At 40.4% G+C, this 144,179-nt stretch overlaps 5 protein-coding genes across 6 annotated transcripts; 2 read left to right on the plus strand and 3 right to left on the minus strand.

Annotated features, from left to right (window-relative positions):
• Positions 1-7,920: 7,920 nt before the first annotated feature.
• Positions 7,921-11,951, minus strand: tmem236 (transmembrane protein 236). Its single transcript, XM_075482240.1, has 4 exons — positions 11,698-11,951; positions 10,963-11,035; positions 9,632-9,755; positions 7,921-8,561 (listed from the first exon to the last, which is right to left on the minus strand). The coding sequence occupies exons 1-4, from the start codon at positions 11,949-11,951 to the stop codon at positions 7,921-7,923; spliced, it is 1,092 nt and encodes a 363-aa protein (XP_075338355.1).
• A 1,208-nt stretch (positions 11,952-13,159) lies between these two features.
• Positions 13,160-56,421, minus strand: LOC142399022 (collectin-12-like). The gene is made up of 24 exons (XM_075483361.1): positions 56,011-56,421; positions 51,787-51,837; positions 33,228-33,350; positions 30,631-30,717; positions 29,438-30,481; positions 28,747-29,289; positions 28,466-28,617; positions 28,268-28,377; positions 28,004-28,150; positions 25,337-25,397; positions 24,952-25,051; positions 22,606-22,690; positions 22,314-22,389; positions 21,117-21,212; positions 20,873-21,019; positions 20,596-20,686; positions 20,255-20,450; positions 19,805-19,899; positions 18,740-18,828; positions 18,501-18,588; positions 18,309-18,363; positions 18,063-18,216; positions 17,614-17,735; positions 13,160-16,080 (listed from the first exon to the last, which is right to left on the minus strand). Exons 1-24 carry the CDS (start codon positions 56,015-56,017, stop codon positions 15,885-15,887), a joined length of 3,915 nt encoding a protein of 1,304 aa, XP_075339476.1. The 5' UTR covers positions 56,018-56,421; the 3' UTR covers positions 13,160-15,884.
• Positions 56,422-59,821: 3,400 nt separating this feature from the next.
• On the plus strand, positions 59,822-64,212 carry clul1 (clusterin-like 1 (retinal)). The gene is made up of 9 exons (XM_075482241.1): positions 59,822-59,848; positions 60,284-60,346; positions 61,142-61,286; positions 61,504-61,652; positions 61,750-61,920; positions 62,729-63,167; positions 63,452-63,574; positions 63,661-63,875; positions 64,030-64,212. Exons 3-9 carry the CDS (start codon positions 61,184-61,186, stop codon positions 64,210-64,212), a joined length of 1,383 nt encoding a protein of 460 aa, XP_075338356.1. The 5' UTR covers positions 59,822-59,848; positions 60,284-60,346; positions 61,142-61,183.
• Positions 64,213-64,669: 457 nt separating this feature from the next.
• Positions 64,670-91,233, minus strand: yes1 (YES proto-oncogene 1, Src family tyrosine kinase). Its single transcript, XM_075483079.1, has 12 exons — positions 90,825-91,233; positions 79,882-80,172; positions 78,250-78,349; positions 76,406-76,504; positions 75,285-75,388; positions 74,446-74,595; positions 73,846-74,001; positions 71,358-71,537; positions 69,435-69,511; positions 68,534-68,687; positions 67,988-68,119; positions 64,670-66,360 (listed from the first exon to the last, which is right to left on the minus strand). Exons 2-12 carry the CDS (start codon positions 80,165-80,167, stop codon positions 66,152-66,154), a joined length of 1,647 nt encoding a protein of 548 aa, XP_075339194.1. The 5' UTR covers positions 80,168-80,172; positions 90,825-91,233; the 3' UTR covers positions 64,670-66,151.
• Positions 91,234-95,983: 4,750 nt separating this feature from the next.
• Positions 95,984-102,093, plus strand: adcyap1b (adenylate cyclase activating polypeptide 1b). Of its 2 annotated transcripts, XM_075483081.1 has the most exons (5): positions 95,984-96,282; positions 96,704-96,808; positions 97,739-97,873; positions 98,303-98,407; positions 99,051-102,093. In XM_075483081.1, the coding sequence occupies exons 2-5, from the start codon at positions 96,705-96,707 to the stop codon at positions 99,232-99,234; spliced, it is 528 nt and encodes a 175-aa protein (XP_075339196.1). In that variant the 5' UTR covers positions 95,984-96,282; position 96,704; the 3' UTR covers positions 99,235-102,093. The 2 variants fall into 2 exon arrangements, with proteins under 2 accessions (XP_075339196.1, XP_075339197.1); XM_075483082.1 differs by lacking the exon at positions 98,303-98,407 and having other exon boundaries at positions 95,986-96,282.
• Positions 102,094-144,179: the final 42,086 nt, after the last annotated feature.

Raw genomic sequence — 144,179 nt, forward strand, 5'->3', positions numbered from 1 at the left:
TGTTTTATGCATACATATTAGTTTCCTGAAAGAGTTAAAAAGGTCTTTAAATCGAATCTCAACTAATGAGTCGCAAAGTTCGTTTTGTAATTGTATTGTGTACAAAAACGGGACTTGTTCATGAAGGCTAATCGGAGCTAATGCTAGCGGGCTTCTACACATGTGTGAGCCAACTGAGGAGCTAGCTGAAGGACATTGTTCTGGTCTTTATTTTATTTTATATGATGTTTTTCATGGGTTGTTGAAAAACCTGATATGCCATATCGTTATGTGAAGCTGTGTAAAGAGGCACAGTAGTAAGGAAGCATTGCACCTTTTTCAGTTTATATTGAGAGAATAGTTGTTTATGTAAGATGTAAAATATTGTTTTCTTTTATGGAAAAATGGAAAAATGGATATTGTTAAAAGCTAAGATGCTTAAATGTTAAAATATATGTTATATATTTTTATTTGATTGTTAAATACAAAAGGTCTCAGGAAATAGGACAAGGTATTGAGTTTAAAGCACTAACTACAAAATTAATATGGTTTAGAGAAGTAAAAGCTATTTTTGAATTAATTTTGTATTTTGACAGAATTCATAATGCTAAATAGAGCATGTTGAAAGAAGCATTGTTTGGTTTAAAGGTATATTACAGTCAATTCTGATGTAATGAAGTTAATGGTTCTCTACTGAAGTATGCGATACCTGAAGTATGTGATATCTGAAGTATGTTGCATATGAGGTGTGTTTATAACAAGAAGAATAAATCTTCTGGTTGAATGAGAAAGAAGCTCAACGTGTGTGTCTCGTCTTTCTCATACCACAGTATCACACGTTGAGAGAAGATCATCTAACACATTACCCTCAGCCATCCAAGGTTGCCGGGTAACAAATTTGGGGGCTCGTCCGGGATAGCGCCTCCTGCTGGCTTGGTGCTATCCAACAAAGAACCGTGGGATCCTGACTTCCGTTCTATGAGCTGATGACCTAAGGGCAAGACTTCAGGTATCCAGAGATGACGACGCTACATGAGCTTCAGTGGGAGATCCAGCAGCTGCTTCACCAACTGATTAATGACGCTAGAGGAGACCTGCTTCACCAGCTAGCAGTATCATGCCAAGATGAGGTGGGAGAAGACGTGCCAGGGGAAGAGTCGTCCGAGGTGGAACTCTTTGACTTCATTGTTGACTTTTTAAGAAGTAAACAATTGAGGAGTCTGGAGGACCAAGGGATGTCGCGCCTGCTGATGTTTCGTGACCTCATCGATGAACTGCAGTCAACCCAAGAAGCAAAGAACCTGCATCATTCAGTGGATGAAGAGGAAGTTGCACCGGGGTACGAGACTGAGCAGACTGTAGCAGCTACAGTGAGGAGTAAGACAGTGTCAACACCAGTTGTTGCTGATCAGGTAACTGGGTTAGTAAAGCTGACAGATGTTGCTGCACTACTCCCACGAAGAGAATTTCGGATTCATGCTGGTCAGATCTCAGATTTTGACTCAGACGTGAGCTTTAACTGTTTGTGTAAGCAAATTGATGATGGACTGAGTGAAGGTTTTATTGAGGCTGAGATCATTAGAACAGTTCTCAGAATAATTAAACCGGGTACATTCAAAGAAATGCTTATGACAAAAGATAGTCTGACTGTAACTGAACTGAAGCGTTTTCTCAGAGCACATCTTAAAGATAAGAGCAGTACTGAGTTATTTCAGGAACTGAGCAACGCAAGACAACATGATAAAGAAGGTCCACAACAATTTATGTATAGACTGATGGGGTTAAAACAGCGTGTACTTTTTGCTTCCAAAGTAAGTACAGGTTTCCAGTATGACAAGAAGCTAGTTCAGGGAGTGTTCCTACATTCACTCTACCAGGGGATACATGAAAAATATTCATATGTCCGACGAGATCTTAAACCCCACCTTTCAGACGAGAACATTACTGATGACTTTATTCTAGAAGTGATAACAAAAGCAGTAGGGGAAGACACAGAGAGACAGAATCGACTAGGTCAGGCTCTGAAATCAAAAGTAGTCGGTGTCAGTACAGTGCAGATGGATAAGAAAAGTCAGAATGCAGTTCAGATGCAGGCAGAAGTCCAAGCTAATCGCACTGCCATACAAGAGTTAACAGCACAGGTTTCATCACTGACCAAGAGTTTAGAGAAAGCTTTAACACCTATGCTTAGTTCTGGGACTGAAAACATTCACACACCTTCTCCCCACCAAAAACAGCCAGTAAAGTCAGAAGCTAGACGAAGATGTCAGCAATATGCCTCCAAAGGAAATGAGAGCTGCAGCCACTGTTTCAAGTGCGGGAAAGAGGGACACAGAGCGGTTGGCTGTCTGATGAAGAACAACCAGTCGGGAAACTGGGGGAGGTCGCTGGGGTGGGACCACCAGTGATCAGAGAGAATGTAGAGTCCCACACCACTGCAAAGCTGCATCCTCAAGTGGGCACACCATCCTCCACCAGGCCCATCAAACAAAACAACTTCACTGAGAAGAAACCTGTTGCACAGCTGATTGGTGGTAGATGCACGGTGACATGTCAACTAAATGGTGTCGAATTGCCGATGCTACTGGACAGTGGGGCACAAGTGAGCATAGTGGAGAAGTCATGGGTGCAGAAAGCTCTACCAAATGTAACGATCCAACCACTTGGGAGTCTACTACCAGAATACCCTCTCAAAGTCATAGCAGCTAATGGAACAGAGGTACCATTTGATGGGTGGATAGAAGTCCTGCTCGAGATCAAAAGCATCAAATATGGTTCAGTTGCCCTCTATGTTCCGTTGCTTGTAAGTCAAGAGAGTGTGAGCAGCCCTTTGCTAGGCTTTAATGTGATACAAGAAATCATAATGGGAAACACTGACCAGACGAACAACATCAACTTAGTGGACTTATTGTCAGAGGCTTTGAGAATCCAAAAGAGTAGTGTTGAAACTCTAGTCTCTGTGGTTTGCACTATGCCATCTCAAAAAGAATCAAAGAGTTCTACAGTGAGAGTTGGAAAGAAGGGTTTTAATGTTCAAAGTGGCCAAATCTGTGAGGTGAAATGTCGCATTAGAACTTTTCCAGGAGGAGGAGAAATGCTGTTTGAACCAGACCTACAGAGCGTCGTGCCAGAGGGGTTGGAGTTATTTCCTGCTCTGGTTGACGTACCTGTTGGAGTTTCAAAAATGGTGGGAATTCCAGTCCAGAATTCAACCAATCACGACATTTTCTTACCTCCAAGAACGGTTTTAGGATTCATCGAGGAAATTGATGGAACCAAACCTGTAAACATCTCTTCATCATCTCACAAACGAGTCAATGGACAGGATGACCCACTCTTGTGCACCACCAAGGTGAACTCACTAAATGATGGAGACTGCGCCAAAATGAGAAACCATACACCTGTTCATTCACAAGAGAAATGGCATCCAAATATCAATCTGGATCATCTCTCTGAGCATGAACAGGATGTGGTACGCCAAATGTTGTATGAAGAGTCAGATGTATTTGCATCTGAAGAAGGAGACATTGGATGCATTCCTGGTTTACAGCTCCAGATTACCACAACAGATAACACCCCTGTCCAAAAAAATTATAACTCCATTCCTCGGCCATTGTATAAAGAGGTCAAGGATTATATTTCCAACCTTTTGGGTAGAGGGTGGATCAGAAAATCAGTTTCAGCCTACTCCTCACCTGTCGTCTGTGCACGAAAGAAAGACCAAAGTCTGCGTCTTTGTGTTGACTTCCGTGGACTCAACCGTAAAACCACTCCAGACCGCCATCCACTACCACGCATTCAGGATCTATTGGACAGTCTTGGAGGAAATTCATGGTTCTCCATTTTGGATCAAGGAAGTGCATATCATCAAGGGTTTGTGAGTGAGGAGTCAAGGCATCTGACAGCATTTAGCACGCCTTGGGGTCTTTACGAATGGGTAAGAATTCCATTCGGATTGACCAATGCGCCAGCTGCATTCCAGAGATGTATGGAAGGTGTATTAGAAGGCATCAGGGATGAGTGCTGCGTACCTTATTTAGATGATGTCCTCTGTTACTCAAAAACATTTGAGGAACACGTGGACCATCTGAGGCAAGTTTTCTGCAGAATGAGACAACATGGCATTAAACTTCGACCAGCCAAATGCGAGCTTTTCAAGAGACAAATTCGTTATCTGGGACGAATGGTTTCAGGAGAAGGCGTCCAGATTGACCCAAAAGATCTGGAAGCTGTAATAGCTCTGAAGGAGAAGAAACCTCACACAGTTGGAGAAGTTCGGACATTGCTAGGTTTCCTTAGTTATTACCGATCCTTCATCCAAGATTTCTCAAGACTGGCAAGACCTCTGTTCGAACTCCTTCAAAGCTCAGCCGACACAAGTAAGACCAACAAGCTCCAGACTTCTAAGGGTCGCGGTTGTAAAATGAAAGAAAACACAGGTCAGCTTCCCTCTCGCACGCCTGTGACATGGAGAACTGAACATCAGACTGTGCTATCCAAACTTGTGGAGATGCTGATAAATCCGCCCATTTTAGCCTATCCCGACTTTGATCGTCCGTTTGTTTTGCATACAGATGCGTCAAATGAAGGGCTCGGAGCGGTTTTGTATCAGTCCCAAAACAACAAACTGCGTGTTATTGGCTACGGATCTAGGACCTTAACAGCCGCAGAACGAAATTATCACCTTCATTCTAGTAAACTTGAGTTCCTCGCACTCAAGTGGGCCATTTGTGATAAGTTTCGAGACTATCTGTATTACGCACCAACTTTCACGGTCTATACAGATAACAATCCCCTGACTTATGTTTTGATTTCTGCCAGGTTAAATGCTGTGGGTCATAGGTGGGTTGGGGAATTGGCCGACTTTCACTTTGATATCAAGTATAGACCAGGAAAGAGTAATGCTGATGCAGATATGTTGTCCAGATACCCAGTAGGCTTTGAACAGTACATGAAAGATCACACTGAGACAGTGTCACCTGAAGTAGTGTCTGCAGTGTGGCAAGGCAACAAAGCAACACAAAGCAATGATGTTCCCTGGATTGCTGCATTGCAACTTGCTGATGAAAATGATGAGGCTAACCTACCTGATGGTCTCATGACCATTATGCCTGAAGACATCAGAGCAGCACAACAAGAAGATACAGCTATTAAAGAGATTGTGTCATTGAAACAACAAAACTGGAGTCCAAATGAAAAATTATGTTGGGGTGTCTATTTTCTTAATTATTGCTTTAATTACTATTGACTTGTTTTTCACCCCTCTACACTCCACATCTGTATCAGCAGTACCCTCCCATACAGTGAGACTTACACAAGAAATTGGTAATGTCAGGAGACATTTTTTTTTAAGTGAGGGAGAGTGTAGAGGGGTGAAAAACAAGTCAATAGTAATTAAAGCAATAATTAAGAAAATAGACACCCCAACATAATTTTTCATTTTGTATCTTTAACTTCTCATTGCAATAAGTTCTTTAGTGTCATTTTAGTTAGGCCTATGCAATTCCACACATAACCGCTAGAGGCGCTGTCGCACTGGTTGCATAGAGAAGATTGAGCACACAAGAAGAATAAATCTTCTGGTTGAATGAGAAAGAAGCTCAACGTGTGTGTCTCGTCTTTCTCATACCACAGGTCAGTAAAACGGTGTTTTATGCATACATATTAGTTTCCTGAAAGAGTTAAAAAGGTCTTTAAATCGAATCTCAACTAATGAGTCGCAAAGTTCGTTTTGTAATTGTATTGTGTACAAAAACGGGACTTGTTCATGAAGGCTAATCGGAGCTAATGCTAGCGGGCTTCTACACATGTGTGAGCCAACTGAGGAGCTAGCTGAAGGACATTGTTCTGGTCTTTATTTTATTTTATATGATGTTTTTCATGGGTTGTTGAAAAACCTGATATGCCATATCGTTATGTGAAGCTGTGTAAAGAGGCACAGTAGTAAGGAAGCATTGCACCTTTTTCAGTTTATATTGAGAGAATAGTTGTTTATGTAAGATGTAAAATATTGTTTTCTTTTATGGAAAAATGGAAAAATGGATATTGTTAAAAGCTAAGATGCTTAAATGTTAAAATATATGTTATATATTTTTATTTGATAGTTAAATACAAAAGGTCTCAGGAAATAGGACAAGGTATTGAGTTTAAAGCACTAACTACAAAATTAATATGGTTTAGAGAAGTAAAAGCTATTTTTGAATTAATTTTGTATTTTGACAGAATTCATAATGCTAAATAGAGCATGTTGAAAGAAGCATTGTTTGGTTTAAAGGTATATTACAGTCAATTCTGATGTAATGAAGTTAATGGTTCTCTACTGAAGTATGCGATACCTGAAGTATGTGATATCTGAAGTATGTTGCATATGAGGTGTGTTTATAACAAGAAGAATAAATCTTCTGGTTGAATGAGAAAGAAGCTCAACGTGTGTGTCTCGTCTTTCTCATACCACAGTATCACACGTTGAGAGAAGATCATCTAACACATTACCCTCAGCCATCCAAGGTTGCCGGGTAACACCTGTCTGGTGCCCCATATCTCACATCATTAATAAGACCTTTAAACAATATTTCCTCTCAATGTGGCAAGTGATTTCTAACATAAATATCCTGTTTGTTTCACTGGATTTGTCACCAGCAGTACAGCAGAGTGTTTGCTTCCATTTTTCAAATTCCACTATTTTTTTCTCTGTTGCTGAAAAATTTGTTTGACAGTTACCTTAAATGATTTGCCCCACAGCCCCAGCTCATCCATCATGGGAACAAAGACCACTGCACAGTGGTTATGATTCTGTCAGACCTGTCCTAGAGGAGGCGCACAGATTACAGCATCTCTCTGTGGTGTCACTGTAACATTCTGCACCGATGCAAACACACATATGACACGGTTACAATCCAGTGAATTATATGTCCAGGGCCTCGCATGAACCACCACGGTGCTTGTGCCACCAGCAAATGAAGAAGACAAGATACTAATTTGCAACACAACAGAACACAGCAGCAATATAGAAGAGGCAACACATAAAAAAAAAAAAATAATAATAAAATATTGTCCCATAAATAAGTCCTGTTTGAGCTTATTAGGCGCAGATGCTTCTACAGTGGTGTTCTGTGGTCATGGTTTGGGTGCAATTATTCCCTAAAATGTGGGAATAAGGGAAATGATAGGTGAATATTCCTACTTGTACATATACAATAAGTAAAGCTTAAAACAAATAGCATCAAAATATTTACGCCAGTGTTAAAATAATGAACTTTATTCAGTACAGATAAGGCTGGAAATTGTTTAATGTTTTTTTTTTTTTTTTTTTTTAAAAACAGTTTCTCTTATGTTATTTTGGATATATCATAAATGTACAGATAAAAAAAGAAAAATGTAGCAGATAAGCATAAACTTAGGTATCAATAAATATATCCACCCATTTTCTTTACCCCCTTAATCCAATTCAGCCTATCCCAGCCTCCATTTGGCAAGAGGCGGGGAATCACGGGTCACCAGTCCTTCAGAGGGCTACGCAGAGACAAACAACCGTCCACACACACAGACACTCAGTCCTACAAACAATTCAGAATCCCCAATTAACCTGACATGCATGTTTTTGGACGGTGGGAATTCATGGAGAACCCAGAAAGGGATTCAAACCAGGAACCCTCTTGCTGTGAGGAGGCTTTGCTAAACACCGCACCACCGTGTGGCCCCATCAACAAATATATTTAGATTCAAATATGTCATAAGTCATGTTCACAAACCAACACAACATTTTCAGTTAAAAAGTTGACGAATTTTTATGCTTTGATTTGGAGCAACATCCTTTCGATACATCACAAACTAGGCTGTACACAGTTTCTTTGGTGTTGCTTTCTGCACACAAACACCAGCTGTTCAAATATCCTCAATCTGAGCAGCTCTATGATCAACAACAGACTGTGCCACTCCTCCTCAAAACATGCTCTGCCTTTTGAAAATGCTCAGCTTGGTCAGCAATGTAAAGTAGATGAAAGTCAGGCTCACCAGAGCATTTTTCAGTGGAAATAACACCGGTGTCACAAAACCAAACACAACAATCAGACCAACCCGAATGATGAAGAAAGGAAAATCCTGCAGAACGACTCCAGCAAACGACAACAAGGGGCTGTGAGGAGTTATGATCATACGGAGAGCAGAGAGGAAGGCCGAGATGTAAACTGGGAACACCCAGGCTGAGTAGAAGACTACCGGCTCTCCCGCCACTCTTACCATCTCCACAGTGTCTAACCAAAACAAGAAACTCTCCACAAACACCTCTGACCTTCCATCCCTCTTCCATAGGATGTGTAAGGGACCCGTGTAGTTTAAGGGGCGTGAGGATGAGGAGTACACATAGGCAGAGCTTGATGCTTGTGTGCTGAGAGGGGAACGCCTGGGGGTTTCAGCGGGGCTAAGCCATCTGTCCGAGGTGCCGCCATTTCTGGTTTCTGTCTGGTCCTGGGTTAAACCGTTTTGGTCTGCATCAGCATAAAGCCGGGCCGATACGGTGGTCACCTGTCCCAGGTGGGTGAGGACGGGACCCGACATGTCAACGTCTGGATCCAGGCTGTCGGCTGCAAAGGACAACACCAGATGTTACGTAAACTGTATTTGGTAGTGTTTTGGTTCTCATAAAGTCTTATGGGCTTCTTCTTCTGTCAGGAAAATTATGGACAAGCAAAATAATCATCAGAGGAGAAGGAGTGGCCTTCAGGACAAACAACAAATGAGGAATCTATCCTTCACGCCGCAAAGAACAAGAGATTACATACAGCTGTAGTGCCATTGGCATAACAGTTCAAATATAAACTATGGTCCCCCCCAAAAAACAAAACAAAGGCATTTCTGTCTTCTAAATGTTTGATCGTGTCTTTGTCATTAGTGCAACATTTCCTTTCAACTATTTATTCAATAAGAAAAGGCATAAAACATCTTGGAGAAACAGAAAAGTGCACGTACAGATGACTCAGGAAGCCATGTAAAATGCTTATACATCATTATGTTTCACTGATGTTATGCTAAACATTACTCAGCTTTTTGCTGGTATCAAACTTAAATCAGCACGTACAAAATGTAAAAATGTTGATATGTTGTTACAAGTTGAATTCAGGCTTTTAATGATGCCAGTCATTCTTTTTTCCGAAAACAGAGTCGTAACAAACGGTTCAGTGTGGCAAAAAAAAAGAGAAAAATGCTTTTATATGTGGGTCTGAAAATGCTTTCTAAGATCCATCAAAGTTTTCCGGGCAAAACCATGTAATTCAGCACTAATCTGAGGTCACACGGAGGCACTTTATACATCTAAGTGTTACGTTTGTCAACAGTTGATGATACAACTAAACATACTGTAGATTGAGTTTCTTATACGAATCTGAATTAATAAAAATAAATAACACTTTTTAGGGGAATGGAAAACTAGTGTTAAAACTAGTGTCTTTTTTCTATTCTGTAATTACCATCTACTTCCCTGGTAGTAGTTCTTTCTATTTACCTTTTAAGGTTTTATTGTAAAATCATTATGAAATGATAGACTAATAAAATAAAGTGTTACTAATGATATACTAAGATAGTCCCTTTTACAGAACATAAAATATCACAAAAACAACAACAATTCACATGACTCAATCACAGGTTGAAGCCTTACATTTGCCTATGAGCCTGCAGGGTCGTATCCTCTCTATGACGTCGACACAGATGAGGGAGAAAAACACCAAGGACACAGGCAACTCTGTGAAATGATCACGCCGCTGGCTGCAGTCCACCTGCACCTACAGTTAAACACCAGTAGCAGCAGGCAAAATGAGATGTTAAGAAATTGACCTGGCACATTAAAAATCACGAGGAATAAGGCAGGAGGAAACAACACAGAAAATTCCTCATTATGATTTTTGGCTGGACTGAGAAAGAGGAGCTCCTGCTCTCCAAGTTTTATGAGTCCATTAGATTTTACTGCCCCATCATTACAGAGACGCTGCTGACTGCACCTAAAATATTAGATATATGGATATGTTGAGAGTCTGTGCCCTTATAGATACTGTACTTTATGTTCCCGTTTAACTATAAAGTGACTAAGAACACAGTGGAACATGAGAGAGAATTCTTCTTGGATGCTATAAACGTTTGGGTTAATGGCCAACCTGTTTTGTTCACTGCTGGTTACTGAGTACCTCAGTCAGACATCCGTCTCGTGACTGCCTTTTCGCTGCCTTCTTTTAATTGTACGGTTGTCAAAGTTCATCTCAGTGGAGGGAACGGGTGGCAGATTGGTAGTGTAACTCAAGCACTGCACTCAGGAATACATTTAAGATTCTTCCACATCATGACCGTATTGTGCCTTCTGTGGCACTACATTTTTCTGACAGTTTAATGACTTGCAACCTTTCCACGTGACTTCCAATGTTGTTGTCTTGAATTCCCCTCTACATAATCAGTGCGTTGTTTCAGTTCTCTATTAGCTGGTAGCTCCTCAAACATTCGTCAATGTTTTTCCAAAATAAGTGGATTTCACTGACTCAGCTTTCTCTTGAGTTTCATGTGAGGGCCTGAGCCCTATTTTAAGGATTATTGTTGAATTTAACATGATTTCAAGTAGCTCCACCTTTTAGTTGCTGCAGTAAAATGCAGATTGAGGCTTCATTATAACAACCTAACAATGTCAAGCATTGGAATATGTCATGGGTCTGTATTTCACCGTTGTTGGGACTTTTACTTGCATTGGAGTACTTTAGCAAAGTGAACCTGGAGAGAGCCACTGACAGTATATCAGTGATAGTTTTTCTTTCTCTGTGGTGCAACGCGCCGTGTCGAGCGTCTTTCAGTGAATAATTACAGCACCTCAACACTCTCTCCCTCTCTCACAAGCCAAAAATGGGCTGTTTATAACAAATATGTGCCTGTCGAAGGACCCTTTTGGAGCATGACGGAACAAATCACCTACAGGGGCAACCCCAGAGAGAGGATCAGTGATGGCATTACCTTGGAGCTGGCTATTACAATGGCAAAACATGGCAAAGTACACAGGATGAGATACGCCAGCGCTATTGGCCTCCTGAAACGACAACAACATTTTTATTTATTTATTTTTTTTAAAAAGGGGGTTAATGTCGTAATGATCATGCAGTTATAGCGACTGTTCACTTTCCAAGAAGCACTGAACTCTTTCTCAGCCTGTAAACTGCTTTCCATATGGTCATAATTAAGCTTTCAGAAACTATTCTAAAAAGACTGAGATCATTAAACTAGTAAATAATCATCCCTGACGACACATTTATCATTTATCAAAACGTTCATCATTCATCTATGCATCACACTGTTTGTACAATGAAGCCAGCCCATGCTAACACAGATAACAGAGGGCTCTGTGACTTAATGCAAGAACCTAATGGTATTAACAGTAGCAGAGAATACAGACGCAATCATTTTAGTCACAGCTACTAACAGTGTGCACAATAAGTTATTGTTCATTCCTGAGGCAAGCTGCATCATTTGTATCATGTTATGTGCGTTATTCTTTCAGTTTTAATCATGTGATGAGCACACGATTTGTGTATAAACTTTAAAAAACCCTAAAATAAAAACCCTGATATTGCCCTAAATGCAGGACTAATATTTGCAAGCCGGGCATTTTTACGCGTTTCTGAAGCAGGTCGAGTCTGAAACACTTATCATCTCACATCTCTGTGGCACAGGCAGACACTCCTGTGTACTCACCACTGTGTGATCTCTGTGATGAACCTCCGCTGCTTCAGGATCACAAATTTGAGAGGAGCCCACACCAGCAGTGTCGCAGAGGTCACGTAGGCAACAGAGGTTGCCACCACGAGCCAGTAAGCAGTTACATCCCTTCCTCTTACATCACGTATCAGGCTGGCAAATCTCTCCATGACCACGAAGATGGGCACGGTAAGAGCTGCAAACTGCAGCCCTTCATACAGGATGAGTTTGACCGTCTTCCCTGAGGGCATGGTCTCTGTATGCCGGCAGCTGATCTGGACTTGGAGCTAAAGAATTTGACAATCATCTCTCAAAACGAGGCAGCGGGGCTGTTGGACTCTGACACACTGACATTGCTTACACTGCACTGGAGGCTGTATTCTTTTATTACCGAGGCTATGAAGTGGTCACACTGGTCTTTTTATGGGAACAGAAAGAAGAGTGGTCACATCCCATAACTTCAAGGAGAGAATTTAACAAAATCCTGACCTGTACACATATTCTGAAAACAGGCGATTACAAGGAGACCGTGTCTGTCTCAATCTGTTTTACAGATGAGTAAAAGAATGAATAGAAATACACTTAGTGTACACGAGTCAGTACTAAGCTGGTGTTAAAGATGACAATAAAAGTGAAAAATAGCAGCAGCCGTGTTCACACCAACATACAGATCACCACCTGGTGGCAAATGAGAGGAAGCTCCTGAAAACTTTGTGTCAAATCACAGCGATAACACGCAGTATAACACCCCCCCAAAAAAACAGCAAACATTTTAAGGTTGTTTTTCCTTCTTTTAAAATATTTAATAATTCTGTTGCCTACCCAAGTCTAAAGTTAAACGCTCATCTTTTGAAGGGAATCCTGTGAGAAGCTGGTGAAGTTGCCCATGGCATGGACAACATATGCACCCCGTTACCATGGAAGCCTTTCAGGTGTTAATAAAAATATGGGATGGTCCCTCTCCTCTACTGCCCAGTGGTTGCCACGTCGATGATTGGAACAGTTTCCTACTTCACCCTGCTCCATCTTAAATTCATTTCAGGGGCAGATTTTTCTTTTTTTGGGTCCACCGCCCACCTCGAGTATTTACTTTCAACTTGCTACATACCTCTATGGCTCACCCGGCTGAGTGTGTTCCCCAAATAAAGAGGCTGAGTTTATCACCACGGGAGGCCTGATATCGATTATGACCCCAGGCCATTTACTGCATGTCACTCCTCCTCCCTTTCATGTCCCTGTATCTAAATAACATTTTACTGTCAACATTCAATAGTTCTCCTACCATTTTGCAGGTTTTATAGTATTTGCAAACAATTGCATTTTTTCCCCTTTGGAGCCTGTGAAATGCATTGAAACAGCCTTATGCGTATTGAAACAGGTGATCATATGATTAAGAACACTACAGTCTTCGACTGCTCTACACAGCGTAAAAAAAGAAGAAGCAAAGGGAAGCCATTCCTAATATTCTGTACATTTGGCCTGGTTTTTATTGTGAATACCAATTAATAAGTATGGTTAAAATAACACATAGAAACAGCAGGGTACGAGTCTAGACAGAACCTTTACAATAATATTGGTTTTAAACTTAAAAACAGGCAGCATCTCAATCCTGTACAAAGAGAAAAGTTACACTGGGGCTGCAGTCCAACGCTCTGGTGCAACGAGATGCTCCATTTTAGATGATGTGTGATGATAAACTGGCTCCTTGTCCCATGGTCCCAGAATTACAACAATTCCAACAATTTTTACCCTCTAAACAAAAAGATGATCAATATGTCACTCTTGCTTTAAAGTGAATGCTGCAAAAATAATGACTTGCCATCTTAGAACCAACTAGGTTAATGCTTAAGTCAAGTTTTGGAGAAACGAGGCGCCTGGGTGCCAAGCTTACATTGAGGGGTGTTTCATACTCTTAAGGCGGCATAGCAGTTGGTAAGAAGTTTGAAATACAATATCTGTGCAGAAATATAAAGGACGCAAATTTGTCAGACGAGCACAGAAATCTGCCCAAACTGCAAAAAAAAAATCAACTTCATCATTTTTTAAAACTTCAAAAGTCCTTCATGTTCAATATAAATACATGACAAATTATTCTTTAGCTTCTTCAGCTTCTAGCGATCGACTTAGTTTTTGTAAACAACTCTTTCCCAAAGACTCTGAGCATGTAGAAGCCGTATAAATGACTCAGGACCAAGGATACAGCAGGTGCAGCATAAGATGAGAAGTGCCTAACCAACTTGATGCCGAACGCCTCACGTGTCACTCTAACTTAGGGACTTTGGTCAAGAGTTGTTTACAAATCCCGACTCTCAAGCTCCTACAATCATAGCAAACGTTTTTCAGACAGAATTCATCTCAGTATATACTCAGCTCTGAGAAAGGACAAGATTAAAACGCATGGGTTGGGGGTTCAGTCAGTTCTTCTTACATTACCAATTCACCCTACAGTACAATAAGCATGTATCAAACACAGAGAGAAATGTCCATGTTCTCATGTGAGAGATTTAAATATACAACTAAGTTAGCAGAATATCACACATCCTGCTCTATTCTCTGAATACGTACATCCTGCAATGCTTCGCCATTTAAAATATAACAATAATCTGAACATAAATTAAAATACACTACTATAAAAAACAAAATTACTTAACTCTTCTTCGACAATGACTAAAGAGATGCTTTAAAGACACTGGATTTCCGAGAGTTCTCCCCTTTGTAGCAAAGTCTCCGGAGCCACTATGTTAGCACAGTCCTCGTGGACACAGAACAAAGCCTGCAGCCACCAAAAAGAGTGTAAAACTGCTCAAGTTACAAAGGAGAACACTGCAGTATAAAGGAGGCAGCCAGTAATACTACAAAAAAAAAAAAAACAGGCTTTTTCAGGCATATGAGCATTTTTTTCTCTTTGGCTTTTACACCGGGAATACGCTGACTGCAGAGTTCTCCTTCAAGGCTGAGACAAACATCCGGAGCTGTGCTAACATACAGGCCGCCACACGAGGTCATCATGTGGCCTTACTACAGCTTTCAGTACAGTATGTACAAGAGTGATGTGCATGCTTCAGTTCCTCTTGTTTCTTTTCCCTCCAGAAAAACAAAGTGGCTTCAGTTTTCAGTACTTCTAAAAGTTGACGACATATGTAGAACGCGGAAGTAGCCTAATGTATTCGGCTTAGGTTAAAGTCATTTTTTTTTTTTTTCGATTTAAATAATGACAAAAAAATAAAAATAAAAAAATGATAAAGAAAAGCGAATTAAAGTCAATGCACCTTTGCTGTGTCATGAACAGCAATGCAGTCGGTGTTAATGGATGAGAAAGCGTTCTGTTAATCTAGTTCTGGATTAGTGTGTGAATGGTGGCGAATTATCACGCACGACTGAGGCCGTGTGAAGGAGGTGGTGCAGCTGTGTTCGTTCGTGCATCCACTACTATGCACCTGCGTAGTGTATATTGTATATGTGTGTGTGTGTGTGTGTGTGTGTGTGTGTGTGTGTGTGTGTCACTCCAGCGAGCCTATGGCAATTAAGTGGGGTGTGAAGGAATGCCTGTGTGTATTTCACACTTGATCAAATAGTAATTAGATATGCGTTATGTCATGGCTACAGTTGCAACCAGTTAAAGCTCTTTTAAACTGGCCTGACATTTCTAAATCATTTTAAGGTATATGATTCGACTTCCGCCAACTCTCTGGAGCCCACCTCTTAAGTGAAAGTGAAAAATGTCAGCCCCACAAAATAAAGTGTATCACGGGATATACTGCAGGCAGATCTTGGCGTGGAGATGGTCAGGCTTGAATGAGAATCAAAAAAATGGAATCAAGTCCATCTGCAAGCAACTCTACGTCTCATCATGTGAGTCAGCGAAGACATGAAAAAGAATGCAAATGTCAAATCATTATGCTTTCAGAACATGTGTCAGCTCTTTGAATCAAAATCTTATGAACACATCTTGACCTGAAGTGAAGTAACTGTACATTTAAATGTATATCTGCCAGACAAAACACAGGTGCACCAAAAGTCAGTGCTACTCTACTCTGTATTCTTTATACCATCTGATGCTACATCGTGTTTAAAAAAAGAAAAAAAGAAAAAAAGAAACATGACAACTATTTGATCAGGTCTGGTGCACGTGTCTGTGTTTGTATACGGTTTGCACAGGAACAATTGTGAGCTCTGGGGGGCCCCTATAGCAAAGCTTTCTCTGAGTAGGGGGCCTGAGGGGCGTCTGAGGGAGGTGCTATGCTTGTGCCGGAGGGGTTGCTGTAGTTTGCGGTCTGCGTCATGCCTGCAGGGTTTGGGTAGGACTGAACATCTGCTGGGGCCATACCGCCCGGAGCTGCAGTGTAGACTGGCGGCTGGCCCATGTACATATGGACGTCACTGTAGGGAGATCGAGGAAAAAGCACTTAAAAAAAAGCACATCGCTGGTTTTATAAGTCAGTGACAGCAGCAGCATTCTATCACTCACGCTGAAGTCCCTTTTATGTGAATGGTCCACATTATATACAAACCAATGACACTGACAGAGAGACTAAATTCACATGCAAGACTTGCAGAGCACATGTGACAGTGGGCAGTATATCAAGTTACATATAAAGCATGGCATTGGAAAGCTACAGAGCATGTAAAAAACACACCTGCCGTGAATGGCAGGAGTAGGTTTTATTTTCATGCTTCTCAAGATAATTTAGCTTGTTAAAGAGGTCGTATAATAACAGTCTTATAGGTGTCTTTCTCAAGAAAAATTTGTGAATGGCTATTACAGTAATGACCGTAGTTGTTAACATAGTTTTATAATATTTGTTTGCACCTCATGAAGGTCTGGAGAACCACAGAGTAGTAAAGTGTGGACATTGCTCATTCAATGTTAACGGTCTGTAAAAGAAATGACTCCACATTTTAAAAAGGAGCTAAAGCCACAAATTGCCACTGAGTTGGTTTTGAGTTACCGGATAATTTAGTCTCCATCAATATTTAAAAATCTTATTGCTCACTTCTGAGGCTTTAAATGACCTTGCTCCTAAATATGTCTCTGATTTATTGGACCATTATGTGCTCTTTCAACCACTGGGGTCTGTAGATGGAGCTCTGCTGGTTACTGCTACATCAGTTGTGACACAGGGTGATCAAGCTGTCGCCATTAAAGCCACAACACTGTGGAACTCTGCCAACTCAACTCACACTCAGTCTGTAATCTTCTATAAGTCTCACCTTAAAACTATTTATTTTGTGAGCCCTTTTTGGAAATGTCTCATGTTTGTTTATTAGCACATTTTCATTGCTTTTACCTCCTTTGGGCTCAAGTTTGTTGGTATTATCATTTCGTCAGCCTTCTGACTTCTTACTTACTTTAAGTAAAGCACTTTGAGACATTGTACAGAAAACATTGAGTCAACATACACTATTATTAATAAAAGTATAAATAAATTTTGGAAGAAAATTGGCACCAGGAATGGGATGAATCGAAAGTGAAAAACATAGAAAATCTAAGTTTGCACTGGGGACAGTAAACGGTTGATCAGAAAACAAGAAGAAGAAATCATGCTTCAAATTCTTCATATATACGTGCCGCAAATATCTACTGGAGATTATAAAGAAGGAAAAGCCCTTCTGTTATACAATATACAGCTGGAGTGAGATGAAGCTCGATTTCATCAGTAGCTGAGTAAAGTCAATACGAGCCACTACAAAACTGTTTACAGCGCAGACGAAACTGTCATGTGAAAAAGGTTAGATGCACTCCAAGAGTCTAAATTGCATGAAATGTTTCTTTCTTCTCTAAATAGTAGAAGAGGTTGACTGACATGGAATACTAAACCTCCAAAAAAAAAGAAGCAAAATGTGGTGCAGAAAAGGATGGCAAAGACTGATGTCAATAGCTTGCAATGTGCGTCAAGAAACTAAGAAACTCACCTGGGAGTTGGCTGAGCGGGAATGTGTGTCCCTGCAGGAAGCTGCTCCATAGGAACAGTATAGCCTTGTACTCCAGGACTGCTCATGGCATACGAACCTGATGCAGGCTGACCAGGGTAGACCTGCGCTCAGAAACACGACCAAGTGACAAATAGATACTTCATGAGCTGTCCAGTCATTTGATTGACAGCAATTTATGTAAGGTGAACTTAGTTTCCACACAGCGGGTGCAAGGCACAAACTTATGCCACCATTTCACACAAAAGCATAAAATCACTGTCATACACAGAGAGCACCAAAGTTTGAATTCTTCTTGTGTCTCGCTGCATTATTCTACTATTTTTTCCTTCATCCGAGCATTTTTTTTTTTAGAATTATTTGTTTGGTGTGAGAAGACAAAGAAACATCCCGTCCATATGTCAGGCAAAGCCTAGAAGAGTGGACTTTACCTGTTGTGCGACGCTGGCAGACTGCTGCATGTAGTACTGTTGGCTCTGCAGCTTGGCGTACATGGCATAAACTGGATCTTCATTCATCAGCTTTGCATACAAAGACAAAGCTTCCATCACCTTCACGTTCAAATCGGACAGTTCAGAATGCTTCCTGATGATACAAACAGAAACAATCAGAAATTAGACAACTGCATCTTTGTATTCCCCACCCGTTCACAGCTTACAACAACAAGCGCAGTGTACCTGTCTATATCGTCCAACTTCTGATCAATTAGGGGTCCCATTTGATTGCAAGCACCTGATTAAAAAAAATAAAAAAATAATTATTGGCTTCATTTTTAGCAAAATTATCCTTAAAAAACAACAACAAATAAATAAATCAGTAATAATAATAAAAAGGAAAAATGTGCTTAATTAGTTTTAGATTAACTTTACCTTCCAGCTGGAGCAACTCGACGCTGTCCGACTGGTTGTCGGTTGGATCTGCACTTTGAATCATCTGAAGTAGCTGGTCCATTTTGTCCTGAATCATTTCAGTAAAAGTAGAGTAGGTTTTATGAGTGAACTAAATACTAATGTTACATCACAACGGAGCTTTGTATTAACTGATATGTGAAATGTGATGTGCTGCCCGGTCTGAACGGCAAAAAAAGTGCACGCAGAAGGGAACTTACCTCGTCAATATATACAGGCTCCTGTTCGGGTTCTATGGTCTCCACCTGGATGTCCTCACTGAACTGTACTGTTTTCTTCTCTGTCTTCACTTGTGTTTCCAAGTAAGATCGGATGCGGCGGCGGAAAAAAAAAACAACACAATAGTTCCGGCGATCAGTAACGGAGACAAAGGGCAGAAGATAAATTGACTCCATAACCAGCGATGGACCGATACAGGCACAAAACACTGGTCTTCAAATCACACGCAAACACAATTATATAGATTTTTTTGCACAATTTGCGTGGCTTGGTGACAACAAATGGACATTACAGCGGTTAGAGCAGTTTAAGTATTTCACACTGACTGAAGAGAAAGCTGCACAGTAGAATGCACTTGTGCTGTATGAATGTTTTAAGGGGATAAGACATGCCGAAGCGTCATCCAAAGAAGAGTTGGAGGAAAACTCCCACAAGACACAACTGAGCAAATATGATCAGTGGAATCTACAATGCTAAGGCCTTTCTGTAGAGTTTAGACAATTTCTTTGGATACCAAAAGATGCAAGTCGTACTGCCTGATCAACATAAAAGTGCTCAAGCACGTCTGTGCAGACAAGTTCATGCAAGATGGCAAACTAGTTGAAGTAGAAAATAAAGTGCATTATTTTTCAAATACTGTGCCAAGAATATGGAAAGAAATTGTCATTTGAATGATGTAATAATGGTTCCGTAACCACAGAAGAAAAAAGATTAAAGGAGATTATATATCTACAGTGCAGACAGCGAGAGTTAGAAGGAGTTATGTGAAGGAGGAAAAGCATCCCAATGTTATCACAGTGTTGCTGTTCAAACCATGTAAGGACCATTGTGTCTTTTCCTGTTCACCAATCTCTTCACTGTGCGCTCTTTGTAGCCGCGCTGTGATCTGTGTGTTTTTTCCCAGCTGTTTATTAGCAATAAAGTGTCTTTCACTCAAGGATTTATGAAGCTACATGGCTCACAACTAAACAGGATATTAAATAATTAGCAATGGCATATGCGTGCTTTGTGTGTGTGTGTGTGTGTGTGTGTGTTTGCGTACGCACTCATCTCAGGCTCTGCAGTGAGGTCAGCAGTGACAAAGTTAGAGGGGAACAACCCGACTCCCTGGTATGTTTCCCCTTTCCACCAGTTGGGGTCACTAAGAGACAAACAGCAACACGAATATGAGCAGAAACTAAAAACAGACACCAGACGCAGACAGACCTCATATTAAAGATGAGAGTTGTAAAGACACGTATACCATCACAGTTCCTGAAAAGTCTTTTAGAGACAGAGATAGGCAGTTTTTAAGTATATTGCAACCGAACGTATGGCTCAGTAGACTGGTCGAGGTGCGACACTTGAAGCTCACATTCTTCTTGTCGCTCGTCTAAAGGGAAATTTTAACGGGTTTCACAAAGAAAATAAGAATGCATCACGTGTGCTCTTCCTCTCGATAGTTATTTGACGATTCCTTATTTGTATTTACGTAAAAGTTAAAGGTAAAAGTTCACCTGTCGTCCAGAATAGTGATGATTTCCCCCGATTTAAAGGTGAGCTCATTGTCCTCCGCAGCCTCAAAGTCGTAGATGGCGCGGACTTTTCTGCCGTCCGACTTGTGTGTGGAGAGCAGGCTGGAGGTGTTCGGGTAAAGGCTCGACAAGGAGGTCTGCGGTTGCTGACGTTGCTCCTTCAGCGACAACTCAATAGCTGAACACAACAGGGACAACAGGGATCTAACAACTCCTAAACATCTGTAGTTAAACTTATCCAGTGCAAATAAGGAGTTATGCAAAACCATAAACTGTCGCAGAGTCTGTCTCATTGTCTGATCGTTAGCTAGAAGCCTCTTTACCTTTGGCCAAGTCTTCTTCTTCTTTTTTGTTTGTTGAGGTGGAGGGATCCTTTGCCACTAAAGCCGGGCTCGCTTTTGCTTGTTCTGCAGCCTGTGAGAAGACAATTATACGTTAGTGTTTCAAACTTGTCAGTCGGTTTCAGAATTCGGTTCATCTTCTGGGGTCTTCTGATATCAGATTGTTACGGTGCATTGCAGGTGGAATCAAATGCACAATCAAAAATAAATTAAAGAAAAAAAAAAACGGTTTAATCCGCTACACTACATGTAAAGCTACCTGGGAACCCACTGCAGGGAAAGAGACGCCCTGCTCACGTAGATTCTTGATCATTGCCGAGATGAGACTGAGCTGTGGATCATTGCGGAAGTCCTCCGCCCACTCCACCATCAGGGCCTTCAACTTCTCACACACTTTTGGGTGACCCTGGAGGAAGACGTTAAATAGTATGACCCGAGAGCAACTTAGGAAATCAAAATGAAGGTGCCGTACGTGGATCAAAACAGTGTAAGTCACCACGTACCTTGTTTAAGACGTTACTGACTTCGCTTGCAAACTCTCTCGAGCACACTTCTAAGTGAAATATTTTCCCACAGTTTGAGACACAAGCGCCGAGAAGCTGCGAGGACACAGGGAAAAAATATTCATGCAACGCGTGATAGAAGTTAAAGAGCCCATATCAGGTCATAACTTAAAACAGATGTAAACTGGTGACTCTACTAGCTAAATATCTCATTGAGGGTTTTTTTCCTGTGTTTTTTTCTAGCAGTAGCAGATTTAATGAAAACATGACTGGTTATTCCCTACTTTAATTTGAGCCTATTTACGTCCAAAGTGGAGAAAGGGCGAAGGAAATGACATCTAGGTATCCCATTTTTCACTCAATCAAAGGTAACTTGACAAATGAGGACACCTAGAACAAACTGTTCTGTTCTAACACATGTCAAGAATCCTTTTCATGAAAAAGCTGCCTGAAGACAGGAACCCAGTAACAGGCGAAAAGAGCTTTGGCGCTTTGTTCATGGGTCTTCTGTCTTTTGTTTTGTCAAAAAGAGATCAAAAAGAAAAAGAAAAGAACTTCATAAATTCATCTTACCGAGTCTGTCCTCTTGTCATTTATTAATAAACAATTCTGAACTAATAAGTCTAGGCCAGCCTTTCTGTTCTTGAAGTGTGTGAATAGTATGTGTCTCAGTATGAACCCACCACATCTCCTCTTTTCATGTCAGATGTGGATAATGGTATTTGTAGTTCCTGAAAAGGGCTTTTCACTTGGTGCCATCAGCGTTCAGAGTTCTTTCTTTTTTTTCCCCTCCTTACTCAGGGAGCCCCAGAGTTTCTGCTTAAATAGCCGTTTCCCTCGCACAGATAACTCCGATCACGGCACGTTGTGGGCTCACAGCAGCAGTTTCCAAATGTCGATGACGACACATCTGGTAAAACATCGTACTTTTTGCCTTCATGACAAAATGAGAGCTCAAAAACGGCTTGTAAATCAACTGTTTTTGTAGGGGAAAAAAAATTGTTGGCATCAAAGTGCTTTGATTCTATCTGGATGCGTATACAATTAAACTGAAAGTCTGGGATTTTGGACAATATTCGCCCTATAACTGTCCCTTTAATTTGTTTTTGTTACCATATAAAAACACTGTGTCAGTGTCCAATTATTTCCAGAGCAAACTGTTTACAAAACATGGCTGCGTGTTTGCAGTCGACTTACGGTCAGTGCCTGCATGGCTACATGGGGATCCTTGTGGTTCACTCTTCTCATAATAGAGCGGAGACATTCTTTAGGCCTGTAACAGAACAGGACAAATCAAAGGCCTGAAAAAACATACACTGAAAGCTCAATGAAAATGTTTTTATTAGATATTTCCTTGTAAAGCCAGTATCATTCAGGGAATAAGTTTGAACCATCGCAGTTTTATACATATTATGGAGATGGAAAATAGTTTTCAACTCAAAAATATGCTTGTGTGTGACTTTAAACTTAAGAAGGTTAAATAAATTACCCAGTGCGTGACTGTCCTATCTTATCACATATGTCCAGAATGAGGCCCCAGTCCTCAGCTGTGTTCATCTCACTGGTTGCTTTCTCTGTAGGGGAGAAACACAACCAACATGAGAAGGAAAGCAGAGATCTCACAGGTAGCAGAAGCAATTTTTCTGACTTATTGTATTTGAAGAGGGAGGCAAAGCGAGTGGAAATGGTCTTTCACAGAAACAATAAAGCTTCTTTGGCAAGAAAGAGAAAAGAAAAAAAAACTGCATTTGCAAGCCATTTGCATGGGAATCCGCTATTTCTGAGCTCATTTGGATAAAAACAAATGCGTCTGCTTCTAACCTGCATGTGTAGACAACAGGTATATTATGTGCCTTTGCAAATGAGCATAAACAGAAGAGATACAGAGGGCTGACAATGGTATAGAGGCCTCTTTCAAACTAACAGCACTGCAGTAAATACTAATCTAGTACCACTCACAATGTTTGTTTAGTCTGAAGTATTTGAGAATCTAGGATGCAGATTTAAGAACATTAACACATTATAGACTTTCTTTCAGCTGTGTTTAGAATTCCTCTTTGGCATTTCGGTTCTCCTGCCTGTATCGAACATTACCATGATTTCGTGAGACTTCTCCTCCAGCCTAATGATATGATTCTACGGTGTTTATCCAGATCTGAAGTTATTGCTCTGTCCACTGAATCTTGCCTGAGTCTTTAATCAATCTAGCCTTGTAAGTTACACCAAAATGAAACTTGACAGAGAGTTAGAGATAGAAGATTGAACATTTTAGCTCTGATAGGGATCAACAGAGGATGCTTGCTCTGAGAGATTTTTATAGTTAAGTGCAGCAGCAACTGTCCAGGGCCAGGACGATGTGTCAAAACTAACCATAATATGAGCCTGATAGATATATTGGTCAACTATTATGAAATGTAATCAGCAACAACATTAAAATCATTCACATGTGAAGTGAATAACTTTAATAACCTTGTTACATTGCAAAGTTCTCTTGAAAAACATCGGGTCCTATATATTCATGTGGATGTTTCTTTAACATGTCCCAACAATCTGAACATTACTGGTGACAAAACACACTCCCAATGTCCAAATGTACATCTTGATGGAAGAGACCGTTCCAAAACTGGACAACGCTCGCAGCTATGCAACAAAAACTGCCCCGGAACAACTTGAGGAAAGAGTCCAATTCACTGAATTCGACTCTAGACTTTCCAAATCTTAATCCGACTGAGCATCTGGTAGATGTGCCTGGAACAAGCCCAATGCAGGGAGGTCCTATCATGCAACCGACAGGACCTAAGGGATTTGTTGTGACACTTCAGGACATCCTTAGAGGTCAAAGTTCCATGAAAGAATGGAGCAGAGCTGTTTTGGCAGCAAAAGTGGACCTACGTGGCTTTACAGCAACAGTTAATTGGTGAGAACGGTGAGAAGATGTTAATTCATATTATATAGTATTAGACATTATGTCGCTTTAATGTGGGCCGTGGACTCAAAAAATTGTATTGACAGATGTATTTGGGATAATCAATAAGATAATGATGATGAATGTGTGAAAATAACAAGCTGCCATGCAATTTACACGATTCAACCTATTTGCTTCCAATTCACCGGTGCATCATACCATAAAGATCAATGCTGCTGAATCATCAGTGTGTTAGAACAGTAAATGTCAGGTTCTTTAGACAAATGAGAAAGTCATGGACAAATATCAAATTGGGAATCATTATATAGGGTAAGTATATGGTCACAATAGAGATTAAAAATACACCTTACAGCATGTCCATTTAAAGCAGGATCGACAGCCTGATAACCCACCCATTACAAGCTTTGCCAGATTAGCATTGACAGCAGGGTTTGAGAGCTGTACATTAGCTCTCCCTGCACACTGTACATGCCAATGGGGTGGTTAACCACTCGACACAGAACAAAGAGAGTAGAGGAAACACTGCGTGGCTTTATGGTATCACACACCACCGCATCCTCTTTCACTTCCACTTAAATTGGGAGATGTCAGGCTCATTTAACGGGTTGGTCAACAGAGGGTGGAATACAGAAAGATAACACTAATGATGAGGCAGAAAGCTCACTAGCTATTACAGTTAGCTAATGACAGCATTTGTGTTCAACGTCTATTTAAAGCTAAGGTGCTTAGAAGATAACATATGCGCATTTTAGGACTTGACAATTACTATTTTTTGTTTTAGCTAAATATAGAATACTACCTATTATCGCACTGAGCTAACCGAAATGCTGCGAAAATATAAACAAGGCTGTTTGATCACAGCTATGTGTACTAGCGAGCTACAAATAGCCCATAGTTCTGATTACTCACCAACATCTTGGTCAAAGGGGTTGGTCGTGAAGAGAGGCATCGCTGGTGTGTTGACAACAACAGATTTCGCCTTCCCCAGATATGTTCTTTCCCACTTATTCTTATTTCATACAATATAAACGCATAGTAACGACAAGCTGGTGGGTGTTGATGTCGCTAGCAGACTCTTTTCTACACAGTCACTCCTTTTCGCCAGACGGCAACAAGCGAGGCATGCTGGGTAATTGAAGAAGACAGTCCTGTGTGGAAAGCACCTCTGTCATAGAAGACAGTCTTCAAGCCAAACTGTTTGGTGGTCAGAGACGTCTCTGCCTCGATCGTACAATGGAGAAAATTAACCATAAGCTACAAATTGCCTTTACCGTAAAAAAATATATCATGTCACCGTCAGGTGACGGTGGTCACGTGACGACTTATCGCGTTCACCACCAGAACCCGTTCCATTGCTGGAAATTAGTTACATAAAGAGCGAAGTTACTCAGTTAAGTGTCGTATTCTAGTGATAAACAAGACAAATGATACACAGAGTATGTCTTTTCTTTAATGATAAAAAAAATGTATTAGAAACACCTTTGGATTTGGTTTGTGTGTAGTTGAGGAGCAACGGTGGTTTGATGGTTTGATTTTGTTTATGAAGACAATGACATTAAACACTGCAAATGAATAAAAAGATACAAAAAATACAAAGTCAAATACATGTTTCTATTGATAATTTGTTTTTCTAAGTCCACACACAGTATCTTTCACATTTTATGATCATAAGTGTCCTGGCCTGACTCATAGGAGCTTGTTGGGTTCATGAAGGCACAATCAGCTTTAAAACAGATTACAGACTGCTATTTAGACCTTTTGCAATACATGACATGGTTAAAATCAATTATTACACACTACCGACTGATTAGATACACGACCGAACAGATATCATGTTTCACATACTGTATTCAGTACATGGGCTAAATCTTTTTTATACTGGATACATTACAGACATTTACATATTGTTTATCAGTAACAGACTCATACTAGCAGGCTTATGCAAAAGATGTACTGTCCCTCATAACACAGCAGTACCACTCACACAGAGCTTTATAAAAGATCCAATTTACACTAGCTTTATTTCTTTTAATTTTTTTCTGTTTTCATACGTAGATGCAGTCATTTGATGGTGACTGGATGCTTGGCGCTTTTTTTTTTTGGAGCTTATGTATAATTGCATCTCTGAAACTGTTAAGTATTTCACAGAATACAAACTAGTTCCACTTCATTAACAAAAAAAACACTGTTTTCTTTTCTTTTTTTTTCACAAGTGTAACTATTCAGGAAAAGTTTAGGGAATTCATCACCATGAAATCCAAAACAAAAATGTGACTTTTGTGAAATACTATTTACAGATACACATGTACAAAAACTGGCTGCATCAAATGATGACCTCGTACTGCCAAAGCGCACGACTACAATCTCATGTTACTTCTCATGTACCAAATCTTAAACGGCACAATAGTGGGATGGCTTTGTGCTTGTCCTGTCTTTGGCAACATACTGTGTTGTAAAGTGCCTCTAAAGACAAATTTCGTGTCGATGATGCCTGACTGGGCTGGCTTCAGAGTCCCTCAGTCATCTAGAGCCCTTGCTCATGACTTCCATTTTCATCGCATCCTCAGCCTCAGCTGAACCCTCAGCTTCACCCTTGTTTTCCAGAGGTCGCTCACACCGTCTCAGTCAGATGCTATAAAACTGGAACTTTCACTGTGAAGAAAGCAACAAAAGCATGACACACAAGATAAAGATTTATGAGCCAACCAGATGATATTTTTTACAGATACAGCAACAGTCACAAGCCTTTTTCATGGTCGACATGCCACAGCGGGAAAAGCCCAGGTGCCTTTACAGGGGCTGTGTTCCAGTAAGCTGAGTTTCTCTTACCATGCACCATTGTTCATTGTCATGGAAAAGAGTCATTATCAACCAACATATGTTGAGTTTCATTTCACGGAGAATCAACACTTCTTTTTGAGGTCAATGGAAATCTCTTTTTTTTTTGTTCCATTACACACTCCCACAAACATGTTATGAGGACCAGCCTTGGCAGGATCCCTGTTCTTTTCATGAATGATAAAGGTGCCCGCTCACACCTGATTGTCATCAAATTAACAGACGATGATAATATACATCATGCTGGGTTGCATGTTGGGGAGGAAGCACCATCTTGTGAGGAGCACGTTTTGGCTGTCTGCACCTGCCACCATTGTTGTGTGGTTAGCTTCGGTTCTGACTGGCTGAACAGTTTGTAAGAAAGATCAAATCTAGAGTGGTGGAGGTGGGAAAAGAGAGAGGAAAGAGACCTTACAGCGAGAGTTGTATCGTATTGTCAAGGAACTAGATAAACAGCACAGAACCATATGCTATGCTGGACTGAATAACTTACCCTGATGTGCTACCTCCACTAAGAATCCCACACATTGCAAACTACATTTTGGATGCCCTTTGCGTAAGTTTAAAAGTTACAAATTTAAGGATGCTCATGGACAGCTTTGCAGGGACAGTGCATAATATCTACTAACCAACAAGCAAAATAAAATCTGACCAACTTTTTAAGCTCATTTAATAAAGTAAACAAATTATAGCACTTTCAAATACATTCAGCTATAAGTATATCTTATGGAGTGATAGTCAGTGGGTCTTTGAAGTGACTATACTGTTAAAAAAAGATTAGCTATCCTTTTGAATCTGGTTGTTATGTTGAGTAGAAATAGACTGAGAAAAATAGACTGAAAAAAACCAAACATTTTAAGTATAAATATATAAATCTGATGATGTTTTGGGTCATATTCAATCCAAAATAATTAGAATGATCTAAAGGGTCCCAAATCAGTGTGGGCCATGCTAAAGTTTCAGTTATGGAGTTGGAGTGCCAGCATGTTGACCAACAGTCGATTGTTTCTGATCTTTTTTTTACTTGGGATTTGTTTATAATGACAACAAAAGTGAACACTGCCCAAGCTCACACACAACTAGGAGATTTTAAAATTCAAAAGTTTTGAGATGAAGAAAGTACTAACAGTCAGAGGAACGTTCACAGATGAAACCGATGCGGTCAGTGCAGTAGAAATCGTTCCAGTTGGCATTATGGATAAGGCCAGCGCAATCCTCGCCATCCTCATGACCATGAGTCCAATTATCTGGTTGGCCCGGCTTCCACTTTCTAAAAAACAACCACGAGGATGATTTGATACACTCATTCAAGCTCGTTGAGTTTAAATGAAGGAATTGTATCTATCGTCAGACATCAATAAAATACATTCATAGATTCATAACTCACTTGAAAACTGGTATAGTTCCATCCACCCACTTCCAGACATTTTCCTCTTCTCTGTCAGTAAGTCCCAGCCAGAAATAGCCTTTCCCTGCCACTGTATTTCTCACAAATTGCTACAGATTGAAGAGAAACCGACATTTTACAAGAAAATTTGTCGAAAAATGGTTGATTTAATCATTTGACTTCTGGAATAATATCTACCTGCTCCTCATTGTCATTGATGATGAGCATATGGGATGACATGTTGGTACAAAACAGGTGTGCTTCATTAAAGTTGAGTCTCTGAGAACCACTGGAGAAGTAATAGCAGCTGTTTCCAAACTTTCTGAAGTCAGGTGGACAACCTGGAAAATCTAAACATGAAAATTTTGCATTAAACGGAAAATTATCAGAGATGCAGCTAGCTTTGTTAAGGTATCAACATTTGGAAATATATACTTCTACTGTACTCATTTCAAACTTCCTGCAGTTATTGAACTCACCTGGCATTTGGGAGGTGGTGACAGGTGGGGGCTGGACCTGCCGGGAGACAGAACCTTCTGCTACCTTTGTGGGTACTGAAGCTAAAGTTGGCAGTGTGGGCTGAGGTGGCTTTACAATTATCGGAGGTGCAGGTAGCCCTGGAAGACCGGGAGGTCCAGGAGGGCCGATAGGTCCAACGGACCCACGTGGCCCCTCTATACCTGCAGGTCCAGCTGCTCCTCTGGGCCCCTGTAGTCCTTGTGGTCCAGGCAATCCGGACTGTCCATCCCTACCGGGAGGCCCAGGAGCCCCAGGTTCACCTTTCTCTCCAGAGTTTCCAGGTCGGCCTCCAGACCCTCTAGATCCTTTAGCTCCTGGAAACCCTCGAGCCCCCACTGGACCTTTTGGACCTGTCATGCCTGGTTGTCCAGCAGCACCTTTCTCTCCTTTAGGCCCCGCTAATCCGGGCATGCCTCGATCTCCTTTATCACCCTTTTGACCCGGCTGGCCCATTTGGCCCTGGGGACCTTTGTCACCCCTTGGGCCTTTTGGACCTGGTGGACCTGAACCATAAAAGGAGCCGATCAGTGAACTGCGTGACAGAATGTTTTGTTACTGTTGTGTGTCACATGCATGGAATTTGTGACAGATTCAAATCAAACCAAAAGTAGATCATTTTCGACAGGCTCACCAAGTATTTTCTGTTCTTACCCTGCAAGATGGTGAAGTTGGTGATGAGTTGGGAGTGCTTGCTGTCCACCAGCTTCATCTCCTCCATCACCATAGACAGGTTGCTGACCTCTTTGTCCAACTTGGCTGTCAGCTCCTCCTGCTCGGTGCGCAGCTCTTTGCCGTCTGCCTGGGCCTCTTCCACACTACTATTTAGTGCCGCTAACAGGTCTGAATGTTTCATCACTGTCTCTGCACAGGACCTCAGGCCATTCAGATCAGAATTGATGACACCCAGAATCTGCGCGGCAAAGCTGACGTTTCCAGTCACGCGGTCCATGTCGTTTTCATGTCTATCTAGTCGCGCTTCCATCTCATCAAACTTTGATGAAGTGGCATTATCGTGGTCCCTCTGGTGGTCCATCAGCTCGCGCAAGCTCTGGTCATGGACCTCAGAGAGGGCTGAGGTGTTTTGGATTTGGCTGGCTAGAGTGCTGAGCTGAGCTCCCAAGTCATCCAGAGCATCTCCGTTGGACCGTGCCACAGCAGAGTTGTTAGCTGCCAAGACCTGGAGATTCTGGACTTTTTCTTTCAGCCACTCTGTGTCAGAACGTGTCTGTCTGGCAGTCTGCTGTAGAACCTGATAGTCATTCTTTAACTTCTGGACTGCCTGGCCTGCATTTTCAACTGTCTTCTGCAGAGTGCTTAGCAGATTGCGCTGCTGGGCTTGGGTGATATTAAGCGAGCTGACGCTAACCTGGGTCTGGCTCTGCACGTTGACTTGGCCCTGTATCTCGGACTGGAGCCGTGCAGTGTCTTCCTGGAGGTCGTCAATCATTTCGCTGTAGGAGGCCAACGTCTGGTTGACCCCCCGCAGTGCTGCTGCACTGCCTTCCAGGATACTCTGCAGAGATACATGCCCACTTTGCATGTCATCTCCTGTGACCAGAAGTTCTTCCAACATGCCACTGTTACTGGTTGCCCTGACGGAAATGTCTTTCAGTTGACTTTGTAATTCTTCCAGATCTGACTTGAAAGTCTTAATTTCACTTGTGGCATTGACTGACTTTTTTCCTGCCTGATCATCTGAAAAGGTGGTTCGCAAAAAAATGAGTGTGTCAGCAAGACATGCAACTATAGTGAAATTTCAAACTGAAAAAACATCCACTTTTGAACAGCATTGTGTATTTAAACTATTCATATTTATGATACAATCTCATGTTAGAGACTATTACCTAGTTTCTTTAAGTCCGTCTCGACAGCAATGATCTTGCCTCCATAGTTCTGAATGCCCTCTGTGACATTGTCCATCCTCTGGACCACTATTAAAAGGGGAAAGAGAAGAAGGAAATCGATATGGAGAAATAAAGATTTTTTTTAATGCTGTTAAAGTATTTCCAATATGAGGAACCTTTACCCAGACACTGAGAGACAAAGAGTTTGATATTGTCTCAAGAGTGACTGGTTAGTTTTGTAGAGGATAGATGTCTCAACTGAGGAGGATTTGCTCAGACCAGCAGAGGGCGCAGCTGTATTCATTCTTCAGCAGTGATTAAGTGGAAAATCAAACAGGAATCCTGAGCACATGGTGCTGAACTGTATTTCTGAGATCTTTGTAACCAGGCAACAGTGCATCTGTTGATTGATACAGATCGAAATGTGCAGATCACATTTAAAAGTTCCACTTCATGAGTGAAAACAATCTGGAAAACATTTTAAATGCCAAAGCAGCACGCTCCAACTCTGGTTCCACTTTGTCCTTACATCTGCAACAAGAGCCCATCTCCTGTCTTCCACGGTTTGTTTTTCTGTTAGTAGGTGGGCGTCTAAAAACTCAAGTGGAAAACATCCTAAGCTTTCACTGTTATCATTCCAGAAGTGACACAAACATCCAACAATAACATGTACTTTGGACAAACAAAAGCACAAGGGCCTGGTTTCAAAGTGCTGTTGGCCAACTGGTGAGAGTTGGAGTAAGCAGCTTGAGCCGCCCCTCTTTCTTGTCTTCTAAATTATTGATTCATGCACATATATATATATATATATAAATGTATATGCATATGTATATGTACATGTTTTTTTTTAGGTGGGGGGAGTCTGTCTTTCCCCCTTGCTAGAATTCACTTTCATGCTCTCCTCCATAAATCCCTCCTCCCAACATTCCTTTACCGGAAAAGCATTATGAGTTATTTAAGATTAAAATTCAAGTGAGGCTTACTGGCTGCCTATTGGGACAGGTTATGAGCAAGCATTAAGGAGTCAGCCAATCTGAGTCCTGGGAGAATAATGCTGATCAGTGTTGGAGCTGGTGCAGACAGTTAGTGACACAGCAGGTAACACAAACAGAGCTCCAGCTGACCAGGTCATTTGAGGACCAGCGGTATGTGCAGTGTAATGGATGGAGGAGACAAAAAAAACCCCAAAACAAATAAAGACTCCAGCCAGCATTGGTTTCCTGCAAACTCAAACTTTTTTGGACACTTGCAGTCGTTTGTGAGTCAACCTGCGGTTCATGAGACAACAAATTGCAACCAAGCCATAAAACCTCCTTGAGGTTGTTAAGCTAGGGTCGTCGCTTTACAATCATCTGGTACACATTAGAGACAAACAGTCAAAATCACATGGGCTCCGCACTGAAACAGACTCAAAGCTGGAAGCCATAATAATCCTGACAGGTAGATTCTAATTTAGATCTAAACTTGATCAAGATTCTTTAATAAAGTACTTCCCTGCTGGCAGAGTGAGCTTTATGTTGCCTGTGGAGCAGGTGATCCTTCGCAAAACGTTGCTCAAGGATGTTTTGACAGATTTTGTGTGATTGATTTGGGCCACAAATGTGTAGGATTGGACAATACACAGCACATTTCCTTCCAACAGCCCTGAGATTACTGGAATTCCTCTGTGTTTCTATTTAGAATCACAGCTGAGGTTCAAACCACAAAAAGGGTTTGCAGTCAGGACAGTGTTGCACAATGTATTTCCTGCTTCCCTACAGCCATGGCTCATCTCTTAAGCCTATCAGTTCAGTGGAGAATAAACAATGGGTTCTGTTGACAGAGTTTCTTCCAGCAGTAAATCTTAAACTGAACTCTCTTACTTGGCCGTAGCCAGTGACACAACCATTTGACCTTAATCAAACATCAGACACGAAGACAAAGCCAGAGAGAGACAGACTGCCCATGCAGGAGGAAAGGGATGAAGTAACAAATGAAAAATGTGCTTAAAATAGAGAACACATGTTTTCACTGTGATATTCATAAAAAAACAACTTATTTTTATGCTGAAACAATACAATGTTGAGACCATCCAAAACAAATTTAACCATAACTTCACAAGCATTCATTTATTTTAAACAGTAGAGTTAATACATTTCTCAAATACTGAGGAATAAGTGTTAATTTACAGTTAAAAGAAGTCTTCTTTTTTTTCACCCTGATATCAGTCTAAACTCAGAGGTATTAGAGCTAAAAAATGTTTTAGTTTCACACAAAATACAGTTTTTTCATAATTACAGTCATTCACTTTTGTTTTATTTCGAAAAGAGACAAGACAGAAAATAGAGTGATATGGTGGCATGTCTCAAATCTGTTCTCAGGCAAGTGATGCTTTATGAGATTTATGCTGACGTCAAACAAGCTAAACATGCCTTAATGACGATGTTTCCATGTAAACATTTCACACCCTTTGGCTAACCGAGCCAAAATGTTTGCATACATTGTTTCTGTCAACTACAGTGTTTAAATCTGGTTTATGGAAATCAAGGTTTGCCACAGGGACACAGAAAAGTAAGGCATTGTACAGGCAGCAACTTTTGACATCTGTTTTGACTTACCTTTGTATCCAAGTACGGCCACAGCTATGGTGAGCAGTGCACAGAGCACATAGAGGAGAGCAATGGCTGCCCTTAACGCCCAGTCGTTTTTACACTTGGTACACTCTGTACCCTCTTGAATACCTGCAACATACAACAGAATCTGCATCACAAATCAGTCTACAGTACGTAGTGAGTTGACTTAGTTATATCAACAGAAGCAGTGGTGACCTATATCTGCACATTGCACAATAGGAGATGGGAGAGGAATAACACTAAATAAGCCACAAGTTTTCACTCTAAAGCAAAAGCACGTGGGACTTTCTGTTTTCATTTCACAACTAAGTTTAGTCAGGCATGTCTACTGTGGGACACGCTGTACCTTTTGTCAGCCAAGTCTCAACTGAAAACATTTGGCATCTTAAACAGGCAAGGCGACTCACTAGGAAACTCTGCAAACACTGTACATGTGTTACCCATACGGCACTACAGCACCATTCCTCGTGCCATCTGACCTACAGCAAGGGAGCAATGAAATCTTTGGTCATTTGTTTCACAGATGTTCAGAGATAGCAAAAAGTGTAACAATGCCAAACATTGGGCAGGGTGTCTATCTGTCTTTATTAGTTTTTACCAAGTAGCTTCTGGTAAGAGGGCAGCTGGTGTATATTCACAACAAGCAGTGAAGGTCTTTGTGGAACAAATTCAAAATCAGAGTAGACAGAATAGGTAAAAACTGTTAATGATTTCGAAAACAAGATATTTCCAAAATAATGGAATATGGTTTAGCCAGAGCAGAGAAACTGTTTCAAATACACTTTTATAGATGTAACGTGAAACTTTCTTTCAGTCTTGGACAACCCACAATGTCAAAATTATGTTTCCAACTTAGGTTTATCTTAGCTCTCATCATTGGCTGCCATCACTGAAGAGACTTGTGATTGGCCAAGAAGTCAGAATACAATAAAGCTTTGTAATCAAGCTGATTAGACGGAAGATTGCAACTTATCTAGTGGTCACAGTAGATAATGAAAACAAAACTTTATATTTCTCTTTCAGACATGACATTACATAATAATAAATAAGTAGAGGAGATAATGCCTTTGGGACAACCCATACATTAGTGAAAACATTCCCCCTGGCATTATGGGTAGTTCAGCTTCCACTGGGGGAAACAGTCCACAGCTGGAATGACATCTTTCCATGACTTCCTCCCTAATGCAGCCCCAGAGGCCCAGGTCCGTCCCTTCAAGTCATATCACCCGTAATGGCACTGAACGTAGCCTAAGGAGGTTTCATACTGGGCCAGGACCACCAGAGGGGTACCAGGGGGTTGGCCTCTTGGCTTTGGACCCAAACATCTGTGCAAACATCACATCTGACCACCTCAAAGAGACCAGTCCATGGACCTAGACATAGATACGCAGGCCACTGTTGTCCTTATGTGTACCAAGAGTCTCATGTCGGGAGTGAGTGTGGAAAAATTCTAACAGAGAATCTCCCACATTCTGCTGAAAGAACAACACAGCACCGTGCAAACAAGCAGCCGGATGGCTGCAGGTTTTTGGTCAGGAAGGAGGCTGGGGAGGTTTTTGTGTCCATTATACATTAAACTGCTCTCTGGCAGTATCACATGATTTCTCTTCATGCTAGTTGGTTTGGTAAATTAAAAATATTCTACTAATTGCAGCCCTTTTTCCCTTTTTTTTTCTCATCTAAAATCCTCTCCAGAGCGTACAAATTTGTCAAGGTACAATGCACCCGCATACCTTTGTTAATTAGATTATGATGGTATTACTGCACATCCTAAACACCTTACTTTATTATTCATTATCATATCATAGTTACTTGAGTTTTTAGATGCCCACATACTGACAGAAAAATAAACCGTGGAAGAGAAGAGATAGACTCTTGTTGCAGATGTAAGGACAAAGTGGAACCAGAGTTGGAGCGTCCTGGTTTGGCATTTAAAATGTTTTTCAGATTGTTTTCACTCATGAGTGGAACTTATGAATGTGGTCTGAACATTTCGATCTGTATCAATCAACAGATGCACAGTTGCCTGGTTACAAAAATCTCAGAAAATGGTTCAGCACCATGTGCTCAGGATTCCTGTTTGACTTTCCACTCATTCAGTGCTGATTTATTAAACTTTCCAAAATATATATATATTTTTTTAAAAACACTGAATAAGCCAAAACAAAGCACTCAATCAGAGATCTCACTTGATCATGGAAGCCGGAAACATGGAAACTCAACTGCAAAATTTTTCTAGGATCTGCTCCAAAGTGAGGGGGCAGCAATGGAAAATGCTCAGTCATTTTAGGGATCCTGGCCTAGAATGTGGGTGTTAGGTGTTGTTAGTCCATCATGGGAAAAAAATGTCTTTAAAATAAAACCAAAGATGCAGAAAAAACATGTCGGGATTACAGTATATTCAAGCATGGTGTGTATCTTTACATTTTGACATTTCTTCCCTAAACACTATTGCTGTTTCACACATACTGTATTATATAACTTTGCCGGGAAAGGTTAAAAACTGAGGGCTTTTTTTCCCCCCAAAGTAATACTTCCACTTAACTAACACTGAAATTCATTCTGGCCAGTGCTGCTCGTGATTCCTTCCAGAGTTGTAACTTTTTCCCGCTGCACATCACCAACATGTTTTCTATTTCCTTCCAAAAAGTTTTGCTCAAACAACAATTCTTTCCTATTTGGGACACACAGTAATGATGAAGAGTTATCACTTCCAGGGAAGCTGCAGGGTTCAATGATATAGAATCCAGAATGAAAATAAAACTACTGAGTTTCTATGTGCATGTTAAATGAGGGCCAAAGATTTCCAGCAACCTTTGGTGGTTTGTTCTCTATACACGATGTTAAGAAAGAATATAGTTAAAACACATGAAGCTGAACTCATACTGTCTTTCATACTGATGATGATAATCAAAGAACACGGAGGCAAAGTCTTTCACAATGTAAAATTTCACGTACAGTCTCTTCAAAATGAGAATGGAAAATCCAGGGTTCAATGGGAGTTTTTTAATTCTCCTGTGTATGCACTGCATCCTGAATTTTCATGACAGCCCCCTGAAAGATGTACCTCATTAGTCAGCAAGTGCCTCGTGTTTCATAGAACTGCTGTTAGTTCTTCCTTTCTACACATGAACTATTACACTACTTAACATGCTGACACATGCATGTCATGGACTGACTGAGAGCACAAGGCCTGATGCAGAACACTGGAGGGTTGAGCCTGTTGAGAGCAACAGACATTTTTTTTCCACATATGGACAGATATACAGTCCTTCAAAAAGCAAACAACGCAAGGCTCTGGTGATGATGCTACACGCTAAGTGAATACTGATTGGTAGAAAATTAGCTTGAGCTGGCTAAAGCTGCGAAGGGCCGACAACAACAGCACAAAGCACCAAAAACTGCAAACAACATAGAAACACAGGTGAAAAGCTCAGATAACAACTGCACTGGACAATCTTCATGATCTTAACACTTAATTTCACTTCATAACAAAGCAAATCTTTGTCAGCTTTGACTTTTCCACAGCAGAGCAATGCAACAACAGAGCTAACACAACCAAGAGAAGCCCACAGCACAGACTGTTCCACATATCTACGAGACTGGCTCTAAGTGGCAGCAAAACACTATTATATGTAGATGTGCACTGCTGTGACACACCAGCGGAGAGCAAACTGAAATCTATGTTGGGCTCCTATTTCCAAAGGGGTTATCAATGCCAAAAAAGCCTGAAAAGAGGTGTGACAGACCGACTAACTTTTTGTAGTTCTGCTGTGAGGAGAAATTAAACATAAATAAACACACTGGCTTTAAAAAGTCCTAAAGCCATTATTTAAGAGAAAAATCCGCAACAGTATGTATCCATTGAATACCAGACTCAATTTCAATGTTGTGTCTAATCGTAAGCCTCATTTATTCATAAATATCGCCGGCTACTTCTAGCCCAAGAAGCTCAGAACAACACTGTAAACATGGAAGATACAGAACTGAAGTCTGTAAATCCTGCCAAAGTTGAATGATCTGATTTCTAGTTGTGAAATCCAGGCAAAATGTGAACATTTGTTCAATGCCTCGGAAAAAAAGGGGTAATATGTCGGTAATATGTCTGTCTGTTTCATCACAGACATCCTGATAGGCCCAGTAGTACTTAGAGAAAGGTTTGCCGAGTTATGGATAAGTTTTATCATTGTAATGAACCCCTTGAGATACAACTGGCTAGCTGGGAGGCAATCAGCTGTTTTCTACACTTCACAGTATTCACAAGTGTATACGATGTTGGAAAGCTAAGATACTTATGATTCAACTGATGCAAAACACTCAACAATTATATGAACACAAGGTACAATCAAAATAACAATCAAAACAAAAAGTATAATATTATAATAATAATATATAATAGTCCTCCTCTATACTGGTAAGGGTTCAGACATCAGTTCAACAAAAAAGGTTCTTTAAAATATTCCTACTTATTGTTTTTGCATCACTACCATTGAGTCAGTCAGTCCAGTTGGCAAGTAAACAAACCTGATAGGTTGGTTTCAAAGAAGAATAGCCAGTGTCTTTACAGTTTGATCGACATCTCATCTGAGACTAAAGGAGCTTGCGTGTAGTGTCCCCAGGCAATAATAGTCAGCAGTACACTGTGAAAGCCATAAATTAGATTTTTAGGACTGACACATCCAATAGCTAATGAAACTCTGAAAGTGAGAATATGCTATATGTTTAACTTTAAATGTCCAAGGAGGAAAGCACTGCATAAAGCAGCATGGCTGCAGCGGGACGTTTGTGTATTCTGTGTGTCTGCTCATGAAGAAGTAAACTGCATTCTGGATAGCCCTTACACTTTCTGGGATTAAAATGTGGCACGACCAACACCAAAACTAAATCTACCATTCAAGATGGAGAGGAAACATGAGGAGTCTGTGGGCAGAAATATATCAGAGACTGACATTTCTGTGGACCCATTTTTGGAGAGCACCTGAACATACCTTTAGAAAAACTGTGGAAAATATTTATTTTTGTGTTGTTGTTACACCACAGCAATTTCAGACGGTTTTAGATCCAAAAGGACTATTTCTCTTTAGTCTCTTCAACCATCTGTTACAGTCCCAGTAACAGAGTGACTTTATGGGGGAAAATTTTTGAAGTCTTACCTTTCAAGAGAAACCAAAATCAAGCATTTACTCCATATGATTCTAAAGCAGCTCTCAATTTACTGTGGATATGCGGGAAAGGGATTCTAGGGTAATTTTTCCCGAAATGAGAGAGGGTTAGATTCACTGTTGTTGTGAAAGAGAGAGGCAGAGGATCAGAAAGAAAAGAAAAAAGCAGAGAGAAAGCTGGGGGCGGTCCAGTGCGGTGTCTATAAAACAGCTGTATTTCATTTGGAATCTGACTAAGCTAAAGAAAAAAAAAATAATCAACACTTATTCCTCCATATTCCATGTACCTGCCATCAGACTTGCCTGCATGTGCCGTCTCACTCCTGGCTAGTAGTGGAAATTTCCATGGCAACACAAAGAAAGCCTGTACGGCCTCGAGTCTTTTTGTGTGAAGAGCCTTTGTGCAGAGTGTGAATGCCATGTCATATTCAGTACCTGGCTGGCTACCACAGGAATTCTTTGACTTCACAGCTTTCCATTTTGTGTTATATAAAAAGCTGAATATAGTTACAAGCCATAAACCAGGAGTCACACAAACAGGCCATGCTTGCCTCTCAATTCCGGCTTGGTGGAGTAAGATAGGTTACGATGTTGCCAATGCTTTCTCACATTTCCTGAGAGCACACAAATACTTGTCTTTTAAGTGGTTAAACAACTGTGTGGAATCCATCTAAGCATGTTAAAACTATGATTATATCTAATTGTGGTTTTGTAATTTCCATGATCAGTGTTATGCTAACACAATTTGGTTTACAAAATGATCGGGCAAACCACATATGAGTAGATACACAAAAATGTACAGTTACAAACAACAACAAACATGGAGATGGATACAGACATGAACGCACGCACCAGATTTACGTGAAACTTGACACAGCTGCTTCTCTGGTTTTCAAATGTATCTTTCTTTTTTTCTTTTGCTAGATTCATCTCTGGTGACTTTTGTATCTGTGGCACTTCAGTATACACTGGTTGGGAGACTTCTGCATGCTTTTTTCAACATGTTTTTTTCAAAATTCATTTAACAAATATATCAATTATATTATATATACATCAATTATATCAATTATATTTTTATACGTCAATAAAAGCCTCAAGAAATTTCTGCAACAATTTAAATGATGATTCACAGAGATGCGTGTGAGGAATGAAGGGAAACAAAAATGGTTCCAAGCAACAAAGACTGATGGAGAAGACGGGGGGTAAAAGATGTAAATCCTCTCAGTTGTTACCAAACATTTGAGATCCATTGACAAGAGACGAGCTGATGGCCCTGGTGAGTAATTCAAGAGGACCTCCACTGGTGTGAGCGAACCATCTTGGTCATATTAGTGTGAGGAAACATTTCAGCAACCTAGACATCGAACTGCAGGCAATGAGGGAGAAGTTCACACAACAAACAGAAACTTGTAAACATACTTCCCTCCTCTAATCAGACTAACCAGACAACAACATGTGATCACACAACTCTGCATCACATGCTGTTGATTCTTGTATTCTTGTGAGATTTAGTAATTCTTAAACATTATTCAACTCTACTTTGTATTTAGAAGATATAGATAAGAAAACATGCATGAAAACTGTAAAAATTGAAAGAACTAATGCACAAGAAAGTTCATATGCTCACTTGAGATGTTTTTAATTTTGCCTGTTTCAAAGAAGACTTGATGTGTAATAGAGAGAATGGAAAGTACTCATCAAATATTGTCTAACCTGCCAAAGACAAAAATGATCTATAAACACGAGACTGACTGGCGCCTTCTCATATATTCCCAGATATGAGAGTAGCTCCTGAAGAACAGCTCTCTCCATTTCCCTTTTGGCATTTCAAAGTTGTTCTCAGTCTAAGAAGAATTATGGAAGAAGCACAGAGTACACCTGAGGCTAATGTAAACGGGTAAACGTCATAAAAACACACTGAATCACACTTTAGGTGGCATAAAATGAAAAATCTGCTTATCGCATGATGTAATTACCACTGAGCGTGTCATGAATGTGTGTAGAATCTCCATCCAGTTCTTACTAATAAATTTCACTAGAATCTCAACCTCATGGTGGGCGGATAAAGCAAGTCAGGACCAACAAAAGGTGACCATGAACGCCTGTACAAAACTTAATGAAAATCAATATTGAGTTAATGGGTCATGAACTGACTAAACCCACCAAAAACAAATCATCAACAGCAGTGAACATATATTTTGCTCCTTCATATCATCTGTCCATTTTTTGTCTTTATTGCTTTACTGAAATTTGGACTGATGTATCTTTACTTATTTGTCTTGCCTTCTGTACCTGAGGCGTGGTTCCTCTGACTCCATACTTGAGACCGTGTTGAACCTTTAACTGGGCTGACGAGATATAAGGAGTTATGGTGTCCCCCCTCTGGCTCTTACAGTTAACAATTACCTGCAGGAATGTTAACAAGTAAGCACTGTCTGACAGGGGAAGTTACCACTGCAACAAATTGCCAAGAAATTAGGCTCCCTGAATTGCTGAGCCAGCCTAGGATGTCTTGGCTTTTTTTTTTTTTTTTTTTTAGTCCTCACTAACAGGTTTATAGCTCTTATAAATGGGCCCCAGTTCTCAGGCACATCTGGGCCTTGTTACAGTGGAGCCAAATCAAAGGACGCATGCAAACATTTGATACATCATTCCTTCATGCCAAGCATCATAAGAATGAGGGGCTGAGTTAACTTTGTCGTCAGTGGGGCTATTTTGGGTGTTTTTATAAGAGCCCCCTCTCAGTGGTGCTCACTTCCTTTTTACATTGAGAATGCAGATCAGAGGTTTACAGTAAAAGATGTGTATGTTGAGAAGTTTGGAAAAGAACAAATAGTGAATGGCTGCAAGTATGAACAGGATGACATGCATAAACACACATATTGCCTAAAACTGACAGAGCAGGATATTTTTTTCTTTTTTTAATTAAATATACAGTTTCTTTTAAGGCCTTGGCCAAATACCATAACCTAAACAGTATAAACTGGCATACATATTGCAATGTGGTGGGATGTGTTTGGAGGACTCTTACTATACCAAGAATGTACTTTAAAAAAAAAATGTATTGATGTTTCTTTAAAAAAACTGAATGTATAGAATATATATATATATATTAAAAAATATGAGATAGCCCTGTTTCGAAATGAACACAATCTAATTGAAGTTCTTTCAAATACACCGACATGCTTACAGATATTTGCATGAAAAACCACACAGCTTATACCAAAATGGTGGAGCAGAACTTGATTTTTAAGTAAAGATTTGCAGTGCATTTCTTGTTCTTTTAGTATGCTGTGCTGTGGTAAAAAAAACAAAAACAACACAGATCTGTTAAAACAGAGGTTCAGATCCAGTGAAGCAGGGAACATGGAGTTGATTATATCTCGTTTTGTCATCCCATCTGTGCTTGGTTAGAAGAAGACAGGCTATGACAAATGGGTCATATATCGTAATCCCGAGACAGACTTTTAAGCACGCAAGTGTGCCTCATTAACAAAGCTGGGCCACTGTGTTAGTGAAACTTTATGCTGCAGGATTGGATATCAAAAAAAAGCCTCTTTTTTCCTGCAGGTCAGCAGTTTCCATTAAAATACAAGTTTAACTCTCTTGGTCTCACAATGCATGATGAGATTTAGTGAGCCCCACTATGTAATGAAATACCACTTGTTAAGTCCTGGAGGTTCACAGAGAGCTGCTCAGCAGAGTTAGCGTTGGCAGAAAGGATCTTTTAGTCTAACTGAGAATTCATATTACCTGTGAAAGCTGTAAAGAACAACTCAAACAGAACCTGCATCTAAACCATTGTGCAGAAGTTTTATTTTTTTTCAAAAAGCTAGCACACACAAAGGTGTATACGTTTAGGCCAACACACATGTAGAAACGTATGCAAAACTGGCTTTCAACTTCACATTTTTACCTCTCTTCCCTTTATCAGCTAAAAAGTTAAAAATGGATCACATTCTATATGACAAGCTACTGCTCTAAAAATGTGCCTAAAGCCTACAAGATGGATTTACTATTTGCATGTGATGAGAAGGGACCTCTTAACATAAATTTGCCATGAGCTCACTTGCATGGTCTAGGTAGTCCAGCCCAGCCAGATAATTTATTACAACACAAATCAGCGCAAACATGCCTTTTACCTTAGGAGGAAAGAGATGTTTAAGCGAGTAAAGAACTAGTGAAAGATAGACATTACATTTCAGGCACCCTTTATCTGAATGAACTAAGTAGATAGTTTATGTACTTCTGGAACAATATATTTCTAAAAAAAAAACACAAAATCTGAATTGAACAAAGAAAAACATTCCTTTAAAAAAGACATTTTACGTGCGTGCATTTAGAAAAACATGGAAGCTATAAACTAACTTTATTGGCTTTCGTGGCGGACAGGAGCTCTCCTGGCTCCTCCTGCTCATGTTCCAGTAGTGGCATGTTGGAATGAGGTCATTTCAAGTAAAACAGGACCATGTGAACCCCAGCAAGAGGGAGAAGAGGTTGGTCACTGATCCTGACTTTCACGATGTCACTTTGACCAAAGGGGTATCAATTCCTTTGGGTTTGACTTATGACTAAACGTTCTCCTGATATTCTATACACTTAGGGGGAAAAACTGCACTTCTGTCTAAATTTGTAGCCTTGATGTGAAAGTGCTGTTGCGTAATAATTAAAATCAATAGGAATTTCTAGCCAGTGATTTAAAATCAGCAAACTTGGTGTTTTCCTTTTCTTTTAGAACATATCATAAAAATCTGAAAACTTCCAGCAAGGAAACGTAGCTCAAAGCTAGCGAGTTGGCGGGTCACCATCTCCTTGCTTGTGTAAGCATATCCCTGTCTTAAGCAGTCCCCTGTGGGCTCTTTGACAGCGTATCAGTCGTATGTAAGACACAATGAATTGTGACTTTCACTTTCTCAGCGTCAAAAACAAACTGCTGTTTGAGCGGAGGTCAAGAGCAAAGCTTAGAAGAGAAAAGACAAAAACATTGAATAAAAGGCTAAATTTCCCTCACAGTTTCTCTTTTAGATGTTACCTCAAATGTTTTTGAATAAATACTAGGCTCAGCAGTCTTAGACCTTTTAGAGAATATATTTAACCAAATTCTTTGAGGCCTTTGTGCATATGTTTACAATAGTCTTTCACTGCAGTAATTACAATTTTTTCCGATTCCAGCTGTAACCTGTATCCATACAGCTGCTACATGAGCTATATTGTCCCACACAATGTTTAAAAAAAACCATGCAACTTTAGTGATGAATCATCAAGTCCCTATTGGGGAAACAGCGCTGTAATTAATCTAGTAAATATGCAATGACAAAGTAGTTAGTACAATACTAATTAGCAGTTAGCGCAGTGCTGATATGTAATATTCAAATTCAGAGCAGGCTGATTCTGGCTTGCAGCTGTGTGTGTGTGTTTGGTTTTGGTTTTATATGATTATGGGGGCCAAAGCCTGACAGGACAACACACTTATGGGGAAGTCTTGTAAATGTGGGGACCAAACTGCAGTCCCCACAAGTCCAAAGTAAATTTCTGGGTTTGGACTTAGATTTAGGATATTTATAGGATATATAACCCATTTAAGACTTATGGGTTAGGGAAAATGTTAGGTCAATTCAATGTCCCCACAAAGATATTGAGACAAAGATGTATATGTCAGTATATGAGTGTGTGAGTGTGTCTCTCTCTATAATGAAAATAATAAACATTTGCATGAATATACCATTCAAGTCTTAAGTAGAATGAATGCTCAGGCATACACAAACTGAGATTCATTAGATGAATCCAGAGTGATTAGATGTGCAAATGACAGATAAGCTGATATTCTAATATCATGGCTATCTAGCTTGGTTTGAAGAAAACTGAGAGTATAAAAAAAAGCCAGCTCAAAAAACAGAAACAAACATGATAATGCATTGAGAAACACATGACAATACAGTGGATTTAATCGTATCAAGATGGACAAATGTTTCTTAAATCCAAAAATTCCAACATCACTGATTACATGTACACTAAACAAGCATGTAAAATGTGTGTTAAAATGCCCCACAGGTTAACAGATGGCCTGACCGACTTTACTCTGACTGGGCCATTGTTCCGAATAAAACTGTAATATTAGGTTATGTGCAAATTAAGCTAATATAATACTGCATCTGCACATAGACTTCGTGAAAAAGACTGATGCAGTTTTGAATGTGAAGCCAATGTAGAAATAGCTTTAAGTACTATATTCTTAATTAATTGAAATTGCTCTTAAATATTGCACTGTGGTATCATAAGTTAGATTTGTTCCCTTCAGCAGCGTGCTGGTGGTTCTTTTCAAATGCATTTTAAAATTAAGAAGACATTATGCCACAAAGATAGGAACGCTTGTCCAAACAGCTTTTAAGGATCACTCTCCAGTTCCACCCTTTCGTCTAAATATCGACACTTATGACCCCCCAAAAAACGAGGATGGCAAGAACCTCACGTTAAACTCGAGGCTTTAAACTGCTCATCCTCAAACTGGTGAGAAAAGCATGGTTGCCACATGAATGTTTTGAACATGGTCTAAGGATTTGTGCCTGAAAGAGTTGCTATAGCAACACAACATCCAACTGAATGTAAATGTATGAGAATGTGTGAGAAATGCTTCTCAGCTAATTTTGTGTTCAAGAAGTTCAGGTCCTTGTCATTTTCTGCCAGCAAATGAAACTATAAAAGATCACAAAAAACAAGCACGCTACAGTGAATAAACCTAAATACAACTCTTTCTGCCTCTAGCTGAATTTATTTACAGGGTTAAGCAGAATGCACCAGTGGGTCCACAAGAGCAAGAACTTGAATGAGGTTGTATTTTTGGACTGAAATAAACGTGTAACCATGAGTGGTACTCTTACACATCCCTGATGTCATCGTTTCTCCTGAACACCACCGTTATCTTAATACCAGGAAAAATGCGCAGCACTCTCTTTAGAAAAATTTGGATTACATCAGTGCGATCCATATCAAACAATTTTTTGGTAACCATGTTATTCTGTGAAAAAGCAACTTCATTATTCTTAACAGATCCCAGAGTCAAAGCTCGCAGAAGGTCTGTTTCTGGGAAGACAGATCCACACTAATATAAACCTCACCACAATAACATGACAACAAATAAACTGAGACATATTTTGTCACGTAGGTTGTGAATATTTCATTACATTCTCATGTCAAGTCCAAAACCACAGTACCGGTGGACCGCTGAACACTGCAATTAACTTCATAGACCATCTGTGCAGTTGGGTTTTTGTGTGGTCACGCCTGCTTGCTGGGTGGCCCGCTGTAGAAGCATTTACAATACTGAATCAGCAGCAATCCTCGCCCAGTCTGGTGCGCATCAGAGTTTGTGCTGCACTCCATCCCATCCCCACACAGCACTTTCAAGCTTCATCACCCTGTAGAGCCAATAAAACCACACAGTGTAGACCGCCAGCTATCCAGCCAAGTCAGACTTTACTTTTGGGATAACACGCTGACCACAGAGAAGATGGTATCCGACTGCCTGTTTTTCATATTGCAACTTGTAGAGAAGCTATGTAATGTATCATTAAGTTAACTCTTTAATCAACATGTGCTTTACAGTATGAAAATTGTACAAAGTGCATAAAGGACACTATGAAAAAAATGCTGCCAGAGATCCTATGTTAATCAGTTCATGTAGATTGGACACATTATTGGCTGACCACACAGTGTCCTTGTAGCAGAGCCGAAAACTGCAAGAGGGAAGCAACCCCAAAATGGATGTGACTGATATTACATCCAGGGTGTTTAATATCAGATTGAATAACCATGTAAAAGAAAAAAAAATAAGAGTCTTAAAGAACTTATATTAAAGTTTTGTAACATTTATGACGATCTATTAGCAGAAAAGAAATGTAATATGACCAGTCAGGGCAGATTCAATCCTTGCCTTTTGGTGGGCAGCCTTAAATAGAGACAGGAGCTAAATGAAGACATAAGGTACTATGGTAATGTGTGTCAAACTTTACTGTCAAAGGTTTGCAGCTGTACAGTAGAGCTTAAGGAGGAGGTCGAACACTAGGACCATAATGATTTTGAACTTGAGTAATAAAGTCTAATTAACCACTTATTTGAAAACTTGGCTAAAAAATAAAAAAGCAATCTGCTCGACATAGGTCTTACATATCTGATTTTGAAGAATGTTGGAAAGGTGAAAGTGTTAATAATGTACTTAATCGAATCCTGTAGAGTTGATCCCGCTGACACAAAAGTAGGTGAAGGTTTAATCTAGCTGACAATTTCAGATATTTGCCTTTGCAGCTGTTTTACAGATGTTAATACACAAAGATGTTGGACACGATCTTTTGAAACACTTAAGCACTGAGTAAATGGAGAAACTCTAAAGCAGATATTTTTTCACGATTTTGAAAATAGAAGCTTTAATGCACAAACAAGAATAACACTGCACAGTGTGCTGGTTGTGGGCCAATGTAAGCACAGCCAGAGCAACAAAAAGCACCACAGCCAGGTCTGAGAGTCGTAAAGAGAGCAGCGCAGTGACTCAAAACAAAACAAAGAAAAGTACCCGTTTTTAATTTGAACTTTCTGTAGTTTTTCAAAGAGATGAAACAGCGAGGCTGATGTTGGCCCTCCTTGAAGCCAAAAGGCTTCCATCAAGTTTAATACTGATGCTGAGACACATGCAGAACTTCTCCGTCCCGCCTGTCTGAGATTGTTAACCAAAAATGAAGTGAGACACTTCCAATACTACGAGTGTTGTTCTTGTAATTTAGCCAAAACCTGGTGTGAATGTAGAGCTTGACAAACATCTATTTATGAGGGAAGACACCCTATCAGATGACAGCTGGTTAAAGGCGTGTCACTAAAATTGGCCAGTGTATCCCACGGGGTGGTGTGAAAAGGTTTATTGAGGTGGTTAAACTGATTCCAGTCTAAACAACTGGAGCTATATTTAAACACACACACAGACAGAAGCTACCCTGCAACTCCCAAAATGTCATATTTCATGTCTGAGATCCCTTTTTATGTGTTTAAGAGGGAACTCTTCCTCTGAGGTCTACAACGTCTATATCAAAAAAGCCTGGCTTACAAATGCTGAGCAGGGCATCATGGCTGCATCTACCGAATGTAGCTCCACTTACATACAGCTTAATTTTTATCTGGATGTATGTGAACGTTCCAGTTTATAGATATGCAATTATGTTCATTCAAATGTCTCAGCCACTGCAGAAGAGTTTGTTTGGGGACAGAAACTAACACACGACTAAAACAGGGCTATAGTGTAGTTAGGGTGGTGGTTGAGGTTCAGGCAACAAAAGAAAATCTTATTTATCACGCTGGTTATCACAGCTGGGCCGATGAGGTGGCAACAACTAGTAGCATGTGTTTGTATGCCCAAGGGAAGTTTGTAATTACCAACTCAACTACATAAAACAGCTAGATTTTCTGTGATATCTCAAAAGAGTCATCTTAAGATCTTAATTAAGAACAATAGTGTGTAAAAAGCTACTTGGTCGGGTGCCAGTAGAGACCTGCCGATGTTGGTCTACTGGCCAACAATGCCGACAGAGCCTAAATTTGCCTGAAAGTATTCTGTAATGTGAATAATATTTGTAGGGATTCTGGGATTATTCTGGGTTACAACTAGCACAACTAAGGATATAATGATGCATGAAAAACAAAACTGAGTGTCACTGCACCAGATTATTTTCACAGTCATAATTGTTTCTCTTTAGATGTTTTAGTTAGTCTCACATTTACCTGCAAACACAATTATTTACCAGCTGAAGACAGCATGTTTGTGTAAAAAACATGCCTCTCCTGACTGGTAAGGTGCGCTGCAGCAGACTTTGCCTCATTCTTATGTCTGCATGTCAGCCGTCATCATCTGAATTAAGTCAGGATCTAATCCGGACACTCTTGAGTGCAGGGGTCTATGCAGCTGACCTACAGCCGACCTATACTAGTCCTCTGAGAAGAAATCCCTGCGGCATGATTACAATCAGCCCCCAACGGGACAAAACGATTTCTGCCCAGTCTGGGCTTCATTCCTGCCTGTCTCTTATTGGTCAGTCCAGGATTGACCCACCACCCTGTGACTAGTAACAGACTGATCCTGTAGACTTTGCAGGTCTGATTTAAGACAAAAAACAAGGTAGCATGCAGTGTTATTTTATCTGTCATTGTCGTCTCGCCTTTCCCCCCCACCCCCCACCCCCCACCCCCCCGTCAACTTCTCTCCACTTCGTTGCAATCCTTTAATGCCTTCTCCGTCTCTTTTCCTCTAACTCCCTATGCTCTTTATTGAAAACATGAGCCAGTAATCTTTCATTAGGATAACAGAGCACAAACTGCATGCATGCCCCGGGGGGGGGGGTTGTAAGCAACAGGCAGGCATTCTGAAAACATTCTTTTCTGGTAATAAAGTCCCCGTAAATTAAAACCACTTGCTGTTTTGCTCCCAATAATAAGTCAGGCAAGGAATGCGAGTCAAAATTGTTGACAAACGTCTCTCCAGAATCAGACAAAAATGAAAGAGCATTACTAAAAGCGTAAACAAGCACAGGTCACCAAGATATGATACGATAAAGAAAGCTGTAGTAGAATTGAGAAAACAAATGTTTGCACATTTTTTTTTCTAACCCCTCCTTCCCTCACTTGCCTTGGTATTTTGCTGACACAGCACAGTGCAGACACAAAGGCCCCTTACTGTATTCTCCACCGCTGCCTCCTTCTGATTATATAGGTTTGCACTGAATAAACTTCCAGTATAGACACAGGAAGTAGATCAGCAATTTTTCAGGTTTGGATTCTCAGTGGGATAATAGACACCTTGTGGAGAGCAGATGTCAAAATGAGTCATGGACTTCATTCCTGTCTTCACTGAGGACATTGGTTTATGTGTAAAACATTTATATGGTTTAGTGAAGTAAACTATAAGCTGGAGCCAGGAGGTTGTCAGTTGCCACCTATACATAACGTTGAAGCTATACATCCTTACAACTCTGCTGTCAAAGAGGTGGTAAGCACCGTCGCCTCACAGCGAAAGGTTCTAGGTTCAACTCCCGGCTGGGGCCTTTCTGTGTGCAGTTTGCATGTTCTCCCTGTGTATGCGTGGGTTCTCTCCGGGTACTCCGGCTTCCTCCCACTGTCCAGAAACATGCATGTTCGTTTAATTGGTGTTTCTAAAAAAATTGTCCTTAGGAGTGAGTTTGAGCATGTATGGTTGTTTGTCTCGTTTGTCTCTGTGTGGCCCTGTGATGGACTGGCGACCTGTCCAGGGTGCAGCCTGCTCTCGCCCGATGACCACTGGGATAGGCTCCACACCCCCCGCGACCCGACCGACGGATTCAGCGGGTATTGAAAATGGACGGATATTATATCTGGGGCTGCACGGTGGTGCATTGGTAAGTGACAGGCTCCTTAGAGCAGGAATATTCCCAGTCTGAATCTTGGCTGGGAGCTTTCTGTGTGGGTTTTCTCCGGGTTCTCTGGCTTCCACCCACAGTCCAAAAACATGAATGTTGGGTTAATTTGTCATCATGAATTGACCAAAGAGTGTGATTGTTTGTCTTTATGTTGGCCCTGTGTTCGAATGGCAACCTTCCCAGGGTGTACCCTACCTATTGCCCAATAGCAACTGGGACAAGCTCCAACATAGCAAAGTTATAGTTGGTGCCAGCAGTTTTTCAAAAACTGCTGATCTACCAGAACGTGCACCCATAACCAACTCTATGTCTGAAGTACAGAAAGGTTCAAAGAAAGGAAATATCCTAAGAGCAACTAGATGATAATGAGTTGTTTATGGCTAAACTTGTTCAAACTTTTAGACAAGTAACAGAACTTAAATGACCACCCACTCCAACCAACACAAGAGCTTCTCTGAACGCTCTAAATGTTGAACACCTTCAGTGGCTGCAGCTCACTGCCACTGAACAACACAGCAGGGGTATGTGGAAATGCTTTTTTGGCGCACTTTTGATGTTTTTCAATTACAATGTACATTACAGTACAATATGGTTTGACGCAGTACAGTTCCATGCTTTATATCCCAGTCATATCACAGTATCCCAATATTACATTATATTGACTTAACAGATGGCCCTGTGATGAACCGGCAACCTGTATACTGTGTACCCTGCCTCTCGCCAAATGGCACCTGGGATACACTCCATCCCTCCACCCTGAATTGGATCAAGTGGGTATAGAAAATCTTTGGATGGATCGACATACCAGACACTTTTATCCGAAGTAACTTACAGGTGTGGAGTATAGAGAAGTTATTGCAATAAGTTTCTGACAAGCTTTTAGTTCAGAAGGTTTTCAACATCTTTTGGGAGTGATCATAGAAACTGAGCTCTACAGAGCTTGGCTTCAGTCAGCACAGAAACAAAGACTGATCTGGAAATCCACACTCATGGTTAAAAAGCATGCACAAATATTCATTAGACATGCACACAAGATTAGAGCTGTGCACACAAATGAGATATCTGTGATTTGTGTTGTAAATGATCTGCCTGACTTTGAAACGACTTCATGAAACAAAGAAGTGTACTAGTCTGTGTGTGCTGATGAACGTATTTTATACCAGAAATAAGGTCCAGGTTTAAAAAAAACTAACTTCCCCCTTAACCTTACTTTGTAAATTGTAGTAAAGGTAAAGCATCCAAAACAGTGTTTTTGTTCCTCTCATAGAGTCAACCAAAGTCTTCTCATAAAATGCTCTTAAAAACATATGATATCATCTTACTGAAGCTAATACCTGATAGTCTTTTAGAACCAAATATGATATTTGATCATTTTCCAAAACTGGTTTTGCATATTTTGATTAAATCTTGATTGGTGTAAAGAGAATGAAGTAAAGGAATGTGTTAACAATCTTGAATGTACTTTACACAGCTGAAGAGTTATCAACATCTGGTCAGTGGGTATAATTTCTATAGCCTGATGAGTGTGTCAGATTATGAATCTGTCTGGAAAATGTGGCTGTGAAAACCCATTAAACTCAGGGAAAAGGGAAACGTGCAGACCCACTTGAACTTTTGGTTTTAGACCAAGTTTTTCGCTGGGTTAAACAAAAACACGCCAATATGCTGATAACGTCGCAAAGTCATCAAATGGTCAGGAACACCCAGCATGCTGCGCTTTGCGTTTCTACATTGTTGTGTTAAGAAAGAGGGCTGGAGCCAAAAATAAGGTTGTTTCTGGAAAAATGAGGTGGCCTCTCCTTAACCTCAATGATTATTGTATGGTTTACAGCCAAGAAAAATACTACATTCCTGATTTGCAATAATTTGGACTGGAATCACTCATGTGTTATAAGGAATAAGAACCAGTGTAGGTGGTCACAGCTGGAAGTCAAGAAGTTACTTTATACTTACCAAACCTCTTATACCCGAACGACTGCACCTCCTCCTCATCAACAAAGTCGTCTGAAGGAAGAACAGAAAAATGAATGAAATCGGTTGGGAAGCTGAAATTTGCTAGTCTTATAGCAGGTATATGGCACAGGAAAAACAATGATATGTTACCTCATTATTACAAAGTGTCTTGGCACACTGATCACGAAAATGCTGAAGTTGAAATGAACTTTTTTTTCAGACAAAATTTATCTTGACAAAAAATTTAAATTTCTTCTGAAAGCTCACAATAAGTACATCGGTAAATTAAATATAAAAAACCTTATTTAGGAAAGGCGTCGTTGAAACGATGGCTTATTTTCAGAGCCTGTGGTCTAAAAGAAATTCAAGAGTTATCTGAAATCTGAACTCACAGCCCACTCATTCCATTTAATTTATTGTGCTGCCCTGAACATCTAACAGCAGACTCAACCTGTCTGAGCTGGATCAGCGCAGCCCTTTACTGTAAATTCTCTATTTTTCTTACACACTGTGGGATTACATCCATCTCTTACAAGTCTGACTGGCCCTCGGTGGCGTCTCCTTTCAGTGCTGCCTAACATCTGTGGGAAAGCATTTTGGTAATGATTCTTTTTCTTTGTCATTATCCTTTGCCACTGAAAATAAAGGAATCCCACAGGTCACAAAAAAAAACCTTTCATCTGCAAAAACAACAAAGGGATTGTGAGGAGATGAGAGCAAAGAGGTATGAAATGAATCTTTGGCTGCAAACAGAAGAACTAAGAAATGTGCTTTTGGTGACGGTTCTGAGAATAAGCACCGTGACCTCTGAGCAGACCACATAATGGAGAGCAGAGTGAGTTAAGAGGTGACAACAACAATTCAAACTGTCATAAAAAACAAAACTGAAACCTCATCCTACTAGACAATTTAGCTTTCCCAGCACCCCAAGCAAATAGTTTCCTGTGTATCTTTTCAAGCAACATAACTGTGCCCCCATTGGTTACCGTGATGGCCAAACCCATGGCCACACTCTAAAGTCAGTAACTCTCTTATGTATTCTTTCACACATCACTTTAGTTCCAATAAAATGTTTATTGGGTGGGTTAAATACATTTGTTCTATTTGTTCTATTAGTTTACTTATGTATCTTTTCTCAACCTGTGGTTTCTGTTTGTTTAATTCTGTTTCTTTTACCGGTATTTACCTGCTGTTCCCTGGGAGTTGCCTGACAAGACGCTGGCCAGAGCTGAGCATACAAACACTAATTGATTCAACTGATTGGACTGTACCACCAGTTCCTGCTGGAGGAGGAGGAGACTTTGAGTTCTTTAGTTTAAATAAGTTTTCCCATTTAAGTGATTTTGTATTTAAAGTCTTAGACTTAAGCTTTTATTTTTTGGGTGGTTAGTTTATTTACAAATTTGGCTGTAATGTGGTATTTGTTGTAGTTGGTGATTGTATTCTGTTTAGTTACCCCTAGTGTGTGTGTTACTGGTCTGATCAGCCAGCATGTATACCCTTGTGTGTCATTTCTTTGTTAGGTCAGTTATGTTTGTTTGTGCAGGTAGTTTGTTCACATTTTTGCCTGAGTTCAGTTTTGTTTTTTTGACCTCTTTTATGAGCTCAGTATTTTTGGAATTTGATTTTTGGGCTAAATAAAACCCTTATTTTCTAATAATTTTCTGTGTCTCCTCCTAGGTCAACGTGGTCCCCCACAGTTACAGTAACATAAGTATGCTGGGCTCTTCCATATTTCACCCAAACCACAGATTTAAAATGTTTGGGTCAAAGTGAGATTCATCATATGGTCAGGAACACCCATGACGCTGTGCTTTGTGTTTCCTGTACCTATTGTTGTTCTAAGAAAGAGGCTCACCTTCACCACCACATCCAACATTGATCTCAGTGAGCCCAGGTTTGGTAAATTCAATTTTGGTTTTGGTCAAGATCTTTGTTTGGTTTAGGTTTAATAATATCTGTTTTCACAAGTATCTTAATAACTACACTTTCACATAATGCACTGTTAAGTCCTGCATCATGCTACAAAAAAGATTATATTTTATCACGATTAATATTAATAATAATAACATATGCAGCCCAGTCTCATGAATATCAAATGGATTACATTGGTTCACAATACAAAATTAGACCATTTTACAATAAATTCTTTAAAACTGTTTGTAAGATTATGTTTTTTTAGAGATTTGTTGGGACAGAACTCATCATACTTAGAAGAGTTTAAAATAGAGGTGTTGACATGTATTAACTATTGGGAAAACATCTATGTGTAAACCCAAATTGTGATAATTTCCTCAACCTGACCCCGTAGTTTTTCTGCATAAACCGAACCAAACGGCATCTGAAAATGGATGGTGACAAGTACCAATGAAATTTAAAAGTAGCTGAAAACACACCCAGCCAGCTGAGTAAAATGCTGCCGGTTTTCATTTTCTTGAAACCAAGTACACATGTGTTTTTCAGCAGAGGCTGCACCACCATGCATGACTGTGTGCTGCATGTATACAACCAGCAGTCAAGTCCCCAGTTGGAGGCTAGAGGGGTGGTGATGGAGTAAGTCAGGACACCGACATATCAGAGACCCAAGAAGGTCCAGTGTGAGATGACAGTTGCTTTTTGGACACACATCTGTACCACCAAAACACAGCATTTCAAAATCCTCCGTGTTCCCCATTGGGCATAATGTGACAATGTGGTTCTGATACAGAGTGGTTTTGGCAGACAGACTAGGATTCTTTGTGGTTTTTAAAGATGGAAGATGACCATGTTTTTCTCTGGTGACTGGGCTGGAAAACAGCTGTAAGTTTCAATACATATAAGCCTGAAATTATCACGAAAGGATAATAGGGGCCATAAAGTCAATATCTTAAAATAAAAGCTCAAGTTATAATCTCTCTAATAATATTCACTGCACATTTCTATTGTTCAGAGACTGAGAGAAAAAAAAAGGTTTTAGTTGCCAGAAGTTTTCCAAAAAGGTCATGAGTTGTTTTTTTTTTGTTTTTTTTTCTTGTTTGTTTTTTTACTTTTTGGGAAATCCAGACACATTGTCTTGCCAAGAGTTGAAATATTGACAACTCTTTCATGTCTACAGGCAAATGGAGCTGAAAGGCAGATTATCTGCATAATTTATTTCACATCATGGTCATTCAAAATGACATATTCTTTAGTATAAGAGAGAATTGTTCCCCAAAGTGCTCCCAAATAGAGGCGTATTGAAACATGAACAGTGAAGCTGTATTTCCTTGGACTGAAATCACGTGTGCTTTCCACTTGAAATCCCATCGCCTCTCACAGCAATAAAATAAGCTCCAGGAGGTGACCGGCATGCCAGTAACATCCAGGATTTGGTCTGTTATGTGAGCAGGGAGTTGCTCATAATTATGCTCACATGAGTTTCTCAAGCCAACCACACGGTGGCAGCACCCGTGCGCTTATTTATCATTTGCAATGAGAAACCAGCTCGCTGACCCATCAAGTGTGGCCTCTTTTTCCTTTTTTTTTTTTTCAGATGGGCATGCACGATCTTAATTTAGCCAAGTCCAAAACATCAGGGAACCACATGATCCCCAGATGCGGGAAAGCCTGAGCTAAACCTTTGTTTAAAATGACGAGCTGTCAGCCACTCACCACCATGATTCATACACGTCCCTCTGTTGTTTTCGCACAGTGTGTTGAAAAGAAGCAGGTAATTAGATTTAGCGTGAGGGTGAGTGCGGGGAGGTACGAGCACGCGCGCCGAATTGTACCACAACAAAGCTTTTTACATAAGAAAGTTAAGCCTGACTCGGTGGTTCCTCCCGTGCATTCTGAGCCAAGGCACACTTTTCACCTAACACGAGTCCCCAAAAATGTGGATAAAAGGAACTGGAAGAGAACAAATTGACAAAAAAAAAAAATAATCCCTGCGCAATCCTGGCTGGTTAAATCACGCGCTTTCCACATGTGTTCGGAGTATTTATTGTTTTTTTTCTATGCAGGTTACTGTCTGATGTGCATCAGCAGACAGATGCAAAACAACCCCAAACAGAGCGCCGTGATTGAAACCAGATGTGAGCGCTGCAGCCCACACATTCCTCGTGTCCCCACAACGATGGACGGAGCGCAGAAAAGTGACAAAGAGAGAGCGAAAGGGATGTTGCATGAGCAGAAAATAGATTGTCATCAGTGACACGTGGCGTCTCAGACTGTAACTCTGATCATAACGCATGAAACAGAGCCTACCTTTCATTGTGGTTTGCAGGACTCTAGCAATTGTGGAGTTGTTCTTTGAAGTCACATCCACAGCATCGCTTTGGCATTTGCCCGAAAGCCCCCGATGAACTCCGCGGCACCTTGAAACTGCGGGTATCCCTGTAACCTCAGTTTGTCGGCGGGGGATAAGGTGGTAAAAGAAATCAGAGGTGCATTCGTAAACGCGACGCAGGGTACCACCTCCTTCAGCGCAGGTAACTTTTGTGCTGCGGGGGGGAAAAAAAGAAAACAAAAAGAAAAGAAAAGTTAACTATCCTAAAAGATGGATGAGCAGCCTTCTTTGCGACTTCTCTTCTTGTTTAACTGAGAGATGCTGAGGTGAGGATGTGTCGTTGTCCAGCTCAGCACCGCAGTGGTACCCGCAGCAGCGACAGGAGAAGCTGAAAAAGTGAAGGAATCCAAACGTGAAAGGAAGTGGTGCACCCGTAGGGCTGCTGGAAGAAACCACGTGTCCCACACATCTGTGCGCACCATATTCACCCTGGTTGTTGTGTGCGCGTGTGCGACTCTTTTCTCTTTTTACTGTTGTGCACACTTTGTTGAACTGATATCACTTCAACTTTTGAACGAGCAGAAATGAACACAGACCTATAAAAAGCTAATTAGAGCTACATCGTCACTACATAATCACTACAAAAACACAAAGCTGCAATGTTTTAGTCATCTAAATGCGTTTTCAACACTTGAGAAACACCACTTGCACAACAAGGCGACATTGAGGTTTTTTGTGTTGTTGTTTGTTTTATTTTGGCCACTTGGGGGCAGTGAAAGGGTTTGTATGACTGTATGACTTCTCCTGCTGATAAGATGATTTATTTAATTGCTCTTCTATGAAGTCTCTCTTGGTTTCCACCAACTTCTGGCAGAAACAAATAATGGACCAAAAATGAAACGTGTAGAAATGCACAATAAGGAGCCAAACTGCTCTGTCTTCTCTAATACACATTTTCACTGTCTTCACCTTCTTCTGTTGTTTAAAACAGCTACCAGAATGATACAATTAACATTTTAATACTTTTTGGCAAATTCATTTGTGAGTCTTCTTTTTTTAATCACTGGAGCAAGCAACAATAGGTCCAGTTGGAGTTTAACTTTAAACCATATGCCAGATTTTCAAAACTGAAATTATGTTAGATTCCTTGGATCAACGATCAAAGCTTCTTGACACATATTTAAACGTTCGGTGAGATTTTCTGCCCTACTGGATATTTTGAAAAAGTTTTCCAAAGGGCATGAAATACCTCACTAAGACTGGTTACTAATGGTCTTCAGACAAACTCTCAGAAAAGTTATCAGATGGACTTTTGATCTTTTTAATCAGTGCTGCCAAACAGCAGTTGAGGTCACATCTGACCTCACCTTATCTGCTGAAACTAACCATCTACCTTCCTCAGAAAATCCTTCCCCCTGGTGATGTAGCTGAGGACAGACATGAGGACTCATGACAGACATGAGTTTGTCATTTAAAATTAGCGTCAATTAAAGATGACGTAAACATGACTTGAGGTTGTATTTACCCCATTTAAGAGCTGGTACTTAAAACCAATGATTGAAAGAAGGAGTACTTTCTTTCTTTTATGACTTTCCATGTTCCAATTTTTATAATTTATATAGAGAGCAAATTTAGTGTATGGACTCCTTCCAAAGTCGTCAAAAGTGTAATTTCACTTCTGTGGGCAAAAATACATGATCAGATCAAGTTGCCATGGAAACTATGTCCTGCCGAAATGAGGTTCCCTGTCAACTGAGCTACAATAAGACAAAGGTTACACTGACTGTTTCCTAAAAAAAAAACACTTAACGCAGCTCTCAGATGTGTGTTGAACAGCTGTATCCATCATGCCTCCATTCTTTGTAAACCCTGTTGCACTCCTGCACCTGTTTGTCTCCCTCTGGCCTGGACTCCAAACTTTGATCACCCCCACAGAACGTGACACAAGACCACATCATGAGCTGCTTATACGAATCTGCTGCACAACTCTGAGGGAGTTTATAGAGCTCCTGTCAATTTGGAAGCACTCGCAGAGAAATGTCCGAAGAACAAAATCCAAACAAAACAAAAATCTGGTATCATTTTCTAAATTTCATCACCGCGTAAGAGCTGATTTATAGTCATCCCTGTGAATATTCGCGTACCTGCATTCTTACACAACCAAGGACCCTTTTTAATGTAGACTGTTTTATGTTTAGGTCGGCCATGGGAGAACATGGGAGAAACGTTTCTCTCAGCAGGAATATGGGAACCAGGTGCTGAAGGTGTCAGAGAGGCTGAAGCACTGCCTGGTTTTCATTACTGTGCAGTAAAGACTCTTATTTTCTGGGTCACAGAATGCAAAGGGGGCACATTTTTTGAGGGAGATGGGGCAGTAGTGGGGAGATGAGGATAGTGTAACCCTCTCCCCCCTGAGCTCCTCACATTTCAGCAGGAAAGCGGATACAAAGCAGTTTCTTAATACTGACACAAAAAAAGCTTGATTTATATCTGGTCAAAGAATACCTGGTGGTTATTTAAAAGGAAAAAGGACTGTTGTTAATGCTGATTTTCTCAAGTAATGTTTAGTGTGTATGCTTATAGGTGTAAATCCAAAGTCCAGAGTCCAGACTAAACATGGAGAAGCAGCTTTTAGCTGTTATGCTGCAAATAAGTGGAACAAACTGCCAGTGGAGATTAAACTTTCACCAAATGTAGACATTTTTAAATCCAGGTTAAAAAGCATTTCTTTTCTCATGTGTCTATGCATGAAATCTGCACGATGTCTTTTAACTTATCTAGACTGTTGCTTGTTTTTAAATTCATTTAAATAATTTTATTTGTTTCTCTTTATATTATTTTATGTATTTTAATGCTTCTTCCACTCCGTGCTGCAATGCTTTTATTTTATGTAAAGCACTTTGAATTGTTTGTGCATGAAATGTGCTATACAAATAAATTTGATTTGATTTGATTTGACTTAAATGCAGGTTAGCTGCATATCTTCAGTGGCTAAAAACGGTAATAAGGCTGTAGCTTTACGGTAGTCGGGTGAGATTAAGATCAGGCTGACTCAGGTCCAGCAAAAACAACCAGTGTTGACAATGTGATCCTCATATCTCCACTTATTAAAAAAAGCATTCTTATGGAGACGATTTGACGAGATCACTTTGAGAGATCATACAAGAATCACCAGAAACAATAAAGAAGAGTTTGTTGTGTTGAAACGGCCTCTGTAAGCTGTGATAGAGCAGAGCCCTGTGGGTGCTGCATTAAAGATTCCACACTGACACTTAAGAACTGATGTCAGAGCAGTCCAACCCATCAATGCCATCTTTTAATATTTCTTGTGTTGGACAATCATTTCCAGACACATGAAGCACAAAATGGACCCCAGTGTTCTCAAATGTAATCACTTGATGATATACAAAAAAAAAAACAATATGACATAGCCCAAGTTCTCAGATCTACGGTCGAACATATTTTTTTTTATATGTCTGACTTTAATCTACTTAAATTTATTTTCCTTTCAGGTTAGTCATGTCTGACAAACAGCACAAATCCTGTAAAAACCTATCAAAATGTATCAAATCTGCTATGACCAAACAGTACGTTTGATGTGAGCAAGCAATCTCTTATGCAAAGCAAAGCTCCCTGTCAACGCGCCAAATGCTGGATTAATGGGCATGAACATCAAGCGAAGACAGTAATAGGATAAAGCTCAAGTGGAACGAGCACAAATAGACATGACCAGGTCGAGATAACCTGTCGACTTCTGCCCACAAAGAGCACTTTGTTCATGCCCGTCAGTGGACAAGCACCTTCAGTCTTCTGCTGGTGAGTTTTCTTGGTTGTGTCGTGCATTTTTGTCCTCTTTGTCACTAGCCATAACCTTTTATTTTGTCACAGACTTTAGCTGTGTTTAATTTTCTGTTCGCGTTCGCTTGACTACTTTTATATTTCAACTTGCTTCTCTGATTTATTATTAATTATTATTATCTAATTGTTTACGTAAAGTTTGGTTAAGTAGAAAATTTTAAGACCATTTCAGTAAATCTGACTAAGCATATATTTTTCAGTTTCACCTTTACAAACACTTTTTTTCCCCCCAATACAATGAGTTTGGGGTTCAAAGACTGAACATGAAGGCAGCATGATATAACAGAGCAGCTTTTATAAGCAACTTAAACCCCTAATTATATAAGTCAAATGGGTACATCCCCATTTACTGTAAATCCCTGATAGATGCTAACTTGTGTAACTCTTCAAAAGGCTGAGCCGTGGCAAAGTTTCCAGTAAAGGCGTGCAAGTGAGCTCAGCTGGTGAACCAAACTGGTGAGTAAACACAGTTCAGAATCTTCATGTTTTTTTCTCTTTGTGTGTATATTTCTGTGACTTGGCGTAGCCTGGCCTCCTGGCACAGCAGATGGCCCGGACGTAAACATAGCTTCCCAACAGAGATGAACCCCATGGGGTCATTTTTTCAGAACTCCCATACGGCTGTTGGCCTCTTAATTTTTTGACTTACAGTAAAAACAAAACTCAGCTGAATTAATAAAAGATCACAGAAGAAGAAGGGAATACAGAAATCACGGGGTAATACGTTGCTGGCTGTCTAAACTAATCTAGACAGTAATTCGATCTGGCTTTTTTAAAAACATTCTATAATGTATTGATCACTATTCACAGCAGGATCTTTATTGATGCATTTAAGTTAATGGCACCAGCACACTCATTTTTCTGCTACAGAAACCTCTGTTAGGTTTATTGTGACTGGAAGCCGCACATGCACCACTCAAGTTCAGATGAATCAGACTTTCTTCGTCTAACCAATTAAAAACATCAGTTCCAGAATTCACCGTCATGTCATTTCTAATTGGAATGAATGTTGGCAGTTTCGTGGATAGATACGTAGCACCACCAAGTGGCGGTCTTCCCCATGACCATGTTCCGTTCTTCTGTTGTTAACTCACACTCAAATCCGATTAACTATGTGGATCAGACTTGACATCACGTGTTCTCTTAGTGTCTTAAGTCGTTCTTGTTTGTGTATGCCTGCAGAGCTGATAGGTCTCAGCAGACACAACAACTCTGAGACCACATTTGTCTTGTCATTTTCGCTTCTTTCAGTCTGTTTCTCCCATAAAACACTGCGACTGACTGAGTTGGAGGATGAAGCTCCTGCTCGGTCTGATGGTTTTGGTGGCGACGCTTAGTGTCCTCACCTCTGCTCTTGCGGAGCAAGCCAAAGTCATTTCAGAGGACACTTTAAAACGTGAGTTGGCAGAGCAGAATCTTTTCTAATAACTTCTTTTATACATTGTTTGTTTATTGTTCTTTATATCAATGGGCATTTCTTAAGAGGTTTAGAATAAATAACGTTGAAGCAATTCAATTTTATTCTGGAAATTCAAACCTTTTTGTTCTGCTTCCTGCTCTGACTATTCGACTGTTAAGTGCAATGCAAATCGCTGTCTGCTGGCATTTTACAGAGCTGTCTGTGGATGGTGAGAAACTTGTGGATGAGGAGGTGAGGAGGGCCTTGTATGGAGTGAAGCAGATGAGGGAGGTGATGTGGAGGAACGAGCAGAAGCATGAGCACCTCATGAAATCTTTGAGACACAGCAGCGACAAGAAGATGGTACGTCCGAGGCAATTCTACTTAGGGAGAGAATTAGAAAAAGAAAGATTTAAACACGTGATGAAAATGTGAGAAGTGTTCCCATTTATCCCACTAGGGGGCAGCTCAACTGGCAAAAGAGGTCACGGAGAAGCTGGAGGAGGCAGAGGAGCAGTGCAAAGACGCCTTGCAGTCTGAGTGGGAGGAGTGCAGACCCTGTCTGGAGGATGCGTGTAAAACCTTCTACACCTCCACCTGCCGCAGGGGCTTTGCTACTTTCCACGCTAAGGTATGAAACATTTCTTTCCACAGGGATGCCAGAGGAATCAATGTGTATTTGTCTGGCTGAAGCCTTATATATTTCAGAATATATGTATAATATATATATTATATACAATTGGTAATATATATATATATATTACCAATTGTTTACGCAATGTGTTAATGACTAAAATCCCCTACATCCATTTGTAATGATTATGTCAGTGGCTCACAATTTATGATAAAACATCAAGGTGTGCGACTGCGTTTTCTTTTTTAATCAAGTATTTTCCTGTACAGCAACAGTTGTCCAGTTAAACCAAGCACAGCTTCGTTTTCCTCACAGTTTGTTTGGTTAGTTTTAAAACTTTGATTGGCATTTACATGTGTCGAAATGTGTAACTATGTGATATTTAACCAGGAAGTATTCAGGAAAAAAATTGAAAAAGGACAATATTTCTCAGTTTTGAACCCCAGTCATAGTTGGAATATAAAACGACTGGTCCTGGGCATGTAAAAAGTGGCACCACTTGTCCCACAAAGTAATAAAACACTCACACTGTAAGTGACAAAACTGTCCTGAGGCCTGATTGTTCAACTCAAACATCTAAGGTCATTTTGTGTATCATTTGGGATATTGTGTGGCACTTTCTTTTACACATATACGAACAGTATCGTATTTTTTGGGAAAAGACTAATGGCCCTCTGACACTCGCGGCCCCTGTTCAGTCATCTGTCCATGACTCTAGTAATCATCTTGTGGTCTCCAAACTGGAATGTATGAATCCCCTGATGTAACAACAAATACGCTAACCTCTGAAACTTCTGCGATGAAGGTGGGAAACTTTTTCCAAAGAGTCTCCAGGCGCTTTGGGCCTCGTGAGCGCAACCTGGAAGCAGGGGACATCGTGGTGAACCAGGGCCCCGACAACTCTGCCGCGGATGTTGTCCAAATCGAGGATTCCTTCAACCGTGTGATGAACAAAGTGGGCACGGTGGTGAACCGCAGCATCACCCTGGTCTCCAGGATGAGCAACAGGCTTGACAAAGTCCTTCAGAGAGCCTTCCTGAACAACACCGATGTCCAGCCCAAAGACGCTACCTCTGACCCCTTCTACCCCGGCCGAGACTCGGGTTTCCTGCAGGGCGTGGGCTTGGAGGAGGTGCTGGAATCCTTCTTTGACTTTGGCAAGAGTGTGGTGGAGGAGTTTGGATCTGTGGTGACCCAGGTGTTTGATGACCTCCATCAGGCTGTGGAAGCGGAGACGAAGAAAGGTAGTGCACGGCTCGGCAGCTTGTTGGTGCCACACATGTGCCACTCTAACTGATTATGGCAGAAAAGAATAAAGCTGCATGTGAGTTTATTAAAGAAACTTGTAGGCTTTTAGCGTCAGTGGCACATGGTGGAGAAATACAGGATTAGCACAAGTGTAATGTTAAAAACAGCTACATTCTGAGGAATATTTATGCTTTACAGATTGTTTTTCTAAATATCTCTGTGCAGTAATACTCCTCTTAACACTCTTCTGACTGTGAAACTTTTTTTCCGTTTGATTCAGAGAGAGAAAGTTTCCCTCGTTTCCTGCAGAACAGGAAGCTGTGCAGAGATCTTCGCAAACAGACGTCAGAGTGCTGGCAGCTTCAGCACAAGTGTGAAACCTGTCAGGGAGATCTGCTCACAGGTGAAGCACCGCCACCACTTTTACACCTCGAGTTGATCTCAGCTCACACTTTCGCAAACTGGAGCTCATCTCTCCTTTGTTTCCAGAGTGTCCCGGCGTTCGAGAGCTGCATGTGGAGCTGGACGAAGTGTCCCAGCTGCTGGACGTGTCCAAAGAGCAGTACGATGAGATCTTGTCCATTGTTCAGAGGCACACTGACGAAACAGTCAACTGGCTCAGCAGCATGGCAGATGAATTCAGCTGGGTGGCCAAGGCTGTGAGCAACAGCAGCACTCCTCAGAATATCTTCCGCATCACCATGGTGAGTTGAGACAAGCGGCAGAGGAGTCCATGTTCTATATCTAGAGGATAAATAGACATAGGCCAAGTGGGTTGAAAAACAGCTTTGGAAATTATAGGTAGGAGAAGTTTTCTCATCAACAGTGAAATAAGACGTGACTTATTTTACTCTCCAGGTGGCGCCAGAGAGCCGCGACGAAGCGAACATGTCTGATACCGAGACCAAAGTGGAGGTCAATGTCTTGAACTCTCCCCCACTCATCTTCTCTGTTCCTGGGGAACTGGAACTGAAAGACCCAGGCTTCATCCAGTATGTGGCCCAGGAGGCTCTGGACAAGTACAAGGAGATAGTCCGGTGAGTTTTAGTGATTCAATCTTTGGTAGTACAAACATCTGATGATAGAAATTGGAATTTTACTCGCATTGTTCTCCTCTTTACCGTGTCTTATCAAAGAAAATAAATGTATGTTGTCATTTGAAGAAGCAAAACATGCTTGAATTTAAGTGTTTTTTTTTTTATTATTTTGTCTCAACAGGATTGAGGACGAGTGAAACTACAGTGTCTTCTTTATCTTCAGCACTTTATCAGAACTTAGATTGTTTGTATAGTAGGCAATATGTTGTTGAAATACAAATACGCTGTAGTTGTAACTACCATTGCCATGTACTGAATGTAAAAAAGAGAAAACCTTATTGTCACTGTGTAAAAAAATAAAAGCTGGGCTTCTTGTTGGCCAATTCAAAAATGAAACTTTGACATCTGAATGTTTCAGCAGATTACACGCGTCAGTTGGCAAGAACACAACTAGACCAGGAAACTTTTCATCCTTTTATTTTATTCTGTACAAAATCATATTGGTTACCAGTCTCATCAATTTCAGTACTCACTCAGTACTGTTTCGAGTCCCAATTTTCAAGAACATTTGCTAATTATGTGAATGATGCTCAGAAATTAAAAAAAAAAGTATATCTATATTACATCTTTTTAGCTTTCATTGTCTCCTCGTTTCTCACATCTTGATGAGAAATGCAAGTAGTGGATTTAGTAGTACCTCTAAGAGTTTGTCATCGGACTATTGGTTTAAGATGTTTTTTATTGAAAGTCACAGGATGGGTCTGCATGGTATCATGAGTGGAAAATAAAGACAAAAATGAAGCATTTTCTGAGGCTGCAGTTATAGATGAAAACATTAAAAAAATAAACAACACAGCAGAGATGACATCGCAGGTCGGTGAGATTTTACAGATAAGGAGAAATGCTCCGGCTTCATGCTTGCTGCACATTTAACAGACTCCTGTTGAAATGGATGATCTACTGCGACTTAACTGCATAGAAGTGTGCAATATGAAGGGAAATATATTAGTCTTTTATAGCAATCAGAGTTGCGCACCGTACAAAAAAAAAAAAAATCCTAACTTTCTGACAGATTCATTCAATGTTTTTTTTTTTTTTTTTTAAAGATTTCACAGCCAAAGTGTCCACTTCTAGACATTCATAAAAACGTTAATTATGAAAACTATTGTAAATGTTCAAGATAAACTCGTAATGATCTAAAATTTCCAAACAGATTAAAAAGAAAAGAAGAAAAGTAAAAGAAAAATCAACTAACGTCATTTGCCATTCAAGTGAGCACGTTAGAAACAATCATACAAAACAAGTCTCTCATTCTGGATCGTTCACCTGATGGCACCTTCTAAAAATACATCTTTTTAAACATCTCATATGTACATCTGCTTTGATCTCAGTACATTCTTGCATCCACACAGCAGACCTTTTCGCTTTTTTCCCCCATTTACGCCACGCTTCCCCGTCCAAGCTTTACAGTTACAGCACATACTCGACGATCCAACCACAGTTATTGGTCACTTAAAAAAACAACAACATCCTCTTCAACCTACAAATTCAAACCCAATTCATGCACATATAAAAAGGTCTGGACTCCAATATTAAAAGACTTGTGTCAATGAAAATAAAAAGTGGGAAATTCAAGGAAGGAGGAGGGGGGAATTTATCATTTAAAAAAAGTTAAAAAAAAAAAAATAATAATAATAAATCAGCATTTGCAGAGACTCAATAATTTGAACCCCACTCATTAAATCACAGTGTTGTGGCCAGCCCACATGGATTATTCTGATTGGCAGAGTTCAGAGAGTTTAAGATACAAGCTTCAATCGGCACACATGGACCCTTGGTTCCCAGGTACAAAAGGGAAGCACATTTCAAGGTATGCCAGTGTCTCTGTTGTCCCAAGTTTTCATCTTCACTGATGTACTGGATCTCAACCCAAATCCCCCAGACTAGAGATTGTCTCCAGGCTGGTATTGCGGCTCCGTAGCTGTGAAGTAATCTTCTAGGAAGGATTGTATGTACTCGAAGGTTGGCCTTTCGTCTGGGTCCTTCTTCCAACAAAGCCCCATCATCTCGTGGAGGGACTCGGGGCAGCCCTGGGGGCAGGGCATGCGGTAACCTCGTTCTACCTGCTCAAGTACCTCACGGTTCACCATACCTTGGTAAACAGAGAAACACAACATGAATAAACAGCATCTCTATGGTGAGATCCACAGGTTCTCCTCAACGATTCACTCTTTTACGTGACACACAGAAGACAAGGCGCCCGTTTTACAAGAGATGTCTAATTCAGATCTGCATTTGTAAGAATCCCGGTGACGTGGTAGCCTGCTGACTTTAAGTTGGTCAAGCCAAGAAACAGATGCTAGATCTGGTGAAATTAACCTTTTACAAACAGACCGTGTTAAATCACTGGTCAAGACTTGTTTTTAATCCAGTGAAATGAAAAGAAAAGCTGAAAACGGAGGTGAGAGGAAAAACTGAAAGTTGGATTTCACATCAACATGGGAGTAAATGCCCACGCAGGTACTGAGGGGAAAAAGAAAACTGTTGGATTATCATTTCCTGCAAGACGTGCAGCTGCTATTTTGAAAGTTGTGACACATACAGAAAGAAAGCATTGTTTGAGTGGGAAAAAAAAAAAAAAAAAAAAAAAAAAAAAAAAAGAGATACTCCTGTGTTCTTACAGAGCACACTGGTTAATAAACTCCAGTTTGTCACCATTGCTGTCAGTTTCAAGCAGAAAACCAAACAAGTGTTGCTTCACCCATGAGCCTCTTTCCTCCTAAACTGGAGCACCAGAGTTGTGGAGTCCTTCCCAGGACGGGAAGACAGTGATCCTGAACCCTGTGACACAGCACAGAAACGGCTCCGTGGGGAGCGCAACTGCAGCTAAAAGAGGTTATGACACAGAGTCAGTGGCATGGTCTCAGCCCACCCCCCCTCATCTCTCTGTGGGAGAGTGGGGATCATATTATCTCACACTCTGAGAAAGAGGCTGGGCCCAGAGCAGCTGCTGGGACGAGGACATGGCAGCATGTCGGATGCTAGGCCATGATTTATGTCTTGCATGTGAAAACCTGAGCTCCAATTAAATGTCCGACTTATATCCGCGTGTGTACAGTTCTCTATATATACACACACACTCAAACAGAGATGTGATTCCCCCCCATATCATGAAGATGCTTGGTAAAAGTGCCTTGAAATACTTTCACACCGTCTTATCATGGGTTAGAAAATGAACAACAAAACTTTAGCCACCACTGTCTGGTGAGGCATGAGACAGTTTCAGGGAAAAAACGAGTGGCTTCAGACCCCTGAATCTGCACTTTGGGGTGAATTAAAATCAGCTGAATGATCTCCACTAACACCAAGGCGGCCACCAGAGCCAGATAGTAGTGTACAAAGAGACGGTGGTTAAGTCAGCCTGTCATCAGCGCCACTGGAACAGTTTTAGACGTACACTGCAGTCTTGCTCTGCCACAGCAGGGGGCAGATGTGAGGTGGCAGATCTTGACAGGGAGTGGGAGATAAAAATTGTCAGGGTACTCCCCCCCCCCCCCCCCACAGACAGCAGCACTGACTCATTCATCGCATAAACCCATTTCTATTCTGATCCACACGTGATGACTGAGGATGAAATCGCATGTTTGGAATAATCCTGAGGTGACTGAATCATTTATTCTTGTCTGCTTATGAGACGTCATTTCATTTAATTTGGGTGCAACATGATGAAGATCAAGAGGAACTTTTAAACCTCCTCAGTGTGTCTGTGCTGTGCCCACCTGGGTATGGTACTCTGCCCTTGGTCACCAGTTCTGTCAGTAGTATACCAAACGACCAGCCATCCGATTTGATGGTAAAGCGACCGTATAACGCAGCTTCGGGGGCTGTCCACTTGATGGGGAATTTAGCACCTGGGAAAAATAAGAAGAAGAGTTTAGCAGGAGAAAAGGGCCTTCAAAGTATGGATAGAAGTGGGGTTGCAACAGTTACTCTCACAGTTTGTGGATCTACGATTTGTTAATTGAAATCTAAGAAGAAAAAAATAAGTCAATCTCCTTTCTATTACATGAGAGACGATAAAAGGAGAAGCTTGAACTGGCAGCGTATTTTCCATTTGATGTTGTGTTTTCTAACATATACTGTATTTCTGTTTTTGTGAAAGTGTAATCGTCCCCATGCGTGGGAATCATTGTAATCGGAGTCAAAATGAATGCTGGTGTGCAAGTTTAAAAACAAATGTGAGATATTTGTAGCCTGTGAAGATCCTGGCAAAGACCAACAGCTGTGCGTCTGTGCGCCAGCTGCATCCAGGACCAAACACACACCTTGCCGGGCGGTGTACTCGTTGTCCTCGATAAGCCGAGCCAGGCCAAAGTCGGCGATCTTGCAAACCAGGTTATCAGCCACCAGGATGTTGGCAGCTCTCAGGTCCCTGTGGATATAGTTCATCCTCTCGATGAAGGCCATGCCGTCTGCAATCTGGGACGGATCAGACGGGCAGGGAAAAGGAGTCAGCAAACAGAAAATGGCATTGGGCTGAAACCAAATCCTATTAAGAATTACTACTTTTAGATGTTATTTAAGAGGAAAAATGCACGTTGCTCTTAAATTTGTCTACGATTTTAATGCAGACTGAAAGTAAAAGAGACCAAGTCAGGCTGCGGTGACCAGAGCAATTAGACAAATGCTAAACACAGCTATCAAACACCCTCCCATACTGTCTGTCAACTCCCTCTGAGGCATCTCTGCTTTCAGCCCGAGTCAGACTGATTCCCAAACACTTTTTTTCCGCTCTGCCGAGTAGAGGGAGGATCGAGCCAGAGAGCTTGGAGAGCCGAATTAAGAGCAGATCACAGTAGGTGACTGAACTCGCGAGCTTAAGTGGCCTCTGGTGAGAAGTGTTTAAGTGCTACAGGCAGTTAAGTGGTGGCGACGGAGGGGAGGCACACACAGTTGTGGGTGAGGAGGAGGAGGAGCAGAGAGGGCCTGGGAGATACTAAATAAATACGCCAGCTAGAAGGAGAATAAAAAGAAGGACCCGAGTATTTGACTTTTACACACCCACATACATGGCTGCAAACATGGAGCATTCACTTCATTTATTGAACTGCTGATACACAATACGCCTTCCCTCGAGACAAGAGTTAAAACAGCAGCTGGACAGGTAAGAGACAAAGGGAGCCGCTGCACCTGTGTCGGCGTTTAGACGGCAGGTTTTAATCCTACCTGTGAGGCCATGTCCACCAGCTGAGGCAGCTTCAGATATTTTCCATCTCCCTCTTTCAGAAAGTCCAGTAAACTACCTGTCAGAGTTTAAAAGATTACAATCAAGCAGAATCAATACAGCCGTGTGTGCAGAGTACAAAGAAAAAGAACACAGCAGCAGCTGGCACAATGGTTCAGCATCATGTGAGACTTCTTTGAATTTTTTCTATATCGCGCTCAAGTTTCGTGTTGATCTTTCATTGTTCCCAAAGCCCGTTTTATTTTTAACTCCTAATTGGAGTTAGATTAAGAGTTCCAGTCAGCCTCTGTAGTCTTTAATAGAGGTTAAATACAATCTTACAGTGTGTTAAATGAAAAAAAAAAAAGTGCATTGATACGCAAATTTGAACTGAAAACGGTACAAAAGTCTCTGTTGTTGAAACTAAGAAAATTTTCATTTTAGATTTGATATCCGCACCACATTTCACAGAAAACTAGACGGAGTGAGAAAAGGACCGGACATGTTATGAAACAGTTATAAAATGCTAAATATCCTAAATCATCACAGCAAACAAGGTTAACTGGCAACCCGTCTGACAGTCTGAGTATACAAGAGCAAACAGAAAATTGGACAAAGTCACGGGCCGATGGTTCACTGCACGGATGGGGTCTTTATGTTGTTTGAATGGTGATTTTGTCAGATGATGCCATAACTATCAAACCGTGACTGTACTGGAGCAGAGCGTCGGTCTGGAAAAGCTTAAGGTGCCGATTTCAGCCTCAGTTTGACGCGTTTAGCCGTCTTGACGAAGGAAACAGGAAAGTATGCGAATGAGCGCAGCTTTATTGGCTGTTTTAATGTATACTCGCACACTGCTGTTTCCTTTTTACAAAAAGAAGCATGTTATCTCTTTTGGTTAGACCTTGCTCTTACTGGCTGCTTCTTCTCCTGTGGATTGGGACGGGAACTGTGGAGCAAGTGCATAGGATCCTGTCCAGTTTGAGGCCAGTTGATCACATTTCTGCGTGTCAGTCCGGTTTGGAAAATCTAAAGTTTTGCGTTTATGTGCATTTTTAAAGTCTTGCTCCAGTTGAACAAACAAAATAAATTAGCTTTTATTCCTAGCGTCATCTAAAAGTGCTCAGTGTGATCACTATTACCTCTGGACACAGGCTGTTATACCCTTTGACTTTCATTGAATCTAAAAAAAAACAAACAAACCGCATTCTGCACGAATAACAACAGTCTGTACATAAGTCTGTAGTGGGTGCAGTAGGTGTAACAGGTGCTAAACTTGCTATATAGAGAGTTGTTAAAAGAAGAGCTAAACACGTGTAAACGTGCCCCTGCCTCAACTTTTTACAAAACGTGCCTGGAATCAAATTCAGAACGAGCAGATTCAGTCAACATTTAATATGTCGTCTTTGTAGTGTTCGAAAAAAAACAAACAAAGCTATTTAAATCATTTGCAAATCCTGACCTGAGTTCTTCAGGTCAGTCGATGTTGGCGGATACTTCAGAAAGCTGTAGACTAGTTTGTTTCTTGGTTTTTTCTGGAGTACACACCCAGCTTTGAACACCCAGTTACTACACAGCTGTTATTTGCAGAGCATCATTTACTACAGAGATCATTCGTGTTACCCTTGATTGAAGTATAATCACCAAAGATTTGAAAGAAAATGCAAGACAAAGAATCACTGTATGCAATCCTAAAAGAAACCAAGAAATAAACTTGGACAAAGAGTGACGACTTTCTTCAAAGATCACCTAAAATTGTCCTTCTATTTCTCTACTGAAAGATTTAAACAATGCTTGTCCAGTGCACAGTCTGATGTACTACACAAAACCATCAATAATCTGATAATCTAATGAAGCGAGATGCGCTTTTTGTTTTTTAAATATGTCCACGTGATTTCTTGTTTGGGATGTTGAACCATTCTTACCTTTTCCCATAAACTCGGTAACGATATAGATGGGCTCCTCAGACACCACAGCGTAGAGGGGCACCAGCTTGTCATGTCTTAGCTTCTTCATGATCTGAGCCTCCTGCAGGAAAGCTTCTGGAGACATGGTGCCTGGCTTCAGGGTCTTTATCGCCACTTTAGTGGTACCATTCCACGTGCCTGAATAAAAGCATGACAAATACTACACAGTCAGTCTTAATCAAAATGATGGAACAAAAAACATCCAAGACATTTCCAATATAGGAAATCATACATGCTGTAATAATGAAATACAAAACTCAAAAGGTAGGTCTAAAAATCAACCATCCCACTGCTGATCTCTGGCAGTGTTCCCATGTGCACAGTGCAGCTCAGGAGAGAAAGAACGTGACGGCTTAAATAATCTGCTACTTCCTGGTTGAGAGCCACTTACTCACGCCTTGCTTACATACAATGAGCTGAGGCAGGAGATCTGCAGCTCCCAGCTCACAAGGCTGACCTTCATGAATGAATCATGCTGAACAAACTCTCCACACACAAACTCATGCCGATGGCCAAAGCAGGATCATGACAATATGCAATAAAAAGTACAACAAAGCACGTCAGGGTGGGATCACAAGCCAAAACAACACATCGGGAAAAAAAAAAAAAAAAAAACAACTGAAAGACCGAGAGCACGTCAGCAGAGATTTCCAATGAAAAGCTGCGGCAAAGCAGGAAGTCTTGGTGTACAAACGCTGCAGGGAGAGGCAGAGAGGGATTCCTGGGATTGCACAGGGGAGGGCTCGCAGGTCGAGGCTTGCTGCAGGCCAGGCTTAATGAAAGAGTGAGCGATGAAAGACGAGAGTCGGGCTCGCTCAGGGGCCCGGTCACACATGCCGACTGGAGAAGTGAAGCGTAGGAAGTGACCTGCGATCACCGGGCTCTGTGCGTGAAGCAGCCGCAGTGAGAAATCAGCATTCGCGTCAGTATGTGGGCCAGCGTGGCAGCAAGGCCAGCACTGCTCTCAGGTCAGCCTCACCGGGCTTCATGAGTAAAGTACAAACAGCTTGCATATATCCACCTCTTCAGCTTCATTCTCCATTAAATTTACATTAGCTGTGAATAATGAACGGATGGATGCGTTGTCTCTGTGTAAAGCTTAATGGCTGAGTAACTATATGCCAACAGAGTTAATTGTATTAATGACTTATTCACGAGTCTTTGTGTCCAACATCAGTCCTACAGAGAGGATTCATGTATGAGCGCTAACGCATGAAATATATGACGAGCATGCAAAATGCCCACGGACGAATCTCAATGCACCTTCCAGCGCGGATCAGGAAGACGCTTTGCCTTCGACAACTGCGGTGTGGTTTCACCAAATAAAGCTCCCATTTCCACTCCATCTCTGCTGAGAGATTTCCCAACAAATAACCCGTTTAAGCTTAACGAATTCATAAAAAAATAAACACAATAAGGCACATCGGGGTTTCTTCTTATGGGTTGCAAAGGTCCACCAAGTTCCTCTGCAGCTGACCACGCAGACTCTGCATTCACCCGGCTCAATCTCCATTCAGAGAGCAAAAATAGATGCCTCTGCATGGGAAACCTCAGCACAGCTAACCCAAAGCGAACCATGTAAAAAAAAAACTAAAAAACTAATCTCATCTTATCTGATCTCATGGGGACTTTCAGGAACTTTAAGGCATCCGATTGCCCCCAACCACTTTTATCCAAGTAGAAAAATCAGTCCAATATCAACAAAAAACAAACAAACAAAAAGAAAAGAGTAAAGACATGACGTTTAATTAATTAAAAGAGGAAAAAAAAAAAAAAAAGAAAAAAAAAACATTTGTGGGAATACATAGACTCTTTCTTTAGCCAAGACTTAGCTACAGATAGATTCAACTCTCACGTGTGGGATAAATATGAAGCCACAGCCAGGAGGTGATTAGTGGAGCTTAGCATCAAGACTTAAGAAGAAGGCGCTGGCCTCTGTATTGTAATTTAATAGTCAGTCACCTTCAGTTAACTTAACTGACCAACATTCATCTACATTTACCAAACAGCTCTTTCCACTTTACTTGTTTAGTTTGTGCAAACAAACAAGAGAAAAAAAAGATTTAAGTTGCTGCTGCTTCGGCCCGATCAGGTTCCTCCAACCATTTCACATCGGCTCGGCTAATTCTGCTCGATTAAAACACCGACGCGTATCCTTGAGTGCAGGATGGGTCGTCAACAGTTTAGACCCCTTTTCAGGAAATGACTAATTCTAAAATGCCACTGTAGTCCAGATGCTGCTGCAAAGTGAGTTATATAACGATGCTCACGTCACTCACTCTCCAGGGGTCATGTGAATAAGTTTAGCTGTGACGCGTTTATACAATTGGGATCTATATAAAATACCTAAATATTATTGTAGTAACATAAGCATTTGTATTAAGTGAACTCTGGGGGACCAGGGTTTATTAAAAATTGCTGGAATACAACACATGCGTTGTCTTACCCATCCAGACTTCCCCGAAGCAGCCCTGCCCCAGTTTGACTTCCAGTCGAAGGGACTCTCGCGGGATCTCCCAGGCATCTTTAGCTAGTCCCTGAGTCTGTGGCTTCACTGTGGGACACACGGTCGTCAGCCTGTAGCACAGGCCATCCGAATGTTCTGCGCCAGGCCGATACCGAGGGAGAAAAGCAGGAAAAACAGCAACTAAAGTTTAAAAAAACCCCAAAAAACTCACAGAAATAAAACACCTATTTTCTGTGGGCCCTTGACATATGGGATTTCCGGGTAATTTTACGAGACCAATATGAAGACATAGGCTACTAAATACATAGAATCCAATTTCTATGAAGAGCAAGACGATTAAGGCACTGTAAACCATCTTGTGACAATGCCAGTTTGAATTTCCTTTACAGAACAAGAGAAACAGTGGAAAACCAGCTGGATATCCCCCCCCAAAAAAGCTGTACAGGTCTAATTTGCCCAAATTACACCACCACCGATAATAAAAGATGAAACTGGCTGGGGAAAATGATCTGTTCAAGTTGTAAACAACAATTTGTCTAAGTGCTGCGTGAGAATGAGACGTGCGAGTCGGCTGCATACCTGTGTAGTGCTTCACCAGCTTCTGCAGGGCCTCAAACTGGGCTCTTGTGGTGATGTAATAACCACCGTTGTCCAGCTTTCGGATCTTGTAGTGTTTGACATTGTCTCCCTTCACCTCGTCCCAGTCGCGTATGGACAGGGAGTAGGCACCTTAATAAATACCAAAACATTTCAAGTAAAATCTCTTTCTAAGCAATGAAAAAAAAAAAAAAAAAAAAAAAACTTTGAAATTGTTTTGTTAGCAAGTATTTCACTTCGGTATTTGAGAATTCCCGTTTCGACCTGATGGAGGTGGGCGGGAAAGTTTTCCGGCAAAGATACACAAAACGGTTTGTTCTCAGTTAAACGTGTCGGAGCCGATTGTCAGGGCAAAGCAGACCAATCTGAACCGATCGATTCACAAGACAACGGGGTAGAAAATATGTCCAAAAGCGCAGATTCGAGAGAGAAATACGATTTGACCCCTTTGGGGATGCAAACAAGTGTTTTACCTCGCATCTCTCTGGCAGCTAGGAGCTAAGACGAGATGAAGACATGCAAACAAAGGGTACATCTCAAGTGGGATTCCATAATGGCACGGCAACAAACCCAAACTGACATTACCATTGCCACATTGATTGCATGTGAAAAAAGAAGGAAAAAAAAATGCTGCATATAAAAAAGGCATATGTAGCCGTCTTTTTGTTTTTTTTAAGCCAATGAAACGAGTCTGCTGCCGTCTGAAGCGTAAAAACACCCAGACACCACCTCACAGGAGACTAAATGAGATGTGAATGTTGCCTTCGTTTCACACTTACACATCAACAATTTGTCTTTTTCTTTTTTTTTTTTATAAATACCTTTGGTCGTTTCACTTTCTCGTACCAAGAAAGTGCCCCGCTGATTTCCTGGAACCAATAATAGACGTTCGGTGTCTTTGCGGCCCATCTTCCCAAAGTACCACCTGCCAAAACAGAGAAAGTTAGTTAGACACTCTGATGCACTGCACGGGAAATGAGATTTCATCATCAATGTAGGAGGAATGCGTTTCTGATGAGGCGCTTTTGAGATGTCGGACACCCAGAGATCGTGAGATGACATTCTTCTTCCCAACACAGGCCAGTTTAACATGGAAATTAAATACATTTGATCATATTCATGAGACATGAGATTTCTTGGGGTGGAACTTAAGAGATTGCATTCAATGGCAACTAAATATTGTAAAATCCAATAAAAAGTCTTTTTACTAGCTTTCCTTCAACATCGCTCTGGGAACTGAAGTCTTTAGTTTGCTCCATTAAATATTCAAAAGGTTTCAGAAGACGCTCATCGCTATAATAAAAAAAAAAAGTTAAACAATAGCTCCCAGCTGTAAACGCATTCATTTTTCTTCTCTGAAAAGAGCGCGCTGCCTGTTTCACGAATGCGTGTTCAGGCATGTTTGAAAAAAATATCAACCGTCTCACCTTACAGGCAATTCTCCCAAACAGTCAATAACAGGAACTCGGTTTCTTTTTAAAAAGGCACAATGCATGTTAATTGGCCGTTTCTCCCCCCCCCAGTTTTATTTATTCATTTATTTTCCAGGTGAGTAGCTAAAATATCCAGAATTTGTAGAAAGGGCTTAGAGCAAATGGGAAAAAAAAAAAAACAGGCCGAATGTAAGCAACAGCAGCACAGTGCCTTCATGTTTCTGTCATACTGGATGAACAACAATGAGAATGCCAGCGGCCCTCAACAATAATACTGGGCTGTGTTGTTTCTCTTCACGCTCTGCCCTGTGCGCATGATTTAGAGTTAGTCACAACGCACGCCAGCCCAACAGGATCATTCTTTCATTTTAACCCGAGGGAAACTAAGTGAGCAGGGTGGAAATGAGAAAGAAGGAGAAAATGAAAGTGGAAGGAGAACTCAAAAGTTGGAGGATGACAGAAATGAGGTTAAACACAATTTTGGAACAGAGAAGGAAATGGTCTCTCACTCTTCAGCCTGGATGGAGTCAGCTGGGGCCACGTAGTTACTGGGGATGTAACCTTTCTCTCCAGTGTTGATGGAACGGGCCTCCCACCAGTCACCTTCCCTGGGGAGGGAAGTATATTAATAATCAGAAGCATGTAACACACACACACACACACACACACACACACACACACAAAAGCATGCCAGAAAATCCAGCCACTCTCATATGAACTGTACTGACATGAAAGTATACAAAGATTAAAAAAAACAAAAAAAACAAGGTCTCTTCAAACGTCATCCAGTCGTATCGGGAATATAAGCCACCATACTGGGAGGTGGAGTCTGGTAATGAGTGCAAGTTATATAATCCTCTGGTCACCTGAACCTACCAACATCATGCTGTACGAACACAAACTGATCAAAGTGCAGATAAATACACTAAACATCAAAGCTATGAAAAGTAGCATCTGTGTCCACTGTCCTGATGCGTTACTTTACACAGCATTAAAGCGACAGCAAATCTATTCTATAATTTGATGGAAGAGATTAGATTTTTGTTAGATGTATTTAGCAACTTAAGTTCTCCAATAATGTTATATCGAGCATAATGTGACATATCAAGGGAACAGGTTTAAACCAACTCTACCTGGTTATTTTCTGTCAAAAATGTCATTAAACTGATAAATAACCGTAAAAACAAGTGACTTTAAAGAGCCAATATTATACTTAATGACACATTTGGCCTACTAGACCAACTACTATGGCCTACTAGTATCTCTATTTGATTTCATGTTCAGGAAGCATTATTTTTCCTCATAATGTACATTGCTGCAGTACTTTTGGCCCCGTTCCGTCCGACATGCTTGATTTAGATAAGTAACTAAAGAAAGCTTGGACTGCTAATGAGATGCTTTAGGTAGATCAGGAGCAGCACATTGCGTCATGTCTGGTGCGGACTTTGGGTTTTGTTTCTTGGCAGACCTTAAACCAACACCAAACCAACCCAGGCAGCATTATAAAAGCTCATAAAAAAAAATACTCTGCAGTTCATCTTTAAACTTGCAAAGTCAGAAGGCAGATGCGCCGGTTTAAATTCGGCGAGGACGAACTGAGAAGCACACAGAATCTGTCTGGTGGCATTTTGAACAATTTTATCTAATCTCCCCTCTTCTCACCTCTCCGCTGAAAGCAGATGGCATTTTCATCACCGCAAAAGCAGTGCGAGCTTAGACGGTGGTTGGATGTTGTGTGGCATGTGATGAATGAGAAGAACAGGATTTGTTCAGCGCTTGGAGCGCTTCCCATTCTCTCAACTGTGTAGACGTGGGGAAAAAAAAAAAAAAGACTGAAGGGTAAAATGCATTCCTTCGTGTAATCTACTGGCACTTCCACTAAAAAGTATCAGTCAACTTCACTGAGGAGCAGGAAAAGCTTGAAAAGCATTTCATGTTGTGGACTGGGAAATGGGACTTTCAGAATGGGATTTCCATGACAACTGATGTGTATTATCAAAAGATTTTTTTTTTTTTTTTTTAAAGAGAAAGATTTTCTTTCTTTTTTTTGCTAAGTTTTTCTAACTGAATCCAGAGTTTTTTAGTATGTGGATATATATGTTTGACTGTATGTTGTGAGGGCTGCACTGTATGTTCTCCCACTGTAACCCAAATCTCATTCACTTAACTACAGGAAAGATCAGTCTTCTGAGAAACAAGAGACGGCAATTTAACAGATGGTGCATCAAAGGAAGCCATTAACCGAGACAGATCGCAGCCCTAATATCAGACCTGAATCCAATGAGGGATTAAACACGCACGCATGTGTGCGCGCACACCCGCACACACACACACACAGAGCATGGGTACTCACGAGTTGTTTATAATCTGAAAGCGATCCCCTTTTTTGAATGACAGGTCGTCCGACGTCCTCGCTTCATAGTCGTATAGTGCTACAAAAAATGTCACTCCACCTATAAAAAAAAAGAAGAAAAAAAGACTGATCATTAGGAGCGCACAAACGAAAGCGGGTGAACTGGCATCAAATGCTGTGTGTTCCCTTAATGTTTTTTTCTATATCGTTGCTTTGCAACAAAGACAAAAAGCACCCGCAGCTTTCAACCTTCAACTTCAGAAAAACTAAATGAAAGTGACCTTTTTAAGTTTAGAAAATGTTTAAACTGATCAAGAATCTCATTGTCTGAACAGATGAACAAAAAAAAAAACAAAGACAGGGCCTTCTTTTTTTGCTTAATGTCAGCTTCCCTTTTACCGTATCCCACTTCCTGTGCCTTAGAGTGCCGTCTAAAAATACAACCAGCTCCCTCCGCTGTGATTCACTGTTAAAAATCCCCAGGGAAACATATTCCATACACAGTTCTCAAACTTAAGTTATCATGAGTGAATCCAATTGATGTCATTTAATATTTGGAAGAAAAAAAAAATGACAACAGGACTCTGAAGGGTTGGAGTTGTGGAGGAAAATGAACTGGCAGGATTAGATCTACAGCTGCCTCCCAGTGAGAGCAAGAAAGAGACTGAGGGCCGTCTCTCATTTGGAACGCACAACACTTCAGAGGACCAACAGCTTTGTGGGGACCAAAATGCCGGATCTGCATGATCGGCAGGAGAATCGATGTTACCTACACCTCTACAATGTACAGTAGCCTCATTACATTCATCAGAACAAATTACCCAAGAGTTGGCATGTATAGAATTGCCTGCACATCTGCAGAGCCCCAGTTAGCGATGTAATACCGCTGAAAGCGTGAATTATCTTTGAAGCATTTACACGACCATTTACTCGGTCGGAATAAGAGTAACAGGCTAGGGAATGCAGCATATCAAAAGCGGGTCCTCAAAGAGAAAAACAAGATGCGTGCATGGGTTCTAACTTACGGAGGAACGTACCCGCTTTGTCGAGTACTTTTGTGGCATAATTTGCTCCTCCGACCTGTAGCGATGCTAATGTCACAGTCATTTTGATTCCAGACACATCCTCAATCAAAAAGTCAAAACTGTGGTTGACAATGAAAACTTTTGCTCTGCATGAGTGAAGAAAATTGAATTCTGTGCATGTAATTGGTTTTTTTGGGTTCAGCGGGGGCCATGCCTGCTGCATTGCTTCCCATATTATAGACCTAATTTGGATTTCTGCTCGGCCTCGATGCTCTGGCTGACTTGTTTCAAATGTCTCATTTGCATAACATCTGCTTCTCATAACATCCCGATGATTATAAATGTTCATCTGAATGCATTCAAAAGTCGTTACGCACCTAACGACAACAGAATTGAAAGCCGAAACATGCCAGGGGAAAATCCCAGCTTGTATTTACATTTTAAAAAAAAAAAAAAAAAAAAAAAAAAAAGCAGCAAATCTTCTACGCTTCATGATTCGTCTCCCCAACTATTTGGAATAAAACGTCCTTTGCATGAAGAAAACTATCAGATATTTAGCATGCCTGGTATGGTGTGTCCTCTGAAGCCTTAAGACCCCCACACTGACCTGTGATCACAGTGGGGAAGGGGCTGCTCACAGCCACCGATGTGAAGGAAGTGGAGGCTCCGCCAAAGGGCGTCATTACTGAAGAGGCTCCACCAAAGGGCGTGAGGGCGGCACTGTGACTGTTGTAGCTGTTGTTGAGTGTCTTCAGAGCCGGTGAATAACCCATTAGGGTCGGGTCAGGCCCATAGGGGCCCTGGTGATTGTTGACCGGCGTGGCATTCGAGTTGTCGGGTCGGTACTTCAGTGCCGAGCCCTTATCCTCTTTACTCCTGACGCAACCCATCATCAAGCCTGCAGGGAAGAGGCGGAGAGAAGGAAGATCAAATTACAGTACAAGGCTACATTTGCTTCCATCTAACTCAGTGTCATAAATCTGACTTGTGCCATTAATGACTCAAGTTTCAGAAGCAGAGATTTCGGGTTGTGGGTTTTTCTCTGGAATTGATTAGACAGACCTTTAGGATGGCAGTTAGAATAGCAAATATAGTGCCGCTTCAACTGGAGCTACAGGACAAATGTTTTCCCAATTAAGCCCATGAAGAGATGCATCTAAAAGCAGGACTACAACTCAAGTGTCACAAACTGAACTTCATGTTAGAAGTAAAAAGGTCTGAGCATAAGTGTGTGTGTAAGAATGAAAGCAAGCTAGTGGTGTCCAAACTATTACAAAGTATTTCCACCTCTCCCAGGTGATTATACTGCTTTGAAAGAAAAAAAAAAAAAAAAAAAGTGTCTTCCTGAGTTTTGACACACGGCGCTGTGTGGGTGCGTTCTGTATTTTGAGAACTTAACACGAAGTACTTTATAACAAAAAAAATAAATAAATGGAACGTTTTGCCTCACGTTTTAAGTGAGAGCGAAGATCTTTGTTTCCACAACAGTTCTAAAAGATCTACATCTCACATCTTGCAATCAGGCCGAGTCCACACACCGAGTATCGCACCAGAGGAGCGAACGCCAGCCCAATATCCGTGTGTAGTCTGCTTCCAAATCAGTAATGCAGAAGAGGATCCCGTAACAGATAAGTGCATTTAATGTAATGTGTGTCGTCACGAGCTGCCAGCAGAGCACACTCAGTTTACTCATTTTTCTGTCACCTTTGGCCTTCTTTGTCAAATTATCCCCGTGTGGTCTGCTCGTGCCACAGCGCAACATATCAGCTCCGAGACTGCTCAACTATTCAATGACTCATATCCTGGCATTTGCAAAAGTTTACAACACAGTTTGAAGCGTCAGTGACGGCTGGCACCGGTGTTTGAAACAGAGCGACTGAGGCGGGCGCTGCTCAGGCAAAGCACCGAGGAGAATATATTTTGCAGCAACCCGCAGAGTCTGTGCTTGTGTGATGAACGGATATTAAAAAAAAAAAAAAAAATAGAATAAATAAAAAAGGATCTCAAATATAACTCTTACCCATCTTTGAACGCTGTCACAAACCTGCTCTGATATAGTTCAGTTTGCATCTCACCATGTGCCTCATTTGTGTTCATATAAGAGCCCAGGTTCAAGTGTTTTAACTTTTGTCTGTTCTAAAGTACTTGTTACCATTTAAAAAAAAAAAAAAATGGTTTTCTGAAAATTACCGAAACATTCGATTCTCCTAAAGCTTTTTCGTTTTTCTCGATTGTTACAATTATCGAGAGATCCACCAACTACACCAAATGTGTTGGTTATTCACTAAAATTCACAAGGAACTGCATCTATAGAATCTGATGGAAGGAACATTGTGTGGAGCAATGAAGTTTCCACACTCGGAAGAAAAGGCAGAGTCCACTTCGTACTGTACAATCATCAAAATGACGCAGTTACTTCTTCCAAGAGTAATCATTCATTTGTAGTCGGGCCAGCTTGTAGTGTTTGCATGAATTGGAAACAGCCGACCACAGAGCTAGAATAACAGATGGCTGTTTAAACCTTCAGTAAACATTTTCCAGCTTGTAGAGACATAAAAAAACAACAACAACGTATAATTACCATAGTAGATCTTTTCATTAAAACAGTGCAATCTTCGAAAGCCCTGATTAATCAACGGATCCCTTTGACCATAGAAACCCAATTACAGGCTGCTCCAATACAACTGCAGCTGTAATAATTTAAGGATCCACAAGTGCAGTTTTTTTTTTATTCTATTCCTACTTAAACATTTGGGCTTTATACCTTTTTTTATTGCCCTTAATATAGCTCTATAAATATCTAATATGTGACTGCACAATAAACGGAATACAGATGAGTTAACTTCTAAGTTAAGAGACGAGGCTGCAACTCTGGCAGCTTCTTGTTTGGGCTCTGATGTTGACAAAGATAACCTGTGGAGATTTCGCTGAAACACGTTTCTGAAGCAGGCAGAACTAGTAGAGACGTTCAGGTGGTTAAGGCAAAACTCGATGTAGTCGCTGTGAATTAAGTGACAAAAATCCAACACGGCAATTACGCTGCAAACTTCGGCTCACGGCGGTGGGAGAGCGAGTTTCTAAAACCTGGTTCCTACTTTCTCGCAATAGAACTGTTGGCTGAAATCGAATGTTGAGAAACACCGTTGGAAACAAAACCCAGAGAAGAAGATTGATTATGATAAAAACAAACCCGAATAATAAAAATAATAGAATTAAAAAACAGAAAGCACAGCACCAGGCAGCTGGATACTAAACAGTTCATCCATAAAGTGAAATTAAAATGTTGTGTGCTTCTCATACGGCATATGTCACAATAATAACCCATTTACTTGCAAACTGATGCTGCTGGAATTTATTTAAACAAAACAATTCGTCAAAATCATGTCCACTGGTAAATCAACTCAACCAGGCAGCTACAGAGAGAGAAGCAGAGAAGAAGAGAGGAGACCCGCATGGGCACCGCCGTGCAACTTAATGGGGCAATTTGTGAAAGATGATTATTATGCAAGAAAACATGACGGATTTCTGACAGACTCTGCTGCAGCTGCTGGACAGAGAAACGTGTCTGGTATGAAGAAAAATCCCATCACAAAGTTGTGAAACTTTTCACATTGTTTCTTTTCTTTAGCTTTTCTACGAGTCTGTTCAACTGGGCGTTTGTGTTAGTAAAGTCTGAAAGATGAAGGTTTTTTCCTATGTCTGAGCAGGAAATTTTTTAATGATTTATAGCAATTAATTACAACAATGAGTATCAAAAACAAATAATACATAGGAGGTACAGATCAAATGTTGGAGGTTTTTTTCTCTTATGTTGGAAATTGTTCAAATAAAATAATAAAAATATAAAAAAAAAGAGTCAGGATGAAGACGGCAATTTTTTTCAGTCAAATACATATCCAGGGAGTTTAAAAGTTGTATAGCCCATGACCTGCTTCAAAGCAAGGCAACAAAAAAAAAAAAAGTTTTAAGGTTCACAAACTTCTCAAGTGTTGCCTTAAGATTTACTCAGACTGTACACTTTAAGATTTTCTATCAATTTACAGACTGACTGAAATTACGACCGTCCGGCTTCTTTGTGTTGAAGTAAATATCAGTTTCATTCATGCTTCGGTAATCTGAACTTCCAGACGCTCCTTGTGTTATACCGTAAATCTATGCAGGTCATTAATATCGGAGCAAAGACCAACATAAATGTGATCATCACGTCACGCCTGTCAGCCTCAGTATTGTTCCAAAAGTCTGTCCAACCCTAAAGTTGGTGTGAAAGCGAGCAGCCAGCTGAGCTGACGGTGAAAAACTGTGAAACAGAGGCATAAAGAGATGACCAAAGGTTCCAAACATCTGCTCCGTCTTGGAAATCAACACACCAATACATCAAACTACCAAATAATACAGCTAAAAATGACATTCATTCGGTGTAGGTGGAGTTTCTGCTTTCAGAAAATGCCAACCAGTAGAATTACACAAATCAAAGCTCTTTGATTTGATAATCAGCTAAATTTCCATCAACCATCCAGCCGATTTGAAGCCAAATTTTCAAATAGTTGCTTCATAGAATCTGCTCTTTAGAGTCGTTTCCATTACTTGGTTTGGAGCGAACAAACCAAGTGCGTGTGGTCATAAGAATATGATGACGTAGGCTACCTTCCGCTTGACTGCAAGAAACGTGCTAAACGGAAACCAAATCTAAATGAATAAGACACAAACTACACGACTGGCCTGCTTTACATACAAGCCGAATGAGGACTGGTGTTCAGGTTAAAAACCAGGTTAAGAACCTTCAACTGAGCGGTTCATGTTTTTTTTCTTTTCTTCAAATCAGTAAGTTTTTGCCATGTTTATTCTGTAGAAGCAGCGGATTGTTCATGTCTTGCGAGTATAACATGTTAGCCATGTCACAACTGATTCGCAATGGGAGTTTCAAGCTGCCTGAATGTGAGCATAATATTTACAAAGTGCTACTTAGCCATTTTAATTAATCTTTTCCAAAGCACGACGAGTGTATTTAGGCAAAGTGAACACTCCTCTGCTAAACCAGCCATACTCTTGATTTTTGATGAGATGCCCTCCAAAGTCCATCAAGTGCGTTTCGTTCGTTCATTTTCCTGTTATGGAAAAATGAAAAAGACAAATAGCGCGGGAGAACTGCTCCTCTGAAACGGCAAGAGAATGCGTCACCTTAAAACAGGAACTATGTGTCCGAGTTATCAAGGTTTACTGCGTCATAAATTGGTCACGAGATAAATGTGCAACTCGGATATCACCTGCTGCTTGACATGAACATTCCGGAACCACAATTTCGGCAGATTTACTGGCTTCATGCATTCACTCAAGCTGCTTCTTGGCATCTAAATAAGGCGATAGTGTTTGTATCAGGTGGGCATACATGCCGCTTGCCCCCCTGAATCTAAACGGGGCACTTAGCCAGCTGGCTGGTACGCGTACTCCGCCCACTCGGTGCACCGACACCATGCCCCGGTGTGGTAAGAGTGTGCAGCGGAACTGCGCGTAAAAACTCCCCATTTCCGTACTGACCAGCAGCCTTTCTTCTTTACACCATTATGTCCACAGACTGATTTGCTCCCGAGAAGGTAATGAACAGACTACAAGCTTGAACAAGCCCACACAATGTGGAGTCTCAAACTGATTCGTCTGCGTTTCACTTTCAAACCTGTGAAGAGGCCCGGAGGTATCATATAAGAAAAAAAAAAAAGAAGATATGCAACAGATGTCTTCAAAGACGACTCTTCAAAGATGTTCATTCATGATTAAGAGGTAAGCCCTCCCTAGATCCTGGAGAAGAAAAAGTCATCTCATACCACCAGCATTCAACCCAGATTTTTTATTTATTCTTTTTTTTTTTTTTAAAAACCTCCAACTGGCACCTGCTCTAAGAAAGGGCAAGAAGCTCGTGTCTGCAGTTTAGACCTTGAGAAGAAAGGCTTTTCAGTTTGCTCTCGTCAAGCCCATCTACTGTATTGTTGCGCACAAAAAGAAAGCATGTCGTGGATCTCCTCTACCATCCATCCAGTCCCACACACATGCACACAGTCAGCTGCATGAACGCTAACAGATATACAGACAAAGAGCCCAACGTTCAATCAAACAAAGTGCTCCAATTACATATTCAAAACAGACTGATACACACAAACAGTCGCTATCACAGTTGGTACTCGGACACTCTCATCATCACAGTGACCTGCATTATGTCTCTGTACAGAACATGATGTACAGAAGAAGCATGAAACGTTTGTGCCAAAGACAGGGACCGGTGTGTGACACATGTAGCTCAAATCAACTCCCCACAAATCAAATTACAGGCGGATCATTTTATCTTCTCTCAGATCGCTTCCGAAATGAGGCTTTTAAAAACACACAACGAGATTAGCTGGCAGAAATGTGCCGTTCTCCCGGTGGCTCTGAGGCAGCAGTGAATCATGCCTCGCGCTCGCACACGGATGTGGGCCGGGATCTGATTTAAATGGACGTCAAAATTTGTTTTCCCAATTTTGCCAATGACGCGTGAAAACCACAGATTCTTTAGAGCAAACTTTCGCGTGCTCTCGGCATTGTGGCAAAGCTTTTTCTTTCCTAATAATTACTTTATTTTTTTCAAATTAGTTTTATTTCAAATCTTATCCAGCTTCTGAAATAAGAGTATATTTCCCACCCATGGCCGAAGGAGCTCTATATCTTCAAGTTTCTCAAAAAAAACCTCTTAAGATGCGTGGCTCTGATAGAGTTACGATCACGATGATTTGTGAAACCTCCGACCTAAAGCTCCTTTAGATTAGTAAAACAGTTTCTGGTATTTCATATTTTACAAGAACAGTATATGAACTACCTTTAGAACCCATTCTATAGTCCAAACAATTATGTTGGACTAACTGAGAAAATGAATATCATGTTTTATCCGAAGGTCCGGCAGACATTGTAAACACTCCACTGAATGTCCAACACATATCTACGGGTAATCTTACTCTCAAGCATACACACAAAAGGACATTGGTGGAGCCAGACCCCATCCAAGGACATGTGACATGCGAAGCTGTGTGCCAGACTGCCAGTGATGCCGTGTCAGATTAAGGAGACACAGGCTGTTGCTTCCCACAGGGTTGAACAACAACGCTGCAGCACTACAGGCAGGAAGCTTTTCTGTAGCTTTCACACACCACCATTCAGGAAATAAAAAGCCCCGCACTGTCCGTTATCACCCCAAACTGTCTGCAGAAAACTTTCTATACCAAGTAGAAATCAGACACAGTCTGTCGCGATAACTGCAAATTTGGAACTCTGATGAAAAAAAAAAAAAAAAAAAAAGAATCATCCCACTTTAGGAGGTTCATTCAGCAACTTCAGTTTCTAATTTTTTCATGGAGGTAAAAAAATAAATCATGTGGAAAGCATTGATCATGAATGAAAAAAAGAAAATCACAGCTCTGCTGCAGCTCTTATTCAAATCAATTAGGTCCCAACTTTCATCTTTAACAGTTGACAGATCAGCAGGATGAAGCCTCATCATGGACCTTTTCCCCACCTAATTTCACCAAAGCTACTCCTAATCGGATTGAGATCCAAACCGTTTACTGGCCATGTCATTGATCCGATCCGTCTTTCCTGAAGAAAAGTTTGAATGCCCCTTGCTCTGCAGCATCATGCATTATCATCCTAAAAAAATATTACCAAATTAAAGGGTCAAAACATTCGATACACACCAGTGCTGTGGAGGTAATGCCTCTTCGCTGGTCCTTCACCTCTAATCAACCCAACACAATCTTCCCCTTTTTCTTCAGACAGTCATCTTTATGTTTGTGGACCTGAACCAAACAAAAGTTCCAGCATCATCTCCTTCTCCAAAGCAGATTGATGATCCATCTCCAAATATCACTTCCATTAAATCAGTGAAACCTTATTTCCATCAGCTGAGACATTAGTGATGGTTTTGGCTTTTCCGGATATAGATCGCACTTCCTTGAACCAGTTTCTAACAGTTCCATCACGGGGTTGCCATGCAACCGCTAATGCTACACAGTCACAAGCACAGAACGTTCAAGAAATACTCATTAAAAACAACAGTATTCAGTTTTAACACCAAGTGGCAAACCCTGGATGCATCACACCTTTGGGAGACAGATTCCGAGCCATTAAGACAAGCTTCTAGGCCACTGCATTTCCTGGACAATGGCATTACTGGCTTCCTGCTCACAGGGCATAACAGAGTTGACACTGGGGGAGTGTGTGGACACCATGACTCCCAGGCCCTGCCTGCCCAGAGAAAACTTAACCTCAATGCAGTGTGACAATCTCCTCCTGGCTCTCCATCTCACGCTTCTGGTTACCCAACACTCGTTCTAGCTTATTCCATCTCCAGTTGGAGACCCTCAGTGGTCCATTTAAAAAATAAAGAAAATATATAATAGTGAAACAAATTCTACAGTGTACCTCTGACAACCAAATTAACCCACCCCTTCTGTGTGTGTGTGTGTGTGTGTGTGTGTCCATTAATGTGACCGCTGCAGTTCAGACTCGGGCCGAGTTGAAAGTCGTACTAATACGAAAATGTGACAGAAGCACCGGGGGGGTAATTCACACATGACACTGACGTGTCCAGTTTTCTCCTGATTAACAGAAAGCAGCGTGCGTCAGAAAGAGGTCAAAGCGTAAAACCTGCAGCTGAAAATTGAAACTACGTTACATAATGGCATGGTATATTTGTATCTTAGATGAAGCTTGATGCAGCTTTTCTTATTGACGTGACTAATTGGACACGACTCAACTCTCCAAAAGGCCCTTTGACCCTTGAGCCTTTTGGAACCTCTACAGTCCCTTGGGACAAATGCATGACACAAACTGCACGTATGGATTGTACATGCAGATACCGCAGCGCATAAACTGAGGCTGCCGTTTCTGACTGAACGGGCATGATGTTATTAGAAGGAAAAAACAGGTCTTGTTTGGACAGGGAAACAAAAATCTACAGTACAATCCGTCACAGTGCACGTTTTTGATGATTGCCTTAATGCAAAATGTGTCCAAGGCTTTTATGCTTGGCAGCATCTGACGCGAGTTTCTGTCACACGAGAGTAACTGTAAGATTTTGGAGCCAGGAAAAACACATCTGCACCGTCTTATTTCAATCTTGATTTTTCAGTGAAGTGTCAGAGACGTCATATCTCTCCATTCCAAAAGAAAAAGAAATAAATCAGTTTAATGCGCCTTTGAGTGGGCAACAACAGGCAAAGTCCACACCTGACTTTATATATTCTCAGATTTTCACGTGAGAGAGCAGCTGCAGAAAATGGAGACGTCGATCGGTGTTGCCCCAAATAAAAAACAAACAATAAATGCGACTCAGAAGAATCGAACATTGTTCAGCGTATGAAAACACCCACAAACTGCCAGTTGATTATTTGCATGCAGAACAGGCCACTGAGATCCAATCCCAAGTAGTCATTCAGGATTCTTTTTACATCCAAGCATGAACACACTTGCTCTCCATGTGAGATCAGATCATCCTGGATGCATGACAAAACCAATCGTGGAAAGGACCTGTGATTGGGTGTAATTATATGCAAATAACATGCACATCATTTCCACTTGTAAAGACCGAACCCTCCTGTTGTGTTTGATCAATGGCACGGCGGCAAAGCACTTTTCGTACTTAGTCTGTGGGATAGGAGGAAATTAAAATAATATGAACAGGCCGGTGTGAATAGGCCGCGATAAGAATCTTCCAGTTTCTGCCCACTGCCATTAGGCAGCGTGCTTCATGTGTACATCTGCCCGCACAGAGGAAGTCAATTAAGTAAGTGGCCCCTCTGCACTACTGGGGCCATTTGGACTTCTCCAAGAATGTGGCCATATGCTGCCAGGGCTGCTTCCAAATGTGGACTGAGCAGTTAAACCTCCACGTGTTCTCAAGGCATCTGTGGGTGCAATCCCATCTCAACTTAAGAGTCGTTCACTTGCGATCAGATCATCCATTAATCGGAAATCTATGCCGGGCACGAAAACGGCATTCCTGCTCGACAAATAAAACACCTTGAAGGATTTCACTAATCCCAGCAGCGTTATGAAATAACCCACTTGAGCTTCTGGAATATGAAGTTTTTAAACACGGCTGAGGACAAACAGCAGCACCTCAAGTTTGCAACCAAATGCTGTAAAGAGATTAAAAGACCGGCACACGAACCTGAAAGCGGCATTTACCGACGTGATAGGGACCCCGCCACCAAAGCACAGCTCAGCAACCGCCCCCGAGCACACTCTATGAGGCACAATTCTGTCTTATCTTCAGGGCAGTCTGCCATCTCTGCCAATCACAGTTAGTGGAGGGGACCGGCAGGGGGAGGAGAGGAACTTCCTTCCGAATCCATTCATGCCATTGAGGCCACCTGCTGTGCCTGTCAAAGGCTGGAGTGAGACTGGGAGAAAGAAAGAACCATCTTCTAGCTAAAAGAAAGAAAAGCTCCTCTTGTTCCCTGCACCCACGCTGGCCAAGTGTCGATATGTGAAATTGTTTGGTTGGTCAGCCTATGATCTTGGCCTTTCCACCCAGGGCACAACAGACGGGAAAGCCTCTAATCTGCAAACTGTAACGATGATAAGGCAGAGTCTGATTTGTGCCATGAGGACACTTGAGGACTATGCGAGGATTCTCCATGCCTCCTGCTAAATCAAAGTCGCTGAACTCCCGGCCGGTGGCACCTGTCGGGGCTCCTCACCCCTCTGCCAACAGCCCTCTCCTTTCCAGCTGTGTGTGAGAGAGGGAGACACAACTGTCCAGCCAACTGGGGCTGTACTAACAGAGGGATTACGGTGGAGGAGGATTACTGTGCCACTGGAGTATGCGAGCACACCAACACATACATGCAGACATGGACAGTAAATATCCAGCCTGTAATTCATGGCAGAGTGTTTAAATCTGGGACGTAGAGTTGCGACTTTGCAAAAGACAATTAGGCAGAAACTTATTTAGAGACTCCTTAAATTACACACACGCAGTCTTTTTTGGAAACCCTTGAGTGTGCTGCAATTAAAGGCCTTACTACAGCTGAGGCCTCAAGCAGCTGATCGTGTGTGTGTGTGTGTGTGTGTGTGTGTGGGAGGGAGAGACAAGAGAAACTGGGTGAGGCAGAGAGGAAAGTGTAGGGCTCAAACTCTTCATGTTAGGAGAATTCAGGCCGAGGGGAAAACTCAATGAGGCTTCAGGGGCAACATCAAGGTGTTCGGATGCGTTTTTGGGTTGAGTTTAATGACTGAAACCGTACAAGGAGCCCTCTTGTCCTGTTCCAGGACAGCTGGGGAGCCCCTCTCCCCTCGCTGCTGTGCCCTCCCGTCGAGAAATTCAACCAAATAATCCTAAAAGCTCGAGTCCCGCATCGGGATTAAAAATTAAGAGGGTTTTCAGAACACTGTAAAACACCGAAGAAACTCTGCTGGTTCTTTCCCAACTTTCACCGAGTGTCACCACACCACAAGGCCCTGCTCACTCCACCTCCACAACAAAATGTGACTTTTCTCTCTCTTCTTTCAGCGAGCATTTCTTACCTTAAAACCAACCTCGGCAGCGTTGTAACTTCGGCTACATGCGTCCTGTGATCCTCTCCCCCTCCACGGTTTTTTTTCTTTTGGGTTTTTTTTTCTAATTTCCCGTCGACAATCCAAATAAATGGACCCAGCCGATACGAGCAGAGCAGCCTCTAACGTGGAATCTCAGTCTTCAGACTGTCCCATACCGATTAACTACTTCGCCAGCCCAAAGTCCTTCACTGGGATCCTTTCTGTTTCTTTACAGCGGGGACACGCAAACATGGGCTGAAATGTGGCGCTCCTATCGCCGAGTACAACAGTTAAATGATCAGAAGTCACCGCCCGCTGATGGACCCGGGCTGCCCCGAAGAAGACACACAACAATAGCCGGAGCAGCACGCAGGAGCCAGCGAGGCCAAAGGAGGAATCATGCCTCGTTCAAAGTGCTCAGATTAGACTCGGAAATATCGGCCTTTCATGGCACCCAACACTTTTTGTCTCGAGAGAACAATGTTTAACACGTGTATCTCGACACCAGCTCAGAAACGTAACGGTTTCCTGTTTTCCTTTATTGTTTTTAAATTGGTAACAATGATTGTTAGGACGCCGATAATAGCTAATCTTGGTTCTTGAACATATAATTTAACAGGCCTGAAATATAGACATGTCGGGTTCTCTGTCCGCTTCTGTCCTGCATGAAATACTAACTCATTTTTACATTGGGGAATCATTTTGTCCATGCTTTTTTGATTGTGTGGCCCATAAATAAAACAAAGGTCCTGTGGTGTAATTGTATCGACACTTAAAGACACACTATTCAAGCAAAAAACATCTTGAATAACATCTTAAATATTTGGATACCCAAGATGAGCCTATATGTGTTCCTTTTCTTGATTTTTGTTCCTTCTCTCTTAAATATCGCAGGTATGTTGTCTTATTTTCGACTGCACCTGAAGCTCGCATCATGGTTTTCCCGTGTGCCCAATATGGCTGACATCCCTATGTCCTGCCTGGGAGAAAACCCCCATCCTGGGTCTGAACCACGTAGATAAAGTTATTCGTACACATTGTATTCAATCCAAAACTGCACAGACATTCTAAAACTGAACAGTTTGGACATACAAAACCAACAGAAACGTTGTATCATAATGTTTAACCTTTGATCCTAATTCCCATTTTTGAAAGCGTTTGTCGCCCTCTAGGCTTTACAGTATATTTAATAGATCTGCTCAGAAACTTCTGTTAGCATTAACAGCTAACCCTTTTGAAGACTTACCTTAGCACTGATTGTTTTTTTTTAACTCTTTTACAAGATACTTACCCATCAGAGCATATTAAAAGCAAAAACAGGCTTTATTTAGTTGATGGAGATTCTCAGTCATCCAGGTCATGGTAATCATAAGAGCCTGAATAACTTTCCCTTATTCAAGCTTTTAGGCTCTAATTTATTTTTCCCACGGTTATGAGCTTTTTTTCAACTGGTGTTTGTGTTTATCAAAGGTTTCAGGGTTGACAACAGTCATGTAAAGAAAGTAAGCTAATATTGAGATTTTACCTTGAACACTAGAAAAAAAAGATAATAACATCAAGCAGATCTCTGCAGGTACATGTGTATCATGAGAATTCATACAGAGTGTTTGAAGTGTTTTTGAAGTGTTACACTGACCCCTACTGACTGGGACTGCGCTGTACACATGAGCTTTTCCAAGATGTCTCCTAAGTGCAGCCTGTGCCCAACTGCAAACACATACACAGGGAAGGAATTACCAAAGTTTCTGAAATGAAATACTTAAAATATTATGCTTCACATACCTGTGCTCTGCCTCTCTGTATGAGCAAGTCTACTCTTACTTGTTCATTACTAGAATTACTGATTGTGTTCCAGTCCTCTGCAGTAGAACTTGGTCAGAAGACAGGTCAGTCGCAGTACTCTTACCAAAAACTTGGGACTTTATGTATAATTTGGCTAAATGACAACAGAATGACACAATTTTATATAAAGGTTTTAAAACAATTTCTGACAAAAAAAAAAACACTATTTTTTTCAGTTGGTCACCAATTTGTTCTGCAGGCAGTTCAGTTTAGCACTTGGACTCTTACTGTGGAGCCAAATCTTTTTATTCCATTATTGCTACAGATTTTTTTTTTCTTCTCTGGAACATGCTTTTTAGAGATGTGCAAATTACTTGCACCACGTTCACTAACACACACTCATAGCACCAACGATCGTGGCTTTTCATCCTTGTCCTCTGTTGCTTATGATTTCCAAAAAGATTTCAGACCACAGAACACTTTTCCACTTTGCCTGAGTACATCATAATCAGGCTTTGTTTTGTTTGTTTGTTTCTTGACAGCACAGAAGAGATTTAACTCCAGTTTTTTTTTATTTTTTATTTAGCTATGAACTGCTCACTGATTGTGCAAAAGGGAGCACACACTCTGAACAGGCCATCAGTCTATTGCAAGGCCAACACAGAGACAAACAACTTTGTGTGCTTACGATTTAGAATCACTAAATCATAGAAAGACAAGGTACTTGGAGAAACCCATGCATGCACATGTAGAACATGCAAACTTCCCACAGAGCCAAACAGAAAGGCCCCAGCCAAGATGAGACTGGAGGAACTTTTTGTGGCAACAGTGTTAACTGCCACACCACCCCAAAGACTATTAGCATAGCTCTATATGGCATTATATCTGATTTTCTGCCTGAAGACCACAGCCTCACAATATTTTTTCTTCTTGTTCCTTGAATACAGACATATCTCAAAATTCTTTCATTGATATGTTACATAAAGAACAACAGAATCCAAAGATTTATTTTGCCATTTCAAACTGTTGTTTGCAACATTTTACAGAGTGATGAATTCTTCCATCTCTTTTCTTCTAAGGACTTTGGAATTCTACCTGTTATTCATTCATTTATTTATATCATAGTTACTCTTTACCAATGAACCTATTTCTTTATGGGTTTTTCACCAGGTAATTGTCTAATAATACACACCATTTCCAGTCTTTTGTTACCACTGTCCAATCATTTTTTAAATGCGGTGCTTTTTTCTATCTTCAACTATACAAACCAGCTTAAATGACTTGTAAACCATTGCTTTCTGTTATTATTATTTTCATCTCATGCGGCAACAACACAGAACCATGTATTGTGTCTCGTTTTACTTGCGTTGACTTTGACTTTTTGTCTTTAAATGTAAAGTGCACTGGGTTCACTGCTAATGAAATGTGCCATTTAAAAAAAGTTGCCTTTGACTGATTTGTTTTGGTTTTGGCATTTTAAATGGGCATTACAAGGTCCCAAATATAGACAATGACAAATCTCTGGCATGTTAACTGTTTCTTGCAGAATATTGATTGTTCTGTTTCTTCAAGTCTCCTTAAATCAAATGATGTGAGATGTCTGGCTGCTGCTTGCACAGACTAAAGATCATAACTGTAGAGGGTGAGAAATACTGGCGTTGAGACTCTTCATAATAGGTGTATGCAAATATTCACCACGAGTAGCCCACTTGATGTATTTCTTTGTTTTTGCCATCAGAACAGTGTATAACCATAATCACGTATGTGGCTTGGAATACGACTGTTCAGCTCACAACGAAAATGATACATTTAATGAGCTGTAAAAATAGCATTTAAAAAATAATAATTCTATCCCTCATGAAGACGAAATATATCCATCATCACCTCGCTGGTGGTGATGAATTATTTAATGAAACTCGGCAGAGTCTCAACCTGTTTCACTTTTTTCCTCATGATGGCGCCCTTTGCCCGAGTTACTGAGCCGTATCTCTACCTGCTGCACAAGGCCCAGAATCAGTAGTCAGCTCCAGCTCAGACAAATGGGGTTTAAGTTGTGCTCTTCACAGGAATCACGTCCTGTGGAAAGAAGTTGAGGATAGGCCCCCTCTGGCAGTGACTAGCTCCGTTCGTCATATTGCGTCAGCCTAAACAAAACGCTGACGTGAATCTCGCTCGTGATTGGTAAACTCCTCAAATTGGTCGGTGAGCTATAGGTGTGATTCAGTCGTACGTTGTTGAAGTGAAAGATGTGCTTATCCTGTAGGTGTTATAATAAACCCCAAACGCAGGTCTATTCATTCATTTATTTTATTTTATTATCTTTTTCTTAAAGCACCCACCTTTCAAATGAAGTCTCGTAAATCCCAAACACCTCCCATAAAAAACATACGTTTTTATGCCAAGCTCACCCCTCTAGAGTTGAGGCACGTATAACTTCAGAATGAGATAACATTCTGCTGAGAAGCAACAAGCATCAAGTGCAATTTAGTTGTTGCTAAAAGCAAATTAGGCCAAGAATTAGGCCTGATTTCGTTTTGGTTTATCAACTGGTATGCGGCAGAAGGGACAAGCCCTCTCTCCATTTTTTTCGTTTTCACGTGTCAAACAGCACATTCTAACAACACATAACATCTCAAAACAATGTTAGGACAATGTCTAAGTCGTCTTTAAAGGCTGATACCTCTCTGAGACGGCATCCTGCGTCACCAGCCCGCGTTCAAATCTGATTACGCGCCTCGTTTACTTCAACAATCTAACGAATAGGTCGAGACCTTGGTGCTGTTATTGCACGGCCATTAAAGCCACCCCCTCGTCATCCAAAGGGCAATTATTGGAAATGATCAGAAAGAGTGACTAAAAAGTCTGGAAGCCGCAATTTGAGACGATTCATTTCAGCACCGGACAGCTCCCGGTTCCCCAGAGGCCTTGAACTTGGTCCGGGCGGAAGCCCGAGCCATCTCCATCAAAACCACCCAGTCATATGAAACCACCAGCAGCAGCAAGGATGACCATTTCCCTGCTCAGTCATGACCATTAGAGCGTAATTGGACCAATTGGTGACGTGAGACAAAAAGCCCTACGGACAAATTGATTTAGGTGGCTATCATAACGAAAAATCGCCACTTCACGCTTTCACCATGGTTTCTGCTTATAAAGAAAGAAGAAAGTTTAGAAGTAAACTTCCATCTTGGCGGGGAGGTGGGGGTGAGTCTGACGGATGCGTCTATGAGGAAGGAACTGTACTATTATATTCCGGGAGGAAGACTTGATGACGTCCATAGCATCCTTACTGTGACTTAGTGGAGGGAGGAGGATGAGGAGGGGTGGGGTGGGGGGCAAGGCTTACCATCCACGGATAAAAAACCAAGGCAATCACGGCACAGGACAAAAGTTTGGAGCAGCGATATGTAGACGAGCATACAGCGCACTTTCCCGCCGAGTTTTTGTTTGCCCCCGCGACTGGTTGGGTCATCTTAATTGTGTTTAAAAGTGAGATAGGCTGCGCTGAGAGGAACATAAGGAGACGACGGAGGCGCTTCAGCCAGGGAAGAAGTGCCGCGAGAAAGATACGGTTTCTCTCTCACATACACACACACGCACAGCACCACAGCCGCGCCCGGATCACGTCCTACAGCACAGCGCTCTTCCTGCTTCCCTGCTATAGGTATGTGCTTTATCTGCGGAATGTCTGAAAAACTCGGACAATCTCAGTGCTGGAGAGCGAGATAAGATAATGGAAATTATTGTTTTTTGGGGGTTTTTTTTGTCTGAACTGTGAGGAGATTTTTAAATTACTTTGGCGCTGCATGCAGAGGACTCTGTATCAGTGCCGCAGTTAAACTTTTACGAAATGGGATGAAAAAACTGAGAGATAGATAGAAATCATTTTGATAAGCAGATGGACGTTTTGTTGACAGGTTTTTGTTCCATTCAGGTCTTTAGGTCTTTAGTTTTGTAGTCAGTGAGAAGTAGTAACATCTTGCGAATTCGATTGAGCAGAGCGCGATCGTGTTGCTTTTACACAGAAACTAACATGTTTTAATGTCACGTCTGTTTTTTTGGTGTTTTTTTTCGTTTTCCAACAGCATGGCCAGTTCGAGTAAAGCGACTTTAATCTTGCTCATCTACGGAATCTTAATGCACTACAGCGTCTTCTGCACACCTATCGGACTAAGTTACCCTAAGATCAGGTAGGTTTGTGCTTGCTGGATCTTCACCGTGGTATAGTTTTTGTGATTGCTTTATTGCAAAAGCAGCTTAAACCCGCATCACCCCCGATGGTTATTGCATTGTGATTCGGACACCGTGTGTCAAACCAGTTGCGTGCAACTACGCACAAACTGTGCGCACAGTTTCAAATGGCTGAACTGAAAAGACTATAGCGAAAAGATGTACAGAGATTTCAAGACTCGCAAGCGCAAGTGTTGTGTGGAAAATGAGAATGGAAATTGCACAGAGGTATCTGTCCGGTGGGACGGTTCACAGAACCCCCCCTCCCTCCTATTAAAAATGAGTGTGCAGTCAGTGCAATGGATAGCCCTCGGGATGACGGTGGGCTGGCGTCACCAAGGAGAGGCGAGGCAAAACGAATAGGAGACCTCTATCTATTTAAGATGTATTCCTTTTTTTTCCATCTTCGAAAAAGCATATCCGGAATTTAGGCGTGGTTCTTGTTGATTCCAAAATTTCACGGGTATTTTAAGTAGACTTTACGTCAGTTTTGTGTCCCCACGCCTACACAAAACGTGACTATTTTCACACCCATTGTTTCGATTTCTAAATAATTAATGAGGCTGTTGCCTGTGTTCAGACTGCCGTCTCAAATGTTGGAATTATGTTAAGTGTTTTTCTTCAAGAAAAAAAAAAATACATTGAAAGAAATGAAAAAAATAACCTCGTGGACATTTATTACATCACAAGCCATTGTTTATAATCAAAATTGAAATAATTCGTTTTCTGCTTTCATTAGGAAAAAAACCCCAAACACCATTGTTTTTTTCGTTTTCTTCCTTTACCACATATGCATTTAACCTCCCACCGATTTGAGAAGCAGACATTTTGGCGTGCTTTCACTCCTGCATCCCACTTCTCAGATTTGTGATCCGCTCACCCCTTTGCAGACTTGAAAACGACGCCTTCGATGAGGATGGGAATTCTCTGTCCGACATGGGTTTTGATAGCGACCAGATTGCTATACGAAGCCCCCCATCACTGAACGACGACGCGTACTCTCTGTACTACCCACCAGAGAAGAGGTAAATGTGCTGTCAGGTCACAGCTGAAGCCTTCAGCTGCTTAATGACTTTTTTTTTTTTTTTTTTTTTTTTTTTTTTTAGTTGTTTGCGATAATGTTTGCTTGCTTTGTTCTTCCCAGAGTTTCTCATGTTATTTGTCCTGTGTTATTTTCATACCGAGTAGCCTAAAATGTTGAGTCCACATTGTTGATATTAGGATAAGATAATGAGGAGGACTCGGCGGATACGGAAGGGTAGCCTGTTCAGTTCAGACGCCACCAGGCTCTGGTTTAAGTGCACCTGTGTGATACTGAACCTGCGGATGGGTGGGGACATTTTAGGCTACTTTTGATTCATTTTTGTCTGCGCTTTTTTTTCTTTTTCTTTTCTTTTCTTTTTTTTTTTTTAAGTCACTGATGATCTATGTGTTTTGGCGTTTTATCATCTCAGACCAGAAAGGCATGCTGAGGAAGAATTAGATAGAGCCTTGAGGGAGATCCTGGGTCAGTTAACAGCGAGACATTATCTACATTCTCTGATGACTATTCGTGCAGGGTAAGGGCATTTCTCTTTAGCTGCACTCCTCATTTTTCTTATGTTTCTGCGCTGCAAAAGTTCAGGCTGCTACATCACTGTCTGTCATTTTATGTGCATTTTATTTTCTTACTTTTTTTTGTGTCACCCCTATTTTGGAAAAAAAAAGACGCTTTCATAACATGTTTTTGTTCTGTTATTTTGTTGTGGCGTGTCTCTGCGTTCATAATGAGGGTCAGGATTCTGAGACAAAAAACACACAGCGATTGATATGTGATTCAACCATTAATTAATGAATTAACTGTTTGCAATAGCACTAATGATAACTGTTTGCAATAGCACTAATGAAACACCATGCGTCAGAATATCCACTGGGCCGGAGATGAATAATTTATAACTTTTCTTAAATGCGCAAATCAGTTTCCTTTATTCCGTCTTGCTTGCCACCTTTTTCCCCTCCCAACGGAAAATTAAAAAAAAGGATGAAAGGCCCATGGATACATTATTAATGATTGTAAAAAAACAAAAAAAAAGACTTTGCAACATGGTGAGATGATTGTCGAAGCTGATGTCGCGTAAAAATAAAGAGAGAGAGAGCAGACATCGATCAATAAGTTTCAGATTTGAACTAACAATATGATAATTTTGATGAATTGTTTTTCAGTGACGACAACAGCATGGAGGAAGAGTCAGAGCCCTTATCCAAAAGACATTCAGATGGGATCTTCACTGACAGCTACAGCCGCTATAGAAAGCAGATGGCCGTGCAGAAATACCTGGCAGCGGTTCTGGGTAGAAGGTACAGACAGAGAGTTAGGAACAAAGGACGCCGACTTGCCTATTTGTAGCGTTGTTAAAGCGCCCAAACTGCCGTCCTGTGTATATACATCCAGTCGTTAAATCAAAGTCATTCAGATATATCTGACCAACCAGTGGATTGCGCCTGTGTTCTTTCAACATGTATTTATGTATGAAGTAAAGCCATTAAAATGAATATTTTAATAATAATATCGTTTTTTTTTCTTTTTGTACAAAAGCACTTGATACCGCACAGTTATACTTTGTGGACCAATATTTTATTTTCATGTTGAGATGTTGAAAACAAAACCAAACAAAAAAACAAAAAAAAAAACAAAAGAAAAGAAAAAAGATAGATGTGCACCTTCAACATTATGCGCTTGAAATCTTTAAAGGTCATATGCAGAAAATAAATAGATTTTAAAAAGACAATCAAAGTATTGAATGTTATACTTATTTTTGTAACCAACGTTCTATTTTTTTAGTGTCTTTTGTTTTCCAACAGGCCCAAAGAAGCAGTGAGCATGCTATGTGTCAGGCATATCCGGCTTATCCTAAATGATAGATGCTGCCCTTTTCCACCTCTTTCCGTGCTCCCCTTAACGGGAGCTCTGTGGGTTTGTGTAGCTTGCTGACCCTCCGGGGGGGAAGTCAGATGGCTTTTGTTGGACAGCCTCTCATCTGATAGATAAATTACTGTCTTACACAGCCATTCAAGTAACTGGTGGTAAAATGTAACCTTTCTTTTCAACTGAAATTCAATTGCAGGCCTTTGGAAGGGAATCATTGCCTTTACAAAAGTTGCTAACAGTACGCGGAAAACACTGCTTGCTCACTTGCCTCAAAATAATTTACAGTAGAGGATAAATAATGCTCAACGGGATTGTATAAAGAATGTTCCATGTGTGTGTGTGTGCGTGCGTGCGTGTGAGAGTGTATTATGTAGAGGTTAGAAATTTCACAGTTCACATATTCATCTCAATGTTGTCAGTCAACATAATTATTTGGAAGATTGTTATTCAGCTGCTGACTGTATGTGGGCAGCACTCCAAATATTCAAGGAGGACGAGTAAAAAGCAGGAAATGAAGCAGAACGGTAGCATCAGAGTTACAGTTGAGCATATTTAACTTTTATATGGTGCATGTGAAAACTTACACCTTGCTCATTTTCGCTTACAAACTGCATGCCATTGTGCTTTTTTTTTTTGCTATTTGTGAGGTGGGCTGTACCAAACCCATTTCAGCACCACTCCCTCTCAGATGCTTAGTGACAGAAATGTGAACAAGGAGGGCTAGAGGTGGTAGAAACTGGTACTGCACTGACTTGTTGAGTTTTTACCTCCCCTGCTGCTGTCATTGTGGATATAATAAGAAAAGACACTGGACCCCCTTTTTGCTGATTGCTTTTCGTTCTGGTAGCAGTTTTTAAGATTATTTTCTGTCTAAATGGCCATGCTTAATAGTCGATTGATTAGATAGTGCTGTGGTTCAACTGTTACGACAAAGCTGAACTGTGCTGGATGTCTACTGGTGTATGTGCAGTGAGGATGCAAGATGATGAGGAGAGTGTTAGGTGAGATATAGATATGTATGCATGGTGAGGAGGAGAGAGCAGGAGAGGTGGAAGAAGAGAAGCGCAAAGCAAGCTGTTGCATAAGAGACAGGTTACAGCACCCACAAGCCAGGGAAGACGTGTCACACGTCGATATGGAGACAAAAAAGAAGTGAGAGCCTATCGGTATCGCCTCATCTGCCACAGTGGGATCAGGGTCAATGAGTCTGATGAGAAGAATATCAGATGTTGAATTCCCCTCACTGAGGTTTCAGCAGGAGGATGTGAGTGAATCTGGAAGAGACCACTCTGAGTTTCCCTCTAACACTAGGACAGAGGTGAATGAAATTCTGCCCTCTAGTAGAAGGATGTTCCCCCCGACTTTTATCCAAGCGATATCCCATGTATTTATTCAACATTATGCAAATTCAGCTTTATGCACCCCTGCAATCCAATCAGCGGCCTGTGTTCCCCCTGATAGAGACTATCAATATGCTGCTTCTTCAATTCGGCTTTATCCCACAGGCTTTGTGTGGATGTGCATGTATGCATCTTGTGTTCATGTGCGAGTGTGTTCAATGTTTGCGTGCGTGGAGGAATGAGTGAGTGAGTGAGTGAGTGTGCACGTGGAGGTGGAAACAGCTTTCGGCTTTGGTGCCTTGCTTTGACGTGAGAAATAAAAAAAAGAAAAAAAGAAAATAAAGATGAAAAAAAGAAAAAATTCGCCACAAGTGACAGATGGCAATTTTAGTGGCCCTACAATGCTGCAGTCCATTAGCTTACATTGAAACTTCCTTTTACCCTGTTTAATTGCTCAGCTTAGTCTGCCCCGAGAGTAGTAGAATTAGGCTTTCTTTTAAAGCATGGCCAGTAATTTATTGAGTAAACAACGTAAACAAGAATAGAATGTATATGTTGGTGGAGCAGGCAAAATGTGTGTGTGCATGAGTTTTGGGGTGTTCAGTGTCCGTGAGAGTTGTGAACAATGACCAGTGTTTGTTATTGTTGATTATGAGGTGTCGTTGATTATTTTGATATTGTTCAGTAATCAGAAAAAAGCCCGTACATATTATTTATAACTTTGTGCATCACTATCTAGAATAAAAGGGTCTTCAGAGCATAACAAAGATATTGTTCAGATCGTAGAAAATGCCTGTTGTTGATAGTTCTGAAAGCGCCAAACGCCTTACTTCAATGTGTATTCTCTTATCTATCTGAAAACAATGTGTTTTAAAAGTGAACCTTAGTACAAGTGACATCGTTATACACACAGGAGTCGTTATATGGGGTTTTACGTTTCTCAATGTCTTGAAAGTGTTGTAAGATTTGTATGAATAAATTTTTGTAAACAACAAAATTTTCCAATCCATGTCTAATCTTTGACATACATCATTTTTGAGAGGATGCGTGGAGCAAAGAAAGTGCGGCAAACACATGCACACTCGGAATATTCTGTTTGACGCTTCCATTAGAGTGAGGATTTAATGTACCGTTAAAAGTTAAGTAGACATGACCACCACAGGGCCACCAATCCTGTAGCAGACACGAACATTTAGTTATTATATAGAAAATTAAACAAAATATCTTCCAGCAACAGCCACAACTCTATTGGGGTACAGTATGTCAACCCGAAATCCTCTCAAGTTTAATGTATCTTTCCAAAGCCAGATCAACACAAATAGAAGAATAATGACAGAAACAAGCACTGGTACATTGGATGACCTAAAGCAGCCACTTACATTAAATCAAAGCTGTCTTTTACTGATCGACCCCCACCGCGTAATGACACTTATGTGGTTCAAGATTTTAAGAATTATTCTATAAAACAGGAAAGGTTGAAGTAAAGAAATGAACCTGGGATTTGCACCAATGAACTCATCAAACATGGCGATTGCCAAGAAAAGCTAAGACTCTGGACTGAGCGGTGGAGCTCAGGGAGCGCCTCCCTGCTGCTGGAACAGCCATGTCTTTCTCCTCACTCCATCCTCGGCCTTGGAAGTGCAGCTTGGTCGCACGGGAGAGGAGGATGGGTGTGGCAACGGATTGTGTGTGATCTGATCCTCATCAGCCAGCAAGTGTGTGTGTGTGTGTGTGTGTGTGTGTGTGTGTGTGTGTGTGTGTGTGTGTGTGTGTGTGTGAGAGAGAGAGCGCACATGCACCAGAGCTCAACTAACCCAATCAGAGAAATGTTGCATGGCAACGGTCCACAAAGGGACACGGTTGTGTATACGCATGTGTCAAGAGTGTTTGTATGTGTGGAAAGGGAGCAGTGTAGAGAGATTGTGCATGTGAGTGTATTTCTGAGTGTTTTTGTTTATTTGTGTGCTTCACACATGCAGACTTTCAGCAGGCTTTGCATTGGAATGGGGTTCTACGTTACACCTTATATTTGTGTCCACACATGGGCAACAGAAAAGAAGAAACAGGGATGCACACTGTACGGCTCTCACATACACTGTTATAACAACAGTCACTGACATGGCGGGGCTCAGGTGTTAAATATGATTAATGAAATTCAACAAACTGAATTAGCTTTGACAAACTGCCACACACAGACTCACAGTTAGGCATATATCTTTGTTTCTTGCCTGAGGATGCTGATTCATGGGAGTTGCCCTGTTGCTATGAAAAGGCTGATGGATAGTCACAGTCTGAGCTACCGGTGTGAAATATAGGTGTCTCCATTCTTTATTTATACCCCCCCTGCTTGCTTTTCAGTTCTCATAAACAAAAACAGGCTTGGTCCTTCTGACAAGAAGTGATTCTAAGGTTCCTTCTGTGACATTTCTGCTTTTACAAAAATATGCGAGCATGCAACAAATGACAGGTGAAATGTACCAAAAAAAATAAAATAAAGACAAATTAATATATTCACAAATGAATTGGATTTGATATGCACGCTGTCTACAAGGATATGAAGACAAATTCTCCAATTTGTTTGCACAGCAGTGGACTGCTCATGAGGGGCCACCCTCAACCAATTTGTACAAAATGTACATTAATGCCTGAATCAATATAAAATGGCTCCTCCCTCGTTTCAGTGCTGCATCGCTGCATCTTCTCCGTGGCATCGCTCCACCTCTCATCTCCCCAACAGCGTCTTTGAGTTGTTTTACAATTGATGTCAATTTTTCAGGAGCGATTTTTGCTCTTGTTGTGTGGACTAATGGGAGAGGATGGCAAGAGCTCTTAGACTTCAAGCTGCACAAGCTCACACTTTAGACAGCTCTTAATAATCTTCCCTCTGCCTCTAGACACGTCTTAATCATGTGCAAAGTGTTGGAGGGGGGAGGGGAGGTTGTGTACAGGGCTTTTCCAGTGAGGATTCCCACACCGCCTCCAGTGCAACAGCCACACCCACCTTTCTTTGTATCCATGCATTAGATGAGCATGTGACACAGGAGTGTACATGGAGGAGTAATATGAAGCTATTGCTTGTGATTTAAATTTCTGTCATCCGTTTACCCTGTGTGTGTGTGTGTGTGCGTGTGTGTGTGTATTTGTGTTTATTTACCAACAGCACTGCCTCCTCCTCCCACTTTCCCCAAATCTCTCTTGCATGCCAGGGTTAAAATACAGAACTCACAAGAGAGGCCCACAAACAGCAATGATGCAATCATCCTTCCACCCTACTCAACCCCTTTGTGTTTCACCTCATGAATCATTCAATGGCCAGGTTCTTTTTTTTTTTTGGAGGGGGTCAGTCTGGTCATGCCTGCAATGAAACTCTTGATTGTGGCGGCCACAAAGCCCCCAATCTTCCTCTCCTCTAAATCCCATCTCTGTCACATCTAGCATTGAGCGGGAGGCACTCTGCAGAGAACAGCAGCCCCTCTGGGAGAGGTGCAAGACAGAGGGGCCGAAGAGAGACAGGGAGGAAGAAAATAGGAGATGTGGGCCAAGGTTTGCAGACACGGCCCACTGATCAAGAGATGCTTCTGGCTTAGGGAAACACTTTACCTGTGCTGCTTGAGTAGTCATGGGTGACCAGAACAATCCATCCATCATTTATTATGAGACAATTTCGCCAGGAAGGAAAACGACTAAATAAAATTTTCTCAGCTGCTGTAATTCATGTTTGTCTCTCCAAGCTAAAGAAATCATACTGAATTATATGTGTTCATAATTCAAAACAAAAAGCAAGTAAAACATCAAATATTGGCATTTTCTCACAGCCAGTAGTTTCTCTGAGATAAGGACACGAGTAGTCCTTGTGGTGACCAATGCTTGACCTCTGCTTTATAAGTTATAGTTAAAGTGAGAGGGATGTTGATGCAATAGGCTGTAGAAATACATTTTGAGAGTACTAATAACAGAATAGCATGTGTGTGGTTGTTTGTCTCCTTTGTCTCTGTGTGGCCCTGTGATGGACAGGCAACCTGTCCAGGGTGCACCCCGCCTCTCGCCCAATGATGGCTGGGACAGGCTCCAGCCCCCCCGCGACCCTACAGTTGGACTAAGCGGGTATAGAAAATGGATGGATAGATGGATGGATGATTACAGAATGAATTGGAGTGGCATGGACGTGTGGTAGTTAGCACTGTTGCCTTATAGCAATCAGGGGGCTGGGGCGTTTTGTTGTGGAGTTTGCATCTTCCTCCTGTACTTGCATGGGTTCTCTGACTTCTTCACACAGTCCAAAATCATGCATTACTTCAGTTGACTATCCACTTGTGAACTGCCCAGGGTGTACCCCACCTTAATTAATGATTAAAACAATTTTCCATTAATATTCAAACCGAACTGACTGTAATGCTTTAATCATATCCATAGTAATCAAAGTCCAAATCAGTTTTCGAATGCTCAGTTTTCTTTGTTTTGTTTTTAAATCAGTTATTCTCAGACGAGAAATGTTTAACTTTGGGGGTCGTGTTTAACACGGCTGCACTAACAGTGGGACGGTAACCCAGCATCACAAGTTACAACTATGCTTGGATAACTATCACTGACGCTTCAAAGCCAAAAACAAGGCAAAAAAAAAAAAAGATTGAGAAATAAAATGGGCTGAATAACACCAGTAGTGCTAATATTTAAACTTATTCTAATGAGCTTTGCAGAGACTAGAGTAAACGGCTATGAAATTAATTTTGAATCAAGAAAATACAGCTTCAGAACCAACAGGATGAAAGAAATTAACTGCCATTATCATCTTATGAAGTTGCTGTGCAAAAAGCATAACAATTAATTACCAATATTGAGCAACGATAACGTACATTTGGATTATTGACTTTCCATCTGATACTCATAAGTGTCCCCATTAGCACTGCTGTTGGTCTCCAGCCCTGTAAACATCAGGCTTCCTCTGCTGCCTAATCTTCCATGATGTGTAGTAGTTAGTTGCCTGCTTTGCTTTTTTGTTGCTAGAGCTCTTTCGTTGAAAACAGCTGAATACTGAATGTTAGACCGATGCCACAGAGGCCTGATCCCAAAGCTATGTAGCTGAGACAGTACAGAGTTGACCAATAATTGCCTGCAGCTTTGTCCCTTTATGTACCCCGCTCCATAATCCAAGTTTGATACATTTTCAATTTTGATATTATTGATATCTAAGCTTCAGTCATCATAGATATTGGTTCACTTAATGGGACAACAAGTTCAAACATAAGATCTAAGAATCATTTGCAGGGATGCACCCTGGGTTTAATTTTCAGTGTCTTTCCCCCCCTGTAAATCCATCATCGCAGATGATACCAGTGCACACTCTAATTTGTTCACTCATGTTTTTCATGGTTCATCCTCAGATTTTTCATTCCCTTTAGTCAGTGGTATTAAACGCAAAGAAAGTCCCTGGAGCGTCAGTCCTTACGTTGTTTAACATCAAACAAATTTCTTTAAAGCTCCCTTCTCCCAGCATATTTCTCCAAAAGCCTTGAGCTGAGGACTGTTGGTTCCCAAATGCTTCTCAATATTCCCGTGGATAACAGTGGCAGGGGGGGGGGGGTTGCCACAGCAGGAGGGCCTGCTAGCTTTTGAACTTACAGGGATGTTGAAGACTAGGAAGTATTGTTTTGTAGCTATATGGATGTCAAAGGGTGATGTAGAAGGTATCTCTTTAATGTTTTTGAGGTTTTGTGCTTCAGCATCTAAATGTCCTGCTTGGTGACCTCCAGAGTTCAGTGTTAGGGGAAAAAAACAACAACTTATAGCTGCTTTAACATATTTACCGTATTTTTCATTGTGCTTGTTGCTCATTCACTCACAAAGCCCATCCTGCTTTCGGCGAGGTTGTGCAAACACTGAATTATGTATCATTGCTGGAGCAGCTGGGTGTGAAAATTCAGTGTGAGATTTGTGAGAAAAAACATGTTCTTGCTCTTTAATTCCCCTCCTTATCTCTCTCACCTGCCTTGAAACAAATGAGAAAGACAGCCTATTATGCTCTCTCCCTGCCAATATCCACCATTGGAGTCCTTTCCACATCGTTCACCCATACATCTCTAAAGTTGTGACAGATTTCCTGAATGAGATGAGAGGTAATGAATGGAAAAGCAGTGGAGAGCTGTAAGAGATGCTTGTCAAGTTCAGGCTTTATAGCTTCTGTTCAAGAGAGTCAAATTTACACACTGACACACAGCTTGTGGTGATGTTAGCTTTCCTTTCCCCTTTTAATGAATGCAACATGAGAGTGTGTGTCATGTGTTTGTGAGGGTGTGCATGTGTGGTGGGAAATGGTTTAATATGTCAATCTAGTTCTGGCAAAGACAGAGGGATTACTTATAAGGACAGAGCTGAAGCGCAAGCTCCCTCGTACAATGAGAAACTACGTGGTTTGAAGAAAAAGTCTTCTTTTACAGTTTAAAGCCTCGAAAATTCCCATTAAGACAGTAATGATATCTGAGGATCTTTTGTTCGTGATAAGGACAGTTTCTTGTTTTAATGTTCGTCTCCGTAAAATGCTTTTTTTTTACCTTCTTCATTCTAATAAACTTCTCAAACTGGCAAGCATTTCATTGAAGAGATCCTAGAGATAGATGCATTCTAATCCTCACATGCACACCAGAAAGGTAATAGTTCGCTTTAAGAAGATGATGCACAGCAGTTACAGGCTTTTCCTGTCTTTCACACATATTCAAAATAAAAGGAACTGCCTGTCAGTGAACAACACACAACTCTTTGGGAATTGACTGTGGCAGCTTTCTAAAAAAAATAAAACGAAGCTGTGTGATAAGGAGAGACATGCGAGTGGGAAACATGGTGAGGCAACCAACCAGGCTCTTCATTCACACCTGTGAGCGACATCCTGTGCTCTCTGGGGTACAACATCAGAATCGCACCATCTAGTTTTTTTACCCTCTTCCTTCTGTTGAGGGGCTCCCCTCCAACTCAACTCCTCCCATCAGGGATTGTATGTTACACTGATTGACACGTTGCTGAAACAGCTATGCTCCTAAATCAGTAATCCGTAACATTAACATTTTGCCGGTCTCTGTAATTGACTGGTATAGCACAATGGTAATTAAACCTTTGTCCTTAACCTGCTCATTATAAAACTTGTCTAATGGCTGGGTAAATTTAAAATGTAGCTGTGCGTTTCTGTCAGGTGGTGACTGATTTGGCAGAAGTTGCAGATAAGATCATCCCTGCTTTACTCGCTTGACATTAATGTAAAATAGTAATACGAAACAAAACAAACAGAAAAACACTCGAATCAAATTACTCATATTCTTGTGTCTTCAGCTGTGATCACCAAAACACTGTGTTCATTCTTTCCTCTCTGTTATTTGTTGTCTCAGTAGAACAACTCATGCTTGTTTGTTTGGAGGTTTGGCAGCTGCTGCCAGTCCGGTGACATCATCATGCTGGCATAGCCATTACTGAGAAATTCAGGGAAACAACATGGCAATGACAACTAAGCACCAAAAATGTCTCAAAATACAAACAAACACTGCTGATTATTATTCTGGGCTTATCTTAATGACTGGTATTAGGATGTGGAAAACACAAGGGAGACATATGAAGGAAGGACATTTCACTCAAATGTTCTTTAAAGGTTTTTTTCTTTTAAAGAGAGATCGACTAAGCTCAGTTTAATTTCAACGTTCATTCGTTTCATTATCATCATATATGTGTGGATTAAGAATGCTGTTGTCTACTGAGGACATTCAAAAATCAGTGGAGGAGCTTTATATTTAACTTCCAGATTACTTGTCAAGATAATGTCAAAGACACAAGGAAATGCCACAAAACGCTTGATCTATTTTTAAGTGATAAGTTATACACCTTTGTCCATGCTAAAAATAGTGTTTACCGGAATTCAGTCATTAACACACTTTTTTCCATCTTTCCACTTGTCATTCTTCTTGCGCACACATTAAACAGACAACTGATAATGGTTGAAATGCAAACAAAAAAACATCAGTGAAAAGATTTGCTTTCTTGCTTGAAGTACGTCGATAAATGTGTGCAACGCTAGAAACATGTTAAAGTTATAATGACCCAATTCAGTTACTCGGCACAAGACTTCTCCACTGTACTACCATGAGTAGAAACCATGTGGCCTTACACATGGGCTGCTCAAATGGTTCAGGCACTAAATTTCTTTAGCTAAATTAATTGTAATTCAAGCAGATGATAGATCCAGCCGTAGTAGCTTTTAACTGATAAGCCTCACTCTTAAGACTTTGACGGGTGACATCTGTATCATACAATCTACTAACACAGTTTGACCCAAAAGTCACAAATTGTGGCTCCATGGTGGAAAATGAATCAGTTGTACTAAAGTGCTTTTTTAAAAAACTTTGGTCTGAAATCAAATCAGGTGCCTTTGTAGCTACGACTACATCATGATGTCAGACTGTCTGAGAGGCTTCTTATCCGTATTTACATTTAGAAACAGTTACGAAAAACAGTGTTCCGTGAAGCAACAGAAAACAGCTAAACTCTACGAGTTTATTTTTAGATGATGTACTTTGAATATTAATTTTCTTCTTTGAAAAGAAAAAAAGTCTTTCAGATCATAGTCGCTCTTGTTTTCAAGTCACTTTGTACAGCTCTCTAAAAGATTCTTTACCTATGCTGAATCTGACCATTTCCCTATAAGTTAATGATACACCTGAGGATGCGTGCTGATGACCTCACATCTGTGATTAATCTTTTTGTGCCAAACCTCCTGCAAATACCCCCTCCAGGTTATTTCCCTGATCTGCGACTGATTGCACAGTAACTGGACGCATACTGAGAAACAGCTGTCACTCACTCAGCCTCAGAGGTGTCCATTGCAAAGGCGTGTGGATCCAGAATTCTCACCATCTGCTGCTGTTTTGCTGGACGTGCGGTGCAGGCGGGCCTATATAATTTCTACTGTTTGGTGTGGGAGGTATCGTCACTGACTGACAGCAGCTTGTGAACATGTTCAGAGCCATATGGGGGAAGACTGAGTGTTGCATGTTGGCAAAAGGCGAAACCCTGAGTGTTTGAGTTATAGTGTCAAAAACCAGCTCTCTGCCAGACAGATGCCTTCTATCAGTTCATTTAGAACATGAATACATAGTTGTAAACCTTTACTGCAGTGGCAAAAGATCTTTTTTAGTTTGTGACTGAAATAGCAGATGTATTGTTTATTTAATCAGCATCCAGTATAGCTTGAATCAATATCACGATTAAATGAATAATAATCCGCTCAACGGCATGACCGGACTCCTGTTTCAAGGTGCCTAATTGAAGTGCTTGTATGCATTAAATGCCTGACTTTAAGTTGGCCCTCATAAATTTATAGGATCAACTTCTTTTTGAGGTTTCATCTGATGTGTTTATATGATTCAATACCCACAAAACACATATTTTTTCTTCTACTTTACCTTGATGTGGCAGTCCCTGTGATTTTCAAGGCATCAACGTCCGACTGACCCTGAGACTTATTTAGTGACCTGTGCCTGTGTGAGCATTTAGTCTGCAGTTTAGCCCTCCAAAAGCCCCGTCAAACAATAAAGAATGAAAGCAAAAAGTTATCTAACTTCGGTTCTGTGAGTGTGTACAGAGAAAACACAGGGTTAACACCGGTCGCTTTTACTCAAACCATTACAACACAGAAAATAAGATATTATAGGAGATAATGAGCATGAGCAATGAACCGAAACTTTGCATGAACTGAGGCAGGCTGGCAGAATACTGGTTATTTTGTCAGCATTATGAGAAAATCTTATTCAGTTACAGCCTCTTATTTTCACATTTGTGTTCCATGGGATGTTATAGTTGAGAAAAGCAGTATGCTATGTAAAAACATACCAAGCAGACCAGTTGCAGCTGATGCAGTCTGCGTTGCCATGACATCTCGTTACTTTCTGTTGGAGGTACACATCAGGCTAACAGTAAGCAACAATGCCATAGGTGCTGGATTTGTATGACTCTAAAGCACAAAGTGGGCTTCAGCCTGAAACACTGCACTGTAGCTCCTGTCTTTTTAAAGTTCCCTACCCTAAAGGGCCACACATCAATTCCAGGAAGAATACTATGCACTACAAACTCTTTTCTCTGTTTTTCATGCAGGGAGACCAACTCTTGTGCAGTTTGTGGACTTTGAGACATTGCAGGCCTTTCACATCGTCAAAAAAGGGAAAAACCCACAAAGCATTAAATGATTAAATGAAAATCTATCATCAAGCACATGAGCCAAAAACATCTTCACACCTCCCAATTTGGTCCCACATTACATGACGCACTGCTCATGCTCATTATCGTTTCTGTCCCTGACCCAGTTTAGCCCAAAGATTTATCACTGGGATGAAATCACATGCTTAAAAATAGTTCTTAATTACACAGAGGCCTCTAAAGATTAAGCTGTCATGGTAAAAATTTCAGGCCATGCCAGCAGGTTACACACATTGTACGAAGCCACTGCTCTTAAATTTCCCCCTTTCTACAATATTTGCAAAGCAAAGGACATTCGTTTAGCTATGACTGATGTAATATTAATTGCAGGCCTTAAGGTAACCCAGAGGTGAGAGCAAAACATGAAAGAAAACATATTTTATTTCTGAGAAAGCTGTTCTGCTTAAAATACATTTCACAAAAGCATCATATAAAAATGAATAAAACAGAATGAAAATATTCCTGAAAAAAAACACCTTTCTCAAAAGAATGATAACTAAGACAAAATTTTACAAAACACCAAAAACCAAACAGAAAACACCTTTGACAAAACACATTAAGGAACAGAAAATTGAACCAGAATTAGAAAAAACTCAACAACACAACTGAAAAAGCATCTCAGATGACACAGCTGTTTTGTAGTTGAGTCTTCTAAGATGTTACTGTGGTGTTTTTCAAATGCAGCTGTGTTTTATCAAATGTTTACTATGTTTTGCACCTCAGGGTCTAATTCTTAACACAGAAAAACTGACTCAGCCTCAGTCTACAGACACCACGTTCTTGTGGTCTAGTCAAAATCTCAGTAAGCCATGGCACGGCCAGAGCACAACAGGGGAAACTAAAAGCAGCACTCATAAAAATGCCTTCGTTTTAAAACAGGGGGCAGAGTGAGAGTGTATTGATCTTTGATTGCAACAACTTCCTCTGTCAGCAATATTCTATTTCTGGCCACACTATAGCTCAGGAAGCCAGAGAGACCTGATTAGCGCTGAATGACATTACATTACCTTGTCTTTCCTGCAGTCCCAGTGATCTATTTTTATCAAAGGATTCCAAACTACATTGCCATTTAAGTTAAATTTAGGTTACATAGAGAAACTGCAGGAGGCAAAACTCCATGTTGTTCTGTTGTGGAGGCTGCTCTGTATGCCCTTATCCCTTGAGTACATTCCCACCCTAAGCAGTCTCATCAACCCGTCTGACTTGTTACCGAGCTAGCATGACTGAAACTTGAGGTTAATGAGCAATGCTTTTTCCTCATGTCAGCAGATGTTCATGTGCAGTTTGATAAAGTGGAAACTGGAACTCTTAACCGAGACAATCAGGGCGGATTTTTGCAAACAAAACAACTGCAAAAATGTCAAAACTTTTCTTCCGGAGCGTAGGGTGCAGCGATCAAGAGGGATCGGAAACGCTTGGGTGCATGTGAGTGGTGACAGTGACAGGTACATCTCATGAGAGGATGGATCTTACATTCATATGCATATGACTCCTGAGTATGTGTTGAACTTGGTGATGAGATAATCTGGACAGCTGAACAAATAAGTCCTGCTTTACCGCTTTAACAACGATTCTATTAACTCAACTGTAAGCATGTCTTCGAACAACAGACACTGAAGGGAGCAATTTTACTCAGCCAAGAAAAATCCCTCCCCGGAGAAGAGCTCTGAACAATCAATGAATTCTGATTAAATTGACAATAGCGACGGTGAGGCCGCTGCAGATGAGACTCTCGTCTGTGGGTGACGTGATGTGATTCATGACAATCCTGAGAGTCATTCATTCCCCATCAGGCATTCGTCTCCTCCGAACTTGTGGGTCAGCCCCGCAATAAATATAGATGTTGACACACAGATTCTACCAGTCACAGCAGCAGACAATACATGTTGTGGGTGGACCAAATCTGGCCCCATGCCCGCACCTGACACCCTCCAATTATATGTGACAGATGCTTGGCGCGTGCACACGCACATTAATACTCTGCAGCAAGGAATGAATTCTCCATATCTGACACTGGGCTTTCTGCCCCCCTACCGATTCTCCCTTTTGTTCTCTAGGTGTATGTGACCAGATGTGGCCCTTCTACAAATTTAATAAGGATTCATAGATGTAATTGTTTGTGTCGGCCTGTGGTACGTGATAGACTTTAAGAACCTTTAAGTGTGTGAAATACATTGTTGATGTAGTAAGCATATATGAAAAAAGATAATAAGTATAAGTGTATGTTACGGATACATGTACTGATCCTATGGATGGGTTTCTCCAAATCACCTTATTAGCAGGCTCCATGTGTCAGTGGTTAATCCCTTGGTCTCTCAGGGGATTCCACCTACGCCCCTCCTCCTGCTCCTCCTGTCACCCCCTCATCAATGCCTCCACAGATGGGTCCTTTTTATTTCCCCATAGAATACTAATAATGCCCATTGAAGGATTCCAAAGAGCTGGTCTCTCCCCTTAATACCACCAGCAGGGCTGAATGGTATAATTATGCAAGTGGTGGCTGAGGGAAGGAAAAGGGAGGATCTTATGAGCAAACAAACAACAGCTAATACAAACAATGATTTTCTCCATTGATGTTTAAGTGGTTTCTTTTGAATTCATAAAGTGATTTTATGTCCACCCTGACTCCAGCAAATTATACAAATAGATAATCAAATGCCAATAGATGTTTAAGGAGATGAAGTTTTATAGTTCAGGATAATGTGATATTGCTTGAGTGGCTGCTGCAAAATGACAAAAAGCAAAAAATAAGAAAAATGACAGTGATTGCTCCTTTAAATGAGGCCTGACTTGTAATTTGGTTAGTGTATGTTTGGTATGTGCCAGTGTCAATAACCTCTAATAATACTTCTAATCATGTTTGGTTGAGCACAGAAGGGCTATCCACTGTTAACGTCTCATGTTATTGCAGAAACAGCATCAGGAGGGAAATTACTGAAGGTGAGGATAAAGCAAAGCTTACTAATATGTCAGGTAACCATATGGTGGCAAAATATAGCTCACATCTTCAAACGAGGGACACAGCCAAGAGCATACCAGAGAGGGATAACGATGGGGAATTAGTGTGCTGCTACAGTTTCTAATGACGGTGGATCATTTTTGAATATCTCAGTGATGCTGCAGTGTAAACTAAACGCAGCCTGGCATCAAGTCACTTTGCCCGTGAGGCAGAGAGGCGGGACATGAACAAGAGGAAGGGGGAGAGCTTTTCAACAATTTAATCAGTGTCCCAAAGCCACATTATCTGCAACTAACTCTCGGTTTGACAAAGCTATTTCCACGATTCCTTCAATGATTTACTCTATGAGCCAAAATTAAGGGCATGCCAATTGTTTCTGAGGGTAAGAATGAAAGACAAGAAAACAACTTGGCTGACTGGCAGTTCCACCTAGCTGAAATAAAGTACAAAACAAAGAACATTCCAGCAGCTGGAAACATTGTCAAATGAGCACCAGCTGTGTGTGGTAGGAACACATATTATGGGGCTTACCTATGACCTTGACAAGTACATTGAGCAACACCTAAAGTTGTTTCTCCAAGGATCATTTCTCTTTTTCTTGTTGACTTATTTTCAATTTCGCAGCTTTGATAAACAGACACTGAATATGGAGTTTGGGGGATACGTTGCCCAGATAAGTGTCTAAAACACACAGATATGCTTGTGTTTGAGAACTAAATTCATAAGATGAAATCATAAAGCTGTAATAATCGCTCTTCAGTTTACTCTTGTATATGTCAATAGATCAATTCTGTAGTTTTTTTTTAACATTATTGTTTTTTTGTGCATTCAAAACAAGACATAATAACCTGTTATTACAATGTTTTCAAAGTTTTTCCACAAGCTACTGGAAAAAATTTACGAACGTGATTGATGAGTTTCTCACCATGGAGCTCTATGTCACTGCATTTATTAAGAAGTCTGAAAAACTTTCAGACAGAAATCTTCTGACATTTTTCCCTTTTTATGTTGCTAAGTCTCAGCTAATTCTTTCTCGTCTAATCTTTCTCATTACTTACCCTCTGCTTTCATAATTTCATCAAGGGAAACTGTAAAGAAAAGTATTCCTTGATGAACTAAAGCAAAAACAAAATAATTACAGCATTTTGAAAAATTGCGATGATGAGATGTTATCTATGATTGCTAACATAACAGCCACCCCACCCACAGAAAAAAAACTAAACTAAACGGTAAGGATAAAGACAGACAAATGGAAGAATGAACTAATAACTATCAACATACATTATTAAGGATTCTAATCGTGAAGGCACTCAGTCAGTGAATAGGTTGCTGTAGTAATTCCCACTACTCGAAGATGAGGGGGGTCAAATCTCAAGTTTGTGTCCAGCAGGATGAGGCAAGTACAGGCAATAACATTTTTTCACAGAGAGCAGTGTAATTTTGAGCAGAAAATGTATCGTTATGTAGTGAATTGTATACAAGTCATTGCAGGTCAAAAATCCCCCAGTTTCTGTCCCTGACCTGGTTTTTGCCTACATTTTGTAGTATTACACATATGGAAGTGATATTTCAAGATGGTAACAAGCTCAAAACCATATTGTTGACACATAAGTCAAAATTTAGAGTGCATGACAACAGGGGACATCATTAGATAGTGTCTTTTGAGACTAAAGGTCAGATTTTGAGATTTGAAAAAAAATAAAGACTTCTCATTGCCACAAAAGGCAATAGTGGAAAGTCAACATGCTTGCTAAGACCGATAACCTTCAACACAACAAAAAGTAGACAATGTACCATGAACTGTACTCCAATGGTTTTCATGCTGAGCTCCGCTTTATGTAGCTTTGTGGTATTTCAGTGACTGGTGTCCCCAATGCTTTAATGTGCTGCTCCTGAGAAAAGATAGTAGAACTGACCTTGTGGCTAAAAAAACAACAACATAATGTTGCTTTTCCACATGTGGCCAATCACCTCTGACATGAAAGTGTACATTGATAGCAGTGACCCCTGATGGCTCTGGCTGCGAAAACTTCAGTTTGACAGAGTGAAAAAAAAAGTGAACTCAAAATCAAAATGGAATGAAAAAAAATACAATGAAGAGAGAACATAGTGAAAAATACCTGGAATATGGCTTCACTCAGACCATCTGCCAGATTTGCAGATGACAGCCAGAGGTCGACCTTCACATACAAAGCTGAGGCTCCCACAGAAGCTGCTGGCTGACTTTGATTACCAGACCAAGGTAAGTGAGAGACAAATTGTAGAAAAAGCCTTTTGTGTTCTTGTCAACCTAACTCTGGTAGAATAGCTTTTCTACACAGAGACTGTTAGAACTGAAGATATTTGAGGCTCTTCTTCTTCATACTCAGTCATGACTGGGATGCCTCACTGTTGCCATGGAGACACAACAGTCAATTATAATATTCTAAACTTTATTTGATTGTGACAACCAGAACATACATTTTTGCACTCATAGAATCAGCTTTTCCTCTTGGGGGGGGGGGGGGGGGGGGTCTTTTTCTTAAAAGGATTTTTGGGTGCTAGTGGCCTTCATTTGAAACTTGTTTGACAGGAAACGGCAAAGAGTGAGGGAGATGACATGCAGCAAAGGGCTACAGGTCCGAGCCGACTGTGTCGAGGAGCTTCAGCATCTATAATTGGGATTGAAATCATTTTGAACTGGTAGTCACTTTCCCAAAAAAGGCATAGAAGCACAGTTTTAGCAGTTCTACATGAATTAATAAGAATCTCAATAACTGATCAGGTATGTTTGTTGCAGCTTACATCGTTTCGCTTGGTGAACTCTGATAACCTGCCTTTGCAAAGTTACATGTTAGTCTCATGGCTCACTGTGTCAGTGAGCCATGTGTCATCCTCTCAGTTCTCCAAGGGTCTGAAAGGAAGCGAATTGGACATTTGTCTGTATTAATATTGCAGTTTTTGCTTCAGTGCTCAGATGAATTATTGAAGTAAATGCACTCTGGAAAACCGTCTCTGTGAGGTGCTTCTTAGACACAGCTTCCCTTTCTTTTGGTTAAGAAAAAAACAAAAGAAAGACCTCTGCATGAGATCGAGAGATGGGAAGCGTGGTGGAATTCCTCCCTGCTGGCTACAGCACAGGCAGACTGTCTGTCTTAAGAAGCAACAGATGGCCATGGTCTTGGGTTGCTAGGAAACTGGTAATCAAATACTTTAATTCAGATTGATTTGGGAATATGAGTTTTATTAAAAGCAGGGTGAAGTCTTTTGGTATTCAGTATATCTTATTTTTCCCTTATTTGAGATCGTAAATATTTGTTCTCAGCGCTGAATATAGACCTGGCACTGTGCTCCTGACTTGCTTTGGTTGTGTGTGCAGAGAACTGGGAATTCAAATGAATCACAACATCTAAGCAGTGGTACCAATGGTAAGAAAGGAACAGCAAAACATAATCTATGGTGATGTTGGTTCATTGGCAAATCATTCTTTTTGTCTGCAGTGTTGGTATGTATCTTCATTTTTGTATTTAGAAAAAGGTTATAGAAACCTTTACTTCTTGAGATGTTTTTTGGAATATCACAACTTTCTTGTTCATGTATTCTGAGAGCTGAAGAAAACTGAAGAAAACGGGACGTAACGCGAAATAGCTTTTTTTCCTGATGACTAAGCTCCACTCTTTCCCTGGGCTTCAAACTGCAGTGAAATGCTACGATCTCAATGTAACACTAAACATTGAAAAGCAAAACTTAAAAGATTAGAAATTTCATAGCACAAATAGTACGGTAATTGTTCATCTCTTCAAATAAAAACTGTTGTAAACGCAATTGGTTCCAACTCCTGATGGATATATACTCTTCTGCTTGGTGAAAATGCAGGATGGCGTCAATTTCCCACAATAAATTGTAATATTCAAGTTACCTCATTGTGTTATGCAGTGCAATCTTTCTTGAAACTTTAGCTCCTAATGATGGTAGGCTTTCTTCACTGTAGTTTGGTTTGTAGCCGATAACTTGCCACTTTCTGGACCAACTCTGACAAAAAGGGACAGAGAGACAGTGATAATGTTGCGTCAATTAGGTCTTCATTTCTACTTTTGAGACATTGAACACGGTGAGCAACTTTTAGAGATAGTTACCCTAAAACCTGAGCCTACTAGGATACCTAATGATGGAAAATAATGTAATGACATCTGTCAGGTTCTCCTCTGCTGCATCTGTTGGGTCTATATTCGCACTTATTTCCATCAACATCACAGCATGACAACTTCTTTAAGGAACAGGGTCCCTCCATACGAGTACATTTGTGAGGGGTATATTTTGCAGTGAAAACACTGAAAAATATTGAAAAATCTACAAAAAACAAAAAAATTACACACACACACACACACACACACACACATATATATATATATATATATATATATATATATATATATATATATGTACACATACATGGGCTGTCAAAATTAAGACATTAATAACGAGCTAATGATATTCCTCTTAATGCTCATCCATCTTGCTTCAACGACTACAGACCAGGTGCCCTAATATCCCATATAATTAAAATTCCTGGAGAAACTTGTTGGCTTACCTCAGTCATCAAATAAGTACTTCACTCGACCCGATGCAATTTACTTACTCCCCTGGGGAACTAGTTGGAGATGCCATCAACTTCTTGCTTCAGCAAGCCTCTTCTTATCTGGATCAAGTTTGCAGCACTGATTATGTCTGTAAGACTGAAGGGTTGTGTGTCTGAGAAGGTTGTCAGCATCACAGGGACACATCAGGAGACTGTACTTTATCTGTTCTTCTTCACTTTGTACATGCTTTAATCTGCAGGAATACTCAGATGACTCTGTAGTTGTGGAGCGTATCAGTGATGGACACGAGGCTGAGTACCGGAGACTGGTTGACAACTTTGTGGCATGCTGTGGGAACAATCAAACCTGTATACTGTGTGATCCGATCATGGCTCCCAAAATGCGTCCTGAGGGGCTGCTTGTGATTACATCTCAGTCGCCTGCTCTATATCGAAGCAAACGTATAGTTGATGTTACACAGTCAGCCGTCAGCAGAGCAGCAAACAGGACAACAGCGGACCTACTCTTACCTCTGTAAAATCACAAGTATGATGACCTGAAGTAGCCCATATCACCATTTTTAAAACATATTTCAGATTCACCTGAGTCCCATTTACTGTGGAATGATTTACAAACTATTTAATCAGCACAGCTATGTAACAGGCACCAAGGTGGAATGGCAAACGGAAGTAATGGGACCAATACTATACCAATACCAGAACAAGGCCCAATGAACTATTGGGCTGGTAAACTACTTAGGCTTAAAAAAAAAATTGAAGAAAAAATAATGTAGTTTAACCAGTATGGCTATTGTCTCGTGCATCCCTAACTTAAAGCCAATTAATTATGGTCCATGTGAGCTTGTCCCAGCCCCTTTCTCTTGTAGTCTAGAGCAGAGCAGTTGAAAGATGAAAAAAAATAGGCCAAAAAGTAAAGGTAGTGCAGTAAAATCAAGAGATAAAGAGATTTAAAAAAAATGTGAAAAAGAAAGAAAGAAAGCGCTCAAAGATCAATAAAAAAAATCCCTTATACTACTACTAATAATACTTATTGCTACTACAATGGCCACTAAATGTGGAGATGGCAGCGAGGATGCCAGTGGCACTGCTGGTGGTGACCAGTGGTCAACTGATGTTGTATAGCTAACAGACACTCAGGCATAGATGTAACACGTTGTTTCTTTATCACAGAAAAACAGAGGAGATAATTTTTCCTCGTTTGATGAAACAAAACGATAAGCCTTATTTCCATCCTTAAAACCGGGCCCCAGACCAGAACTTTATAATCCCTTTAAAATTTTTTAAGTGTAGACAACGTCCTCAGATTTTGTCTGATATATAACTTTAGACAGTTTCACCTTCCATAGACTACAAAAAGCCATCTCTTCTGCAAGAATGCCCATGGCCCTTCTCTGCCATACACCAAGTCATCTGTAAAAACAAGCTTGCTCAGGTGAAGGCCCATTAGCTCAGCTGCTCTGTTCGTTTTCTTTGCAGAAATTCACATCAAAGATGAACTAGAGTTTTTTTTTGTTAATGATACACTTAGTGAGTTTTAACGCTGCTTTTTGCAAAATTATACTTTTCTGGAGTGAAAGCCTCCTGGTCGTGACTCCACTACTCATGTTGGGCCACAGATGAATGGATTGTCAAAAGATTGAGGACAGAAGCGTATTGAAGTGTCGTGGACTACTGAATGTAGTCAGTGTGTTCACACCTGTCCACTTGTGAGGATGCATGGTAGCACAAGGTCTAAACAGAGCCAAAACAGAAGGTTTCGGATTTTAGGAGAACCAGGAATATTCAGAGCACTAAGTCCATTCTCGAGGATGAGATAGTGATAATGAAATAATTCTATACAGAAACCAGGGTGTTCAGCTGGATGAAACAACTGAACTGGAAATTCAGCACTAAGGCTGTGTACAAGAAGGGACAAAGCAGACTTTATTATTGGAAGAAACTGAGGTCCTGCAATGTTTGAAGCAAAATGTTGAATGTCTTCTATGAGTCTTTGGTGGAGAGCACAGTGTTTCTTCTAGCCATGTGTTGGTGTAGCAGCATCAGAGCCAATGACTCAAAAGAAATTGAACAAACTGTAACTTTTGGTAGAGAGAAAAATGTTGCAACAAGCTCCGTGGCATGATGTATAACACTGTCTACACAACATACTGATTAAACAAGGGGTTTTCAGTTGGAGGCTGCAATAAGGACATGTACAAAAATTTATTCCTGCCAACTGCAATAGCTGTACATAATGACTCTTAACAGTTTAGTAATTAAAAAGTACAATTCTATTCTATTCTATTCCTTTTTTCACGGCATAATTTTGGAGAAGAAATCCTGAAGCAAGACGAAAAGAAAACATGTTCAAAGTGAACGAAATTGTATCGCCAAAGGCAGCAATCTCTAGGCATTGACTGTTTTAGGTGTAGATATTTTATCAGAGAAAAAGATTTGTTGATTTGGCTGGCACTGGTGCAGGAACAGTTAAACCCCCTCTGATGCTGCAGTGCTGTGGCCGGTTCCTTCGGTTAGAGAGACTGATCAGACCTGATATAACATTTCCCTGGTGAGTTCATAAATAGCTCCAAACACAAGACAGACGAACCTAGAGGAAAAACAGCCACTGATTTGCTGGTGTTGATGCTCATTGTTCAATAAGGCACAATGGATGTGACATTTTCTCTTTCATCTAAAAATAATCACGATATTCCTCAATCCTCTCTTCTGTTGCTATATGTCAAAAGTATGAATCTTTTATCATTTGAAAGAAGTGAGGAGAAGAGGAATATTTGTTGTCGCACGGGGAGTAGCATATGCAAATCCTTGTCTGTATATACACATGCCAATGGCATTTACAAATACAATGTATTCAGACACTAACACAATCTGTATCATAAATTGATACAAGAAGGAAGGCACAAAACTAAAAATAAAGTCACATTTGTCTTCGGGCCAATGAAATTGCCCCACCGTGAGCTTGAAAAACTGAATTAAGGCACAATAATGATGAAATAGTGAGCAGAGCAAACATGGGCAGAAACCAGTCTTGAATGCAAGTCTGCCAGAGAGGATGAAGTCCTGCAGTGAGACAAGAAATCACTTCAGTGAGGGTGAATGATGGACAGAGAAATGATTGAGTGAAGCACGAAGCAGATTTGTCAACAAAGACATATATATATAGGATTTATCAGCTTAGGATGATTTGTGTTTCCTCAAAGAAAGAAAAAAAACCCTGTTTCAGCAAAACAGCAGGTTAAATGTATGGATCTAGCCTTTATTATCGATTAAATAAAAGACAGTTCAGCTAAAGTCAATAAATGTGCATGTAATACTCCTATGAACAATAATAAGAAAGCTAATACTTTTATTGATGTTTGTAAACGGTGTCAGTATATGCTTGTAAATGTCTGTTTTACATGTAAGGGATGTCTCCTGCTGTGTTCAATTAATTTTCAATACCAGGCGGGTGGGCACTTTATGTTGAACCAACGCATTCTGATGACAGACCATAAAATATGTGTTGGTCTGCTGAAAAATTAGTTGCAATATATGCTAAAAATGTGAAGCGACATTTTCCCTCCTCAGTTCATCAACCTGATAGCACCGATGCTCATGATGTCATAAAATGATTTTACTGTTAATTTATTTTTATTATTTTTTTTGTTAAAATGTAGCACTCTGAGGTCATTAAGTTGATGTAAAGTGCGTTATAAATAAAATATATTATTATTATTATTATGTCAACAGCTGCCACTCTTGAGAGGATCAAAAAATGCTGTTTTAGGGGGAATAAGGGGTTGGTGTGTAGTGTTAAACCCCCAACTTTTGAATGATAGAGGTCTGGTTCAAGTCCTATTGTGCACTGTCAGGGTGGTGTGGGGAAGGTAGGACACGGATGCGGACTTATAAAGGAAAACATGGTTTGTTAACAAAAAACAAAGAACAAACAAAAAGCGCGGCTGAGCCGGATTCAAAAAACATGGCTGTGATAAACAAACAAAAAAACTTAGCAAGGCATGTGATAAATACTGTACTTAGTGAAGGGGACGAAGATCATGGGAATAACAGGTAACATGGGAAACAAGGCAGGCAGGTCCGGTAAGTAAGGCATGGAGGGCAAAGATCCGGCAAACTGAGAGGGGAGACTGGAAACTAAATAGGGACTGGGAGTGATTGGAGAGTGAGTGCAGCTGAGGGGAAAAACACAGGTGAAGTGAGTGACACCAATGAACAGAGTGCAGGGAAACTAAAACATGGCAAAACTAAAAACTAAACATGGACTGAAAACCAAAACGTGACCTAAAACATGATAACTAAAAACACAAGTCCCATGGCGTGACAGTGCACAATGTTTTCCACGGTCCTTTCACTTTTCTTTTTTCGCTGTACTTGTACTTGTGTGATTTCTTACTTTTCTACTTTGCCCCTATCCGCCAATGATTAGGGCTAGAAGTTTAAAGTACATGGTTAGAGTTAAAATCAATGCACATTGTTGGGTTTAGATGTAAAAAAAAAAATGATTGGAGTTAGAAAACTACACATGGTCATCAACGAAACAGTAATATTCTCTGGTTCCCGTCCAGTCATGTGACGCGTTACTACCTTTCATAAAACAATTGCCTAACACCTTACACGTTTTAAGCCTGGATTAAGACATCACTGTATATTGGACTTGTGGACAAGTTGTTATTTCACATTTTCAGCTGAGACTACGTTGGCTTAGATTTGGAAGATTTGGGCTGGTGCGCTGGGTGGACATAGAGGCGTGGTAACTGGTGCTGATGTGTACGCATTGAAAAACACACCCACTTCTATGTAAAAGATTTGAAAACTTTAGAGGTAGCAGCTCAAGACTTTTATAGAGTTAACAACTCTAGTTCTGGTTTAGTGAGCTGGGACTAAAACCACATTGTTAATGGTTGATATCACATCATACTTCACGTCTCATGAAATTCTGGTTTAATTTAATTTTGGTTCCCATGGTTACTGCTTACGCAACTCCAAATAGTCTGGGTTTTTTCTTTTGTGTTAGAGGCAGGAGGGTTTGTGGTTAAAAGCATTGATCACTTCCCACCTGAAAGTCCCGTCTTAAAGTCATATTACTACATGAGCTTGTTATAGCTTGATAAGTATCATGCAAGGATTTATTCTAGGACACTTTGATAAATACCAAATACTATTTAACTAGTACCCTGATATGATGAGTTATACATCACGCTGATCAAGCTTACTTGAGATCATCTTTTGTCAACTGAAAAGATATAAATTCAAATAACCAGCCATTTCTTCTTCTCCAAATAATAAACATGAAAGGTTTTTGTCTCAGGATGATTTCCTTCTCATTAGAAATGATAAGACAGTATGAAAACCACATGACAGATGTTTGTGTCCTCAGAGACATTCTCAGTGACAACACGTCATCAACCTGGTGACAACATCCAGTCCCCATCCAACCCATTCAGACCAGTCATCCATGTAGCAGAGTTTCAAGCCACAAAAAAAACTTTGGAATGAGGCAAATCCAACAGATGTTACAGCAAGCAGAGAGCTTCTTTGTAAATAGAGGGCACCATCTCCTTGCCTAATTTTTCTTTCATCGCCCAGAATACTGCATATACAGCTAGCATTTATAAGTCACAGTGTAAACTTCACAAAAGAAATGTTCAAATACGACACTTACTTTGTGAAGCTCACAGGGCATGTCACAGAGTCTCCAGTCTTATTTGAAAGCAATCTAATAGAAAAAAAAAAAAAAAAAAAACTACCCTGAAAGATACAGAGCCAGGAAGGTTACACTGCTGCAGGCAACTGGAGATGATAGGGACTGACAGAGATGCTAAGTGTATAAATACAGGCTCAAATCAGGGATGATAAACATGAGAGTTTGTCAAACGTGTGACTGTTGGTGACGTTAACTTTACAAGAAAAGACTTTACTTTGGTGTGAGGCGATGATAAAACACGTTGGCACGCTGCAAAAAGTGAACTTTAAAAGATTATGTTAAATCAGACTGCTGAATCATGCACATCTGATGTGTTTTTTTCTAAAGTTGCTTAATAAGATGTGCACTTGTTACCATGTAAAATAATGAGTACTATCTGGTGGAAGTGGAAGTCAGTAAATAAACTAACCTTCTACTCTTTGTGAGCAGTAACGCTTTCTCCGGAATTTCTTTCAGACTAATTGCCTGCCGAGCGCAAAAAACATGTGACTGTTTTTTTGAAAGATTGTTGTATTTGCTGAAGAAGACAACACCTCATTCTGCGCTGCTCATTATATGAGGATACGTTTGTTAAATTAGTTACACTATTTTTCTACAATGATATTCTTTTAACAATAAGTAGCTGAGGAAACCGAATAATGAGCCTACTGTTTCTTTTTTATTTATTTTTTTTTATTTTCTTTCCCTCAAAAAAGGATATAGAATTAAGACTCAGCATAAGTGAACTACAAAAACAAGTCAGAAGGCTAGCACAAAGGGCAAAGATTCACCCAGGGAAACGGCTTAGGTTCAATGAATAAATGAGAAGCCATACTGAGCCTCAGCAGAGCAGAGGGGTGTACTATGAAGCAAGATGAGAGGCTTCATATGCTATGTTTAGCTGAAAGTCAGAGTTTTCTGTGTCATGAAGGTGACTCTCTTTTCACTCGGCTAGATCACAATGGTAACTTTGTCCTCTATTGTTTCATTTAAAGCAGTTGTGCTTTTGCCGTAATAATCTTTATACTTTTCAAACTTCAACATCCTTACAACCTGCTCCTCTTTTGAATTAAGTTTCAGGTGATTTGGAAGGTTTTTGCTGAAGAAGCGTCATTTGACGTATTCATAAACACACTGTATGTCTGCTCAGCACAAAGAACTGGTGAATATAGAGCTGGAGAGTTAAATATGTTAGCCAGGGGTGGGTGAATCTAAATGAAAGCTAAAAGCATAGCATGTTTTTTTTTTTTTTTTTTTAGATGACCAGCAATGGCACCCCTCATAAATATATATATATATATACATATATATATATATATATATATATATATATATATATATATATATATATATATATATATATATATATATATATATATATATGTATATATTTATGAGGGGTGCCATTGCTATATATATATATATATATATATATATATATATATATATATGTAAAAAAAAATGGATTAATGGTGCAGTAGGTTTTGCTTGGTGCCATTTACCTGCATTAGCTAGTCCACTTGCATGTTTATCTTGAAACTTCTGCTAATTTTTGACAGCATGTAACTTGCTGCATGTTTGATCATGTTCTTGCTCTTCCCATTTTATCTCAAACACTGAGGTCGCCAAATGTTGCTTGTTTTGACCTTACAAAAAAAGATGTGGACACCAAAACCCAACTCTGTGGAGTCCTGTTTACAATCAGCAGAAGAGAGCATGGAAATTGACTAATTCTATTTGTCATGTCACATTCAGCATGAATATTATCTCTAAATATGTTTGATTAAACCCTTTAAAAAGGTTTATCATTTAAAAAAGTGTTTGTAATCTGATTACATTTTTAATCAGTGACTAACACAATGTCCACTGAGACAGGCTGTCGGCTTGATGCTGCACACCCTATTAATTTAGACACAGCTGTTTCATCCGCCCATCTGTTTTAGCTGGCACTGAGCAACTGACTCGCCTGTGTGTGTTGTTTAAATCCAATTCGTTGTCCTCTCTATTAATCTTGGGACTTTCCATTAGTTCTCCTTAGCCAAGTCGTGATTGCCCGAATGCATCCGGAGCTGGCAAATAAACTTCTGGGGTCTTTTTGTGTCCTCTGTCATTGTGTCTTTGAGGTGTACTTCAGCCACTAAGCAGCACATCTAGCAGGTCGTTGAAAGCACAGATGACTGAACACTGAGAGACAAGTTAAGCTCCAGGTTCTTGACAGCATACAGTGTAAGCCACACAGGGATTTGTGGAAGTGATTTGACATTTTCACTAAACAAACAAAGGGTTTTGTGTGTATATGTGTTTTGAGACGCACCGCGGTGTTGATTGGTGCTGAAGTGGGAGGGGAGTCACAATAGTGGGCGTGTCAGTTGTGTTACAGATGACATGGTGCAATTATGGCATCACGTCTTGTAGGAATCAAATTAAGGTCAGGTCAAAGGCACATGTTTTATTACTTTGCATTGTGTTTCACATGACATGACCCCCTCCTTCCAGTCAGTTTACAGCCATTCATGCATTTCCAACACAGATTCATTCCCCACCACAGCATCGGGCTCTTTTTCTTTTTTTCTAACCTGACTTTTCAGTCAGAAAAAAAAACCTAACTTTTTTATATTTTCATATAGTTCCTTGTAAATATAACCTTGTCAGTGATGAAAATATGTAAAATTATTTTTCTTTTCGGATTTTGCAGCACTTTCATTCTGCTTTTCTTTCTAAACACTTTTCTAGATGCAGCGACAATACTGATAAACACAGTCTCATTCAAAAGTCTACAATTTACTACCGATATTAATGGACCTATTTCATTGGTCCTTGCTTTTATTGTTAATCTTCATGTGTTCCATATGAGTGGGGAAGTGCCCACTTTGTAAACCAGTTTATTTAAAAAAAATATTTGCACACAGAGTGAGGGGTTGAAAACAAGGGAATTTTATAACAGAGTGAGAGGGAAGTCAAAGCAAGTGGACTGTTTTTCATGAAAATTGAATACCCCCAAGAAGTCCAACTTTTCTTTGCATGCTGATTTACACCCTCCTCAGCACAAGAGAACCTGCATGGCCTTGAGGTAAATAGCCAAATGAAATGAACACATGTGACACAAACAAAAAGATACACATATTCCACTTCATGCATGTACAACAGTTTCATATAAACGCTGTGTTTGAGATGCTGAGAAGGTCAGCAGTCTGCATACACAGCAACTTTATTATTGGCTGATATTAGTTAGAGACATTGACTAAAATTATCTTCTGATTGTCAGAGTGGAGACTCATCAACCTCCTCTCTATTTGTATCTTCTGTTTGTTTTTTTTTTACATTGGAAGGAGCTGAATAAAGCTCTGTCAACCTGTCAATGAATATGAATCAGTGTATCTTTCTATGGTGTCAGCAGGTTCCGAAATAACAACAGATGGCAGACATGTATATGTCTTCAAAGCTGGACGACCAGTGAGAGCAGCATGAGCCTAACTGGGTTCTGCCCAACACTGATTCACTATTACATGAGTCATACCAATGGATTGGAAGAATAGAAAGGAGGCCAGAAAAATTGACAAATGACTGAAGTCCTGCTTGTTTGGACAGCAAAGATCTGCTTGTTCCTCTTCTCAGTTTGGTAGAATACCACATATGACCAGCATATTAGCTTGGACTTACTCACAGTTGGCCAATATCTGTAAACAGTTTTATTGATTTTACATTATGTTTAGTACAATGTAAAAATAGCTTAATTGTGAAGTCAATATATGCTTCAGATTTTTGGTAGTTAAACTGGTCTCTTCTGCCTTCAGGTTAAGTGATTCTTATGGTTTAGGCTTTTGTTTCTATCTGCTTGTCTGTTTGTGAACAATAATTTACGATGAAGCTATTATTTTGCTATGTATATGTTATGTATTGGGTTTCTGCATGAAATTATACCAGAGGTGAGGAATGGCCCGACACAGTAAAAGTGATTACCTTTTCATATAAAATCCATTTGTCTGTCTGTTTGATATTGCAAACACGACCAGGCTAATATCAATGAAAATGGAGATGTGGATCATGGGCAAAGAAGAACCCATTCAAGCTTGGTGTCTGCTCCTCGAGCGTTTCAATGTCACTGGTTAATTGGCGGAAGTTGGAGGTACCTTTATTGATGTACCATTTGCAGCAAATGAGCTACCACTGGATTGCTTGGATCAGGCTCTTGCATGGACATCAATGTCAGAAATATTTTATAAGAAAGAAAAAAATGATATATGTCATTTTTCCAATCTTAACCAAAACTGTTCCAGATTATCTTCAGATCAAGCCTTACAAAAAGTTTCCTATATAATTATTACTACATTATAATTATTATATTTTCCAATAAAATCTGCTGACACACAGAATCTGAGGTTATATCTCTGAAACACATTGATCTATGAAACGTTTTTACTGAATTTGACTACAAAATGGTGCTGGTCATATTGTGTTAGCTCTCAAGACTGAGACATGCAAACTTGTCTTGTAGTGGATACATCTTGGTGAAGAGCTGAGCTTACAATTCATTTCCACAATAAACATGTCCCCATATGCATTAAGCCCATTAGAAGAGACTCCTGCTTGTTAAACTGGGCCAATCAGACACTTTGGCTTGAAAAGATAAAGCTGCTAAGCCCTACAAAGAACTAATACTGCTACACTCTGTGAGTATGTCTAAGTTACACTGTTGCACTATACATTCAGAAACATTTGATGTTATGAACACTTTGTTTTTAATTCTCAACTATAAGAGGACCAACGGCAACAGGACAAAATTATCTTAAAGTCAATGCAAGCCAATGTAGTTAAACAGTGTGTGAGAATGTGATACAATGGCAAAGAAATGCATTATTTTCCGGTGAAAATACTTGAAAAAGTTATTTTTCCGAGAAAGTAAGCCTCAGTTAAATTACACTGTTATCAGTAAGTCAGAACATGTAGAAAGGGATTTGACAGACTAACAGGGTCGACGCATCTGAGAGCCATCGGGATGCTGACGGCAGAAAATAAGTCCCAGTGAGAAAAGTCATTACCAGCAGCAACATTTTTGCCTTAATTACAACTGTTTTCTACACTTTCAAGAAAAAGGGATTTGTGTTGTTCTTCAGCTTGCGTTGGTGTCTATTTCTGATTGTGCAAATGTGGTATTCTTTGTGCCTTGTATGTTCTTATATCCGTGTATTTCTGTCTGCACAACGTGTACTTGTGTGGGCGTGTTAAGTCCCTGTATATCATTAAAAGGAGTCCAAGGGAGCAGGTCGATAAAACCCCTGCCCACCAGTGTTCCCCTAAAGCCCTACACGCCATCTCCCAGCTTTGCCTGCCTAGAGCCATCTATGGTAATCAGGGGGATCACATCACAGCACATCCTTAATCATGCTGGGGGTGGTTCTCGGAAACAGAGAGCGCAGTCAGTGAACTACTGACCTCTGTGGACTACCATCTTGTTTCATCTCATAGTGACAGATTGTGTTTTTTCACACCCAAAAGTCTAATTTGGAATGCTTCGTTCACGTCACAGCAACCTGGAATTGAGAGAATTTTAAAGGTGCTCTTGTGGGTTTGAATCACGGAAGGTGAACTTTGAAGCCAATATAAATCTAGTTCCCTTAATGATAGAGCAGAGGTTTTGAGCACTGCATTGAATGTTTACAGTGGTGGAGTAGAAATAGTTTTATTACTGTTTTTATTTATCACATTAATCAATCTCTTTACTACATTTCAGAAGGAAATTTACGGGCTTTTTTTTTAACATGTGGCGCTTGAACTGTAAATTATCTCCACTTCCTTCACCAGCTCCAGTTTATTTCCATTAGTTTGTGTGTCTGGAGCCATATTGAGAAGTGGAATTGTGTCCTCTCAGTGAGACAAACATCTGTGCTGATGTTGAGAGCTGTTAAGCTCCAGTATCCCAGCTGATGTGTGGTCTCCCAAGCTCGTCTCCCACTTAAGCCCTCCAACCAGGAATACAGAGAACTCGCTGTTCAGCTCTTTCATCCAAAATCTTTAAGATTTGATTTCCAGAGCAGACAGAAAAAGTGACAGGAAAATAAAGAACTCAAATGTTTAGGTGACTTGCTATTTGCGTGCAGGCAGTATAATCAACACACGCTGACACAGGAGAATGTGAACTGAAGGTGATTGTTACCAATAATGGCTCCAAGCTCCCGATATATGCAAAAAAGAGATAGAAGATAATGAAAGATTAATGAGTAAATCTCTACCCATGAATATTTGAGGAGGGGAAGTCTGTTTAATACATGATCACCCTGTGAACGGCTTCCTGTACGCCACCGCCTCATTCGCTGATTCAGAGAGGGTGCTTATTAGATTTTCAGGCAGATGGCATTTTCATTACTCTACTCTCCAATGAACCTCTTTAATAAATCATTTTGGATCACTTTATTTTTAGGTTTTATTCCTAGACATGATATATATAGAAGAAATAAAAATTTTGCCTCAGGCAACTTGCCTTAGAAAAATAGGTGACAATATGTTGTTCTTGTCTCCCGATGATATTTTTTAGTCTGACATAAGTTACTTTCAAAGACAAAAAAAGCATTTCTTAACTTTAACTTTCTTTAAGAATGTTATGAAATGGTTTGGTCTTAATTCCAAAAGCATCAGTTTCAACTACACACCATTTGATTTCCGTGTGCCACACATACACAAAGTTGTTCTTTGACCATTTGCATTCCAAATTATTTTCACTTTGGGCGATGAGGGCCACACTTGACGTAGCGTGGCTTTGTAGCTCACAGCTCTAAATGCTTTTGTGACTGACACATGGTGAGGGATCAATGGATTAGTTTCCATGAGATGGGTGCTCTTGGGGGCCGTAGACGTGCCTGTACATGCTAAAAGTGGGATTAGGTTGAGGGAGACAGGAGCTCTCCGGTCCGACGGGCACCCGCTGGCTCATCTCATGGCTCAAGATGGAGACAAATGGAGAATGCTGCCAGCAGAGTGCACTCACATCTTCAACTCAATCACACTGAGTCAACACAGGAACTCATACTGTCAATCACGTTCGCTCATTTATGCAAACACAAGCAAGTGAACAAACATCTGCACACAAACACCGTTACCACAACTTTTGCTTCAGTATTACACATGTGCCTTAATTTCTCACATATTATGATACAATACAATATTATATACTATCTAACCTTTATTTTGTTGGTATGTAATAATGCAATTGCTGTATATCTATTTGGATATTATATTTTGACAAAAATATCTCTTTGATGGAGGGTCAGCCACATTGTTAACAGCTGCAATCTTTATTGAACCAAAGCAACCCCCACACTATGAGTAATATGATGTACAAGAGGCACATGTTTTTCTTTTTCCATCACATCTGTTACCTTGTCAGAATGCTCAGATTATGTAATTACCCAGTAACGTAGATGGACATATTTTATCCAAGCTGCTGGTTAGATTAGTCTGTGACAGAGCCTTAGAGGGATGTTTCACTGTGAAAGATATTTATAGAGCTGGGGAGAGCTTTATTTTTTTGTTGCCTGTACAAGGGCAACTTGGAGCTGTGAAGTTGATTTATGGCTTTAATGAACATATTTCACATTAATGTGATATCGGTGGAAAAACTGGGTGAAAATAACATTAAAAAGTTCAGTAAAAATATACATGCACACAAATATCTGCTGCACTTACGTAAACACCTATTTACATCCGCAAATCACATAACACTGTGTGTATTGCCCCCCCCAAAGCTGTCGTATAGTCTCATTTGTGATTCCTGCATTCAGCTTGATCACAGCAGTTGGGAAAGCACCAGTGACAGCAGATGTAAGCGGTGCAGTCTTCCCCCCCCTTACTTTGCATGTCATCAAAGTGGTGGTCGGGACTTCCGATTCCCCTGTCTCCTTGTCAGAGCATGAATAATGCAGCAGTGCGGGGTTGCCTTCCTGACAGAACGACTTGATAAAAACAGCTGGGTAATACCGGGGGAGACGTTACTAGACTGAAACAGGACTGTAGCAGCTAAATATAAGCCCTGCCAAAGTCTTTCTTCTGTTCAGGGAAGAAGAGAAAGAGTGATCTGACCCACCACCCCAAACCACGGTGCGCACAGTTAAGCTAGCAAGAAAAACTGCGCACCACTGGGTACACATCCATGAGCAAAGAATTGGATTGTGGTTATTATCACGGGTCGAAAGGATGCTGAAAAAGTCATAGCAGCACACCATTTAAAGTTAAGTTCAAACAGTTCACTGTCCATAAGAAAAGGAACCATTTTCAGTGATTTATTGCACTCTGACTTAACTGTAGACTTAAAGCTCACCTTGAAATTGGAAAAGACCGGAGTGATAGTTCCCTAGGCAACCTGCTACTAATCAGAAGCTCGTGAAATAGTTAATGTCTTTAAATACCAGAAACAAACTTAACTTACTTCAATGTGGCTTCTTTTTGATCCACCAGGATGAAGCTATTCTGCTGTCACAGTTTTAATTTATTTCTTCCAACAAATATAGAGTGCAACTCGTAAAAAGGTAAAAAATGGACCTTTTCCTGGATAGAGATGACTAGTTTTTCTGTACAGATCATGTCTGGGGCTATATTCTTAGCCTGACTTTCTTTTTAGTTCTACTGAACAAGGACAGTAGAACAACCAGTGTTTGTCTGCCATCACCTCACATTGCTACAGCATAGAGATAATCCAACATGCAGTCTACATTGATTTCTCTCAGAGAGACCAGCTGATCTTAGTTTGCTGTAAGGAGCAGAAAGTGCCGAAGGTTAACAGGAGTCTATTCAAAGCTTAAAATAATAACTAACCAGACCATTTTGCTCTCCCAATTGTATATTCACACAAGTCTCAGCCATTGTTGTATGTTTTATTTTCTTCTTTTTAACCTCTCCAAGTCTGAGAGTCAGCTCCTCCATGTTTGAGGCCATGGTTCTCAACTAGAGAGGGTTAGATTATTCCCTGCGGGTCAGAGATGAATCTTTGCAAGCAGATTTGAAATATCTTGGGATCTTGTTCATGAGTAATGGTAGGATAAAGCAAAAGGTGGACAGACAGATTGGGGCTTTGTTAGCAGTAATGAGGGCGCCCATGTGCCATGCCATTGTGGTAAAGAGCAAGCTGAGCTGAAAGGCAGTTTTCGATTTACTGGTGAGGTTGTGGATACTAGTGGATATTTGAAGGACACTGGATGTGTGAGACAAGATGAGAAGCATGTACAATCTACCTCAGGTGAAGGAGGGGTGGATAATGGCTTGGAGCAGAACTGCTGCTGCTCTGCATCAAAAGGAGTCAGGTGAGGCGGTTCAGGCACCTGATTATGATACACCGTGGTAGCCTCCCTTTCGAGGTTTTTCAGGCATGTCCAACTAACCCCTGGGCAGATCCAGAACATTGTGATGGATCCCACAGGAGGATCTGGAGAGTGTTACTGGGGAGGGGGAGTTTCCCCGCCTAAGTTTCCCTCCTGGTCCTGTTCTCTCTGCAACCTGACCTCAGATAAGCAGGAGAAAATTGATGGATGAATTAATGACCAGAAATCCAGGAAGCTGAAATGCTGTGTAAATTAATTAAAAAAATCTCTGGGCAACACTATGTCATGTTCCTCTATGTTGACCTTAAACATTCTATGTGCTCTGATGATTCCTTACCCTATCATGCACCAGCTGGTTGGCATGCTAATTTGAGATGATTCTCAGAAGCATATTGTTTTAACTGCTTGTTTTCACATGTTGTTGAAAACCTGCTAGTCCAAACTACTGGACTAGCAGGTAGTTACTTCCTAAATCAGGCCATGGCTTACTTTGATTTTTGTTTATTTTTGCCTGTACATTGATTTAGTTTGTCACTATCACCAATGCCCATATAAATACAGTATATTCACAAGCTAAAAAAAAATCCATACGTCTTTATAAGCCAACATATATCCTTAGTTAGTAAACAGCCAGCTTGGCATGGCAGTTTTATTCTAATGGCATTATTCATATACAAAGGCAATTCAAAGAGCTTTACATGATGTGTAGGGAGAAAAACAGTAAACATCTGTTTTATCAGAGCATCTCTGGTTTCTTGAAGTCGTGCCTGAAAGAATGACAACCAACAGCTGTCTGTCTGCTGGTCTTCTGTTACTCTTGGATGAACCTTGGCATCCACATCAAGTTTGGCATTGCTGTGTTCTAACTAATCAGCACTGAATTTATCTAAAACCCATGAGATGATTATGTATGTCAGGTATAACAGAAATGCTACATTTCCAATGATCATCTTGAATTTGTAATTCTGTCTCTATGCAAACCGATTTCCTTTTCTGTGGGTCCAATCATCCTCTGTCGCTTTTATCAATCTTTCATTGAGTCTTTCGTCTGCTTGTTTCACTTCCTCGCGGTGAATGACAGAAACAGCATGAACAGAATTGTTAACATCTGTTCTAAGATCTGAAGAGAGAAACAAAGAGGTCTGAATTCTCTTTGCAACCAACAGAAAACAGCAGGTATATTGGCTTCCTCTTGCAGAGGTATTTTCTCATTGCCATCAAGCTGCTGTTATTTTACCCATTGTAAAATTACTTTGTTAAATCTTTCTGCAATTTTAGTTGTTTTTCTAACATTACGTCATTTATATCTATATTATTGTTTGATCTACTTTATGTATTTGTATGTTACTGTAGTAGCACAACAAGCTCCTCTAGATAAATTCCCCTTTTTCGGATTAATAAAGCTGTTTTGTTTTGTGTTGTGCTGTAAGACATTGGTTTTACTGGCAAATGTCTTAGCAAACAGTAATTAAGGTAAAACAAGCATTAGCGTTTGTTGTTTCTCCTTATCTACTCTATATTTGGCATTGTACTGATCCTAACTTAGTCCCGGGGAAATGATCTGTGTCGTTGGCTAAAAATGCTGAATCTGATTCATTATTAATTATGACGACATTGAGTGGCACAATATAGTGATCATTGTTTATATGATTGTTGACAAGCACAACAATGTCACCTTAGTCTACTGGGAAAGACATTGCCAACCTACGTTTTCCAGAAACCAAAAATGCATATTATTTACAAAGCTTACACTATACATTTATAGAGAGAGAGAGAGAGAGAGAGAGAGAGAGAGAGAGAGAGAGAGAGAGAATGATCAGTGAAGTTCAGGGCTCCTTAAAGCATAATATGAATATTTAGATCATTGGGGCATAAAAATGGCAAAATTACTGTCTGTTAAAGTTCTCCTCTATCGAATAATTATTATTATTGCTCTTGAAATGAGACAAAAAATACTCCCATCTCAGTACCGTAACTATTTCTTACCAAATGTGGGATAACTTGCAAAATAAAAACAATACGTTTTTATTTTCTCATATGTGCGCCTTACAAAACAAAGCCTTCTTCTGAAAGGTCGCTTCTCCTCCCATTTGTGTCAAACATCCACACAAAGTATTTGATATGCTAATGATCAGGTACAGTTGAAAGTACATGAAAGAAAATTGTTACGCTTCATAAAACGCAACACACGGAATCCAACAAATGTGCTGCGAGGGGCTTTTCCTCAAAAGTAAGCTGGGTGTCACAAATTCACATTACACAAAGCTATATTGACTTGAATATTTCAGAATTCAAGCAAAATTTGAAAGAACTTGATGAGATTAGCACAAAGGTGTCCCTCTGTTGCAGACTCATCTGAACTCATTACTTATTCAGAGCCAAAGCTGCTTATAAATAGCTGCACATCACCAGCTGAAGCATTATTGTCATGGCAGCTCTGATCAAAGAAGAGCTCGTAAAGTTACAATAAAAAAAAGGAGTTTACATTGCCATAGTGATTCTAGCATCATAATTATGTATAACCTCAAAGTCAGGCAGTTATTTCTGTCATATTGGCAATAATAAAATCTTAGTAAAGCTTTTCAAATAACTTGTTGCCACTTCCACTGCCAAACATATTATTATATATCCAATTGTATAAGATGTAAAGTATTCAAAGTTGAAGAGTATGCTTTGGTTTTCCCTCTCTTTTGAAATGACTGGCTAAATGATTAATATAATATACCATGAAATTAATTTCGGGCAGCTTCTAGTCTTGCACGGCTCAACTGTAATGATGGTTACAAGGGAGCTAGCATGTGCGTATCAGAGGGATTTGAAAGTTTGTGAGCCCATTAAAACTTTCTGTAATCCTGCACAAATATGACCCGTCACATTAATGGATTGTCACATAAATCCTTAACATGGATAAAAAGAACTCCATTCTTCAAATGAACCAAGAGTTTTACACTTTATTTACTTAGTCAGTTGTTTGTTTACATATTTATTCATTTAGGAAAATTATCTTGTGTCAGATTACTTACATACTTTGAGTGGAAAAAGGAAGCAAATCTTTGCCATAAGAATCTTATGTGGCGCTTTGTGTCCTGCATGCCCGCTTGAAACCCATTTAGCCCATTCCCTGTACAGATCGGCATATATTTTTAGACGTCGCTGCATGACTGACTTTCTGTTGATGATCACGAACGGATACAGATCTCCTGACATTGTCTTTAAAATCAGGGTATCTCGAACTTATTAGTCAAAGGTCCACCTCTGTTTTTATACATGAACGGAAAGGAGAAAAACAAAATGAAATGAAAGTTTGAAACATTTATTTGTCAACACGCAATCCGACGCACCCACAATAAAGGATTGAAGTAATGCAAGTCGAGGAGCTTCGTAGCATGTTCACTTTTGTTTAGTGTGCATCCTAAACTCTGGCACCCCAGAGGATCTAATTAGCAGGATTCTACTTAAACTCATCATAAATTTTAACAGAACTTTAGAAAATCTTGCCTTGCAGTAGAGAGCATAATGTACAGTTGATTATTTTGAAAAAAAAACTATTATTACTGTGCTTTGCGCAAATTCACGAGTCATGTGATTCCTGTACATCGTTATTTATTCACCTGTGCAGTGAAAAAGTGTAACTGTTGCAGGTGCTTGCACAAAAAAACTAATTATTGTGTCAATCTGACTGAAACTGGACTTTTAAAATGCGTGTAAACATGTTAGTCTGACTAAAATCAAACAAAATCAAGCTTCTCAAACCTGGACTATCAGACTCTGATGATTTGGTTGGGGATCAAATCACTCCTGCATATATGAGCACAACTAGACTCAAATGAGCCCAGGTGTTCTGCACATGCTTTTCCTTTTGAAAAAACAGTAAGACATAAGTGTCATGACGTGTTGAGCAAAGCAGCAACAACGTTTCCTAAATCCTATTTGATACAGAATCATTTGTACAACTTTTGTACATTCACATTTTAGGGTTCACATAACATAGTAGTCTTGGATGCAATGAAAAAAAACCCTCAAGTTAAATATATTCCACTTCATCTGACTTGTTTGCTGTGCACCAAACTCATATTTCACATACAACCTTCACCTGCAGCCATTCCCTGGACTTTGTGTTTCCACAAGCTTCTCTCACTCTAATGTGCTCCACTCCTTTTATCCAGGCATCTCAATTATTCAGTTCTGCCAGCTGAATCTGTAAGTGCATATGCATATGTGTACATAGGCGTGGATGTGAATATACTATGTGCATATGAATGTGTGTGTGTGGGAAAGAAGACCTGATCTGGATGTGGGAAAAAACTGAGGGTACACCGGGGTTGTATTTCCATTCTTGGCCAGGCTTATGCTGTAAAAAAATCATTTCTCTTTTCTCTCTCCTTGTACGAGAAACACAGTTGAACCTCATCTGGCCCCTGAGTGCTGAAACACTAGATGCCATAAAATCATGCTTCTTATTACAGCACTCTCCATTTCTCCACCAACTTGTATCTTTTGCAGAATTTTCGACTACAGACGGAGAGGTGGGAATTTAGAATGGAACACACATCTCTAAGCCTGCAGCAGCTTGGAGGATACAACAGAGGATATTAGACCTAAAGGATTCCAATTTAAATCTTTAAACCAGTTACAAAAGTCTAGGAGGTATATAACCAGCCCACCCTTACTTCAAAACACGCAATAGTTTTGTCAACAGCCCAAGAAATATAGTTGTGTTTTTAAAAAGGCTCCAAAATAGGGAACTGGCAACATTTCATATTGGCTGTTGTTTTGCATCAAGGAGCATTCATTCGACATAAAGGGTAGCGCCAATCATGTATTATTTAATAGCTAAGCTTAACCATGGTTTTTAACACTGAAACCTAATCAGTTATGAGTGACAGCAAACTGAAAAACATGTAAATATCGGGTGGGATGGGACACTTAAGGGATTTATCTATCTCCCTGTCTCTTCACAACTGTATTTGACATGATACAGGTGGCAAACATCATATTCCTGACAGTTTCACATATTGAATATCATAGACATGTCACTTTTATGTCTGGAGCCTGAAATATGCAGCTGCTACATTTTGTGATGTGGACCAGCATATCTATACATTCTAGAGTGAGACTGTATTTATAAAACATGTAACAACAGCGTAAAACGTAGATGAGACTAAAGAATATGTTACAATATTATAGAATTTTTGTCAAAACATGTTCATCACTATGAGTGATCATAGAGGGGCCCTGTGAATGGATCCAAACTACATTTGTAAGTGTCCTCTAAGTAATGGAAAATTGCTTTAAATTAATTTATTTGTTGGCGACTTTAATTTAATTGGCATTATATAAATTTAATCATATAAATTTTAATGAATAAGATTTTTATTGGATTATAACTGAATACCAATCAAATGGCTTAAATTGGACTGTATCCTTCAAGTACCTTGACATGACATTTGTAGTGATTTAGGGCTGTATAGATAAAACTGAGCCGAACTGAATTTGAATAGTTTTGCAACTGCCTCCAAACAGAGTACTCTTAAAAACCCAGTTCAGTACTTGTTCTGGAAGCAGATGGTAGAAATATGTCATGAGAGGGGAGGGGTTTTACTTCTCATGCTTTTTTTGAGGATTTAGATTTGTAAAGATGAAGGGAGCAGTCTAAGAATAGCATTTATAGATAAAAACATGCGATGAGTCTGCGGGTGGAGACACCATCTGACTCCAGCACATAACAGGCAACGGTGAGTAAGAGATTTAAAATTAGTAATAAACTGCAGTGCTCCATGTTTAGCTGTTGCATGTAAGCATTGCAGTGACGCACGCCTGTATATAACATCACCATAGTCAAGCACAGACATGAAAATGGCTGCGACTTGCCTCTTTTGTGATGTACATGACCTCATTCTAAAATAATACCCTTTTTTTTTAATATAGTTGAATGTGAATCAAAGAGAAAGTGAATCATCAACTACGTTTCTAATATGTGTAGATGCAGGCTCAGTCAGGTTTTAATTTTGCATTTGATAAAATCATCAGCTTTGAGTTTTGAGTCACACAAGGTTGCAGCAAAATAAAGTCGGTTTGGTGAACATGCAGAGCAGTATACCACCATACTGTCGATCGATCCCGTGGGAACACCCTCTCATACACCAAAGAGGCCAGAAGTGCTTCCTTCTGCCTGCGTGTACTGAGATCTGCCTTACAGGGCGTTTGTTCCACACCATCTTCTTTTGTAATAAAATGGACAAGATGACCACATCCAACAACCACTCACTTGGCCCTGTCCATGTTTTGTATGTCTGTGGCTCTGGGTCTGGCGGTGCTTGACCTTGATTGCCATGATTTCCTCCATCTGTGGCTGATCTTGTGGCTCCTGCTCATAAGCTCCAGTTTCTCCTCTGCTCGGTGCCAGATCGTTGTTCACTTTCGTGGGAACTACGCCGGCCAAATATTCAAGCGTTCACAAGTTTTCCATGTCATCTCAGATTCTTTTGGAAAACTCTCTAAAGACTATTTGCTATCTTCACATTGAAACTGGAGAATGGATTAAATCCCTTTAAGTACAACTGCCACAAAAAGGAGAAGCCCCCCTGTACCGCCACTGTACTGCCTTCATTTAGTGGACATTATCAGGAAAATGTATTCATGTTTCAACCTGCCAAGTCACTGGTCAGTAATCTTTACTATCTTCCAAGTAATCTTCTTAAAGACAAGAGACTCCAGTTAACCTGCCTCTCCTCTCATAGAGTCACAAACCTACCTTTGGATCAAGTTCAGATCAGAGAAGCCAGAGCCCGTCAACAAATCAGTTTCCATTATCACGTCTGTAAATATATAACTTAACTTTTACCTACTTGTTCTGGCTCCGTCTCCTTCTGGATCTTCCCGATACTGGTTTACCCGAACAGAACGATCTGGCCACAAGAAAAATGGATCTTTCAATAAGGAAGCCAGACAAGACTCGGCAACAGGCGCTCACTAAACAAGGACAATCGCTGGGACAGCATGAACAAGTTCTTCACTTCCCGAGGTAAACTTGGCGTGGTTATCTTCCCTGGGTATAATCACAACTCCCAGGTATGTTCCGCCACTTCCCTTGGTTCAGATCCCATGTTTTGTCTTTTTTTTTTCTTTTTTCTTTTTTTACAGCCTGCAACTGTTTTTGTTGTTCTATGTACAAAGAGCTGGAAATCAAGCAGAAAAAAAGGTGTCATAAGTTGGCAATGCTTTGGTACATCAAAGCATTAAAGACAATTTTAATATTAATTCAAGTAGCGTCTGTTGGTAAAGACCACTTAACTCTGCACCACTGCCTTCTCGACCATCAGTCATCTGATATGTTCTGTGAAAAAGCTGTTTTCATATAAGCCGAGGTATATGCTCACTGCCATATGTGTGTGGGATTGGCCACCCCCGGCCAATTGATGGGGCTTTGATTTATAAGTGCTAAACTTTTGAATTATTTTTCAAACAGAAACTCATGGAGACAGAATAACACTTACAAAACCAGAAAATAAGTGCTGGTGTTTCCCTGAATTTAGTTTCTACATAGAGACATTTTTAGCCAATGTGGCACATTAATGAGTAAAGGAAGCAAGGGCATCGTCATCTTTGTTTATTTATTTATGTAACAACTTATCAACTGCAAAGTGAAAATCATCATTCATTGACATCACTGATGCTCTATTAGCATATTAACATAATGGGTATTTGTGCTAATAGCTAAGAACACATCCGATTATATCTGAGAGAAGATTTAATTCATATTTCCTGCATCTAAGATAGAAAAATGCATGATAAGATTCCCATTTGCTACATTATAATCTCCAGCCACCTTTGTCTACAAAAGCGATGTGAGCTCATTTTTGACAGAGAAAAAGGCACAAACATGCAGTTGATCCAAAACAGGAGACATCCAACCACTTTTGTAAATGCACAACCTTACTTGGGTATTTTCAGCAAATGCTTTGTGAATTATTTAGCCATTGTGCTATTCATGGGACAAATGCTCTTCCTTCAAATATGCACGATATGTCTTTGAAGGGTTCAGTGTCTCCTTGGTTCTGTTTGAGTGGCAGAAACGTATGACAGCAGGCCACAATGGGCAAGAAAACACAAATAGTAGAAGACCAGAGTGAGGTCTGTGTGTCAGTGTCTTGGTTATTTTTGGTGGAAGAGTCTTGGCTTGCATGACCCATACAGGGTGCACTGGATACTGATTAAGCTGGGGCTGCAGACATGGTCCATAATGTTTTGAAACACTGAAGCACACAGGGAACCTGAACTAAACCTGCAAGCTGTGACACATATATTACATTTGGAGATTTAGCACACAGTAGGAGGATTTTGTGTACAAACTACATTATACACAAAACTGCGGACATTATAATGCAGCAGCATGCCAAACTTGATCACGGGTGAAAAATCTAATGGCCCTCTTGGCACCTCATGGAACATTATCATATTTTTTCTATTTCACTCTAAAGAAAAGGAGTTCACTATCGCTTTGTGCTTGGTGCAAACCTTTCATTAAGAAATTATTGTTGTTATTTGTCTATGATGTCCAAACGAGTTCTCCAAGGTGTGCCCTGGTACACTCCCTCTTGTCTGATGGCATCTGGGATATGCACATAAGCACTGGTACCCCCTGCTTGGTCATGTTGCACATGTATGGTGGTTCGCATTTCAGGGAGCAAAATTCTGGAAGGGGAATCTAGATGAAGCATCTGTTCGCAATACACGGCAATTGTGCCATTATTTACAAACAAAAAAAGAGCCTTACATTTTGTGCTTGACACCGATATGATTGTTGCTGCATGAAGGATGCACAGGTGTTGTGCAACGAGATGTGAAATTCATTATTGGAATGTAAAATGAGAAATTCTCCATCCACGTTGATTTACTCATTCAAACAGAAGATGTTACCAGAATGAATATCTGACAATCTTATTCTGTATTGACAGAGGAAATCTAAGCCGACCCTCTAACTAAGTTCCATGTAAAACCTGCTTCAACAAAAATATTTGTTCTTTGTTTTACAAAACTACACAAAACTTGTGTGGGTTTTAATGACAACTCTGAATGTATTTGAATTTAAGAATGAAGTTATATGACTCATGTGAAAGTAGGAGTTTATTTACCAATTTTCAGTCTAATAAAAAAGAGAAAGTATAAACAGACAAAACTGTTTGTTGGTGAGTCTATGCTAATTTGCTCAGGTCAAGATAGACTGCTTTAGTCATGCTTTAAATGAGCTGGTTGCAGCTATGCTTTTAAATCAGTACAGTTGCCGGAAACATTTGTTCTGTTTGTGATTTGTAACCATACCCCCATTATACGCATATGTTTGCAGTTACTTGTCAGTTGTGGTGGGATAAGACGTAGTCTCCAATTTTTTACTTTTCTTTTCCCCTTATCTTTTCCCCTCTTTTTTGCTCTACACAAGAACATAAAAATACTCGAGTTAGCTTAGATAACACTCCCGTCATAGCAGAAATTTGAATCTTAATTTGGAAAAACAAATATAGGGATGTAATAAAACATCTCATGTGTGATGTACTATCAGTTTTTCTGTCTTAGTGGAGAACATTTCTCATCACTGTACAGAACCTACAGAACCTTGCACTGTACAGAATAGAAATTAGTTACACATCCACATTTGCAAAGTAATTTAACTGACAGAAACTAAACTGATTATGTCCTACCCTTACTTGACCGCAAAACATTTTCACGGAACAGATCAAAATGATTTAGTAAGAAAACTGTTGCAAGCATGGTGTTAAGACATCGCAGCAGTGGCCACTTACCATCACTTGTGAAGCTAAATTCAATTTACCATCTTTTGATTTCAACCCTTCTGTGAAGCTCTTCTCACATCCACAGTAATAATAACCCACTGCTGTTTGCAGTTAACTCACACCCACCTACGGTATGTATTAATATTCTCAGTGACATATAGGGCACTCACTCTTGAGGTGTCAGAGAAAGATTACAGTCCAGAGTTACCTGTATGATTAATGTACTCAGTTGGTACTCTCTCAGTTGACTTTATTTTTGGGAGAGCAATGACAATTAAATGTGTTTGATTTGTGTGATCATGAACAGTTGTGATTGAAGGTGTCACTTCCTCGCAACTTTCCCTCCAGGTCAGGAGCCCTCCACCCCTCTTTTTATGCTGTGTGTATGCCTGCTCATGTTGTAGGATTGAACTGATCTGTGTGGAGCTGGGATGTGGAGACCTCAGGTGGAGCCTGTTTGACAATCATGTCATGTCAAAATCAGTCTACAAAATGACCGGTGCACAACCCGCTCACTGCCACATCGTAGATGTATT

The sequence above is a fragment of the Odontesthes bonariensis genome, chromosome 14 (assembly GCF_027942865.1).
Source record: "Odontesthes bonariensis isolate fOdoBon6 chromosome 14, fOdoBon6.hap1, whole genome shotgun sequence".
In the NCBI taxonomy this organism is placed as follows: Eukaryota; Metazoa; Chordata; class Actinopteri; order Atheriniformes; family Atherinopsidae; genus Odontesthes; species Odontesthes bonariensis.

Excerpts from the sequence above, each read along its gene's own strand:
- tmem236 (XM_075482240.1), bottom strand. The coding sequence starts at position 11,951 with ATGCCCTCAGGGAAGACGGTCAAACTCATCCTGTATGAAGGGCTGCAG. Across the intron at positions 9,756-10,962 it reads TTGTAATAGCCAGCTCCAAG|GTGCAGGTGGACTGCAGCCA; the intron begins GTAATGCCATCA and ends GTTTAACTGTAG. Across the intron at positions 8,562-9,631 it reads CTGCAGGCTCATAGGCAAAT|CCGACAGCCTGGATCCAGAC; the intron begins GTAAGGCTTCAA and ends TGTCCTTTGCAG.
- LOC142399022 (XM_075483361.1), bottom strand. Across the intron at positions 30,482-30,630 it reads GACGGACTTAAAGAAACTAG|ATGATCAGGCAGGAAAAAAG; the intron begins GTAATAGTCTCT and ends CCACCTTTTCAG. Across the intron at positions 19,900-20,254 it reads ATCACTATTCTGGACGACAG|TGACCCCAACTGGTGGAAAG; the intron begins GTGAACTTTTAC and ends TTTGTCTCTTAG.
- clul1 (XM_075482241.1), top strand. The coding sequence starts at position 61,184 with ATGAAGCTCCTGCTCGGTCTGATGGTTTTGGTGGCGACGCTTAGTGTC. Across the intron at positions 61,653-61,749 it reads ACAGCAGCGACAAGAAGATG|GGGGCAGCTCAACTGGCAAA; the intron begins GTACGTCCGAGG and ends TTATCCCACTAG. Across the intron at positions 63,876-64,029 it reads ATATCTTCCGCATCACCATG|GTGGCGCCAGAGAGCCGCGA; the intron begins GTGAGTTGAGAC and ends TTTACTCTCCAG.
- yes1 (XM_075483079.1), bottom strand. The coding sequence starts at position 80,167 with ATGATGGGTTGCGTCAGGAGTAAAGAGGATAAGGGCTCGGCACTGAAG. Across the intron at positions 75,389-76,405 it reads GACTCCATCCAGGCTGAAGA|GTGGTACTTTGGGAAGATGG; the intron begins GTGAGAGACCAT and ends CTGTTTTGGCAG. Across the intron at positions 68,120-68,533 it reads CGAGTACACCGCCCGGCAAG|GTGCTAAATTCCCCATCAAG; the intron begins GTGTGTGTTTGG and ends TATTTTTCCCAG.
- adcyap1b (XM_075483081.1), top strand. The coding sequence starts at position 96,705 with ATGGCCAGTTCGAGTAAAGCGACTTTAATCTTGCTCATCTACGGAATC. Across the intron at positions 97,874-98,302 it reads TACTACCCACCAGAGAAGAG|ACCAGAAAGGCATGCTGAGG; the intron begins GTAAATGTGCTG and ends TTATCATCTCAG. Across the intron at positions 98,408-99,050 it reads CTGATGACTATTCGTGCAGG|TGACGACAACAGCATGGAGG; the intron begins GTAAGGGCATTT and ends ATTGTTTTTCAG.